The sequence below is a fragment of the Oncorhynchus kisutch genome, linkage group LG20 (assembly GCF_002021735.2).
Source record: "Oncorhynchus kisutch isolate 150728-3 linkage group LG20, Okis_V2, whole genome shotgun sequence".
NCBI classification, from domain to species: Eukaryota; Metazoa; Chordata; class Actinopteri; order Salmoniformes; family Salmonidae; genus Oncorhynchus; species Oncorhynchus kisutch.
In genome coordinates this window covers 47038516-47182694 of record NC_034193.2, presented here as the reverse complement: position 1 = coordinate 47182694, position 144179 = coordinate 47038516, and the positions used below count along the sequence as shown (strand labels likewise).

Here is a 144179-nt window from a genome sequence, read left to right as displayed (position 1 = left end):
CCCTTTGTCTCGCTCAAACTCACTCACACATTGACACTTTGACACCATTATGGCAGCTACAGACACATTTGTTCAGTTTGCAAATAAGAAGATCAAAGAACAGGATGAGGACACCGAGCTGGAGGAGGTGGAAGCCACTCTGCCACAGAAAGGGCAAGAAAGAAGAAAATCATGTCTGGAGAGATGGCTCAAGAGGAAGCTTTGACAGAGGCAGAGAGTACCTACAAAGTTCAAGTCCACAATCAAATTATAGATACAGTCACAGATAGTATCAGCAGGTGATTTCTGTCTCATCTCATATGCTGACTTAGCCCTTCTGGACCCACGAACCTTCTCCCAAATAGCATCCAATGGTCTTCCAGAGACAGCCCTTCAAGATCTCAGCAAATGTTTGCTTCGATTTGAAGGCTTCAGGTGATGTAGATGAATCATGACTCATGATGGCTTGTGCTGCTCCCTTAAAGGTTACGTTCTATTTTTGGAGAGGTGTTCAGCCATCGTTTTTTAGGTGTACTCCCATGACTTAAAGCCAGCCAGCTGACCCTGAGCAGCAGTTAGACAGTTCTATGTCTCAGTGAGTATAGTGGATATTTTAGAATCTCTTTTTCACTCCAGGCTTCATGTGATGTGAGGTAGTTCAATCTTGACAAATTCAGTGTGTGTTCTATAGAAGTTTTATACCAATGTAATGTGTAGTGTTTGTGTGTATTCTGCAGCCTCTTTAAAGTAGTACTGCAATAGTGGTCAATGGTTGTGATGCAACTAGGTGGTTGTATTAGGGACCGGTCGTGTGTGTACATGCGTGCATTTGCAGGGCGGCCGTGGTAAAGTATATGGGGGCCGGTTCTGGTGGGCCGGTCTGGTAGGCGGATCAGGGACATTTTTTTCTCCCAGTCCGTCCCGAGTTATAGAGCAGAGAAAAGTCCGCTACTGCGAGTCAGTCTTCAAAAATAATCCAAAATTAATTGTCTTAGAAAATAGATATTTCAACATCTAACACGTTACCTCATACAAAAGTGAAGCTCTTCAAAATGAGCTACAGGGCAGGAACAAGGATAAATAAGCCAGGTGTTTTTGTCAGAATTTAAAGTAATTGAAGTCAGGTGTAGTCATTAAGAAGAGTAAATAGTCCAGGGTGTTAGGAGAACGTTGACATCCCCAAGCCTCTGAGATGTGACCTGGCATTCATTCAGCCGAGTCATATCCCTCCGCCGTGAGAAGGCAGTTACAGCAGTAACCCACGCTTTGTATGAAACCTGCCCTGCTTGGCTGGGGTTCTGATACATCACTGTGACGGTTACCACAGTGCTGGGATTCCTTATCAACAAAACCATAAAAACATATGATCATATTTTACTTTGTTCATATGAGAACTGGTGGGACCCAGAGAATGAGGGATGTAGAGAGAGAACAAGTAGAAACATAGAGTTCGAGAGAGATCAATCTAAACACTAGTCAGAATCGTCCAGAACATTATAGTTCATACCCATGAATCAACAAATGATCGCAGCCATAAACTTTGCAATGTCTCTGCATTTGATTTGCTCTGTTCCTCTCTGTCCATAATATTCATTGTTAATTGAGATCACAGCTCTGCTAAGAAGATTTCGGGTCTGACTTTTCAATAAAGGTCAAGCCAACACCTTCAAGTATCTCAAAGTCAGCCTGTCAATTTTAATGAACATCCTGACCTTAAACAATGGAAGCAGATCAGTAATTCCTATAAATAATATTCAAAGGAGCTGCCCCATATCTCAATTTGTTGATTAGGGATATGAGCGAAGTGTAGGCAGACTTTTACCGTGTACCCTAACAATGAAAATTGATCTCTTGCATACGTTATTCAGATCTGTCTCCTCTCTTCATCTATGTCTTCTGAGTATCTTAACTTGGCGGTTGAGCAGTTTATTGCTCATTAATTATTCAGGCTTATCAAATAAGTACACAAGTATAGAAACACAGAAGCGTTTGATATGCATTGTGTGATTATTTGGGGAATTTGTACCCTTTTCTACTTCTGGTGTAGGTAGCCAAAAATGACCTCCCATACTGGAGATCCTAGTTCCTAAAAGGAATTTATAGTATGCTTACTGAAGAAACACTCACAGTATGTACCTTGTCACTTAATCACTCAGTAGGAAGTCTGGAAGGAATTCAGAAAGGTAATGTCTTCGGCGGTGCTCCTGCATCAGAGCAGATGCCTGGATGGCAGATGCTGAAACCTCTTCGAGATGAGCCTGTCTGCATGTATCCAACTTAACGCATCATTTCCCTGACTCCAATCCAACTCAACAGGACCAGCATATCGTACATACAGAGGCTGTGAAAACAGAACACATTCAATATAACTAGACGGAAACGTAACGCTTAGCTTTTAACTTTTCAAACAAATATGTCTTACAGGAAGCTTAATTGCTTCTCACACAACATTCTTGACTTCACGTCAGCTCAACAGGAACAGCTTTTTTGTAGAGAGGTTGCGAAAACATGACAGTTAGCTAACATCACTATAATTACTTCATTTTTATGAGACGCGTGAAGTGGTATTGTTAGATTAGAAGGTTAGACTAATTGTGTAACTGTGAATTGAGTGTACTATATAATACAACATACAGTATTTTCTGGGCATTTGTATTAATGAGTCTCTGTTGTAGTAGTAATGTTCTTATGTCACACTTATCTATGAATACTTTCCCAACTGAAATGTATCATAGCTCAAAGTTCAACACATTGTGAAGCTCTCCTGCTGTGAATTAGTGGGTGTCAATTCACTCCTTAAATTGTCCTAGAAAGAAAGAAAACCTTTAAAAATGACTGAAATGCTGCTATGAGATAGGCTGCTGTGTCAACTGAGACAAAGGTGGCTACTGTACGTGGAACTCAGAAGGCATCATTGCGATGGTGAAGGGTATATTCTCTGAACAAAGCTCTGGCTGAAAAGACATGCATGTCTTCTGAAGGTAACATCTAGTGATTTGGAGTGGAGGGGATTCCTCTGCAGTCAAACAGCAGAATAGGGGCAGAGAGAGAGGGAGACAAAGACAAGATACAGAGAGAAAGACAAGAAATAGAAAGACAGAAAGAGAAAGGTTGATCTGGGACATCCCTTCCATCTCTCCCTTGCCATTTATACCCTCCTGCCCCCCATTCCCAATGTGCCACCGTGGGGGTCATGCAGGGGTGAGTGACATCCTTTCAAATGACATAATTTTGCAGAGCGAGCTGATTCCCAGGCTGGCTGATATTTCACAGGTCAGTGCCTGTGTTGCGGAGAGAAGGGGACCTGTCGTTGAATATTCTAATCAAGTGAGAGAGAGACGGTCATTTCTTCAAACAATCATCTTTATTTAATACCGATTCATTATTGCAATAATGAAACTTACGACCCAACACCCTTGAGAAAAATGCAGAGTTCTTATATAGTAGATCTAAAAATGCTGAGTCATGGCTGGTTCCACGCCTCCCATGCAGATCGGGGGGCATCATAAACAACCTTAGGTTCATCTCGTGGTTATCTGCACTGGGTGTTGTTTTACCCCCAATCCGGCTTAGTTTCCCAGATGCAAGATTGATTAGAAACAATGAGGGATTATTCTACTCCTCTAGGCTATCCCTATCTCGGGTCACACACACCAGATCCTGTCTATGGAATGCAGTCTTTAGGTTTTATCATCAAGGCATCGTCTCAAAGCCCAAGAGCTCTCATCAAAGCATGAACATAATCTTGTAATTTTTCTCCCATAGACCAACCTGATGTCTCTGACCTTTTACAATTGGACTTGGACGTTACCTCAAAGCTCCAGAGGTGCTATAGAACTTTTTTTTATTGGAATCCAATACTTCCTCAAGTAGGAAGTTTTAAAAAAAGTGCTATGACTGAGATCTGATTTTGATAGTCAATTAAACATCTGACGGTAGAGGTTTTCAGATCGATTCTCATATATTGTAGAATATCTATGTTCATCATATTGTGTTATCATCATGTTGAGGCGCATATAGTATATTCCATACCAAAGCTGCTCAATCTAGATTATTCATAAGCAGATCCAGGACTCGGCTCAAAATGAAGAATTTGCCAAAACAGTCCTTTTGCGTCAACAGATAGGCTTTAGTCCGTGGCATTGTAACGATTTGAAAGGATCCCTTGATATACAATATCTACATCTTCCGTTTTACAGTGAAACTGCTGTGAAAAACACTCACAGGTTTGCTCTCCATATAGGATTTCTAGTCATTTCAATGGGCACATCCTTCTCCCCTCCCATTTCCTGGTGTCTGATACATGAATCACTCATTCTATGATTATAGTAGTCATTTATTTAGTTCCTTTCTCACAATATTTAAATTCGAACCTTTTTAATTACATTCTCTTGGGTTTTCCCCTCATATCCTGAAGCACACTCTAATTTGCTTTCTGTCATAACAGTAAATGGTTGGATTTTCATCACCAGCTTTAACCGCTCATAATACGGGTTTTCAACACAAATGCGACTCAAGAGCAGCTCCCTTTTGAATCCGCAGCTCTCGGTTTTGTTTGTGCTAAAATCTCATCAACCGCCTCATGTGTCAGTGATAAAGGCACAATTCTTTTCCTCTTGTGCACGAATGCTTAATTGTTTTTTTTTGTTTTTTGTTGCTGCACTGAAGTTTTCTTTCGATTTGTACGACCCTCTACTTCGTTATATTGATACTAGGTTTGTTTTGGAGTTTTATAACTCACTGGACTGGTCATGAATCCAAATTGGAAATGTGGACTTAATCATTAATTCAAGGATGTACAGGCCTGCATGCATGCAGACTGTACAGTCCTTGTTGCCTCAGACATGATGGTGCAATGTTTTGTATTCTATCTAGCCTACAAGTTATGCAGTGTGTGGCCTTAGAAGTCTTGAGTGCACCACTGGTATTCTGACATAAATAACATAAATACAACAAGAAATGCTACTTTATGACAACTGTTGCTAGGGGTCCTGATTGGTTGCCTGTGGTTGCTAGCTGTTAATGTGGGCCTATGTGTGTGTGGTGTTTTTAATTTGCCTACCAATTGCCCCTACCACATGATAGTGAAACCACACCGCCATGGACGCCAAGGATTTAAATCCATTGAGATTATGGATGTACTTTTGCCAACGCTGTGACAGAGTTCTGAGAGCATTATGTGGACTGAGATAAGGTGACAGGGATGTGTCAAGAGAGAACAAGAAGAACTGCCTCAATGCCAGCCGGACTTATCAGATTCCTGTGAACCTGGCCTGGAAAACAACATTATCCATTTCAATGAAAAAGATTAGGCACAATGTTACTTCTTCACCCTTCTCTTCCTGAAGTTTTGGGAAGTTTTCTCGCCTTTTTCCTTCTTTTCTTCTTTACTTCCTCCTTCAGATCAACTCAGCCCATCACCTCATTCCTGAGTTATACGTTTCCATAATATTGGCTCTGAAACTACTTATAGAGAGGGAGAAGGAGGAAACAGACAAAGGATGTAAGAGGTGGAATATATGGCTTCCTCCAACTTTCACTCTCTCTGAGTTATATATTTTATATATCTCTTTGGAGAATTTCTGGAAACAACAAAACACATATCCTTTGAGGGGAACGCAGCAGGATGTAAGGCAGTGAATATGTTTGATAGTACACTATCAAACACCTATTTTAGAAAGCAAGAGCATTGCCTTATTTATCCCCAGATCCCAGCCTGAAAAACAACCCATGTTGAAGTTAAACAATTGCATGTGTGTGCCATTCATTCCACAACGTTATTTATACCCGACAGCGAGGGGGATTATGAGTATGATGCCCATCAGTCAACCATAGTTATGGCTAGGTATAAATCAAACGTTTGTTTGGGGCCTCTCATTCATTATGACATGGCTTTGAAAAGCCTGGGAAGATCCCATACAATTATTGTAAATGCTAAAGTGCACACGGAAAAGGGACAAACCGTTTTTTCCCCCACACTTACTCTCAGTAACTCAATATTTTGTGTGATTTCTCAAATGTTTTGAAAGAGTGGCAGTCTTTAGAGAGGCGTAGAGATACTTCAGCAGAATCCAACTAAAGAGAGGTGGATTATTGACTTACCCAAAATGCCAAGGGGCATGTTAGAACAGATGATGTGTGAAGTCACCTTTTCACATCACCCCCCCAAGGCTTATAGTGAAGAGAAATGGAGCCTTTAACTCCTCCATCCACAAGCAAAAGCAGCAGAACTGGGAGCAGTGAAGGTATCCTGTAAATGGTCAGAAAAACAGTCTAAAACAGACTGATGTTTAAATCAATCTTGATGAAAAAAGGAATTTAAAGAAGTACATGTAGCTGCCAAAATAAAGGAAACACTAGCATAAAGTGTCTTAGAAGGGCATTTGACCACCACAAGCCTCCAGAACAGCTTCATTGTACCTTGGTATAGATTCTACAAGTGTTTGGAACACTATTGGAGCGATGTGACACCATTGTTCCACGAGACATGTTGTTGATGATGGTGGGGAAACGCTGTCTCGGGTGCCACTCCAGAATCTCCCATAACTGTTCAATTGAGCTGAGATCTGGTGACTGAGACACAAATGCACGTACCTTTTGTTTTACTCTCCTTGTGGGGACCAAACAATTGATTTTGAGCAGTGTATTTGTCCTGTTACAAGTGTGTCATGGAAGTGTGTTTCTTGCATATCCCAACTCCCCCTGAGACACCCACAGGGAGTGGAGTTACGGCCAGGGTCACTATTGCCCAGCGCCCCTGGAGCAATTTGGGGTAAGTTCCTTGATCAAGGGCCCAGCAACAGATTTTACACCTTGTCGGCTCCAGATTCAGATCAGCGACCTTGCCCAATACTCTAAACCTCCAAGCTACCTGCAGTAGCTATACAGTACCTACAGTGCTTACTCTTGGTTCTTATCTATCATTTTCTTTCCACACAGTGGGAATATTCTTTGACTTCCTAGTTTATTATCAAAAAGCCAGAGAGCCTAGATGGTGTAGTGAATCTGTTTCTGCATCAGACACATTTCCCTGTTCCTGCTGTTGTTGTTTTGTTTCACGCATGGACTGTTTCATATTTCCTCTTCCTGTCTCTGTTGCCTGTTTCTCATTTTTCAAGGTCACTCCAAGTGTCGAGATAAAGAAGAAAAAACACATCTCCTCTCACTGATTGGACCCAGTCAGTAAATGTGAATGTTTTTCCCTCCATTATTCATTCATGCTTGAGTTTCCACCCTCCTACATGTCTCTCAGCAACAATCTACTGTGCTCTTCCGGCAAACACCTGCAAATATCTTTCCGTACCCTTAATGTGGCAATTTTCCAAATGTCATTTTCAATTATGCTTCAATGGATTCTGTTATTAGAGGAGAGATTCTTCTACAGCTAATGTACCTTAGGGGTGAGAAGTGTGTGTGTCTCAATGCCTCTGCGTTGTGTATATGTTCCAACAGATAAACACTCTGACAGCTTGTACAATGCTGGTCCCCTTCCTGAGATAAGGTATGCTGATGGCAGCAGAGATGATTAAAAACTATATTTGCTGCCTTTGCTCTCGATACCTTCCTCTACTGATGCATTCTCTTCATTCTTTATCCCCCTCTTCATTTTCTCCTCCCTTTCATTCTCTCTCTCTGTTTCTCATTGGCATGCAAGCTCTAGCGGAATGGATTTTCATAGTCATCACGGAACTTTCAGCTCAACTACTGTCTCTGAAGTCAAAACAACGGTAGTTTGATGATGTTAGGCTCTTGTTATTTATCTTGAGTTGTGATTGTTAATGGTGTATATTAAGGGTTTAGAATAGCCTGAGTCAATGTGCTATCACAGTCCCTTTTACTGTGGGCCTTATTATCGGTTTACTGTTTCTTTATAGGCCCCCGGGTTACATCTGCCACGCCCTCTACTTCTCATCTTGTGTCTCCCCAACCTGCTGCCACTCCCACAGTGCTCCCTTTCTCTCTCTGTGTGACCCATGTCATCTGATTGTGTGAGTGGAGACAGATGTGCTGGAGTCAGAGCAGATCCCCACCAGCTGCAACCTGTTCCATAATCAAGACCTCTACAAATACTCAGCCCTGCCACTACCAGATCGTAGCCTCTGCTCAGTCAGTCTGCATTTCAAGCCGTTTGTTCCTGCATGGATCTTGTTATCCTGTGGTGCCTGATTTCCCTAGCCTGATGCTGCTTTTCTCTCCGCTACAGTTCCGTGCACTCAGACTCTGGTCCTTGTAGCCAGTCCCTTGTCTCGTCAGTCCTGCTCCCCCTGGCCTGTACCCCCCCCCCCCCTCTCTCTTCAATAAATACCGTGGTTACCTTTTCCCTGTCTCCTCGTCTGAGTCTGCACTTGGGTTCACCTGTTCCACCCCGCGTAACACCCTGACTCTGCGAAACATTTTCTACCACATTCTCCGTGTTGACTGTTTTCAAGAGGGTAGAGATCGTTTTCCTCTTGTTGAATTTGAAACACTTTTTATCCCAGCATCTCACAATGTGATCTGCTATGAGGATGGATAATGAAGAGTTAGAGCGGTTTTGGTGTTGAATAGTTTGTCAGCTTGTTCCCCTCAACTCTTCACTTATTTCCCTTTTAGTTGTTTGTTGCATGATCTTTTCACATGACATCTTCATCTGTCTCTAAGATCTCTGGCCCCACAGTCTCTCTCCTTTCTATCACTATACATCAGAGCAATGATGGTAGGATCTTTCCCAATTCATACCAATTGCGGTTTGCCTCTGCCAACCAAAGTCGCTAAGTTCTCATCATTCATTTTCCTGTGTCATCTAGAGGTCTTGGCATCCATCCAGACAGTTGATTAATCAGGATCTGGTGTTTGGACCCATATTGCATCTCATTCCCCTGTGCTCTGGCTAGGAACACATATTACTAATATTATCTCAAACAATAGCTGTAGAAATGTTTCACAGTGGATTCAGATGTTGTGTTCAGAACCCTCTGGATGGCTGTGTTTTGTCTACGTTCAGAATAATGTTTAAGCATATCAGTCAGAGGAAAGATCATGTTTAGAGCCTGAAGGCTTGGTCTTGCCTCAGGGTCTCCAGCTAAGAACTTTCCTGTTTTCTCTCTTCTCTTTCACAGTTGCAATGTCAGGTAAAGTTGTTCCTTTTTGTTCATCTCACTTCTGACACCAACAACCCGAACATGTCTAATTTTTGGGAGGGTGAAAGGGTGTTTTTAGTTTATTTGACAGGGTGTTTTTAGTTTTTCTCCCTGGCTAGTCTGTTTGGTGACTTTGTTATTCAATCACGCTGTTACTATCTCTTTGTTGTTGTCTGCGACCAGCCAAGTCAGCTGCAAGAGACCAAGAAAGACCTCAGTCTGTGAGAACTGTGCAAGATCGATCAGCAAACTTTGACTTCTGGAACAATACGGGAATAGGACTTCTGCGTGGGTTCTGCTCATGAACGCCCCAGGCTTTATCATTTTTGTATTGTGTGTTACGACAGACTGAGGTGATTTTGTTTGGGAGTTTGGTCCCACTCTCGGATTTGAAGCACTAGGTTTTTTCCTCTCTCCCCAGAGCCTGGTGTCCACACAGTGCCTCTGCACACCAACGTAATTGTTCTGCTTTACAAGCAGCCATCTGGCAAAGCCTCACAACAATGTCTAATGCAATTTCTGGACTTTATTTACTGTTCATTTGATGTTCATGAAGGAACATGCACATTGTTTATCCCCTCTCTCTCACGCCTCTCTGAAATTGATTTAGTAATGAAATAGCTCCTCACTTTATGTAAGCGCAGGCAGATGGAACCTGGACAAAACGCTGGGGGGGGGGGGGTTGAATTCCAAGAAGAAACAGCCGGGACTCTGGAATTTCCCTGGGCTGCTTTTGTAAGAACCGACACTGGAGTAGAGAAGCAGGTGCGGAGAATGAACATTAATTTTTGCACAGACATGGAACAGGACAGGAACAGTGGCAGAACCGGGTAATGCAACGACATACGACAATTAATGCAGAAGCGGGGAACAGAGCTGGGGAACAGACAGATATAGGGGAGGTAATAACACAGGGGATTGAGCCCAGGTGAGTCCAATGAATCTCTGATGCGAGTGATGAGGGTAGTAGGTGTGCAAAATGATGGTGGCTGGAGTGCGTAATGCTGGGCAGCCTGGCGCCCTCGAGCGCCTGGGTGGGAGAGCGGGAGCAGGCGTGACAGCTACATATACAGGGTTGGGGAGTAACGGATTACATAAATCAGTAACTGTAATTCGTTATGTTACCAGAAAAAATATTGTAATCAGATTACAGATACTTTTGAAAAACTAGATGATTACTTCAAGGTTTACTTTTAAATTCAGAAAGGATGTTTGTGGAAAACTTACAACATTATAAAAGGTACAAGTTTAAAATTGAGACCACTGTGATGACACACCAAATGTGTTTGAACAGGAATAGGCTTTCGTAGGTGACAGACCAAGCTGTCTTCCAATGGTGCGACTGCTGTCGGCATCCAAAGATTATCCAACTTGAACAAACACAAGGGTGACAGCAGTGGTGTAGTCTACGGCGATACTGTTATCACTTATTATTGATATCTACATAGCACATTGATGCACATTACACTGATGCTCTCTCGTTTAGATTTTTGCGCTACACGAATAGTGGTTGTTGTTCATATATCTATATGTGTATTTGGACCCAATAATGGTTGAATTCAAGAAGTTTAAGCTGCTTATCAATCATTGTTTTTGAAACCAGTGGACAGACAGTGAAAAATGTGCATCCCAGCATACGGAATAAAAGTGTGGCTTTTATTGCTCAATCTAATTCATGCTGATAAAAAATAAAATAATTCACAGGCCTAATGGACACATGCTCAAACTCACACTCTTTTGATAGACTTAAAGGGACAATCTGTAGTTGCTACATCCATTTTTGGACTTCTATATAAAAATATATATTCAATATACACTGCTCAAAAAAATTAAGGGAACACTTAAACAACACAATGTAACTCCAAGTCAATCACACTTCTGTGAAATCAAACTGTCCACTTAGGAAGCAACACTGATTGACAATAAATTTCACATGCTTTTGTGCAAATGGAATAGACAACAGGTGGAAATTATAGGCAATTAGCAAGACCCCCTCAATAAAGGAGTGGTTCTGCAGGTGGTGACAACAGACCACTTCTCAGTTCCTATGCTTCCTGGCTGATGTTTTGGTCACTTTTGAATGCTGGCGGTGCTTTCACTCTAGTGGTAGCATGAGTGCAGCTCATCCAGGATGGCACATCAATGCGAGCTGTGGCAAGAAGGTTTGCTGTGTCAGTCAGCGTAGTGTCCAGAGCATGGAGACGCTACCAGGAGACAGGCCAGTACATCAGGAGACGTGGAGGAGGCCGTAGGAGGCAACAACCCAACAGCAGGACCGCTACCTCCGCCTTTGTGCAAGGAGGAGCAGGAGGAGCACTGCCAGAGCCCTGCAAAATGACCTACAGCAGGCCACAAATGTGCATGTGTCTGCTCAAACGGTCAGAAACAGACTCCATGAGGGTGGTATGAGGGCCCGACGTCCACAGGTGGGGGTTGTGATTACAACCCAACACCGTGCAGGACATTTGGCATTTGCCAGAGAACACCAAGTTTGGCAAATTCGCCACTGGCGCCCTGTGCTCTTCACAGATGAAAGCAGGTTCACACTGAGCACATGTGACAGACGTGACAGAGTCTGGAGACGCCGTGGAGAACGTTCTGCTGCCTGCAACATCCTCCAGCATGACCGGTTTGGCGGTGGGTCAGTCATGGTGTGGGGTGGCATTTCTTTGGGGGGCCGCACTACCCTCCATGTGCTCGCCAGAGGTAGCCTGACTGCCATTAGGTATCGAGATGAGATCCTCAGACCCCTTGTGAGACCATATGCTGGTGCGGTTGGCCCTGGGTTCCTCCTAATGCAAGACAATGCTAGACCTCATGTGGCTGGAGTGTGTCAGCAGTTCCTGCAAGAGGAAGGCATTGATGCTATGGACTGGCCCGCCCGTTCCCCAGACCTGAATCCAATTGAGCAGATCTGGGACATCATGTCTCGCTCCATCCACCAACGCCACGTTGCACCACAGACTGTCCAGGAGTTGCCGGATGCTTTAGTCCAGGTCTGGGAGGAGATCCCTCAGGAGACCATCCCTCAGGAGCATGCCCAGGTGTTGTAGGGAGGTCATGCAGGCACGTGGAGGCGACACACACTACTGAGCCTCATTTTGACTTGTTTTAAGGACATTACATCAAAGTTGTATCAGCCTCTAGTGTGGTTTTCCACTTTAATTTTGACTGTGACTCCAAATCCAGACCTCCATGGGTTGATACATTTGATTTCCATTGATAATTGTTGTTTGATTTTGTTGTCAGCACATTCAACTATGTAAAGAAAAAAGTATTTAATAAGAATATTTCATTCATTCAGATCTAGGATGTGTTATTTTAGTGTTCCCTTAATTTTTTTGAGCAGTGTATATCCAATTCTATATATATATATATATATATATATATATATATATATATATATATATATATATATCCATTGTTTCTTGAAGAATATAGTTTAAACATGCCTCATGAGCTCAGTTCAACTGTCAAAATCCATGAGAACCAAAAATGTAAGTCTGTTTTTGCCCAATGTTTGTAAACATTGTAAATGTAAACACACTGTATAGCCTCATAACATGGTTAAAACATCAAATTATTGTCACATGCACTGAATACAACAGGTGTAGACTTTACAGTGAAATGCTTACTTACAAGCCCTTAACCAACAATGCAGTATTAAGAAAATGCCAACATAAAAAGGCAATAGATAAGAATGACAAATAATTAAAGAGCAGCAGTAAACAATAGCGGGGCTATGTACAGGGGTTAACGATACAGAGAGAGCGCTTGCAGTGCGGTAGCAGAGAGAACAGTATGACAAATAATAAAAATAGCAGTAGTAAACAATAGCGGGGCTGGGAACAGGGGTTAACGATACAGAAGGAAAGCTTGCAGTGCGGTAGCAGAGAGAACAGTCTATGACAAAAAATTAAAGAGCAGCAGTAAACAAGAGGCTGGAGTCTGACAATTTTTAGTGCCTTCCTCTGACACCACCTGGTATAGAGGTCCTGCGTGGCAGGAATCTTGGCCCCGGGGATGTACTGGGCCGTACACACTACCCTCTGTAGTGCCTTGCGGTCGGAGGCCGAGCAGTTGCCATACCAAGCAGTGATGCAACCCGTCAGGATGCTCTCGATGGTGCAGCTGTAAAACCTTTTGAGGATCTGAGGACCCATGCCAAATCTTTTCAGTCTCTTGAGGGGGAATAGGTTTTGTCCTGCCCTCTTCAGGACTGTCTTGGTGTGCTTGGGCCATGTTAGTTTGTTGGTGATGTGGACGCCAAGGAACTTGAAACTCTCAAACTGCTCCACTACAGCCCCTTTGATGAGAATGGGGGCGTGCTCTGTGCTCCTTTTCCTGTGGTCCTCAATCATCTCCATTGTCTTGACCACGTTGAGGGAGAGGTTGTTGTCCTTGCACCATATGGCCAGGTCTCTGACCTCCTCACTATAGGCTGTCTCATCATTGTCGGTGATCAGGCCTAACACTATTGTGTCATCAGAAAACGTAATGATGGTGTTGGAGTCATGCCTGGCAATGCAGTCATGAGTGAACAGAATGTACAGGAGGGGGCTTAGCACACACACCTGAGGGGCGCCCATGTTGAGAATAATTTTGGCGGATGTGTTGTTACATACCCTTTCCACCTGGGGGTCGGCCTGTCATATAGTCCAGGATCCAGTTGCAGTGTGAGGTGTTTAGTCCCAGTGATCTTAGCTTAGTGATGAGCTTTGAGGGCACTATTGTGTTGAACGCTGAGCTGTACTCAATGAGTAGCATTCTCACATAGGTATTCCTTTTGTCCAGGTGTGAAAGGGCAGTGTGGAGTGCAATAGAGATTGCATCATCTGTGGACCAGTTGGTGCGGTATGCAAATTGGAGTGGGTCTAGGGTTTCTGGGATAATGGTGTTGATGTGAGTCATTACCAGCCTTTCAAAGCACTTCATGGCTACAGACGTGAGTGCTACGGGTCGGTAGTCATTTAGGCAGGTCACCTTAGTGTTCTTGGACACAGGGACTATGGTGGTCTGCTTGAAACATGTTGGTATTACAGACTCAGGCAGGGAGAGGTTGAAAATGTCAGTGAAGACAGTTTCCATTTGGTCAGCGCATTCTCGGAGTACACGTCCTGGTAATCTGCCCTGTGGCCTTGTGAATGTTGACCTGTTTCAAGGTCTTATTCACATCAGCTGCGGAGAGCGTGTTTACACAGTCGTCCGGAACAGCTGATGCTCTCATGCATGTTTCAGTGTTACTTGCCTCGAAGCGAGCATCGTGTCACTCAGCAGCTCTCGGCTGTGCTTCCCTTTGTTGTCTGTAATAGTTTGTAAGCCCTGCCACATCCGATGAGCGTCAGAGCCGGTGTAGTACGATTTGATCTTAGTCTTGTATTGACGCTTTGCCTGTTTGATGGTTCGTCGGAGGGCATAGTGGGATTTCTTATAAGCTTCCAAGTTTCTTATAAGCTCCTTGAAAGCGGCAGCTCTACCCTTTAGCTCATATCAGGGATGGTCAGTCCTTGCATCCATAGCTCTGTCTTAATCTTGGAGTGGTTACATTTTATTTTATTTTTTTCTTCTTCTTTTTACCTTTATTTAACCAGGCAAGTCAGTTAAGAACACATTCTTATTTTCAATGACGGCCTGGGAACAGTGGGTTAACTGCCTGTTCAGGGGCAGAACGACAGATTTGTACCTTGTCAGCTGGGGGGTTTGAACTCACAACCGTCCGGTTACTTGTCTTCAGGCCTAGCCCTCAGCTTTTTACCAAAACAGAGGCGTGGCGGCACTTTAAACAGCTGCATATTATCAGATATCAAACTGTCACCAACATATGTAAACAATAGGCCAATAGCAAATGCAGCATATAACATTCCTTTTTCACATATGAATAGTACTTTTCTGTAGTGCTCAACACATGCCATTCCATGAGCGCTGCATCTATTTTTCAACTCGAATCAATGAGCCCAATGAGTCCTCCATAACAACAAGATCATAAACAAAGGAGTAGGGCTAGCTAATAAATCCTTCATTTTGGGGTCATGCTCCCAGGTAAAACAATTTGGCAAATCTATAAAACCACATTTCCAAGTTCTATTCTTGAAGCTCAAGGGGTATAACATTTATTGGATTGACTGTAATTCTGATAGACTTTGGTTTTTAATGTAAAGATATAATTTAATCTTATTATTATACCTAGTAGAAAGTGATGGGTTAGTAGAAGCCTACGTATCCAACCCTTAAAGTAAAATGTAACATCCATATAGCCAGCTATGTAAACTTTAACATTGATTTATCCATAAATAGATGTCATTCAATTGGTAACATACATGTTTGTCTTCTTCTAATGCCTCTTATGGGGACAGTAATCTAAAATGTATTGAATGTAATCAGGTTACTGAGTTTGGGTAATCCAAAAGTTATGTTACTTATTACAAATTTGGACAGGTAACTAGTAACTAATGGATTACATTTTGAAAGTAGCCTACCCAACCCTGTACATATACATGTTACATATTCAGCAATCTGCAGTATGAGGTACATGGTTTTAGTGTTTATGAAAAATCTTTTTATGAATCTTCAAAAAATATTTAACCTCACTCTGTCTTTCCTTTTTAATGTATTTTATTTTAACACAACAGTATTACTTATTACTTAGTTACTTATCTCTTTCACTGTAGGTGTATTCTGAAGCAACTGCCTTGCAGTGCTTGGAAAATACAGTTCCTGGATTGAAGCTCCTAGTAAATGAGAGTTTAACTCTGGGATATGAGAGAAGTTTTCTCTTGCCTCAAACGGTGTACAATTGGAATGGTTGATTTAAACTGCTTCAAGCACTCTTATTTACCTTGAATAACTAACTTCTTTACTATAGTGAAAGCATGTCATCACGAATATCCACACTACCTCAGGGTTTCTTCCTCAATGCAGGCAGACACAACAACAGCAGACAGTGTAACTACTGCAGTACCTAACCCCCTCTCTGATAGTCAAGGAATATTTCAGACTGCTGCTATCTTCCATCAGCAAGCCAAAACCCCATTAGTTTCAGGTGCCTGGCAAGTGTTGGAATATTTCATAAACTGCTGCGACAACAACAAGAGGGAGTATTACCTCTCTGCTGAGCTGCTGAAGGCACTTCAGCTATGTTTTGCTCAGAATTGAAATTCTGAAGGCAAATTACTTTTTGTATTTTCCTCAATATCTCTGTTCACTTGCTACAGTGACTCTCGCTCTCTCTGTCTCATTCTCCCTCAAGACATTGTATCCAGACCAGAACCTAGACAATGTTAGGTTCTAAATAACAGGTTAAACCAAGTTTATTCACACAAAAGATATGACAGCTGAACAGACCAAGACATATTCACACAAGCACTGGTATTTAACCCTTCCTCCTATGTTGAGTCTCCTGAACAGCCAATACACCTCTGTTGCTACACAGAATTTTTGTGAAATCTGTCCTTCCTCACTTCATTTTACCTGGCCTCTGCACAAATTCCTCACTCCTCCCCAACTCACAGCTGTCATGTTGACTTGTACCAGACTGTGGCCCCCCTCCTTCCCATAGTGTCCCTGATGTCTAACAATAACATATTCTGACATAATACAAACGTTCTACATTCAACTCTCTTCCTCAGTGACATGAATGAGTATATTTCAGGTTTAGAAGTCAGATATTGTCAGTCCCCCCTGTTGAACATTGACTACATACTGTTCATCATTATATACACTTGGAAATTACTTATACATTTAACAAACAATGAAAACAAAACATGAACAAAAAATTCAACGTGATTAACATTCACAGTTGATTATTATGTTTACACCTCCAAGACTTAAATGCCCCTGATCTATAATCACACTATGCACACTCTTATTTCCATTTCTCGTCAGACAAGAGTTTTTTGCTCATTTTTCAACCACTCCACACATTTCTTGATAACAAACTATGGTTTTCGCAAGTCAGATAGGACATCTACTAAATGACACAAGTAATTTTTCCAACAATTGTTTACAGACAGATTATTTCACGTATAAGTCACTGTATCACAATTCCAGTGGGTCAGAAGTTTACATACACTAAGTTGACTGTGCCTTTAAACAACTTGGAAAATTCCAGAAAATGATGTCATGGCTTCAGAAAATTCTGCTAGCCTAATTGGCATAATTTGAGTCAACAGCAAAGGACATTGAGAAGATGCTGGAGGAAACAGGTACAAAGGTAACTACATCCACAGTAAAACGAGTCCTATATCAACATAGCCTGAAAGGCCGCTCAGCAAGGAAGAAGCCACTGCTTCAAAACTGCCATAAAAAAGCCAGACTATGGTTTGCAACTGCACATGGGGACAAAGATCATACTTTTTGGAGAAATGTTCTCTGGTCTTATGAAACACAAATAGAACTGTTCGGCCATAGTGACCATCGTTATGTTTGGAGGAAAAAGGGGGATGCTTGCAAGCCGAAGAACCCCATCCCAACCGTGAAGCACGGGGGTGGCAGCATCATGATTTGGGGGTGCTTTGCTGAAGGAGGGACTGGTGAAATTCACAAGATAAATGGCATCATGAGGCAGGAAAATTATGTGGATATAATGAAGCAACATCTCAAGACATCAGTCAGGAAGTGAAAGCTTTGTTGCAAATGTGTCTTCCAAATGGACAATGACCCCAAGCATACTTCCAAAGATGTGGCAAAATGGCTTAAGGACAACAAAGTCAAGATATTGGAGTGGCCATCACAAGCCCTGACCTCAATCCCATAGAAAATTTGTGGGCAGAACTGAAAAAGCATGTGCGAGCAAGAAGGCCTACAAACCTGACTCAGTTACACCAGCTCTGTCAGGAGGAATGGGCCAAAATTCACACAACTTATTGTGGGAAGCTTGTGGAAGGCTACCTGAAACATTTCACCCAAGATAAACAATTTAAAGGCAATATACCAAATTCAAATGTTGTGTTTGTAAACTTCCGACCTACTGGGAATGTGATGAAATAAATAAATGCTGAAATAAATCTCTCTCTCTCTACTATTATTCTGACATTTCACATTCTTAAAATAAAGTGGTGATCCTAACTGACCTAAGACTGGGCAGTTTTACTCGGATTGGTTGGATTTTCCTCAGGTTTTTGCCTGCAATATCAGTTCTGTTATACTCACAGACAATATTTTGATAGTTTTGGGAACTTTAGAGTGTTTTCTATCCTAATCTGACAATTATATGCATATTCTAGATTCTGGGCCTGAGAAATAGGCAGTTTAATTTGGGTACGTTTTTCATCCAAACATCAAAATACTGCCCCCTACACTCAACAGGTTAACAACAAGTTAAGCTTTATTTTGATGTATTACACTTGTGATATCATGAAAGTTAAATATTTGTAGTAATTTAATTTGAATTTGGCGCACTGCATTTTCACCGGATGTTGGCCAGGTGGGGCGGTAGCGTCCCACACGCCCTAGAGAGGTTGACAGTCTGATGGCCTTGAGATAGAAGCTGTTTTTCAGTCTCTCGAACCCAACTTTGATGCACCTGTACTGCCTTCTGGATGGTAGCGGGGTGAACAGGCAGTTACTCGGGTGGTTGTTGTCCTTGATTCTTTTTTTTGCCTTCCTGTGACATCGGGTGCTGTAGGTGTCCTGGAGGGCAGGTAGCGTGCCCCAGCTGATGCATTGTGCAGACCGCACCACCCTCTGGAGAGCCTTGCGGTTGAGGGCGGTGCAGTTGCCGCACCAGGCAGTGATACAGCCCGACAGGATGCTCTCACTTGTGCATCTGTAAAAGTTTCAGCATCTGGTTCCTAAGAGAGTGATAGCACAAGACTTGAGAAGCAAAAAGAAACATAATACATAACAGTATTAATAAGGTGTTAAACTATGCACAATTATACAGTACCAGACAAAAGTTTAGACACACCTACTCATTCAATGGTTTTTCTTTATTTTTACTATGTTCTACATTGTAGAATAATAGTGAAATCATCAGTACTATGAAATGTAGTAACCAAAAAAGTGTTAAACAAATCAAATGTATTTTAGATTGTAGATTCTTCAATGTAGCCACCCTTTGTCAAATTGATGACAGCTTTCAGACCACAGGCTCCAAGAGGTGTTCCCAAGTCATGTCATTTTCACTTTGCTCCCCATCTCCTGTAACGTTAACGCCTTGGTTTTGGGGACTCCATAGAATACACTGATATCGGTACTGCCAGAATCTGCAACTAACACTCCGTAGGACTGACCCTTGACCCCCACATCATACCATCTACACTGATGGATTTCCCTCTGTCACTAGTTCAGCCCCTAAAACGCTTGACAGTAAGAATAGTTTGGTTCCCATATTCACCCCTTAGGTTGTTGTCCAGAGTATAATTACCCCCAATAAGCTATCTTTCCCAAAGTGCGTGATCTACTGGTGTCTAAAACTTTTTCTGACCACTTCACTTCCTTAGTTGCTGTACTAAAGGCCATTACTGGTGAATAAACCTCCTTTTATGATATAGCTTTTCCCCCAACTCTCATTTGCTGCTTCATCGTCAGCAATAACTGTGTCCACGCTATCAACCTCCTGAAGTATTTTTAGTTCTGGTAACATTAATCAAAGTTATCGACTGAGCTTCAGCTGACTTAGAACCCTGGCACATTACGTCCATCTGCAGCAAAAGAGAAGATCAAGTTTAGTTCTTTAGACTCTCAGTGTTATTACGTTCATTCCACAATCCTGTCTGTAATAAAACTACACCTTGTCTGAACAACCTACATCCAATATACTAGTCCTGTTATCAAGTGGTTCCACCCAGATCACCATACCTTTGTGATTAGTGATCTGTCTAGTGTCCGTAGCATTAGTACTGACTCTACCCCAATGCATTCTTGTGTCTTTATATTTGGCAACCCATTCTATGCTAATAGTCAATCTATCCCTTTTACATGGTTAAGTAACCATAAAGCAACCGACACAAAAACTATGGTGGTTAAAGTAGCTCCCAGACCCTTTTTGGCCTTCCTGCTTGTCAAGAGTGGAATCTACCCTTCCTCTCTCTCTTTAGCTCTGCTTCCTCTATCATGGCAGCTTCCAGCTCACCCATTATGCAGATAGATCTCATTCCACATGAGAAGTGTGAGCACACCGAGGAGAGGCTGTGGTCTTTACCGCTGCATGTGCTGTAAGGAGTACTGTGTGGTCCAGACCAATGCCGTCCCAACACCCCTTCCTGGTGGGTCTTGATATACAGTCAATCACCAGGATTCAGCCCATGCTCTCGGTTATCTCCTGGCGCCTGCTCCTCATGTGCTGCTTTCACCTGGGAATATACACACTGCAACGCATTGGTCATTTTCTGACAATAGAACAACATAGATTATCCCATTATTGCCACATGACAAATTTGTGACATGTGAATAACAGCACCCGGTACTCTCATCGTTCTCCCAGTTACCACTTTATGTGGTGTGAGTCCTTTGATGGCGTTAGTTGACGCACTTGTTGACATAGGTTACCACGGGTAAATTACTAGCCCACTTTCCCTTTGGAGCGCAGTCTTGGCCAATTTCTCCTTAATCGAACGATTCTGACACTCCATAATCCCCACCAACTGCGGCCTATATGGACAATGAAAAGCATGGGAGATTCCCAAAGCCTTACACACCACCTGTAGCACTTTGTTGGTGAAATGTGTTCCTTGATTGCAATCTAATCTTCGGAATAAACACCATCTCGTTATGAATTCTCTTAACAAAGTTTGTGGTACAAAGTTCGCTGAAGCTGAGGAAGTTGCAAATATTTCTGTCCTTCTGGAGAATCTGTCCACCACCACCAATGCATGCGTCTTTCCCCTGCTTCGAGGGAGTTGCCCTATAAAGTCTATCTACAATGATGTAAATGGTCCCTCCGGCAGGGGTTGCTGTTGGGCAGGAAGAGGCATTGTAGGTACAATATTGTGTTGAGCACATATCACATCTTTTAACTCAGTCCCGAAATGTTCCTAACACCCGGTTTCCCCACCATGTCGTCTTGAACTGAGAGTACATCCGATTGATGTGTTGGTCCGTGAAACATTTCAGAGAGAGTGACATTTGTCCCGCTTGGTGCCATGGACCTGCCAATGCTAGTATTATACCACAACCCCTCAGTGTTTACTTGGCACCCATGTTCTAAGCACTTCCACATTTATTTCTTGTTAGTTTGCTGCTGTAAATCTTTTAGAGTCCCTGCCCTAGTATTAACAATATTTACATGTGGTTCCTTAACACCTTCTCTGAGTAAGGCTGCCACTTTAGCCGTTTTGTCTGCTCTGAGATTTCCTATGGCTATTTTATCTGTACAACCAGTATGAGCTTCACATTTCACCACTGCTGATTTACTGCAGAGCTGACACACTTCTAATAAGTGTCCATTTTTTTATTGGTGTCCCTGCCACTGTTAACATGCCCCGTTGTGACCACTATGTACTGAAATCATATACCCCTAATGCATATTGAGAATCAGTCTATATTGTTACATTCTCCCCTTCTGACAACCTACAGGCATTGGCTAATGCATATAACTCCGCCCCCTGGGCTGACACAGAGGCTGGCAGTGGGCCAGCCTTTACTACACCCCTGTAATCACACACAGCGTACCCTGTTACTCTCTTCTCTTCTACGGTCATGTAACTAGAGCCTTCTGTATACAATACTTGTCCCGATTCCAATACTGTCTCTTGCAAATCGGGCCTAGGATAGGGGGTAATTTGATCTGGGTCACATGTGTGAAGTTCACCCTCCAGGCAACGGCATTAATGACGCAGGATTCAAAGCACCAATCTTATGGAATTGTAGATTTTCCCCATTTAAAGTGAACTCCCATTTGTTCCATCTTGCGCTAGTATCATGTTGTGCTTTTGTGAGGTAAACAATGGTTGCTACTGCGAGTCGAACATACAAATCCACATTTTGCCCCATTGTAATCAAAGCCGTGTTATGCAACACCATTTCTGTCACTTGTACCGCCCTCAGGCACGGTTGCATTCCTCTCGCCACCAAGTCTAACGATTTACTCCAGTACATTACTGGTCCTCTTTTCCCCCATGATTTTGCGTAACCACTGCACTGCAATGTCCTTCATGTTCATGAACAAACATTTTAGTTTGTGTCAATGCTGGCACTTGACACAATTGTGACTCATCGCCTGGATTTGGTCTTACGGAGCAACATTTGAAATCGTGTTTTTTTACATTGGATAAAAGTAGAGACTCAGAGCTACAAAATGGTATATTACACTAGATTTTTTGAGGAACAAGGGGAAAGTACTTCTGCTTTGAAAATTTATCAACTTTACTTTTTGAGAAAATGGACTTTGAATGTTTTGTTATCTGGTGAAGAGCTCTTCTTTGTCCACACCGATTCATCATCGTTCACACCCTCTTAAGCTTTAGCCTCACCCATCTCGTTTGGCTCTTGAAGCGTTCAGAGCGCACACTTGATGTGCTAGCCGATGATTTGTTTACCTCTGGAAAACATGAAAACAGCCTAAACAGCTCCGCTGGAAACAATTTCATTAACACTTTTTTGCCAACGTTTACTGACACAGGCCATATTCAATGGGTGTTGTATACTTTAGCTTCAGACATGTAGCTATCTAGGTAAGCAATGAACTTAGCTAGGTAAACAATGTGTAAGATCACACGTGTAACGTTAGCTAACGAGCCAGCCAGCTAATGTTAACTAGTTAAACAACAATGAACATAGTACCAAATCATGTTGTTACTACCCTGCATGAATCTACTGGGAACTAACCAACCAGGTTCAATATTAGCTAGCTAACATTAGGCTCTAACTACCTAAGAAAACGGCTCTGGGATACAAATAATAACGTCATTCATGTAACGTTAGCTAGGGATCCTGTCAGATAACGTTAGCTAGCTAGCTAATTTTACACTTTATAATGAAATGAAACCACTTTGTCAAAATTAGAAAAGTGTAATACCTGAAAATATATCTAGCGAGACTATTTTCCCCGTATACATCATCATGCATGATGGACGCATCTCCCTGTCACGGATGCCATGCCACAGTTTCCCTTAGTTTGAAGGTGTAATCTGGAGACAGGTGTTTTCTCCATCTCATTAGCTATCCTACTCTAATTCTACTGATTTCACCACTCGATCCTCCAGAAAGTGGAGACCAACACTTTTTAAAAGCTCTCTCGGCATGTCTAGCCCAGTCATTATCTCAGCCAATCATGACAAGTGGAAATGTTGCTGACTTTTTCTGTGGCTTATTAACCAACAAGGCTCGTAATTTAACAATTTTTATTTGTATCTACCGATGCCATGCAAATTTGTTATTAAGGCACAATAAAGTTCACAGGTTCCCGAAGGCATTTCTGATGAATTTTTTTTTCTCCAAATGGCTCTCCTGTGAAGTTGTGACTTGCGAAGTGTGTCTAGTTTCCTGAAACGGGTCACAATTGCTCCTCACACTCTTGACTCCACTCTATCCTTTCATGGGGACCCTTCCCCACTTTTGTCAACTCTGTAAATGGTTCAGCAAATTTCAGAAAACGACGAAACAAAATCGAAACTCCTAGGGTCTTCCTGAGTGTGCGAGGAGTGTTTGGCCTTGCCAGAGGATGCATTGTTTATACATTTCTAAATCCGGTGCCTCTTTCATAATGCTCACGCTCAGTGGCTGATGGTGATGCTACGCTCAGTGGCTGACGGTGATGCTGAATTTGTATCCGTACTTGGGGCTGCTCGTCATCTGGGTTGTCCTCCCCTGCGACTATTTGTTCCGGATAATATGTAACCGGGGTCACGTGTGTTTGTACTGGTCGCACATCTCTATGATTACCTGGATCATGCTGGTCCACTACCCAGTCCGGGACTACTATGTCCGAACTCGTAATGTTCCTGTCCTCTGCCTCTCGCAACCCATAAAACTCTTTTTGCTCTTTAAGAGAGGGGTATGGTGGTCTAGCAGTTGTGACCTCATAGCATGGGAGGAGTGGAGGAGTGACAATTGTATATACTCCACCAGACATATTTTGACATTGTTGAAGCGTAACTCTGAGTTGTTTATCCTCAATGTCTTTCTCTAATTCCTGGGTTAGGTTTGACTCTTTTCTAGCTCAATAGCCAATTCCTGCTTTTGTTCATCTAATCTATGTGCATGCCCTTCGGCAGTGCCTAGTTTTTTATTCGTCGCCTCATTCTTGTCTACTGCCTACTCCATTTTACCTCGCAGGTCTCTATTTTTCTTTTTTTCCAGTTTTATCCACTGCTGATAAAATGCTGTGGTTAGGATGCCTGCGTATTGTGGTCTGGACCGTTCTCTAATTTCAGTGTTCCACACTACGATGCATCCATATACTTGTGGCTGGTTTTACCCGCCAACGGCACGAAGTAGTAACAGCTTAGGCTATTAATAATTTGGTCACTCCCCCGTACACTTCTGGTTTTAGCTCCCTTTATTGCTACTGTTACTACAGATGATCCTTGTTCAAACATTCATGCACACACACACACCCTATGACCTCACGGCCACCGCGGCTGGGCTTTCACCCCCCATTACGGGTTTAGCAGGGTACCAACCCCACCCGGGATTTACCCCCTAGGACTTACCCTTTGCAGGTACTAGCCTGCTCGGACTTACCTTCCGAGACTTACCCGATACCATAAATCTACGACCAGTCATAATGCAATGGGACTTCTGAATAAGCTCAGGCTTTTTAAGTCCTTATTCTATTACTGTTCAGCCTGTGATTCTCATCTCCCCAAAATGTAAAAATAAGTGCTAAATCCTGCTCCACTGATTTGGACTCTCTGGTTCGACTAAAAATCATGGTGAATCCTGTCGACAACGCCACAACTGTTAGTTTTTACCCTGTTATGTAGATCCTGACAGACAACTATAAAATCTCAAACCAAGTCTATTCACCAAAAGGGTCAGCTGAACAGACCAAGACATGTTTACACCAGCACTGGTATTTAACCCTTCCTCCTATGTTGAGTCTCCTCCTTAGACCTCTGAACAGCCAATACACTTCTGTTGATATAAAGAACATTAGTGATATCTGTTCTTCCTCACATCATCTGACCTGACCTCTGCTCAAATTCCTCAGTCCACCTCACGGCTGTCATTTTGACTTGTATCAGACGGTGGCCCTCCTCTTTCCTATAGTATACCTGATGTCTAACAATAACATATTCCGACAAAATGTAAACGTTCTACATTACCCTCCCTCGTTCAGCGACATGACTAAGGATATTTCATATTTTCAAGTTTAGAAGGCAGAACCCAACAACATAATCACCAAACACCAGATAAACAACTGTCTCTGTTGACAAGGGCTGGTGAGGATCAAATTACTGAATAAAACAGGAGGAAGAAAGAGGAAGGAAGAGCATATTGTATGGCGGTGAAGCCAGGTTTAACCTCTCTGGGACATGTGGGACGCTAGCACCTGGCCAAAAGCCAGTGAAAATGCAGAGAGCCAAATTCAAATAAATTCCTATAAAAATCTAACTTTCATGAAATCACACATGTAAGACACCAACGCAGAAATAAAAATATACATCATGCCTTTGACGAGCTTCTTCTGTTGGCACTCCAATATGTCCCATAAACATCAAATGGTCCTTTTGTTAGATTAATTCCGTCCATATATATCCAAAATGTCAATTTATTTGGCGTGTTTGATCCAGAAAAACAACTTGCGCAACGTGACTACAAAATATCTCAAAAGTTACCTGTAAACTTTTCAAGCTACTTTTGTAATACAACTTAGGTATTTTTTAAAGTAAACAATCAATAAAATTGAAGACGGGATGATCTGTGTTCAATACAGGAAGAAAACAATCTGACGCTAACAGTACACTCCAACAGTACACTTGAGGTGACCCTCGTTTTGAACAGGGCTACTTCTTCATTACACAAAGGAAAAACCTCAACCAATTTCTAAAGACTGGTGACATCCCGTGGAAGCGGTAGGAACTGCAAGAAGGTCCCTTAGAAATCTGGATTCCCAATGAAAGCTCATTGAAAAGAGAGTGACCTCAAAAAAAAAATCTGATTGGTTTATCCTCAGGGTTTCGCCTGCTACATAAGTTCTGTTATACTCATATACTACTATATACTACATGATTCAAATAGAAATAAATTAGAAACTTCATAGTGTTTTCTATCCAAATATACTAATGATATGCATATCATATCTTCTGGGGATGAGTAGCAGGCAGTTGAATTTGGGCATGCATTTCATCCGGACGTGAAAATACTGCCCCCTGTCACCAAGAAGTTAAACACGGCAATTGCATGCTAATTATTACAGCTTCCCTCCCCGCAGACACTCATGAATATATATTAATTCTAGGTTATGGAATAACAAAAAAGGCACCTCGGAAATCAGACCAACTGAAAGAGGCATATGCGTTATGGTTTGGAGGTTTGATTGAATGCATTTCTGTCTGATTGTACAGTCTGTCTGTGACACTCTCACACCAGAGCCTTAGTACTTGAGGATAGAACTAAGTGGTGAAAAGTAAAATGGATTCATAGCCTACATACAATAGCACACAGGAACTTGCTATCTCTTCAATTTATACTTGGCAAGCAACTCAGTCAGACAGTATTCTGTGTCTTTGCTGTAATGTCCCTGCCTGCCGCAGACATGAGAAGACTCAAACAACATAACGCAGCCTTTGGGAGCTCCCTAGTGCTGGGAGGCCCATTGCATATAAAATTTCCCTCTCCAATCAGTCATCGACCCATTCAATTCCCAACTCTCTTTTAATATCCTGTACAAGCTGTCAGCATGCCCACATGCAGTGTCTGTCTCTCTCATTATTCTAATTTGTAATCATTGTGACCTTCTTTTCCCGGCACTCCAGAATAAACTGGAATGAAAAAAGATCTTATTGTAATTTCAATCAAAAATCCATTACTGGCACAGTAGCACTAGTCTCTGCCGACTACGCCATCAGGAGAAAAAAAAACGAAGAGCTATAAAATAAGAATTTGTTCCCATTTGTCTTTCCTCACTCATACTGTAAATTGCACATCTGAAGGGGGTGATTTCTTAGTGGGTGTGGACTTTTTAATAATTAGTTAATTACAGGCACATGGTAGCTAATCTTAGGCTCACACGAACATGCACACAAGCGAACGAAAATGAGCGAAAATGTAGCCTGTCAATACAGCCATAAACGGTGATATATTTTCAAACACAGGATACAGAAATAAACTGCATTTTGAGCTGAAAGTTGTTCACGTTAACAGCCAATATCAACTAGGGATATATCATGTAACTTCTCTGGAGTCCAGACCAAGCAATATCATACTGCCTATGTTTTACTTCTTATGGGCAGGTGGGACGGTAGCGTAACATCCGGTGAAATTGCAGAGCGCGAAATTCAAAAATACCAAATTCAAATATTTAACATTCTTGAAAATATGTGTTATACATCAAAATAAAGCTTAACTTCTTGTTAATCCAGCTGCTGTGTCACATTTCAAGAAGGCTTTACGGCGAAAGCAAGCCATGTGATTATCTGAGGACAGCGCCCCGCATACAAACACATGAAAATCATATTTCAACCAGGCAGGTGTGCCACAAAAGTCAGAAGTAGCTATATAATTCATGCCTTACCTTTAAAGATCTTCTTCTGTTGGCACTCCAAAATGTCCCACAAACATCACAAATGGTCCTTTTGTTTGATAATGTCCTTCTTTATGTCTCAAAAATGTCCATTATTTGGTGTGTTTGATTCAGAAATAAACCAGTTTCAACCTGCCCAACATGCCTACAAAGTATCTAATAAGTTACCTGTAAACTTGGTCCAAACATTTTAAACAACATTCCTAATCCAACCTCAGGGACCCTAAAATTTAAATAATCGATAAAATGTAAGACGGTTATAAACTGTTTCCAATACCGGATAAAAACAATGTGAATGTCACGCCCTGACCTTAGAGATCCTTTATAGTTTCTTTTTTTCTAGGTTGGCTTGGTATGGTTCCCAATCTGAGGCAGCTGTCTATCGTTTTCTCTGATTGGGGATCATATTTAGGCCGCCTTTTCCCAACTGTTTGTTGTGGGATCTTGTTTTTGTGTAGTGCCTGGGAGCACTGCATTGACTTCACATTTAGTTTGTTCTGTATTGTTTTGGTGAGTTTCATTTATTAAACATGTGGAACTCTACGCACGCTGCGCCTTGGTCCGATTCTTACAACAACGTTTGTGACAGTGAAGCGTGCTCCAGTTCATGCGCATCAAAACAGTAGAGTCCACCTGGAGTGACACTTACAATGAATAGCACTACTTCTTAATTTCTCAAAAGAAAAACATTGAACAATTTCTAAAGACTGTTGACATCTAGTGGAAGCCATAGGAACTGCAACCAGGTTCCTAATAATAAGGGTATCCCATAGAAATCAAAATGGAAAATCCTATGACCTCAATTTTGTTTTTCCCCCTGGATGCTTTGTCCTCTGAGATTTGCCTACCATATATGTTCTGTCATACGCACATACATAATTGTAACTGTTTTAGAAACTTTGGAGTGTTTCCTATCCAAATCTACCAATTGTATGCATATCCTAGCTTCTGGGCCTGAGTAACAGGCAGTTTACTTTTGTCATGTCTTGTCATATTATGTCTTGTTCCTGTTCTTTCTCTTCACTCTGTCTCCCTCTGCTGGTCGTATTAGGCTACCTTCTCTTTCTCTCCTCCTCCAGCTGTTCCTCATCTCCTCTAACTACCTCGTTCACCCTTTTCCCACCTGTTCCCTTTTTCCCTCTGATTAGGTCTCTATTTCTCTCTCTGTTCCTGCTTCTTTTTTTGTCAGATTCTCGTTTGAGTTTCTCATGCCAGAACCAAACTATCGTCTTGTTTGCTTCACCCTTGTCCCATCCTGTTGGAATCTGCCTGTTCTTCTGATGCTACGTGTGATCAGGTACCTCTGTCCGCTACGACCCACGCCTACCCAGAGAGACCAGCAGTCTGTCGCCGCAACCCAGCTATTCTCCTCTGCTGCTAAGAAGGGGACTCTTTTGTAAATATCAGAAGGACCTTCTGTTTCATTTGTCGCCCTCTCTGAGGGTTGTCTATTTTGCCATTTTTCTACATCTGAAGAGGATCTATGTCTTCCCTGTGTTTTTACATTAAAGGACTCTGTTTTTGTTAAATCGCTTTTGGGTCCTCACTCAAGTGCACAACAGAAGAATCTGACCAAGAATGGACCCAGCGATTTCGGATCCTTTCCACTCAGCCGTTGAGACCCTGACCGCCCAAGTCTCCGACCTCACAAGACAGGTTCACCATCTCCGCCTCGATCCACCGGCCACTTCCAGGGCTTCCGAATCTCCGGAGCCCAGAATCAATAACCCGCCGTGTTACTCTGGGGAGGCCACTGAATGCCGCTCGTTCCTCACCCAGTGTGATATTGTGTTTTCTCTCCAGCCCAACACTTACTCCAGGAGCACAGCTCGTATCGCCTACGTCATATCTCTCCTTACTGGACGGGCTCGTGAGTGGGGCACGGCTATCTGGGAGGTGAGGGCTGAGTGTACTAACCAGTATCAGGACTTTAAGGAGGAGATGATACGGGTTTTTGATCGTTCTGTTTTTGGGGAGGAAGCTTCCAGGGTCCTGGCTTCCCTATGTCAAGGTAATCGATCCATAACAGATTACTCTATTGAGTTTCGCACTCTTGCTGCCTCCAGTGACTGGAACGAGCCAGCTTTGCTCGCTCGTTTTCTGGAGGGTCTCCGCGCTGAGGTTAAGGATGAGATTCTCTCCCGAGAGGTTCCCTCCAGCGTGGATTCCTTGATTGAACTCGCTATTCTCATAGAGCGACGGGTTGATCTTCGTCACCGAGCTCGGGGAAAGGAGCTCGCGTTCTCCGTTGCCCCCCTCTCCGCATCACTACCATCTTCCTCCGCCGGCTCGGGTGCTGAGCCTATGCAGCTGGGGGGTATCCGCATCTCGACTAAGGAGAGAGAACGGAGAATCACCAACCGCCTCTGTCTCTATTGCGGTTCCGCTGGTCATTTTGTCACTTCATGTCCAGTAAAAGCCAGAGCTCATCAGTAAGAGGAGGGCTACTGGTGAGCGCTACTACTCTGGTCTCTCCTTCAAGATCCTGCACTACCTTGTCGGCCCATCTACGCTGGACCGGTTCGTCAGCTTCCTGCAGCGCCTTGATAGACTCTGGGGCGGAGGGCTGCTTTATGGACGAGACCTGGGCTCGGGAACATGACATTCCTCTCAGACAGTTAAAGGAGCCCACGGCCTTGTTCGCTCTGGATGGGAGTCCTCTCCCCGGGATTCAGCGTGAAACGCTACCTTTAACCCTCACTGTCTCTGGTAATCATAGCGAAACCATTTCTTTTTTAATTTTTCGTTCACCTTTTACACCTGTTGTTTTGGGTCATCCCTGGCTAGTTTGTCATAATCCTTCTATTAATTGGTCTAGTAATTCTATCCTCTCCTGGAACGTCTCTTGTCATGTGAAATGTTTAATGTCTGCTATCCCTCCTGTTTCCTCTGTCTCTTCTTCACAGGAGGAGCCTGGTGATTTGACGAGGGTGCCGGAGGAATATCACGATCTGCGCACGGTGTTCAGTCGGTCCAGGGCCACCTCTCTTCCTCCGCACCGGTCGTATGATTGTAGTATTGATCTCCTTCCAGGAACCACCCCCCCCCCGGGGTAGACTATACTCTCTGTCGGCTCCCGAACGTAAGGCTCTCGAAGATTATTTGTCTGTAGCTCTTGACGCCGGTACCATAGTCCCCTCCTCCTCTCCCGCCGGAGCGGGGGTTTTTTTTGTTAAGAAGAAGGACGGGTCCCTGCGCCCCTGCATAGATTATCGAGGGCTGAATGACATAACAGTTAAGAATCGTTATCCGCTTCCTCTTATGTCTTCAGCCTTCGAGATCCTGCAGGGAGCCAGGTTTTTCACTAAGTTGGACCTTCGTAACGCTTACCATCTCGTGCGCGTCAGGGAGGGGGACGAGTGGAAAACGGCGTTTAACACTCCGTTAGGGCACTTTGAATACCGGGTTCTTCCTTTCGGCCTCGCAAACGCTCCAGCTGTCTTTTAGGCATTAGTAAATGACGTCCTGAGAGACATGCTGAACATCTTTGTTTTCGTCTACCTTGACGATATCCTGATTTTTTTCACCGTCACTCCAGATTCATGTTCAGCACGTTCGACGTGTCCTCCAGCGCCTTTTAGAGAATTGTCTTTATGTGAAGGCTGAGAAGTGCACTTTTCATGCCTCCTCCGTCACATTTCTCGGTTCTGTTATTTCCGCTGAAGGCATTAAGATGGATCCCGCTAAGGTCCAAGCTGTCATTGATTGGCCCGTTCCTAAGTCACGCGTCGAGCTGCAGCGCTTTCTCGGCTTCGCGAATTTCTATCGTCGTTTCATCCGTAATTTCGGTCAGGTGGCAGCTCCCCTCACAGCCCTTACTTCTGTCAAGACGTGCTTTAAGTGGTCCGATTCCGCCCAGGGAGCTTTTGATCTTCTCAAGAATCGCTTTACATCCGCACCTATCCTTGTTACACCTGACGTCTCTAGACAGTTCGTTGTCGAGGTTGACGCGTCAGAGGTGGGCGTGGGAGCCATTCTTTCTCAGCGCTCCCTCTCTGACGACAAGGTCCACCCTTGCGCGTATTTTTCTCATCGCCTGTCGCCGTCGGAACGTAACTATGATGTGCGAAACCGCGAACTGCTCGCCAACCGCTTAGCCCTAGGCGAATGGCGACAGTGGTTGGAGGGGGCGACCGTTCCTTTTGTCGTTTGGACTGACCATAGGAACCTTGAGTACATCCGTTCTGCCAAACGACTTAATGCGCGTCAGGCTCGTTGGGCGCTGTTTTTCACTCGTTTCGAGTTCGTAATTTCTTATCGTCCGGGCTCTAAGAACACCAAGCCTGATGCTTTATCTCGTCTCTTCAGTTCTTCAGTAGTCTCCACCGACCCCGAGGGGATTCTCCCTGAGGGGCGTGTTGTCGGGTTGACTGTCTGGGGAATTGAGAGGCAGGTAAAGCAAGCACTCACTCACACTCCGTCGCCGCACGCTTGTCCTAGGAACCTTCTTTTCATTCCCGTTCCTACTCGTCTGGCCGTTCTTCAGTGGGCTCACTCTGCCAAGTTAGCCGGCCACCCCGGCGTTCGGGGTACGCTTGCTTCCATTCGCCAGCGTTTTTGGTGGCCCACTCGGGAGCGTGACACGCGTCGTTTCGTGGCTGCTTGTTCGGTCTGCGCGCAGACTAAGTCCGGTAACTCCCCTCCTGCCGGCCGTCTCAGACCGCTTCCCATTCCCTCTCGACCGTGGTCTCACATCGCCTTAGATTTTATCACCGGACTGCCTTCGTCAGCGGGGAAGACTGTTATTCTTACGGTTGTCGATAGGTTCTCTAAGGCGGCTCATTTTATTCCCCTCGCTAAGCTCCCTTCTGCTAAAGAAACGGCACAAATCATCATCGAGAATGTTTTCAGAATTCATGGCCTTCCGTCAGACGTCATTTCGGACAGGGGTCCGCAATTCACGTCTCAATTTTGGAGGGAGTTTTGCCGTTTGATTGGAGCTTCCGTCAGTCTCTCTTCCGGCTTTCACCCTCAGTCTAACGGTCAAGCAGAACGGGCCAATCAGACTATTGGTCGCATCTTACGCAGTCTTTCTTTTCGTAACCCTGCGTCTTGGTCAGAACAGCTCCCCTGGGCAGAATACGCCCACAACTCGCTTCCTTCGTCTGCGACCGGTCTATCTCCTTTTCAGAGTAGCCTCGGGTACCAGCCTCCGCTGTTCTCGTCTCAGCTCGCCGAGTCCTGCGTCCCCTCCGCTCAGGCTTTTGTCCAACGTTGTGAGCGCACTTGGAAGAGGGTCAGGTCTGCACTTTGCCGTTATAGGGCGCAGACTGTGAGAGCCGCTAATAAGCGTAGAACTAAGAGTCCTAGATATTGTCGCGGTCAGAGAGTATGGCTCTCCACTCAAAACCTTCCCCTTAAGACAGCTTCTCGCAAGTTGACCCCGCGGTTCATTGGTCCGTTCCGTATTTCTCAGATCATTAATCCTGTCGCAGTGCGACTTCTTCTCCCGCGATATCTTCGTCGCGTCCACCCGGTCTTCCATGTCTCCTGTGTTAAGCCCGTTCTTCGCGCCCCCGCTCGTCTCCCCCCCCCCCCCCCATCCTTGTCGAGGGCGCACCTATCTACAGGGTCCGTAAGATTTTGGACATGCGTCCTCGGGGCCGTGGTCATCAGTACCTAGCAGATTGGGAGGGGTACGGTCCTGAGGAAAGGAGTTGGGTTCCCTCTCGGGACGTGCTGGACCGTTCGCTGATCGATGATTTCCTCCGTTGCCGCCAGGTTTCCTCCTCGAGTGCGCCAGGAGGTGCTCGGTGAGTGGGGGGGTACTGTCATGTCTTGTCATTATGTCTTGTTCCTGTTCTTTCTCGTCACTCTGTCTCCCTCTGCTGGTCGTATTAGGCTACCTTCTCTTTCTCTCCTCCTCCAGCTGTTCCTCATCTCCTCTAACTACCTCGTTCACCCTTTTCCCACCTGTTCCCTTTTTCCCTCTGATTAGGTCTCTATTTCTCTCTCTGTTCCTGCTTCTTTCTTTGTCAGATTCTCGTTTGAGTTTCTCATGCCAGAACCAAACTATCGTCTTGTTTGCTTCACCCTTGTCCCATCCTGTTGGAATCTGCCTGTGTCACGAACCGGCTCAACGCCCGTAACAAAGGGAGACAACGTGGAGATAAGGAGTAACAAAATATATATTTATTAACTAAAGCAACTAAGGAAAATATACAATGGTGTGTGTAATCAGTAATCAGTAGTGTAAGTGAGTGTTTTACATGCGTGAATGTGATAATGCAGGGTGTTGAAAGGTGCCAAAGCAAACAAACAAACAAACATGCCACCAAGAACCACAACACAATCTACAAAGGTGTCTGCATGGAGAGAGTCTCCTCCATGAATGGGGAAGTGGTGTATTTATCCTGGGAGACACCGGGCCCAGGTGTTTCCCATAAAGCTGACGACCCTCCCAACTCCGCCCACCAGCATCCTAATAAGGAAATAACAGAGAGAGAATACAGCAGACAGAGTGGGAGGGTCGTCACATCCCCCCCATAAAACCGGGGACCAACAAGGACCCCGGAACAAAATACCAGCCTAAGTTCCAAATTGACACAGCTTCTGCGCCACAAATTGACGAGGGGTTATGTGTTCACACCTCCACCTGCACCAACCAACCTCCTCCCCAGACCTCAGCAACCTTTGTGCATAGGAAGCAATATTTAAGAGGAAAGAAGAACACACGACCAGGAGGGAACAGACAGGAAAGATAGAACATGACAACCCGAAACAATGGTCAGTCACGTAAACATTTAGGAACAGGGCGCACGAGAGAGCGCATCAGCAATCACGTTTTCAGTCCCCCGGATGTGCCTCACATCGAGATGGAATGATTGTAAAAATAAACACCATCGCATTATCCTCTGGTTTGGACACATCATGGACCTCAAAAAAGTGAGGGGGTTATGGTCGGTGTAGACCACAATGGGCACAACCCCCGACCCGACATACACTTCGAAGTGTTGTAGCGCCCAAATGAGTGCTAGCGCTTCCTTTTCAATAACCGAATAGTTCAACTGATAATCGTTAAACTTTTTGGAAAATAAACTAACAGGCCTCTCAATCCCAGACACATCTGCTTGCAGCAAAACTGCACCTGCCCCCACATGACTAGCATCCACCTGCAAGGTAAATGACAAATCCACGCGAGGAGCAGCCAGCACCGGAGTTGAGGTCAGCAACCTCTTTGCATCTTCAAAAGCGTGTTGACAACGAGTAGACCAAACGTAAACAGCCTTAGCTTTCAGCATATCTGTCAAGGGAGCGACCACAGTAGAGAAGTTCCTACAAAAACTACGGTAATACCCAATCATGCCCAAGAAACGCATCAGTTCCTTTTTAGTAGTTGGTGGTGGAAAAGCATCAATAGCCACCACTTTAGCCCGAACAGGACGCACTTCACCCTGCCCAACCACTTTTCCAAGGTATGTAACGGTCGCCTGAGCAAACTCACATTTAGCCAGATTGATTGTGAGGCGACCCGCAGCCAGACGTTCGAACAAGGCTTGAATACGGGACAGATGTTCTTCCCAAGTATCTGCATATATTACTACATCGTCCAAATAAACAGCGCACCCGGTCAGACCGGCGACAACCCTGTTCATAAGTCGCTGAAAAGTGGCAGGTGCATTGCGCAGACCGAAACTCATAACCGAATACGAGTACAGACCAAAGGGTGTAATAAAGGCAGAGATTTCACGTGCCCTACTCGTCAGTGGCACCTGCCAATAGCCTTTTAACAGGTCAAATTTGCTCACAAACTTAGCTGCACCGACTTGATCAACACAGTCCTCCATCCGAGGAAGAGGAAATGAATCTGGCTTTGTGACACCGTTTACCTTACGGTAGTCTGTACAAAAACGGTTTGTTCCATCCGGTTTACTGACCAAGATACAGGGAGAAGCCCAACTGGAGAAAGAAGGCTCTGCTATCTTACTCTCCAGCATGTACTTGACCTCAGCATCCAGACAACGTAGTTTCTCTGAAGAAACTCTATAGAACCGCTGACGAATGGGGTCAGCACCTCCAATGTCAATATCATGTTCTATTAAGTTTGTAGGTGTATCAGAAAACAAACCTGGAAATCTCTGAATAAGACCAACCATCTCTTTCCGCCCATCAACAGGTAGGTGAGTGAGAAGACTGTCTAAAATATCCAGTGTTTCTGAATTTTTCAATCTACCCTGCAATATACAATCGTCAGGACCAGGAACATCTTCCTCCTCATGCACAGAACTAGCAGGACAAGAACACAAGGAAACAACGGTATCAGCCAAAAGAACAGGTTTACCGTCCTCTGTAGAATCCCACTGTTCAGTCTCAGAGGAACGTGCATAATAAGGTTTTAACAGATTTACATGGCACAGCTGGTGTGCTTTCCTCCGTTCTGGAGTGGCAACTAGATAATTTTGCTCAGTGTACTGGCGCACCACTGTATATGGACCTTGAAACTTGGCTTGAAAAGGAGAACCAACAATTGGCAGCAGAGCAAGAACCTGGTCACCTGGAATAAAGTGACGAGGCTCAGTTCGGCGATCAAATATGCCCTTCATCCTCTCCTGTGAAGATGATAACTTCTCTTTAGCCATTTCACCAGCGGCGTACAGTCGTCGCCGGAAATCACACACATATGATAATAGGGACTGAGGAGGCTCGGGAGACTTCCAGTCATCCTGGAGAACAGATAAAAGTCCACGCACCCTATGTCCAAACACAAGGTCATTTGGACTGAAACCTGTGCTCTCCTGTGAAACTTCCCTAGCGGCTAACAGTAACCAAGGCAACCCCTCCTCCCAATCCTTATCCATCTCAGTACAATAAGCTCTCAACAAAGACTTAAGTGTTTGATGGAAACGTTCCAGTGCTCCTTGACTTTGCGCGTGATAGGCGCTAGACAAATTGTGTTTAATATGGAGCTGTTGAAGAACCTGACTAAACAGATTAGAGGTAAAATTAGATCCTTGATCACTCTGAATGACCTTAGGGATTCCAAACAATGAGAGAAACTGAGTCAAAGCTTTTAACACCGATTTAGTCGTGATAGATCGGAGAGGATAGGCAGCAGGAAACCTAGTGGTCTGACACATCACAGTGAACAGGTAACTGCTACCCTTTTTAGAACGAGGCAGAGGGCCCACACAGTCAATAATCAGATACTCAAAAGGTTGGCTGAGTACAGGAATAGGAAACAATGGTACTGGTTTAATAGCTTGATTAGGCTTACCAGTTAATTGACAGGTGTGACAAGTTTTGATAAAATCAGAAACATCCCTCTTTAATCTAGGCCAAAAGAAATGTCTTAATATGCGATTGTAGGTTTTCCTCACCCCCATATGTCCAGCAACATCGCTGTGAGAAGTTTCCAACACCAACTCACGAAGCTTAACTGGTACAACAACCTGACTAATTGCCTCCCCCAGAAAACAACTATCATGAGACAACCACTTTCTCATCAGGACATCCTCTTGGAGAAAATAGCCATGGGCGACATCTCCCAACTGTTCTACAGGCACAATTTGATCACGCAACTCTTCCAATGTGGGGTCATCCCGTTGCGCATTGATTAGATCTGACCGGGTTACAGATAACGGTATAACAGGGAAAACAGTGACATACTTCGTATTATTATCATTAGTCGGCGCAGTAACAAGTTCGCCACGGCTCATAGAACGTGTCACTGCACACGCAGAGAACACCTCTGGGAAACTCTGTACATTCTCATCAGGAATCCCAACAAATGACGGCTTAGTGGAAACCACGAGAGATGGAAACACGACTGGCCATACACGCTCACCAGCCAAGTTATTCCCAAGGATAACGTCGATACCCTCAATAGGCAACGAAGGACGCACCCCCACAACAACTTCACCCTTCACCAGCCCACAATCCAACATCAGTTTATGCAATGGAACTGACAGAGTGTTCAAACCTATTCCCCTAATTAGAACACTATTCCCCGACTCAGTCTCAGCAGAAAAGGGTAACACAGACTCCAACACAAATGATTCAGAGGCACCTGTGTCTCTCAGGATCTTCACTGGCACTAGGTCTTTACTTCCTAACATAGACACAAAACCTTCCGTAATGAAAGGTAAATAGTCTGGATCAATATGGACTTTCACATTCTCCTGGGCTTGAGAAAATGAGTCATGAGTGAACTGATGTGGAACAGGTGCAGCTAACGCGGTAGGCTTAGATTTAGCATAAGCACCCTTTGACCTGAGAAGTGGACATTCGTTTTTCCAATGACCTGAACCTTGACAGTAGTGACACTCCTGCCCAAAGTCAGCTTTACCATGGGAGTCAGGCTCAACCCTAGTTGAATAGAACTCTGCCCGTGAACCAAAGTGTCTCGGTGAGCGAAGCCCAAATCTATCCGAACGCCCCCACTCTTTCCGAATACGGGGCTCTACAAAGGCACTTTTGTGAGTCAACACATACTCGTCCGCCAAAACCGCAGCTTCAGCAACATTCTTTACTTTCTGTTCGTTAATATACGTGGCAATACGATCAGGAATTGTGTCCTTAAATTGCTCTAACATAATCAGATCACACAGCCCTTGGAAAGTCACAACTGCAGATGCGGAACACCAGCGATTAAACTGTAAAGATAACTGTCGCGCAAACTCAACATGAGTCTGCTTATCATCCCTTTTTAAAGTTCTAAATCGTTGGCGGTAAGCCTCAGGGACCAGTTCATAAATCTGTAACACAGCTGTTTTAACTTTATCATAACTGGTACTGTCTAGTGCACTAAGAGCTGAATATGCTTCCTGTGCTTTACCAGTCAGCACACACTGCAACATTAAAGTGCGGTCAGAATCAGGCCAACTCCTAGCGTCAGCAACCCGCTCAAACAACGAAAAGAATGTCTCGGGGTCCTTTTCATTAAACTGAGGCAATAACCGTAAGTTCCCAACAATATCAAATGTCTCTGGGGCACGACCAAAAGCAGAACTACCCCTAGGTAAATCTGGGTCACCTTCCCAAAACAAACTCTCCCCTGAGATCTTTCCTTCCCTAACCAACTCTATACGTTCTTGTTGCAACTTGATTTTAGCACGCTCCATATCTTGTTTAAATGCCAATTCCTTTTCATATTTTACACGATCATGCTCTAGCTTCTCACGATCATGCTGCCGATCATGCTCTCTCTTCTCACGATCATGCTCCAGCTGTAACAAAAGCAGTTCTTTCTGCTGTTCAAAAAGAAGGCTACTAGGGCTAACCGATGGAATGGCCATTGTAACGTTATGGAGAGATGGCAAATCCTCAGCAGAGGCTGGCCCAGTGGTAACTTCAAGAATACCACTCTCCATCAGATTGGCCTTCAATATCAACCTAATAGAATTCTTTAGACGTTTATCACTAATCTCAACCTTGTAGTGTTCCGCGACCTTCAACAGCTGTTCTTTAGTACCTAAATCTAACAATTCCTCTGATGGAGAGCAAATGAACTTATCTACATAAGACGCCAGACCACAACCAGAGAATTGACAATCACCCTGAGCACCACAGAAGAGAGATGAGATATGGAGCTTCCCCAAAACCTACAATAACTCAACCCTAGTCTTCGTGCAGATTTGCGGTGGGAATTTACGCACTGTAGCCCGCTGGCAAGGAAAAACTCCCCAGCATGCTGGAAAATTCCATCAAGCCACGGATGTGCCCCCGAGACAACTGCTCAGTCCACAGACACCACACAAAAATAACAAACATTAACCATGCCCAACATATTCCAAAAAATTAAACACGTCGCTAAACCTATCAGGGGAAAAAGGCTATAGCTCCGGGTAGCAAGTTGCACTACCCTACACAAATCTCCTACCGAGGTACACAGCCGATTTACTCACCACCTCAGACTGACTTCCCAACAGAAAGTAGAACAAAATTTCAGGCTAGGCAGGGCCTGGAAACTAACCATTCTCTCTCCAACGCAGCACACAAACCAAACAACAAAGACAACCAATACTGGGCCTATCAAACTCAATATGCAAACCAAACACGTACCTCCACGGTCTCCCAAACCAATAGTTCAAAGATCCCGGATGAGCCCCCACTTGTCACGAACCGGCTCAACGCCCGTAACAAAGGGAGACAACGTGGAGATAAGGAGTAACAAAATATATATTTATTAACATTTACATAACATAACATTCACATTTACATTTTCACTGAATTTATGACGAAATGAAAGTAGAGACTATATTATTCCTAGCATGGAAATAGAAATCCTCCCACGGTGGTAAGAGTCACGCCCTGACCATAGAGAGCTTTTTATGTCTCTATTTTGGTTTGGTCAGGGTGTGATTTGGGTGGGCATTCTATGTCCTTTTTCTATGCTTTGTATTTCTTTGTTTTGGCCAGGTATGGTTCTCAATAAGGGACAGCTGTCTCTCGTTGTCTCTGTTTGGGAACCATACTTAGGTAGTTTTTTCCCACATGGGTTTTGTGGGTAGTTATTTTCTGTTTAGTGTTTGCACCTTTCAGAACTGTTTTGTGTTGTGCCATTTTGTCTGTGTTCAGTTTTAATAAATCAGTAGTGTAAGTGAGTGTTTTACATGCGTGAATGTGATAATGCAGGGTGTTGAAAGGTGCCAAAGCAAACAAACAAACAAACATGCCACCAAGAACCACAACACAATCTACAAAGGTGTCTGCATGGAGAGAGTCTCCTCCATGAATGGGGAAGTGGTGTATTTATCCTGGGAGACACCGGGCCCAGGTGTTTCCCATAAAGCTGACGACCCTCCCAACTCCGCCCACCAGCATCCTAATAAGGAAATAACAGAGAGAGAATACAGCAGACAGAGTGGGAGGGTCGTCACACCTGTTCTTCTGATGCTACGTGTGATCAGGTACCTCTGTCCGCTACGACCCACGCCTACCCAGAGAGACCAGCAGTCTGTCGCCGCAACCCAGCTATTCTCCTCTGCTGCTAAGAAGGGGACTCTTTTGTAAATATCAGAAGGACTTTCTGTTTCATTTGTCGCCCTCTCTGAGGGTTGTCTATTTTGCCATTTTTCTACATCTGAAGAGGATCTATGTCTTCCCTGTGTTTTTACATTAAAGGACTCTGTTTTTGTTAAATCGCTTTTGGGTCCTCACTCAAGTGCACAACAACTTTGGGCACACTTTTCATCCGGACGTGAAAATACTGCCCCCTACCCAAGAGAGGTTAACTGAGTTTGCAGGATCAGATGGAAAGCATGTACTGTCTGTACCGTGCCATCACTTTGGAGGGCAGCATGCTTGCAGAGTGCTCATTGCCAGCCGGGTAGCCCTGTTCTTCCTCACAAATATTGTAATAAATTTGTCAGCATGTGTTAAATCTTCATCCCATAATATTGACAGCAGTGCGATGGTACAGCTGTTTATCTTAAGACATACACTGACTATAGAAAACATTAGGAACACCTGATTTTTCCATGACATAGAATGAACAGGTGAATCCAGGTAGAAGCTACGATCCATGAGTGATGTCACCTGTTAAATCCACATCAATCAGTGTAGATGGAGGGGAGGAGACAGGTTAAAGAAGGATTGTTAAGCCTTGAAACAATTGAGACATGGGTTGTGCATGTGTCATTCAGATGGTGAAAGTGCCTTTGAATGGGGTATGGTAGAAGGAGCCAGACGCACTGGTTTGTGTCAAGAACTTCGACACTGCTGTGTTTTTCATCCTCAAGAATGGTCCACCACCCAAAGGACATCCAGCCAACTTGACACATTGGAATCAACAGCATCGACCAGCATCCCTGTGGAAGTTATTTTTGATCACTAATTTTGATATGTGTGCTCACCTTTGTGCTCCAATGCTGATGACTGGTCATTGGTCAACAATCAAGACGTGCAACCTTTTGTTTCTGAAGCATGGATGAGAATGTATCTTGTTAGGGCTGCAATCCTGTTAACTGGATAATTGTCAACAACAACCGCTGAATTGCATAGCGCCACATTCAATGAATATTACTAAACATATTTATATTCATGAAATTACAAGTGCAATATAGGAAAACACAGTTTAGCCTTTTGTTAATCCACCTGTCGTGTTTTGAAAATATGCTTTACAGTGAAAGCAATCCAAGCGTTTGTGTAAGTTAATCGATCGCTCGACAAAACATTATGTACTCTTAGTATCAAGTAGCTTGGTCACGAAAATCAGAAAAGCAATCAAATTAATTGTTTACCTTTGATGATCTTCAGATGTTTCCACTCACGAGACTCTCAGTTGCACAAAAAAATGTTCCTTTTGTTCATAAAGACTATTTTTATATCCAACATACCTCCGTTTGTTTGGCGCATTATGTTCAGAAATCCACAGGAAAGAGCGGTCACAACAACGCAGACAAATTCCAAATAGTTTCCGTAATGTCCACAGAAACATGTCAAACATTTTTTATAATCAATCCTCAGGTTGTTTTTAAAATATATAATAGATAATATATCAACCGCAAATGTCTTTATCAGTAGGAGAGGGAAAGGCAATGGCAGCTCAAACTCTATTGCACGAGGAAAACTCATGCGATCACCTGACGCGATGTTATCTTTCTGGCTCATTTTTCTAAATAAAAGCCTGAAACTATGTCTGGAGACTGTTGACACATTGAGGAAGCGATGAGGAAAAGGAATCTGGTTGATATCCCTTTAAATGGAGCAAAGGGAGGCTATGGAACATGGAGTTTTCAAAATACAAACTTCCTGGTTTGATTTTCCCCAGGGTTTTGCCTGCAATATTAGTTCTGTTATACTCACAGACAATATTTCGACAGTTTTGGAAACTTGAGTGTTTTCTATCCAATACTAATATTAATATGCACATATTAGCAACTGAGACTGAGGAGCTGGCCGTTTACAATTGGCACCTTTTTCATCCAAGCTACTCAATACTGTCCCTGCAGCCATAAGAAGTTAATTAAAGATGACTTGCACTCAGTGGGTTCAGAACAACTGAACAACAAATGTATTTAAAATAAATCTTTGGCTGGGAAATTATACTTCTACCGAAAAGGACACTGGGGCATGTATTCTGTACAGGTAGAGCCCTATCTGTGCACGTTCAAGTCTCCGGGATTCAGGGCACATCCAAATGTTTTTGCATTCTACGTATGTCATGGTCGTATATTTAGTTTGCATGTTATAGGATCAAAGGCCCTTGAGCACCCTAGATTCCTGTAGTTATAAGGGTTCGATAGCCAAGTGCTGTAAGATGTACAATAACAGGGATATTTCACATGACATGGTTCAAAGCCAAGATTATTTAATTAGGTCATCAACCTACCTTAAGATGTGGTTGTGGTTCGAAGCAGGTGTTGGTATGTAACCACTGTCTGTAAGTCTGTATGGCTGTCTGTATTTCCCTTAGTTTTTTTGTTGTTGTTGTTTGTACAGATCAACGACTATGGATTCACCTATGAGAGGATGAATGACAAAGTGGCATCTAAGACTGCGCTGAGTTACCTGTATGTCTGTCCATCCAACAAGAGAAAGGTAAGACAAACTTCAAAAGAGTGATTTTCAATAACACAACAATGACTGAATTGTTCAATGTCCATTCTCTGCTGCCAGTATTTGTTCTATCCGATCAAAACGAATGTTAACTCGAAGTGAAGTTTAGACTGACTATAAAATAAAATACATTTGGTTTGAATACATATTTTCCCTCAAGCATTTACATGTTTATAAAAAAAATGTAACGTTTAATGACCTTATTTAGCTTACATTGCCTTATGCTGGAAGCTTGCCCAGAGTTAGAAAGTCAATTCAAGATTGTTACCAAGCAAAACGTACTCATACTGTAGTTTTAGCCTCAGGACATTTACCATGACACAACACAGAGACCAGAGATACCTTTTAGAAAGTCAAAACGTATTCAAGACAGAATCTTGTTGGTTTGTCGATAAATTCTGAAGCAAAACTAATAAAACAAAGTAGGTGCTAATTCTCTGAGCAAAGTTTCTTTCTACTTTGGGAAGTTCACCATCTATTCCACATTATAAACTGTGTGGGTCGAGCCTTAAATGCTGATACGCTGATAGATAATAGGTAATGATGGTTTTACATTTCACGCATTGAAAGAAGACACTCTTATGAATGTTGAGCCTTATTCCAAGGTCTTCTGCACAGTTTGACTCACAACCACTGCTAATAATGAAGTCTAGCCTTCTAGACATATAAATAGAATTAATAGACATAGAATGATTAGACGTTCTATTTCTATGGTTGTAACGAGATTCACTGGAAATTTGCCTAAATATACCTTTTCCTATAGAGTGCTCACTCACAGATAGGCCGCAATCGATCTGGGTTTGACAATATTTATCTGCTGTGAGGCATCATCTCCTCCGCTCCTCTCTTTGTTTGCGGTCAGCAGATGGCTCGAGCTCCATCCAACAGCAGGCTGCAGCCCCTCAAACAACACAGCAATAACTATCGCACTCTTCACATGACGATTAGCTCGGTCACTGGACTCCCACCGACTAGCTGATAATAAGCAGATAACATGTAGAGGTTATCCTAACAACCTGTATTAATCTAAGCTTTGTTACTGACCTCACTCCTCTTTGTTCCCGGGAGACACATTGATGATCAATTGCAAAATGGATGTGGAGTGAAATGTTAAATACCTGGCGATGCAATGGTATATTTGATGAGGTGAAAGTTATTGACGATGATGTGAGCTGTTACGTAACCTCCCCTTGTGGAACTTGGTGCCTGTTAAAACTGAACAGATGGACATGCCCATGTCCATATGATCCACATAAACAATCTCTGAAAGGAAATGAATTACATCTACTGAGAGATGGGTTATGAGAAGGCTTTGTCCAATACATTTGACTACATTTTGTAAGAGAGATAATGTTTGATTAGGATTTAATCTTGATTATGTCGCATGGCAAGTAACATTTACTGTGCAGGAAATCCAATCAGGTTGGTTAAAGATGAATCATCTTTGGCAGTTAATTAATACATTTCTTATCCAATTCCTTTTATTGTCAACATTTAAAGTGTAATATTACACCTTCCAGTAAAAGCAACAGTGATACAGGGGATATACAGAGTACAGCTATACACACAGCTATACAACAAGCCCTCAATAGACATATGTCTTAATATGAAATGTATTACAGTAAATCTAAAGGGAGCCTGGTTGAAAAGGACTCACCTAAATTATTATTAGAGAGCTGAGAAACATTCAAATCAAATCAAATCAAATCAAATTTATTTATATAGCCCTTCGTACATCAGCTGATATCTCAAAGTGCTGTACAGAAACCCAGCCTAAAACCCCAAACAGCAAGCAATGCAGGTGGAGAGCATTCAGTGTCTCCTTGTTCAGTGGTGAAGAAACACTGATCCACGCAGACCCTTCAATGACTTCTAGCATTTGTACTTGGTGAGACAGAGACAGAAGAATCAGAAATACAAGGTGAAATGCAATTTCCACTCATAATAAATGCTGTCGTTTAATACGATATTATTGAAAATGATTGGACCTGGCCTTAGGGCCTTGTCCCATGTCATTTATAGTTTCTAAGACACTGGGTGAAATAGAGGGGGCCCTTCGCAAAAAAACAAAGGAACATTGAGAAAAAGAGACACTGGCACAGAATCCGCTCTGTTTATTGGCTTTAATGAAAAACAATTTTTCTAAATCACCACCAGGGAGGATTCCTAGTTAAAGCTGGGTAAAGACGGTGGTATTTGTGTCAGTGACAAATGCACTGCTGCTTTTTCCAATTCAAATATGTTGCAGGGAAAGAAAACACAGGCGTTTTGGCTGTGACACTATCCAAGTCACGCTTTTCCCTTCTCCTTCTTCTGTCTGGGTTTAGTAGTTTATTATAATTAAAGCATATATGAGCTATGTATGTCTTATTAATCAAGATATCTATGGATTCTTTTGAGAGAAAAAAATCCATGGTTTATATACTGGAAATGCTTTTTAGGGATATTTCTGTGTTTTGTGAGTAATGAACTGTAATGAAAATGTATGCTTTACATCGCACCCCCAAATAAATCATTTTAATCCCAAGATATAGATACTACACCAATAAGGTCAGATTTTGTTACAATGTAGTATTTAATATTATATATCATACAGGCTTCCAAACCAAGGGCTTCATCTTAATTAAGTTGTGTCAATGTTGTGTACTTTCACAGTATCTTTTATTTTATAGTATGAACATGTACTGCAATTTACATATTTATACCTAATACCTACATGTGTTCCTATTATGATTTTAGTTTTACAGATCTTGCTCTGTTATTGCTTTCACCAGAGGCTCATTTCCAACAAATATGCAGCAACACATTTACATTTTCACTGAATTTATGACGAAATGAAAGTAGAGACTATATTATTCCTAGCATGGAAATAGAAATCCTCCCACGGTGGTAAGAGTCACGCCCTGACCATAGAGAGCTTTTTATGTCTCTATTTTGGTTTGGTCAGGGTGTGATTTGGGTGGGCATTCTATGTCCTTTTTCTATGCTTTGTATTTCTTTGTTTTGGCCAGGTATGGTTCTCAATAAGGGACAGCTGTCTCTCGTTGTCTCTGTTTGGGAACCATACTTAGGTAGTTTTTTCCCACATGGGTTTTGTGGGTAGTTATTTTCTGTTTAGTGTTTGCACCTTTCAGAACTGTTTTGTGTTGTGCCATTTTGTCTGTGTTCAGTTTTAATAAATAATTATGAACACTTAACACGTTGCGCTTTGGTCCGATCCTACTACATACGACTAGAGTTACAGTAAGATTGAGCATTCCACAAAGACATTATTCTTTATTGCACAAATATTTGTTCTTTCTTATCACACATTTAAATATTGTTCAAAACAAATTGCATTGCCTAGACATGTAGTCACGCATGGTGAATGCAAAGTTGTGGAGTTCTCTCTTCCTTCACAGCGGTGTTACAGAATACCATAACACAGCAGCCTATTGATCTACAGTATATTCTTAAAACTGATCCTATTCTTTAACATAGCAACTTATTGTTGCAGTTGTGTTGTGGCCCCCTCACGATTTACTTACACCTCTATTTAAAAATCAAAAATGGTTTAAACCTTTATTTAGCTTGGCAAATCAGTTAAGAACAAATTCTTATTTACAATGACGGCCTAGAAACAGTGGGTTAACTGCCTTGTTCAGGGGCAGAACAACAGATGTTTACCTTGTCAGCTCGGGGATTTGATCTAGCAATCTATCTCATTAAAGGGAATGCATCTGGACAGGGGTGACTGGAAGCCAAAGTGCACCAAAGTGTAGACCTGTGAGTGCACTGGAAGAGGCCAAAACCATGGCAACAGAGGTGAGAGGCACATTTGTAAAATGAAGTCCAAAACAAAGTGAAGGTCTTAGCGCTAGTAACAGCATGCTGCATGCCAACCACTAGACCTGGAGTGCTGATATGGCTCTCTCTCTCCTCTCTCTCCACTCTCTCTCTCTACCCTCTCTCCTCTCTCTCCACTCTCTCTCTCTCTCTCTCTCTCCACCCTCTCCCTCTCTTCCAGATAATGGTGCTGACAGACCCTGAGATTGAGAGCAGTGTGCTCATCAGCTCGGATGAAGGAGCGAGCTATCAGAAATACCGCCTCAGCTTCTACATTCTAATCCTTCTGTTCCATCCAACACAGGAGGACTGGGCTCTAGCCTACAGCCACGACCAGAAGGTGAGCTCCATGTCATTTTTTCACCACAGTTGGCTGTTTGATACAGTATGCCATAGATTTTGAACTGTGATACAGTCGGATAAAGCTCCAAGCTGTTGATGTTTTAACTTAATTCCATCCCGGTTCCAACGGCCCCGTATTGGTTTATTGAACATTCTTCTGTCCTCTTATTTATTTACCGTTTTGATTAGAATATTGATTATTGTTATCCATTTGATGTTACCTTGGTCATTTAATTACCATGGCAATTGGTTAGATGCAATGAACACATTTGTGTTATAACATGATTCCAAATACACAGTAACTTTATTTGTGACTACTAGAGAACATTCTAATATTCATTAGAAGATGTCAGCACTATAGGCCTGCAAACCACATACAGCGACTCTGCAGTCCTATACACCTATGCTCTCATCTGTAACCTTCACTGTACAGTAGTATCATGTTGAGGAGAGCTCTGTACCCCCCACTCACACACAGGTCACATCCCATATAACCCCCTGTGAAGAAGACCTACCATTATGGCCAAATGAGTCTTACCTGGCTACCAAGATGGCTATCACAAAGGGGAGTCTGGTTGAGGTGGAGCAGGGAGAAGACTGACACCTTGGGTTGCTAACTGACCCCAATATCGGTCATAACAATGAAACCTGGACAGATCCAGAGGTTGTAATTTCGGTCTGTGATGGCCTTCGTTGGAGAATGTGGACCATACGAGTTTGTAACAGAAGCTGTTGGGCTGTTTGATGCACACTATAGATGTTGGTGATATTTTGTTTGCATTAAAAGGATGGGCCTTTGTGGACATGGAACACTCGCAGACAACATACCTTTGTGGACTTTGAACACTCGCAGACGACATACCTTTGTGGACATGGAACACTCGCAGACAACATACCTTTGTGGACATGGAACACTCGCAGACAACATACATTTGTGGACATGGAACACTCGCAGACAACATACCTTTGTAGACATGGAACACTCGCAGACAACATACCTTTGTGGACATGGAACACTCTCAGACAACATACCTTTGTGGACATGGAACACTCTCAGACGAGATAAGTACAATGCTGATTAAATTATTCATTAAGCATTGATGCAACATGGAATCCAATGGTGATTAATAAATTAGATCATATTAGATCAGATAGTTTTCTATATTCAAACAGCTGTGTCTCAAGCTTTGTCAGATCACATTAATATTTGTCTTCAGTCTTTTTTGTATTCAATGCAGATCAATCTTTATCTCTTTCCTCAATGTCTGGAGTAAACTGTTCTATTTCGAGTTCTAGAACTCTGGCTGACCTCTTATCTCAGAACGTGTGCTCAGGGTAAAGACATGATTACTATTGATGTAGCTGTTCCTCTCTCTCTCTCTGACTAAGGGTGATGCAATTAAGAGCATCTGTGACAAGTCTCAAAAAAGAATAAGAGTAGAATGTATGGATACAACTCAATATAATACAGAACTTTTTTTTATTCTTGTTTGTCTGTGTTCATCTGGGTCTTTTAAACTGTTCAAGTCACCTAATTGACTTCAGTATTAAAATCAAATGAGATGTTATTTGTCACGTGAGAAAATACAGCTGGTGTAAGACCTTACAGTAAAATGCTTACTTACAAGCAAGAAGTAAAAAGAAGAAAAATAACTAATTATTAAAAAGCAACAATAAAATGACAGCAGCGAGGCTATATACAGGGGGTAATGGTGCAGAGTCAATGTGGCGGTGGCACAGATTAAGTCAAGGTAATTGAGGTAATATGTACATGTAGTTAGAAGTAAAGTGACTATGCATAGATAATAAACAGAGAGTAGCAGCAGCTTATGCAAATAGTCCAGGTAGCCATTTGATTAGCTGTTCAGGAATCTTATGGCTTAGGGTTAGAAGCTGTTAAGAAGCCTTTTAGACATAGACTTGGTGCTCCGGTAGCGCTTGTCGTCCAGTAGCAGATAGAACAGTCTGCGGCTAGGGTGGCTGGACTCTGACAATTTTTAGGGCCTTCCTCTAACACCGCCTGGTATAGAGGTCCTGGATGGCAGGAAGCTTGGCCCCAGTGATGTACTGGGCCGTACGCATTACCCTCTGTAGTGCCTTGCAGTCGGAGGCCGAGCAGTTGCCATACCAGGCAGTGACGCAGCCAGTCAGGATGCTCTCGACGGTGGAGCTATATAATATTTTTAGGATCTGAGGTTCAAAAAATAACAAAGGTAACTATTTACACTTTCAATGTACAATAATGTGAATACCCTCAGTCTTCAAAACAATATTGTGCTGCTGATGCCATAGCCCATAGCAGTCTCTTTCTGGTGTGAAGCAGAGGGTCACCGAACAGGGGGTGCAGGTGACAGGGGATTTCTTGTGGCACAGACAACAAAGCCTCCCTACTGAGCCCTTTTTGCCCTGAGGCACATTCCTGCCTGCAATGATACATTTTGGCATGTGAACACCACTGGTTGGAGCAGAACGGACAGAGGTAGAGGGGACAGAAGGTGCTACAGTGGTCTTGCTGTAGCTAGCAAGCTCCTGGATGAGCAGCTCCCTGAAGGCTAGCTGTGAGATAGGCATGTCGTTCACCCTGGTTTTCTAAAAATCCCACTCTGTTGGTCCGAATGGTGCCACAGGCTTCAAATCTCCAGCTTCCTCAGGTCTGTGAACAGGGTAGGGCTTTTGTATTAGTTGTCCACAAAGTTTGTAGCCCTTGCCTAGCAGCTGAAAATCTAATAACTGCATAACGGAGTCATAGCTATGTCCCTTACCGGTCGCACAACTGCTCTTCCCCTCATAGACAAAGAAATTGCACGTGTATGCACATGCTGAATCGGCCAAAACAACCCCATTTAGTCGGTTTGTTACGCACGTACAGTTTTAGGCCAATTCTGGCCTTTGAGACTAACATCCTCTCATCTATGGAAAGGTTCTGGGCGGGCTGAAAATAAGTCTTGCAAGCCTCAATGATGTCGAGGTAGAGAGGTTTAATTTTTCAGAGCTTATCAAACCGTGCCGTGCCTCGCTTCGTCTCGTTATCCTCGTCAACCTTTGGGTCACGAATATGAAGCGCCCGTGAGATTGTCAGAAACCTTTTGCATGACATGACCTTGGTGGGGAAAGGCAGTTGATAGAGGGGTGCAGATTTCCAGTAGTCCTTCAGGGTTTTCAGCTTTACAAGACCCATGTAAATGACCATAGAAAGGTAACAAAAAAGATCTGACATGGAAATGGCTTACCATGTCTCCTTCTTGCCTTCCTGCTTCTTAGCTCTGTACTTATTTGTGTTCGACACCAGGGAATCAACAACTGCCGAGGTGAAAACTGAAAAAGTTGCATGGGGCTGTACTTGGAGGTCATGTCCAGCTGAGGTCCTGGTGGCCTTTTTGTTCTGAATATTGGAGGTGGTGTGGCCACATCCTCCTCCAGCACAGAGTGCCAACGACTCTCCTCCGCTCTGCCAGCAGGTTCCACACTTTCCTTCCTCCGCCTCTTTGTCACCGACTTCACACCTCTTGATGGCCGGGCGGGGGTAGGTGTGGTGCCGTAGACAGCAGGGGTCCGGCTGGATGGACCAGCTTCAGTGGGGGATTTGCACCTTGGCAGTATGGGCTCCCAATCAGAATCACTGGGACTGTGAAATAAAGACAGACACAGATTATATATAGAGTAGGGAATCAATCAGTATGGTGACGAGTTGTTCCATTCCATGTTTAGATAAAATAAAATGTAAAAAATATCTAATATATACAGACACACAGACAGACATACACCCACCCAAAATGTAGAGCAGTGCACTTTACACATTTCATTACTGATTATATTTTTATACATGGCAAATAAAATAAACATTTCTCAAACAACTCAAATGAATAACATTTGATATTATTAATTTTAAATAACATTACTCACCAATCCAACACAGAATCTTCTCCATACAGGAACATCTCCTCAGATTTAGACTCAAAATAATTCTCACTGTCTGAATCATCTTGTAGTAATTCACTGTCACTATCTCGATCAATTTCTTCAATAATATCGTGAAGATCTGTATATTTTGTCTTTGATTTTAATGTTTTACTCACCATAATTATTCTCTGAAAATTCTCAAACAGAAATGTGGCGCGTAGCCAGCGTGGCTGCTTCTAGTAGAATTTTCAATGGCGAATGGTTGTGTCTTTACGCTCAAGTTTCCCACAAAGGCTAGCCTTCCTGGATAGAACCATTACATGTTGTCGTTTACCTCAGCTCATTGGCTATCTGTCAAGCTAGATTTCAAGACAATCAGTGGTAATTGGTCCGAAATACAGTCAATCAATGAAGAACTGGTCATATCATTGGTGCGCAATGAGGTCATAGTTTGGTGTGTTCAAATCAGTTCCTTTCGGTCAATATGTCCCGGGAAAAGAATCATGAAGTTCATGAAACCATGAAACCAAACATGACTCGATAAACGTCCGTTTTGAGTGAGTAATTAAATTGAATGTTCCATCCAAAGTTGAAGGACACTGAATTTATGACACAAGCCGTTTACAAAATGTTTTGTGTTAGGCTATAAAAATGGATTATATCGAACAAAGACAATTTGTTTCGTCAACCTTTAGTATGATGAATTTTATTGCTATTTCTGACTTGTGACTAATTTACTTGGCTGGTAACTGTTCGTAATGTTTTGTCTACTGATCGATAATCGCATGGTTTTGCTTTCCCAGTAAATACTTTTTTAAATCTGACATGGTGGCTAGATTAACAAGAGGTTTTGCTTTCATTTGCTGTATAGCACTTCTGATTTGATTAAAGTTAAATATTTAAAATAAAAATGTTGCAATTCTGCTAGCGGAACACATTTCCTAGTCAGATTAAATGTCTGACTGACATTGGCTACGGAGAGCGTAATCACATAGTTGTCCAGAACAGCTGATGCGCTCATGAATGCCTCAGTGTTGCATGCCTCGAAGCGAGCATAGCCATTTAGCTCGTCTGGTAGGCTCATGTCACTGAGTAGCTCCCGGCTGTGCTTCCCTTTGTAGTCTGTAATGGTTTGCAAGCACTGCCACATCCAACGAGCGTCAGAGCCGATGTTGTACAATTCAATCTTAGTCCTGCATTGATGCTTTGCCTGTTTAATGGTTCATCAGAGAGCATAGTGGGAATTCTTATAAGCGTCCGGGTTAGCCCCACTCTTTGAAAGCGGCAGGTCTACCCTTTAGCTCCGTGTGGATGTTGCCTTTAAACTATGGCTTCTGTTTGGGGTATGTACGTACAGTCACTGTGGGGACGACGTCATCGATGCACTTATTGATAAAGCCAGTGACTGATGTGGTGTACTCCTCAATGCCATCGGAAGAATCCCAGAACATATTCCAGTCTGTGCTAGAAAAACAATCCTGTAGCTTAGCATCTGCGTCATCTGACCACTTCCAAACTGAGCGAGTCACTGGTACTTCCTGCTTTAGTTTTTTTGCTTGTAAACAGGAATCAGGAGGATAGAGTTATGGTAAGATTTGCCAAATATCTAATGAACACGAGGGGAGAGAGCTGGTTTCAAGCACAGGGCGCATTAGGTGTTTGTTAAAAAGGACCACAGGAGGAGGCAGGTAGCTGGGTCCAGGGGCTGGCAGAGGGTCATACACAGGGGGTCCAAAGGCAACAGTACAGGCAGGGAAAAGGCTAGTAACGTAGTCCGGGAGTTTAGGCAATAACTAGATAACAGGAAGTCCAGTAGGCTAAAGTACAGGCAGGGAAAGGCAAAAATGCATCGTTAGTGAGGCAGGCATAAACTATTGTACACGGGAGGAGTAAATCATGGGACACCCAACGAGCGATCACAAAACAAACAATACCTCACAGCGATGGGGTGCAAAGAACTGAACTAAATAGTGTGTGATAATGACATACAGGTGTGTGAACAGGTGATCAGAATTCAGGTGATTGGGATCTGGAGAGTGAGCTGCGTTCAGGGCATCTAGGTGTTTGAGAGTGCGAGCTGGAAAGTGGGCTGGAAATTGAGCTGCAAGTCTCAAGGGAGATGTGAAGATGAACCTTTTAAAAAACACAAGTCTCCTCGACTCGACTTGTTTTCCATTCTTAACATATTGCATCTCGGCTCACACACCACGTTGGACCTGCGAGACAAGGCTTTGGGTCCCTAATGGATAGTGTAAGGGATATGTTCATCAAAACGTTAACTTGGTTCAAGTATTGAGTACACACTGCAGTTACTGTGGTCCCTTGGGGATATGTGGTTTTGATTTTGGTTTCATGATGTAGTTAGAAGTGTTTATGAGAGCAGACAATTCACCTAAGCTGCTAGTGTAGATAAAATGACATTATCACAAAAAAACAATGAACATTGATTGTACAAAAATATCCAGTTTATGTCCATTTATCTTTTGCCAGTCTATGATGAAGCCTAACAATATATATCCTGTTTAAGTTCAACCTTATTTCCCACAGCTCCAGTCTCTGTGTTTAATACCCTTATTCAGGTTTCTGGTGTTGTAATCAATTGGTTTTTGGTATGTCAAGAGGAGAACCCCAGGTGTCTGACATAACTTTGTTTTCCCCAAATAATGTTCCTGTCAGCCCCCTGTAGTCTCCCACACAGACGCACAATGTCAGATGAAGAATGTCAGTCTACTGCATTCTGTACAACAACCAAATCAGATAGTTGACATGTTGGAGATGCATTTATTCACACTTCTTTTCAACCTTTGAAAAAAGTGAGCAAAAACGTTTCACTTCGGATGTATCAACAGAAACAAGTCACATTTCTTCACACAGTCAAACAAGCTCACAGTTTCCAGCAAATGTAATTAAATATATCAAAACCAATGCGTTTGGAGTCAATCACCTGCATACACTATTTGCAGCCTGGTCACCCAGCACCACAATTACATTGCAGGCAACCCTACACACCGCCTAAGCCCCGTTTGGGTTATTTGTAATTCCTTCCACTGGGGGAAATAATCTGTATTGCCAGACAGCGCTACTAGAATAAAGCATCAGTGTATCTCAGGTTTATTTGTGACTTCTCCAGTCTCTTACTCACTTGCCCTACATAGCGTATGGTTGATTTGATTGGCCCCTTTTCTGCGTTAGGTTTGTTGCCTGTTGCAGATAGCAGGATTAGTGTCATTAGACAAGTGTGGGAATGATGGCTCAGAGCCCAATAGATTAAAATACAATAGACTATAACTAAATGGTGTTGCGGAGGGGGGTATTCCTGGTGAGGATAAAGCTGGAGAAGGTGTTGTGGAGGAGGGTCTTCCTGGTGAGGTTAAAGCTGGAGAATGTATCTTCTAGGGATGCCAACGCACACCCACCCACCCACACACACAAAACAAACACACACACACCTGTTCGAAAACATACAGAATTAAAGCACAGGCCTGGTATGCATCCATACACACAAACACAAAACTTAAACTAGAAAGCACAGTCCTGGTGGAACTCAAACTCAATAGGATGCATGGCGATGCAGATTTAGCATTTACTGGCACAACGAAGAGGAGAGAACAGAGGACTGAAATCAAAGGGAAATTATGGATACAGTGAGGAGAGATACTATATTAATGGATATTAATTGTCACAACAACAGATGGATGGAGGTGTGCTGTTAAATAGAGTGTGGAGTGAGCAGCCAATGTGCCAACAACAAGGAAACAGATTGTAGCGTGTGTAAGAAACACATCTTTTTGTTGTTGCTAGGCCTCTCTTACCATACAACTGTGTTCCTTTGGTGATATGGTGGAGGTGTGACATCCTTTTGGTTTTTCATCATGTCCCGGCCTTTTTATTATTATTTTTTATTTGTAATTAACTAGGCAAGTCAGTTAAGAAAAAATATTTAGTTACAAAGACGGCCAAACCCGGACGATGCTGGGCCAATTGTGTTCCACCCTATGGGACTCTCAATGATAGTCAGTTGTGAGACAGCCTGGATTCAAACCAGGGTGTCTGTAGTGACACCTATAACATAGAGATAGAGTGCCTTAGACCGCTGCGCCACTCCGGAGCCCCAGTATTAAGTTTAAAGCCCCAGTTTTTGGACTGCCTCTTCAATTCAAACCACAATCGGGTTGAAGTCTGGAGACTGAGATGGCTATTGCAAAATGTTGATTTTTGTGGTCAATTAACCATTTATTTGTGATTTTATTGTGTACTTGGGGTTATTGTCTTGCTGGAAAATCCACTTGTGGCCCGGTTTCAGCCTCCTGGCAGAGGCAACCATGCTTTTGACAAAAAGTTCCTGGTACTGGGTAAAGTTCATTATGTGTTGACCTTAACAAGGACCCTAGGACCAGTGGATGCCAAATATCCCCATAACGTCAACGATCCACCACCATATTTTACAGTCAGTATGTGGTTCTTCTCTTCATATGCATCTTTCTTTATACACCAAACCCACTACTTGTGTATGAGGCCAATAAGCTTTATTTTCATGGCACCCAACAAATGTAAATGCCTAGAGATTGCTAAATGGCATTGCGACCTGAATTGGAACCTGGGCTATGGTCATGAAAATAGATCTCTTTGGCCATGCACCAAATCATTTCCTTATTTTTTTTAGGAGCTCAGTATATTTATTATTTATTTTATAGTCTTTTTTGCTCATCTTCGTCAAAGGTGCCAAATATGTTGTACCTGACTGTGTGTATGACATCCTTTTGTCTTTTTAGGATGGGCAGCTTCTGTATTGCATTCCAAGCCCCAGTTGCAAGGCTAAGTCAGGCTACCTTTATACAGATACTGGGTTATTGGGCATTGGGTTATGTATTATGAGTAGCCCTCCTTGCTGTTGGTGAAGACCACACATCCACAGGGTGTATTTAGAACTCCTATCCAATCACCTGAAGGCTTTGATGTTTCAGAGGCGTCATAACCTTTAGGTAGAGGAGCTGTCAGTTTATTGGTATTTGTCTGTCAAATCATATGAGTGGTGTACGGTGTGTATGCAGGGGAGGTGAGTGTGAGTGTGTGTCTGTGTGTTTGTTTATTTCACCTCTCCCACTCCCTCTCTTGTTTCTCCCTGTCCCTGCCTTTAGAATCCCCCTCTTCTCCTCCGCCGCAGACAGAAGTCAGAGTGTGTATCTCAGTATCTGTACTTTACTTTTCTATTTTTATTTTTGACAACCGTGACTTTTACTTTAGTATGATAATTGGGTACTTTGTCCACCACTGGTCGTACCCGAAATCCACACCCCCACATATTCCCCTAAGGATCAAAACTTGCCCAGGAGCTAAAAAAAATCATAAACAGTTGTGAAACTAAGTGTCTCGTCGTTATGCGGTTTCCACCTATCCGCTCTCAGAGAAAATCGACCAAATGTCCTGAAGAGTAGTGGCACAATCTCGTTTTTCAAAAGAAAATATCACAAATTACGTCCTCGTGGCATTTTTGTTGTCTTTGGCATAATGTGTTAAGTTGAATTACTCTACCGGTTGACAAATGCTAATAGGTGACTGAAGTTGACAGAGACCTTTTTCAGTTGTGGTATAATGCTGTTGCTATTAGTTCATTCACTATGTGTTAGGAAGTCCCATTGGAGTTCCATAGCAAAATGGTTGAAAACGTTAACAACTGCATGTGCATTCATAACATGTCTGTAGGGGTTTTAACATGTTCATCGTGCCACCACGGAGACATAAACCAATATGTCTATATATAAAAGATATAGTCCCAAGCTTATTGTAAAGCTGAACTCCCCATAAGGTGAAACAGTGCCACTGTTCCTCCCAGCACAGGTGTTATTGCTTTTGTTTAGTTGAAGTAACTGAGGAGATGAACATCCAGCATCACAGTAAAAATAAATCACAGTACATACTCTGCTGTTCTATCGCACATGCAATGACATCAGAGAAAAACAAAACAGTACTCATTGTTTGAAGTAACTTCTTTGTTCTTGTAATATTGCAAACGGAAATGACAGTTTCACTGTTGAGTACTCCAGCTTTAAATACAAACCTATTGTTTAGTAGTAATCTGCCATACAAAATACAATATAGCAACATCACCCTTTCAATTTGGCATATTCCATGTACACTTATGTTTGTATTGTATTGAGTATGAAACAAACATTGTTGATAATGTTGCCAATATGTCACAGTATAGCCTACTTTGTAGTATACTAGTTTGCGTGATGCAGGTCATTGTGGGAAGGAAATATCCTCTGAAACCCAACAGGATACAACATGTTGTTCAACTGTGCTGTACACTTACTTAGAGAGCAAGGTGACACAGAAGTATAAGAATAGTGATTTTAAGAAACATCAGGGAACATTTTGGATGGGGAGCAAATTAAAGTAATGGTGGCTGAATAATGAAAGAGGGAACAGCCTGAAATGTACCTTGTACCTTTTCTCTCATCCTGAGTAGAGTGATAGATTGACCCTTATCCTCCCTTCCCCCCTCCTATCATCCTCTCTCTGTTATTCAGATAAAGTCATGAACAGGAGTTGAGTGCAGCCCAGAGCAAACCATACTCATCAAGGGCATGTGAAAATGTCAGAGGGATAGTTTGGCTTCTCCGGGTTTCACAGGGATCATACTGAACAGGTGCGGCCCACATCTGGATAAACCCACGTCAGTCTGTCAGGGTCTTAGGATTTGAAGGTATTATCCGTCTGGATGAGAGAGGCAGGCTGGGAAATGAGAAAATAATACTCTGACTGTTGAGAAAAATGGGCACATAACTTTAGTGGCAGAACTAAGTTGTGTTGCGAGGAGGCTCAGGGAGAGGTGAAATGTTGCTACTCGCTATGGTGTTATATCACATATATGGTTGTTCTCTTGACACTTTCTACCTCATTAACCTTGTCGATTAGGCTTCTCCAACAATTGTCACTTGCCATTGTTTTTGCTTTTCAAAACACACAGGCACCAAATGAATGTGACGAATGTTGGCTGTTGGCACTTAGCTTGCCAGCAGAATGACACAAATCAGGAAATGGTAGGTAACAGCATCTTTGAGCAAGCCACACAGTCCATCCAGTCCTTCTATATGGAAACATTGCTTGTCTTAATCCGCCTTAAGGATGCAAATGTATGCCCTAAATTATTTTCTACACAGAATCGTATCATCGCTGAACGTTAGCCCAAATCCAATGGGGGACATCCGTCTCAATAAAGTATGCAGGGCGAGAACATAATAGGAAAAAATACATTCTCAAGATTTTAGGTTTTTCTGTCTTCTTTTGCATTAAATTTACTTACAAAAATTCATTAGCATTTCCAATTCTGTGGTAATAATAGTAATATGTGGGATATTGCCTTTCTGTGGATGGGTTTCAGCTCTTCTCATTGGAGTCTCCTTCAGATAAGCTGGTTTAAATCAATCCTTGTCTAATAGGAGTCTGTACATTTCTAAATCCCAGAGTGCTTTCGCTTACAGGATCTCTTGTCATTGTAATCCGTGGCTGACAACTTTCTGCTGCTCAATACTGATTCTTCATTCTAAAACTTCCCGTTTCTGACATCAACAATTCTTAAATAGATGTACTGTAATACAGAGGGAGAGAGCGAGCAGTAAACCATTTTTCTGATAAAGGACATTGTGTTGTGTTAGCAGAAGCAGCATCGGCCCCTTATGTGTGTTCACAGACCTGTAGCCAGGAAGTAAAAGTTTAGTATCCAACTGTGGTTGTATTATATTATGTGGTGCAGACTCTGCAATGGAACACACTGTATGACAAAATGGCTTCCTTACATCAGCAGTTTCACTCCTCCGCATAAACTGATCCTCGAAGGGGATGTTCATCTTGAGTCAAAATGGCCTCCCCAGTTTCCACCACTGCAGTGCATAGGCCCACTTTGTCATGATGCGACCAGCAAGGTGCTGTGGAGTCAGACCCCAAATTGGTTTCTCCACATTAAAAACAGACTCCTGTCCATTAATTTACAAACACTATGTGCAGATCTAATCCAAAATGGCCTCCACCACCACCGCAGTGCTTCCCCTCCCCCACCCATCTTTGATCTGGATGCGACCCTGCAATGTTTTACTGATCCAGAGCCAAAATGGCTGCTCCTTCTCACCCTCCACTGGGGTGCATTTCTCCACTCAAGGTCGGCTCCCCTTGCAGTTCACTGGATCCAGCAGGTCTTCTCAGGACACCTTTAACAGACTTTAATTTGAAACACACTGTCATGACAATGCAGACCTCCATATTGCCTTTCACAATGGACTAATAAGTGCCCATATTGCCTTTAGCAGTGAACTAATAGTGTCATTGTCTCTGCATTTACCTCATAGCACTTCACAGAGCAGTTATTCCTAATTGGATAACAATGCAGACATACCAAGCCTAAGTACTTAGTTGGGTATTATTATTTTGCATTGTGAATCACCACGTTTTTTCACAGTCTCGACATGTAGAAGTAATATACTTACTTACACATCCACACACATTATTCCACCATAACATGAACCTTTTAAAATCGCTTTACACACCACTAAACTACACCTATAAAAGGTGGCTGGGTCTAGAAAGAGGTTGTTGTTGACGAGTTTGCAGAGCGTATTCAACCAAGTGGAATAGATTACTGAGCTCAGCATTCATCACTCCTCCCCACCAGAGACTACACATTTGGTGACATTGTGAACCAAAGCAGTTGCAGCTCCATTTGAACGGCTGCTATCAGTTGTTATTTAACTGGGTTAGTGCAGATGTGTGCCCCCTTAAGATCCATTGAGGGACGGTGGTGGGTAATACGTCACCACAATGTGAGAGGGAATTGGTATTGGTTTACAGGAAAGTGGGCTCCATTAGCGTGTGAAGTTCATCTCATGAGATAATTGTTTTATTTGGCGAGTTCATACTACTAGCAACATGAGATTTTCCGCTTACATGTTTAGCGATATGGTATGCTGTATGAGAATACATGCTGTTGCCATTACAGTGTATTTCATTTTTCAAACTCTGAAGATTATTACCTTCTCGATTCATAGTTGTGTGAGGATGTAATGCTGTGTTGTAATATGTGTTACAGGTCTATTAATCTATAAGTGTCACGGACGTCGTAAGAAGCGGACCAAGGTGCAGCGTTGTGAGCTCCTTTTTATTAGAATGTCGCCAACAGAACGACTGTGAAGCTTAACAGGGCTATGGTGCCTCTAACAAAGTTAACTACCACAAAACCAATAGGAAAAAAATGCTGCCTAAGTATGATTCCCAATCAGAGACAACGATAGACAGCTGTCTCTGATTGAGAACCATACCCGGCCAAACACAAAGTAATAGAAAATCAGAACATAGAATGCTGACCCAAATCACACCCTGACCAAACCAAAAAAGAGACATAAAAAGGCTCTCTAAGGTCAGGGCGTGACAATAAGACTGGGATTTATAAATATTCTTACTGCAGTGACAGCATGGCACCTAGCAAATGTGATGGACATCCATACAGTATCATCAGGTCTAAATCCATTTCAAGTATTTGTTCATCAATTTCAAACACAACTGTTAAATTAACTACATCAAACTCTGAAGTTCATTACAGAGTATCAGCTCTACTGTACAGTATATGAACATAGTTTACATCCCAAATGGCACCCTATTCCCTATGGGGCTCTGGTCAAAAGTAGTGCACTATATAGGCAATAGGGTGCCATTTGGGACTGAACACAGTCTTATTTCAGTAGTAGAGACCTCTTATTCCCCAACACCCAGGCAGTTCAAACAATCCAGATGGTTTATTTGCATACACTTTCACATACTCCCCAATAGGATCGTCTCAAGCACCGCCACGTTGCATTTTCTTGGCTTCATAAAATTGTCCTTTCACCTCCTCTTCCGCTCTAGTCAGAGCCAAGGCACTGTCAACCGGTGCGGTTTGATTTGGAGTACAGGAGGCTTAATTAGGTGTTGTAAAGGTGACTTATAGTAATTGTTCGGGACACTGGGGCTAAAATACGCCATTATCATTTCCATAACTCCACATGTCCTTTTTTCCGTTGGGATGAGACTCTGCCATTATGTCTTAGGGTGCTATTGGGGTGATAAAGGACCCAGTCAAAAAGGTGATTTATCTATCCACGCTATTGAATATTACTGTGAAATTATGAAAATTATGATAATGGCATTTAATTTAGGAGCTGTTTCAATAGACTTCCTGAATCTTCAGCCTGTTGTGGTGGGATGGAGTTTTGGCCTTCCTTGTAAAATTGGGTTAGACCTTTAATGAATGAGGATGTTTTATTGGCGAAAGAGATGTCAGTTGTGATATCTAGCTTCCAGGGTTCAGATGAAAGAAGGCAGTAGGATAATTAGAACCTCAGATAACCTTTCTGTGACTCCAGTCCTGTTTTGCCTACATATCTTTGACCACAGGGGAAAGAACATTAGTGAAAAAAATATTGAAGTTGAATAACTCTGAATGAAACCCAGAAACAACTGAAGTATGTAGCCTGAAGTGCAGCACCAACAAACTTAACAATATCTGATACTATTGGCTTGAAATCCCATTTTAGTTCCTTCTATAATTGATCTGCTGCTGTATGAAGCTAATCAAATAAGTAGAGTTGATTGTTGACCTGTAGCATACAGTATGTGCCTGACCGGATCGATTAGGTCTAATGTAGCAAAATTTGAAATTATGTTTTTTACATTGGATAAAAGTAGAGACTCAGAGTTAGAACATTGGCTGTCATACACTACAGTTGAGGAACAATGGGAAAGTAATTTGCTTTGAAAGTTGATAAACCTGTAACTTCACTTTTGAGAAAATGGCCCTTGAATGTTTTGGTACATACTGGAGAGCTCTTCTTTGTCTACACCCATACAGAATCGTTCACACCCTTTTATGCTTTAGCCCCAACCATCTCTTTAAGGATTCACATGTGAGTATCAGACCTCAGGATAAGACCCAGATGCAGACAGTTCGAAATAACAAAAGTTTATTTACAAAACAGGGGGCAGGTCAAGGTCAAGGGCAGGCAGAAGTCAGTAATCCAGGGCAGAGTCCGTAAGGTACAGAATGGCAGGCATTGTCAGGGCAGGCAGGGGTCAGTAATCCGGGGCAGTGTCAAGAGATACAATCCGGCAAGCAGGCTCAGGGTCAGTTCTCAAAACTGGGAGAACTAGAAAACAGGAACTACCGAGAAACACGACTACGGGGACAAAAGCTTGTAGGCTTGATGAGACAAGACAAACTGGTGTCATGAGTGTCCTGATCAGGTCAGGTTACAGGAGACCACAACCCTACAGATTATCTCTGAACCCCAACAGAGGAGGAGAGACCTAGGGGTCTGAAGATGTGGGGGTTTTATGACCCCTCACACCCCTGGTAAATCTCAGGCCACAGACAAATTCCTTTGTCCTGTTACTATGGAGAACCAGCCTAAGAACATTAAACATGAAATAAAGGGACTTTGGAACAATGATTTCCGTCAGCCACATTGGTGGTCATGACGGTAGATGGAATATGAAAGTGTATGTCATTTTTGTTTTGTTATTAAAGGTTAATAGATGATGTTATTACGAAAACATTGTAACGTGAAGAGTTTTCCTAGTAGATGTTTGATGTTTATACATTGTACGTTGTATGGAAAATATCCAAATCAAAGAGAATGTTTTGGGGAAGATGAAATGTTAAGTTAGTTGTCTAAAATTGGATTTGAATCAAATCTAGACCTTGCCTCATTAACCTCTTGGTGCTAGGGGGCAGTATTTTCATATTTTTTTTTTTTACATTCCCGTTTTAAACGGGATATTTTGTCAGGAAAAGATGCTAGAATATGCATATAATTGACAGATTTGGATAGAAAACACTAACGTTTCCAAAACTGTAAAGATATTGTCTGTGAGTATAACAGAACTGATGTTGCACTCCCTATTCAGCTGTGAATGTACCATCAACGAGCTTACGCTTTCTACGTATTCCCCAAGGTGTCTACAGCATTGTGACATAGGTTTACGCATTGCTGTTGAAGAATAGCCGTAGGCGGCCACATTGCGTAAGTGGTCACATGGTGTCTCCGAGAGAGATTCTCGCGTAAAATACAGAGGTAGCCATTACTCCAATCGGTCCTTCTGAAAAACGAATTGTCCCGACGGATATATTATCGAATAGATATTAGAAAAACACCTTGAGGATTGATTATAAACAACGTTTGCCATGTTTCTGTCGATATTATGGAGCTAATATGGAATATTTTTCGGTCGATTTCTCAGCCAAACGTGAAGAACAAACGGAGCTATTTTGCCTACAAAAATGGGAAAAAATGAACTTTGGCTGTTGGCTGTCTACCTGGGAGTCTCGTGAGTGAAAACATCCGAAGTTCATCAAAGGTAAACAATTTATTTATGCAGGTTTTTCTCATTGAGATACATTTTTACAAAAAAATGTTTTTCTCATTGAGATCTATTTTTCAAGAGACATCTTCAAACAGATTGTAATGCACACACACAACTACACTGTCATTATAATCATCCTGTTATTTTTTACTGGCTTGGTACCAGATCTGATCCTATAGCTAAACCATCACTAAATAAATAGCAGTCCCAAGCCATGTTCCACCTCATAGGATCCTGCATGTGGCAGGCAGGTGGAGCCCATGTTCCTCCCAATAGCAGTCTGTGGTTGCAGAAAGGCGGAGCCATGTTCCTCCCAAATAGCAGTCTGTGGTGGCAGGCAGACTGAGCCAGGCAGCCGGTAGCTAGGCCGGGATTGTCTCATCACCCTGGACAGTGACAGGCATCCCTTCAACATGGTCTCTTTTAGTAGCTGTACATAGATACAGTACCTGATATCTCCAACACATGCTTGTGAACACTGTACTATCACTACCTATTCATTATGGTAGTGGATATGAGTTGATGACTAAGATGACTGTCATTTTGTCCATCATGTCTGGATCCTGATTGACATAGAGGAAACAGGGTGGCATCATTTGACAATAGCCTGCATCTTGTGGATGTTTAGCCTACTGTGAACTCTGTATGAGTCCTGGGCTAAAGTGGCAGTAATTTTCAAGGCAGAAGGCAGAATGTGTTTGACTTGTGCTTCCAATTAGTAACATAGGGTTTCCGTTACAATATGTGACTTGTTTCAGGAAACTAGGCATATGTCGCACATCACTACCTAATAGGAACACCATTTGAACTTAAAAGTTTTTTTTAAATCAAAATGCATTTTTTTGCAGAAATGCCTTCTGGAAACTTTCATGTGACTTAATAAAACACTTCTATGCTATCTGTAAATATCAATAAAATTGTTAAATTACAAGCCTAGTTGGTTTAGCCATGGAACAAGTAAGCAACCTTCTCGTTAGCATTGATTGGCTGAGATAATGAGTGGGCTGGACATGCCAAGAGATGAGTTCGGATTGGTCTGCCATTTTGCAGGCTTCTGTCTTTATTATGAACTGTGTCATTATGTGTAGGTAATCCTTTCTAATGCAACTTTTTTTTAAAGATATCATGTAGTAGAACTGCATAAATGTTGCTCTCCACTTTCTTGATGACGTGTTTTGAAATCAGTGGAATTAAACTATAATATCTAAGAAATCTGAAAAGAGAACACAGAAGACTCCGGATTACATCTTCAAACTAAGGGCAACTATGACATCCATGACAGAGAGAGAGAAATATCCATCCATGTATACGGGTATGAGAGTCTAGCTAGCTACATTTTCAGATATGACATGTTTCTAATGTTGTCATTTTCATTTCAAGTTAAACTGTACTGTTAGCTAGCTAATATTAGCTGGGTGGCTAAATAACATTACGTGTATGATCTGTGTAGTAATATTATTCGTATCTCATAGCCATTTGTATGGCAAATTATAGTCTAAGGATAGCTAGCTAACATGGAACCTGGTTGGTTAGCTACCTGCAGATTCATGCAGGGTAGTACTTTTGACTACCCCATTCCGTACAAATTTGCGCAATCGCAGCATTCAAACGAGGCTCCAATGAAAACTAACGGGACAATTGCCCCTCTGACGCTGTACGTTAAATTGTGACCTGTCATGACGGAATGTATAGCACGCATAATGCAACTCATTCTGTGTCGTACAGCCTCTCCACCAGGTGTAGTGCTTCTCTCACAGTTTAAAAACAAGAAAGGGACAGGGACAAGGTAAATGGGGATACCTAGTCAATTGTTCAACTGAATGCGTTCATTTTTTGCATGATCACTGCAGGCCATCATGACTCTCAAAAGCCACGGCAGCCGTTGTTTACTTCTGAAGATAACTTTCGCGCTGCCCTAAAAACCCCATTCAAATTCGACACAAACCTTCAAATAGGTATGTAATGACACATTATATAAACTTTTTTATAGTGTTTTATTTACATTTTAGGGGTGATAAGATGGACAGATCGGATGAAAGACCCGATGGAGCTCATTGCCTACTTCAATCCTCCAGAGACGGGCAGCATGACGGTCTCGTCATTGATATTGCTGGAAAAGGGAGAAATTGTGCTTTACAATGGGATTCATATTACAGTTGACCTGGAAGTATTACATTTTTGGGGCACTAAAATATGGTAAATTGTACGTCACAGCGCGATATACAGAAGTGTGTTAGCTTACAGAAACTTTCTGAGTTGGGATTATGATTAATTTTTTAGCTAGCTAGCTACATGTCTAAACAGAAGACTCCACTATGCAAGTAACTATTTCAATAGAATGTTTACGATGTCACTGTGACAACTTTCAATAGACGTAGCTGGTAAATTTGCTGTGGCTATAATCTCAGATTTCAGAGCACTCTCGTCTGAGTGTGCCAGAGCTCAGAATAACTGAGAATAACTAATTAACTGATTAATTTGTTGCCAGCAGCACAGTTGCAGTCACCAATGCTCTTCATAACATAAAAACAACCTAGCCAGGTCTGCTAGGGCGACTAAAATGGTCAGAGTGAGCTGTTCTCTCATTTGTGTCTGGAAGTAGCTAGCAAGTTAGCCAACGTTAGCCAGTTACCTTGGGTGCTTGACTGCTGTTGTTAGGTCAAAATGTTTGGATCAATCTTACTATTTACGAACACACCCGTAGTATGAACCGGCCTTTAGTCTTGAAATCTTTGGTTGTTTAGTACATAGCCTCACTGTCACAGCTTGATCTGTTTCACCTGTCTTGTGCTTGTCTCCACCCCCCTCCAGGTGTCGCCCATTTTCCCCCCATTTTCCCCCCATTTTCCCCAATGCATTTATTTCTGTGTTTTCTGTGTGTCTGTTGCCAGTGTCGTGACGTTGTATCTGTTAATGTGACGACTGTTGTTCATCGAATGATTAAAGTTTCTAATTGTGTGATTAACCCGAATCAAGCAATTATTAACTCATTAACCTGGGGCACCTATTTCCCAAATTAACTCGAAGAATATCAGAATATCGATTTTACAACAACCGCTAATAAACCAGTTACCTCTACCAATCTCGTTCTGAACGTCGTATAGCCCATGAATCTGCACGGACCTGGGTCTCACCAATGAGTTCGTACCACACCAATCTTAGTTGAATATTTATTTACTAAAAGATACATATAGACCAAACGCATTATAGGCTATTGATAAGAACTTAGTATAAGGGGCCAAAACACTATGGCGCGTGTTACCCAAAATGGGGATTTCGAAGAGAGAGAGAAAAAAGAAAGCACACGAGAAATATACATTTGGGTGAATTTGTCAGCTATGCTTATTCTAACCCTAGCCTTGACTCAAACTGCCGCTCTTATGGGTCAGAATATAATGATGTAATTACGTGGGGATGATCTCCGAGGATTCTCTGCGTGGACCGTTCAAGGGACCGTTCAGGCTGCTCGATGACGCACTACTCACGCACACCTCCTGATCGTCCTCCCGATGTCAGTGTCCTTTTGGCTTAGGAGTCTGTTCCCTCACCCTTGCTCTGGAAGGAGTCTTCTGAGGACAGATAGCTCTGTAGCTCAGAGCTCACAGCATAGGAATGAAACCTTTTAGATACCATGATTCGCTGGGATTGGATGCTAGGGGGTCCGGCTTGAATTCACCCGCTTAGACACAGCTACCCACCTGTAGCTTGGGAAGAAAAGGATTTATTTTTCTTCAAACTTGTGTTGCGTTCTGGGTTCGTTGACTTTTTAGACCTTGGCTGCAGCTTGGGTCACGTAGTCTCCTATGTAAATTCTATACTGACAGGTTTTATACCCTTGTGTCAGAAGTGGGCGTAACCGCCTTTAGGGCAATTATCTGGGAGTACCAAGTTAACCTCTCTAGGGTACGTGGGACGCTAGCGTACCATCTGGCCAACATCCAGTGAGGTTGCAGAGCGCGAAATTCGATTACAGAAATGCTCATTATAGAAATTCAGAAAACAAAACATATTTTACATAGGTTTAAAGATAAACTTCTTGTTAAACCAACCACAGTGTCATATTTATAAAATGCTTTTCGGCAAAAGCATACCTAGCCCAGAACATACCTAGCCCAGAACATTGCCCAGTTGACAAATTATTACAAACAGTAACCAGCCAAGCAGAAGCGTTACAAAACTCAGAAATAGAGATAAAATTAATCCCTTACCTTTGATGATCTTCATATGGTATTAATCAGAACACATTCATTTACTCAATAAATGTTCCTTTTGTTCGATGAAGTCTCTTTATATCCAAAAACCTTCATTTTGTTAGCGCCGTTTTCTTCAGTTATCCACAGGCTCAAATGCAATCAAAACAATCAGGCTAAAAAAATCTAAATTGAAGCCGTAACGTAGCCCGAGTAGCAGGCCGTTAAATTTGGGCATGCTTTTCATCGAAAATTCCGAATGCTGCCCCCTACCCTAGAGAGGTTAACCTCTTGGAACTACCGCTCCCGGATCCGGGAGAATTGCCATCAACTGACACTAATTAGCATAACGCAACGGACAAAAAAATAAGAATACATTCATATTCATGAAATCACAAGTGAAATATATTGAAACACAGCCTAGCCTTTTGTTAATCACCCTGTCATCTCAGATTTTGAAATGATGCTTTACAGCCAAAGCAAGACAAGCATTTGTGTAAGTTTATCGATAGCCTAGCCTAGCATAGCATTATGCCTAGCTAGCAGCAGGCAGCTTGGTCACGAAAATCAGAAAAGCAATCAAATTAAATTGTTTGCCTTTGATGAGCTTCGGATGTTTTCACTCACGAGACACCCAGTTAGATAGCAAATGTTCCTTTTTTCCATAAAGATTATTTTTGTAGCCGAAATAGCTCCGTTTGTTCTTCACGTTTGGCTGAGAAATCGACCGGAAATTGCGGTCACGACAACGCCGAAAAATATTTCAAATTAGATCCATAATATCGACAGAAACATGGCAAACGTTGTTTATAATCAATCCTCAAGGTGTTTTTCTAATATCTATTCGATAATATATCAACCGTGTCAGTTGGCTTCTTAGTGGGAACGAGAGAAACAATGAGCGCATTTGTCTATTACGCACATATCACTCTGAGAGCCACCAACTGACCACTGACGCAATGTCATCGCTCACGCTCATTTTTCAAAATAAAAGCCTGAAACTATCTCTTGTGACACTAGACACATTAGGGAAGCAATAGAAAAAGATTTCTGGTTGATATCCCTTTCACTGCTCAATAGGGACACATAGGAACGCAGAGGTTTCTAAATAAGAGTCATTCCCTGATTGGATTTTTCTCTGGCTTTCGCCTGCAATATCAGTTATGTTATACTCACAGACAATATTTTTACAGTTTTGGAAACTTTAGAGTGTTTTCTATCCTAAGCCATCCATTATATGCATATTCTATTATCTGGTCCTGAAAAATAGCCTGTTTACTTTGGGAAGGTTTTTTTCCCAAAAATGAATAATTTCAAGAGGTTAATGTGCAACGTATTCTCAAAACAATGACCTTATTAGAAAACTAAAATCACATTCATATCTTAACAAAAATACTTCCATAATGTGTCATATTGTCTATAGCACATATTGGATAGAAACTTGACATATACAGTGTGTACACTTTCCAAAATACAGTATTTTCATTATACAATTTTTATACAATTGTTTATGACATTACACATTCGTTATCCATGTCTACCTATTGACCATTTCCCACATTCGGATGTTAGAAATATTTATTCTAGAGTTCACTTTTTGGACGTTAGAGTTTTTGGCTGGCAAAAGTCTCTCTCTAGACAAAAACATTCTGATCCCAATACTGAAGAGAGAGAGAAAGTTTCCCCTACAGCAGTGTGTGAAGGGTGACCATCCAGCAGCTCCCCCTGTCCTCTCTGTGGGAGAGAGAGGCCTGGTTACTGTCACCCCCCCCTCCCCCATCAGTTTGATCTATCCATTTTGATCCTCACAGGACAGTCATGACACTACTGTAAATTATGGATATATATATATATATATATATATATATATATATATATATATATATATATGTCTAATTACATTTCCCAATTCCTGGGTGCATAATGACAGGGTGCATTTTGATCCATTACACTGATTGATGGTACTGATGTTGCATCCTGCTGGCTGTTGTTGTTTTAGTTGTTATTTTAGTCCTACAGACAGAGTCGGTGGCCCCAGTCAAACTCCATGCTAATGTTCTAACATTCAACTCCGAGGCCAACAATCATCAAACACCAGATGCACCTTGCCATATTTTCAATATATTTTTTATTTTGTCATTTATTTACTTCTTGCGTCGAGCAATCCCATATCCGGGAGCGTAATCATAGCCTCAAGCTCATTACCATAACGCAACGTTAACTATTCATGAAAATTGCAAATGAAATGAAATAAATATATTGGCTCACAAGCTTAGCCTTTTGTTAATACCCAGTTAGGGCTAGGCAGAATACTGCCCCCTTTGGACGAATTGCGTGCCCATAGTAAACTGAAAAGAAATCTTTCCAAAATTGCTAATATATGCATATAATAATTATTATTGGATAGAAAACACTATAAAGCTTCTAAAACCGTTTGAATTATGTCTGTAAGTATAGCAGAACTCACAGGGCAGGCCATCTCCCAAACTATTTTTGGAGTACTAAAAGTTGGGGCAACTTTGACGTCATCGCCCCCACCCTTCCCAACCAGCTATGGATCTGGAGACACTTTCTATGTCTTCCACTAGATGTCCTCATTCAGTACAGCGTTTAATTGTGCAAATCACGCGAGCTTTGACCCTTTGCGAGGCGAAAGAGTGGATGTCGCGAGAAAATACATGGGGGCAAGAGCGCGCGTTGGGAACAGATCTGTCTTTGTTCCAGCTTGCCTCAGAAGAAGCACGATTGTCTAGTAGACTTGAGAATCGTTTTGTACGTTTAAAACATCCTAAACCTTGTTTCTGCACTTAGTTTGACCAGTTTAGTCGACATATAATATGTAATTTTGAAGTTTTGATGCGCAACTGTTCGGGACCAGAAGTAATTTTTGGTAGCATTTCAGCTGGAACTCGTGGCATATGCTAATACAAAGACACACGACTTGAAACCAAACGATGTATTGGGTAAGTATGACTACTTCCACTACATTCTGATCGAAGACCATCAAAGGTAAGGGAATATTTATGTTGTAATTTTGTATTTCTGTTGACTCCAACAAAGTGGAGAAATATTGCTTATGTCTGAGCGCCGTCTCAGATTATTGAATAGTGAACGATTTCTGTAACGTTAAAAATAAATATGACAAAGCGATTGCATTAAGAAGCAGTGTATCTTTCTAACTATATGTAGAACATGTATATTTAGTCAAAGTTTATGATGTGTATTGCTGTTATCTGGCGGAGCTATCTATAATTTCTCCAGACATTTTTTTAGCATTTTCTGAACATGGCGTCAATGTAAACAGAGATTTATGGATATAAATTGCATATTATTGAAAAAAACATAAATGTACTGTGTAACATGTCCTATTACTGTCATCTGATGAAGATTTTCAAAAGGTTAGTGAATTATTTTTCTTTTAATCCTGCGTTTGCGATTGCATCTTTTGTTCGACAAAATGGCTACATATCGTCTGTGTCTTTGTGGTGGTTTGACATACATATGTGCTATGTTTTTGCCGTAAAACATTTTAGAAATCTGACTCGCTGGGTAGATGAACAAGGTGTTTATCTTTCATTTGAGCTATTGGACTTGTTAATGTGTGGAGTTTAAATATTTCTAAGAATATTTTTGCATTCTGTGCGCCACTGTTTCAGTTGAGCGGGGGGGGGTGGTACCCCTAGGGGAACCTGTACCTCTAACACGTTTGTTAACAACACTGTCATCTCAGATTTTCAAAATATGCTTTTCAACCATAGCTACACAAGCATTTGTGTAAGAGTATTGATAGCTAGCATAGCATTAAGCCTAGCATTCAGTAGGCAACATTTTCACAAAAACAAGAAAAGCATTCAAATAAAATAATTTACCTTTGAAGAACTTCGGATGTTTTCATTGAGGAGACTCAGTTAGATAGCAAATGTTCAGTTTTTCCCAAAATATTATTTGTGTAGGAGAAATCGCTCTGTTTTGTTCATCACGTTTGGCTAAGAAAAATTATCATTACAACGCCAAACCTTTTTCCAAATTAACTCCATAATATCGACAGAAACATGGCAAACGTTGTTTAGAATCAATCCTCAAGGTGTTTTTCACATATCTATTCGATGATAAATCATTCGTGGCAGTTTGGTTTCTCCTCTGAACCAAATGGAAAAATGCACGCAGCTGGAGATTACTCAATAATTTCGACGGAGGACACCAAGCGGGCACCTGGTAAATGTAGTCTCTTATGGTCAATCTTGCAATGATATGCCTACAAATACGTCACAATACTGCAGACACCTTGGGGAAAGGACAGAAAGTGTAGGCTCATTCCTGGCGCATTCACAGCCATATAAGGAGACATTGGAACACAGCGTCTTCAAAATCTGGGACATTTCCTGTTTGAAATTTCATCTTGGTTTCGCCTGTAGCATCAGTTCTGTGGCACTCACAGATAATACCTTTGCAGTTTTGGAAGCGTCAGAGTATTTTCTTTCCAAAGCTGTCAATTATATGCATAGTCAAACATCTTTTCGTGACAAAATATCTTGTTTAAAACGGGAATGTTTTTTTATCCAAGAATTAAAAGAGCGCCCCCTATATCGAAGAAGTTGTGATGGAACCTCTCTTTTTGACCAGTGCTTAAAAGGACTGGGTTAGAATTAACATATCAGACCAGGAAAGGTGGAGTGTTAGCTACATGTGGGAAATGGTTGAAACAACACAAGGTGAAGAAGATAAACTCACCAGATTATACCCACTGTCTGTGTAAAGGGGTTCAAACTCTGACTATCCACACGAGCTAAGAACAAGTTCAGAACAAAAACTGCCCATTGGAAACCGGACAACTAAGAAGAAGGACATTGTGACATCTGGTGGACAATCAGAGCATGTGCTTTGTTGAAACCCAAAAATAAGGTTTGGTTTCAACAGAGATAGATGACGAACTACTGCATTCAAACACGTAAATACATTCATTGCTTCCTATTCCAAAACGGGCAACGGTTTGTGTGCAAGCTATATGATTAATGTGAAGACAGTCCTAGAATGTGTTCACGATAAATGTCCCTTTTTCTCTATCTTTATATTTTCCCCACCCCTTTCTCCATCTCTGTCTAGTAAGCCGTCATATCTTGTCAGTCCAGGGACTTTTGTCTCATGTAAGTGTGTATTCTGTGTTATTATTTAGTTTGTTTGTAAATAAATAATTAAACCAATTTGTGTGGTAGTGAATGATGAACAAAGGTTGGGGTTCTTGCAGATCCAAGAGAGTTACGACTATTCAGAATGAGACTGATATGAGGTAATGATTAACCTCTCTTGGGTAGGGGGCAGTATTCTGACGTGCGGATGAAAAGCGTGCCAAAAAGTAAACTGCCTGTTACTCAGGCCCAGAAGCTAGGAAATGCATATAATTTGGAGATTTGGATAGGAAACACTAAACACTTTCTAAAACTGGTCAAATATCTGTGAGTATAAAATAACTGATATGGCAGTTAAAACCCCGAGGACAAACCACCCCCCCCCCCATGAGAAAACTCAGCCTAACCCTATTTTCAATGGCTGTCACTTTTATAATAACGCCAAGTCCTCCCAGATTGCAGTTCCTAGGGCTTCCACTAGATGTCGACAGTCTTTAGAAAGAGTTTCAGGTTGGTTTTTGGAAGAATTAGCCAGAAATTGTAGTTTTTCTAGGTGGCTCCCATTTTGGCTGTAGTGTTTCCAAGCTCATGGAAGAGAGCGCGTTCTTTGGTATTTTTCTCCGGTAAAGACACTGACGATTCTCCGTCTTAAATTTGAACGTTTATTTACGTATTAGGGAACCTAAGGTTTGATTATAAGCATTGTTTGACTTCTTTGGAAAAGTTTATTATTAACATTTGGGATTACTTTTGCATGCATTTTGATGGAGTTTTTTTTTACTGAAGCGCGCCAGCTAAACTGAGTTTTTATGGATATAAAGAAGGACGTTATCGAACAAAATTACCATTTGTGATGTAACTGGGACCTTTTGGAGTGCCAACAGAAGAAGATCATCAAAGGTAAGGCATTTTCATATCGCTATTTCTGACTTTCGTGTCGCATCTGCCTGGTTGAAATATGCTTTTCATGTGTTTGAATGTGGGGCGCTGTCCTCAGATAATCACATGGTTTGCTTTCGCCGTAAAGCCTTTTTGAAATCCGACAACGGCTGGATTAACAGGAAGTTAAGCTTTATTTTGATGTATTACACTTGTGATTTTATGAAAGTTAAATATTTATAATTCTGTAGTTTGAATTTTACGCTCTGCAATTTCACCAGATGTTGGCCAGGTGGGACCCACCTGCCCATAAAAAGTGAATAAGTTACTGTTATCGATTTATATATCTTATAGAGTTTAATTTGGGAGATGGTAGCTCATTAAAACCAGTTATGCATTAGGGGGCGCTATTAAAATGTTTGGATGAAAAACGTTCCCGTTTTAAACAAGATATTTTGTCATGAAAAGATGCTCGACTATGCATATAATTGACAGCTTTGGAAAGAAAACACTCTGACGATTCCAAAACTGCAAAAATATTGTCTGTGAGTGCCACAGAACTAATGCTACAGGCGATACCAAGATGAAATTTCATACAGGAAGTGTCCCAGATTTTGAATGCGCTGTGTTCCAATGTCTCCTTATATGACTGTGAATGCGCCAGGAATGAGCCTACACTTTCTGTCGTTTCCCCAAGGTGTCTGCAGCATTGTGACGTATTTGTAGGCATATCATTGGAAGATTGACCATAAGAGACTACATTTACCAGGTGCCCGCTTGGTGTCCTCCGTCGAAATTATTGAGTAATCTCCAGCTGCATGCATTTTTCCATTTGGTTCAGAGGAGAAACCAAACTGCCACAAATGATTTATCATCGAATAGATGTGTGAAAAACACCTTGAGGATTGATTCTAAACAACGTTTGCCATGTTTCTGTCGATATTATGGAGTTAATTTGGAAAAAAGTTCGGCATTGTAATGACTGAATTTTCGGGGGTTTTTCTTAGCCAAACGTGATGAACAAAACGGAACGATTTCTCCTACACAAATAATATTTTTGGAAAAACTGAACATTTGCTATCTAACTGAGAGTCTCCTCATTGAAAACATCCGAAGTTCTTCAAAGGTAAATGATTTTATTTGAATGCTTTTCTTGTTTTTGTGAAAATGTTGCCTGCTGAATGCTATGCTTAATGCTATGCTAGCTATCAATACTCTTACACAAATGCTTGTGTAGCTATGGTTGAAAAGCATATTTTAAAAATCTGAGATGACAGTGTTGTTAACAAAAGGCTAAGCTTGTGAGCCAATATATTTATTTCATTTCATTTGCGATTTTCATGAATAGTTAACGTTGCGTTATGGTAATGAGCTTGAGGCTATGATTACGCTCCCGGATACGGGATTGCTCGACGCAAGAAGTTAAACAACTTCTTCCGTGGTGCCCCAAATTCATTGAGTTAATTGTTACATGGTTAATTTTATCAGGTAACAATTAAACATAGTTAGTGGATTAAATAAATAACAGTCATCAGTTTAATGTAAATCAAGTCACGACAGTAGCATTCTGGATTTGTATTCTCTCTCAGATATATAGGGGTTGAAAAAAAAAATCATTTTGTTTTATGCATAATTTCATATCTATGCACACCACTTAATATTGTCAATAGGAATCCACATAATGTCTTGCTGTTCCATGAAAAGCAAATGATGATGATAAACCTATTAATCAACAAACATTTTGGACATGAAGTGCTTTATCTATTCCTGGTGTTAATTTAAATTTGTAGAGAGTCACGCTATATTGCTCACGGGTACGCTCTTCCCTAGCAATATCCTGCCATGTCTCAAGCCAACAGTCACTTTACTTCCTGTCTTGTGATAAGTAGACTGATTTGTTAGCTGTCTCACTTTTCTCTCTCTTTTTTATGTTCTTCTTCACAGTTGTACGCCTCCCTGGACTTTGGGAGTAAATAGCCGCTGGTTCATGAGCATGTGAAGAGGTTCTACTGGTAAGTCATACGCTTTTCTTTCTTTCTTCTCATCATCCTTCTCTTCCTTCTCTTCCTCTCGCCCTCTCTGTTGTCCTGATCTTTTCCTTTGTTTACTCAGACTCTCCTTACAATCTGTTTTGGAGCATCACTAGAAGTGTGTGGAACAACGTGTTTTTTGCTTTCTGCAATGCAAGAGTCTATGAAGTACATTGATAATATTTTTCAACACATTATCTGAATGACTAGTGTTGCTGGTGGGAAATGTTGTGTACCATTCTGCTCATTTCCACTGTTGATATGATTGGACTGAGATTAATCTACAACCAGTGACACCATTTCGCATTCTGCCTCTCACATGTCACATTCCGGTTCATTTCTCAGATATCATGGCAATTGCACCTATCTAAACAATCATTACTTTTTCATTGGGGGTTATCCAAGCATACTGTATATACATAAAATAGGAAGATACAGTATAACAAGTTGTGCCCTGTGGCATGAGTAATAGACCACCCAGGAAGTTCCTCTTGCCTCTCATCTAATCACGTCAGCCCTCATCCCCCCCAACAGCCTTCCCCATTCTGAGAAAGTGCACACTCATCACAAATGTAGCTCTGAATTTGTTCTGCCTAACTGCTTTCCTTCCTAGCGATAGAGGGGATGCTGTTTGTGTGTGTGTGTGTGTGTGTGTGTGTGTCCCGAGCTGCTGTCAGCTATGTCCACAGAAACTTGCATAAATCCGGTGTCTACATTTCATCACATATCCTAAAAAATGTGCTTGATCCAACCCCTTCAAGGACTTTAAACTCTGGCTCTCAGTGCCCCGGCCTCTAAAGCCATGCTTACAGACAATTAGGTTTTCAGTCTCGCAGCACCAGGAATGACATACATCACACTGTAGGAAGGCCATATCTCTCCAAGGTAATCCACTACACCCAATAAAATGATATTGTCACACCCTCTTCTGTTTATTCTGTCTTTGTGATCGTCTCAACCCCCATCCATCTTCCCCATTATCCCCTGTGTATTTATACCAGTGTTCTCTGTATGTCTGTTGCATATTTGTTTTGCTTTGTCAAGCCTACTAGCGTTTTCCCCTCTGTTCCTGTCTTTTGATTGTTCCTGTTTTCAATTTATCCCGGTTTTGACCTTTTCTGCCCGCCCTGACCCTGAGCCTGCCTGCCGTCCTGTACCTTTGCCGCACCTATCTGGATTACTGACCCCTGCATGCCCTTTACCTGTCTTTTGCCTGTTGGATTAAGAAACTGTTGTTAATTTGATGTTGCCTGCATCTGGGTCTTACCTTGAACTGTGACAGATATAATAGAGTGATATACAGTACAGTGACTATCTTGAATTATGTGGCACAGTCTTACCATTGTACGGTGCCTCACTTAAGAATTTCCATATTTAGCTTGCTACGTAATTATGATTTTGTGACAGATACCACTTTTTGGTAGAATAACAAACCCACGGTGTCAGGCTGTTGCTGTGGGGGTTGCTAAGGTAATTTGACATTTTGTGACACAGCTCTGGGGAGAACGTCCTCACATGTAAAGCCATTTCTATTGTAATGCCATCACGCTGAAATGAGATGTCTATATCTGGAGTGGAATACCCCTGCTGAGACACATCTCCCTTTGTTTATTGTCTTCTTCCCTCCTTCTCTACCCTCCTCCTCTCCTCTTCTTCCCTCCTCCTCTCCTCTTCTTCCCTCCTCCTCTCCTATTCATCCCTCCTTCTCTCCTCTTCTTCCCTCCTTCTCTTCTCTCCTCCTCTCCTCTATTTTCCTCATTCACTTCACCCAATCTTCTCCCATCCTGTTCTTCCCTCCTCCTCTCCTCTTCTTTCCTCCTCCTCTTCTTCTCTGTCTCCACTCCTCCTCTTCCATTCTTTTCATTACTTTACCCCTCCTTCCCCCTCTGCCTCTTCATCCCTCCTTCTCTCCTCGACTTCTTTAATCCAGGTCTGTAACGGGTCTAGACAAGGAGTCAGATCTGGTTAACATGGAGAGACACAGCCCTCATGGAAATGAATAGCATTACACACACACACAGAGCAGAGAAAGGCCCCCATAATATCAGTCCAATTATCAGCCTTCAAACGATAGAAGAGAGCGAGAGTCTGTCAAGGAATAAACCATACAAAAGTGCCCTCAAGTTCAATTCATACAGACATATAGCCTCGGTTTCTAGGCATCCTCACATTCCCAGGAATAAGAGGCACGATCTGCAGCTGGCTGAATCCAGATATCCAGTAATCTCTATCTCCTTGCCTTGCAGGTATACAGTATGTAACATGCCGGGCTCTAACGTGCTCAGAGCCCAACAGAAACTATCCCTTCCCTGAATACATCGACATCAGCTCACTGGTGGTCCAAGATGACTATATGTTTATACAGGTAAGGCTATGTCTGAGAAGAATATATTGAATCATATTGTATAAAGTGCCTTGCAAAAGTATTCACCCCCCTTGGCATTTTTCCTATTTTGTTGCCTAACAATCAGGAATTCAAATATTTTTTTAGGGTGTTTGTATCATTTGATTTACACAACATGCATACCACTTTGAAGATGCAAAATATGTTTCATTGCGAAACAAACAAGAAATAAGGCAAAAAAACTGAAAACTTGAGTGTGCATAACTATTCACCCTCCCAAACTCAATACTTTGCAGAGCCACCTTTTGCAGCAATTACTGATGCAAGTCTCTATGGGTATGTCTCTATAAGCTTGGCACATCTAGCCACTGGGATTTTTTCCCATTCTTCAAGGCAAAACTGCTCCAGCTCCTTCAAGTTGGATGGGTTCCGCTGGTATACAGCAATCTTTAAGTCATACCAAAGATTCTTAAATGGATTGAGGTCTGGGCTTTGACTAGGCCATTCCAAGACTGTTAAATGTTTCCCCTTAAACCACTCGAGTGTTGCTTTAGCAGTATGCTTAGGGTCATTGTCCTGCTGGAAGGTGAAACTCTGTCCCAGTCTCCGTGGGATCTTCAAAGTTTTGGAAATACATTTTATAACCCAACCCCCGATCTGTACTTCTCCACAACTTTGTCCCAGACCTGTTTGGAGAGCTCCTTGGTTTTCGTGGTGCCGCTTGCCTGGTGATGCCCCTTGCTTAGTGGTGTGGCAGACTTTGGGGCCTTTCATAATAGGTGTATGTATACTCAGGTGGACTTTATTTAATTAATTATGTGACTTCTGAAGGTAATTAGTTGTACCAGCTTCATAGCAAAGGGGGTGAATATATATGCACACATTACTTTTCCATCTTGAATTTTTTGAAATCCAAATAAAAATGAATTTAAATGACAGGTTGTAATGCAACAAAATAAGAAAAACGCCAAGGGGGTGAATACTTTTGCAAGGCACTTTATGTAGACCATGATGCATTGCATAGGATGCGCATCGTTAGCCTTGAATAATATGGGCATGTGTTATTATTATGTATTATGTATTATTTGATTAGAATAGATATGGGGTCCATTGATTGACACACAAAAAATAAATTCTTCATTTTGCAATCTGAATATGCATATGTATTGGTAATTATGTAATAGTAATTCTCACCTCTGAACCTTGAATCGTTGCTATGCTGCTGTGTATTTTATTTATACTTTTTCCATAATTTACATTGTCACAAAAACAATGACACATTCTGTATGAAGAAAATGCACCTCGCATGACATGTAAAATATGCTAAACTTTTATTTGAACCTTCATTTGAGAGTCTGCATTTGGACTATCGTGATTCAGATTTGAAAACTAGGGAGTTTTATATTTTTCCACACCAGTCTCCTAGTATGTCATGTTAATCATAATGTGTGCGAGAGAGAGGAATCTGAAATGATAATGTGCTGAATTCTAAGTAATGCTGGTGCAATTTTGGGATCATGTTTTAATTTCCCTCCCGCCCCCTGAATAGTATTTACTTTGACATTGTGCAAATGAGGATGCACAAATTTAAAAACAAACAGGAAAATTTGAATAAATATCCCGCCAATCCAGTCCAGTATGAATAACTTTTCCATCCAAATGTAACTCCAAAGGCCTACAGTGCCTTGCGAAAGTATTCGGCCCCCTTGAACTTTGCGACCTTTTGCCACATTTCAGGCTTCAAACATAAAGATATAAAACTGTATTTTTTTGTGAAGAATCAACAACAAGTGGAACACAATCATGAAGTGGAACGACATTTATTGGATATTTCAAACTTTTTTAACAAATCAAAAACTGAAAAATTGGGCGTGCAAAATTATTCAGCCCCTTTACTTTCAGTGCAGCAAACTCTCTCCAGAAGTTCAGTGAGGATCTCTGAATGATCCAATGTTGACCTAAATGACTAATGATGATAAATACAATCCACCTGTGTGTAATCAAGTCTCCGTATAAATGCACCTGCACTGTGATAGTCTCAGAGGTCCGTTAAAGTTTATGTTTGAAGCCTGAAATGTGGCAAAAGGTCGCAAAGTTCAAGGGGGCCGAATACTTTCGCAAGGCACTGTACCTAGTTGTTTGAAGTATTTGAAGGGGAAAGATATGGATGTATTTCTATTAGAACATGAATTAGGCCCACATGTTTGTCCAACTCAGGTCACATGGTCAAGTAAAGCTCCTTGTTTCCATTAGAGCCAAGAGTTCTCTCTTGAGCAAGTGGCTTCACCAGGAAAACTCTAGGCTCTAGTAGCCTATGTCAGGGGTTCAGGATGAATGCCTAGCCCTACACATGATGCCTTAAAAAAATCTGGCATGTAGTTTAGTTATAGCCTACTCAGGGCCAAGACTTCTTCATAGTCAGGTCACATGTTCAGAAAAACTCCTGGCCCTACACATGATTGGCTTCATTCTGCCAGCATAATGGTCTGAAATATAGATCTGCGGTCTACCAGATCCCTCAACCTTGTCTGACCACACTCATACATCTCCCTAACTAAACCCACAACCACTCAACCTAAACCTCCAACCGCATCTTCAATTCAGGAAACCTATAATGTTTTCTCATGTTGCGTCACAGCTGGACAGATTCTGTGAAAATGGTTAATGAAACATGTTTCAGTTCAAAACCGCCCGTGGTTACTCTCCATCGGTTTTGAACTTAACTCAGTTGCACGTGGGACTGTTTCTGGTGAGTGCTCACTGTGCTCAATGCTCTTTCCTCCCAAGTTATTTATTTCCCTCTCCTCTCCAATTGAAGTGCACTTAGAAGTGTACTATGAAGCCTAATTGGTTCTATCATATAATATTGAGCCTATTTCGCCTGTCCCACTTTCAACCCAGAAAGCCAGCAACTTGTTTAGTGGATACAATCTCAATTAATGGAATTATGAAAGAGTAAGTGGATTAAATAAATGGCTCCTTAGTGCTGACTCTCACACCCTGATCTGTTTCACCTGTCCTCGTTATTGTCTCCACCCCCTCCAGGTGTCGCTTGTTTTCCCCAGTGTATTTATCCCTGTGTTTCCTGTCTCTCTGTGCCAGTTCGTCTTGTATTTCCAAGCCTACCAGCAGTTTTTCCCGTTTTGCCTTTCCTCCTTTTTCTAGTCCTCTCGGTTTTGGCCCTTGCCTGTTCTGGACTCTTTACCCGCCTGCCTGACCATTCTGCCTGCCCTGACCTCGAGCCTGCCTGCCACTCTGTACCTCCTGGATGACCTTTTGCCTGTTCATGACCATTCTCTTGCCTATTCCCTTTGGATTTATTAAACATCTTAAACTCCAACCATCTGCCTCCTGTGTCTGCATTTGGTTCTCGCCTAGTATCATGATACTGACGCTAGGACAATCGCACTTTTGTTGGCCAAAAATGTTCTCCTGTCCTGATAGCCTCCGAAGCCTGTGCTCTAATTACAGGTTTCTAGCACTTTCTTTCTTTCTCGTGGTGTTTGGACTATATAGGCTAACAGCTCGAGTGTTTGCTTGCCGAGTCGCTGGAATCATATAGGATGACTTTCCTAAAACAGGTCACTGAGCATTGCTTGACAAAGTTAAAGATTTATTTTGATAGAAAAAAATCAATAGCCTCATTATTTTCTATGAGATGGTTAGAAGTAATGGCGCCGGAGGAGATGGCTGCCGTTTTACGGGCTCCTAACAAATTGTGCTATTGTGTGGGTTTTTTTCAGGTTATTTGAAACGTATTTTGCACATAATGTTTCTGCCACCGTCTCTTATGACCGAAAAGAGCTTCTGGAAATCAGGACAGCAATTACATACTGGACAAATATGTCTTTAACGAGTCAAACAGGGCCCTGATCCCCGTCATTCGCTGAAGAAGAGACAGAGATATCGGGGACCTAGGTCGGGGTCCCTTGTAAGGATCCGACAGCGAGTTGGTAATCCACCTGTACCATCAGTAGAGGCTCCCGAGTGGCGCAGCGGTCTAAGGCACTGCATCTCAGTGCTAGAGGTGTCACTACAGACCCTGGTTGGATCCCGGGCTGTATCACAACCGGCCTTGATCGGGAATCTCATTAGGCGGCGCACAATTGTCCCAGCGTCATCCGGATTAGAGGAGGGTTTGGTAAGGAGTAGGCCGTCACCTGAGGTAGAGTATATCATGATAAGCTGCAGACCACAATATTTACCAAGAGAGTTTTGATCTCTAGTTTTCGTAGCTGTCTATTTACCACCGCAAACCGATGCTGGCACTAAGACCGCACTCAACGAGCTGTATACGGCCATAAGCAGAGGTGGCACTCCTAGTGGCCGGGGACTTTAATGCATGGAAATTTACATCAGTTTTACCTATTTTTTTTACCAGCATGTTACATGTGCAGCCAGAAGAAAAACTTTACTCCACACACAGAGACGTGTACAAAGCTTACCCTCACCCTCCATTTGATCAATCTGACCATAACTCTATCCTCCTGATTCCTGCTTACAAGCAAAAACTAAAGCAGGAAGTACGCACTGATCTAAAGGGTGCCGCTTTCAAAGAGCGGGACTCTAACCCGGACACTTATAAGAAATCCCGCTATGTCCTCTGAAGAACCATCAAACAGGCAAAGCATCAATACAGGACTAAGATTGAATCCTACTACACTGGCTTGAAGACTATTACTGACTACAAAGGGAAGCACAGCCGTGAGCTGCCCAGTGACACGGGCCTATCAGACGGGCTAATTGACTATGCGCTCTTCGAGGCAAGCATCACTGAAGCATGCATGAGAGCACCAGCTGTTCCGGACAGTAGCCGATGTGAGTAAGACCATTAAACAGGTCAACATTCACAAGGCCGCAGGGCCAGATGGATTACCAGGACGTGAAACTCCAAGCATGTGCTGACCAACTGGCAAGTGTCTTCACTGAAATGTTCAACTTGTCCCTGACCGAGTCTGTATTAAACAACATGTTTCAAGCAAAACACCATAGTCCCTGTACCCATAAACACCAATGTAACCTGTCTAAATGACTATTGACCCGTAGCACTCACGTCTGTAGCCATTAAGTGCTTTGAAAGGTTGGTCATGGCTCACATCAACACCCTTATTCCAGAAACTTTAGACCCACCCCAATTTGCATACCGCCCAAACAGATCCAGAGATGAAGCAATCTCTATTGCACTCCACACTGCCCTTTCCCACCTAGACAAAAGGAACACCTATGTGGGAATGCTATTCATTAACTACAGCTCAGCGTTCAACACGGTAGTGCCCTCAAAGCTCATCACTAAGCTAAGGACCCTGGGACTAAATATCTCCCTCTACATCTGGATCCTTGACTTCCTGAAGCCCCCAGATGGTAAGGGTAGGTAACAACACATCTACCACGCTGAGGAGACTGAAAAGATTTGGCATGGGTCCTCAGATCCTCAAAAAGTTCTACAGCTGCACCATTGAGAGCGCCCTGACTTGTTGCATCACCACCTGGTATGGAAACTGCTCGGCCTCAGACCGCAAGGCACTACAGAGAGTAGTGCGTGAGGCCAAGTATATCACTGGGGCCAAGCTTTCTGCCATCCAGGACCTCTTTACCAGGCGGTGTCAGAGGAAGGCCTTAAAAATTGCCAAAGACTCTCATAGTTCTCTCTGCAACTGCTGTACCGGAGCGCCAAGTCTAGGTTCTTAACAGCTTCTACCCCCAAGCCATAAGACTCCTGAACAGCTAATCAAATGGCTACCCAGACTATTTAAATTGAGCCCCCCCCCCCCCACTACTCTCTGTGTATTATCTATGCATAGTCACTTTACCTTGACCAACATGTACATATTACCTCAATTACCTGGATTAACCTGTGCCCACGCACATTGACTTTGTACCGGTACCCCCTGTATATAGCCTCGCTACTGTTATTTTATTGTTGCTCAACACTTATTTTTTTTGAGGGCTTTTAAGTAAGCATTTCACTGTAAGGTCTACACCTGTTTGTAACGTCTGCTTCCAACTCACACCCCCTGAACGCAGCTCACTTTCCAGCCCACTTTCCAGCTCACACTCTCAAACACCTAGATGCCCTGAACTCAGCTCACTCTCCAGATACCAATCACCTGAATTCTAATAACCTGTTCACACAGGTATGTCATTATCACACTATTTAGTTCAGTTCTTTGCACCCCATCACTGTGAGGTATTGTTTGTTTTGTTTCACACGTCTTTCAGAGCTCTGGTTTTCCCGTGATTTACTCCTCCGGTGTATGATAGTTATTGCCTGCCTCACTAACGACGCCTTTTGCCTATTCCCTGCCTGTACTTTAGCCTATCAGATTTCCTGTTATCTACCTATTGCCTGATCTCCCAGACAGCGTTACTAGCCTTTTCCCTGCCTGTACTGTTGCCTTTTGACCACCTGTGTATGAACTTCTGCCAGCCCCTGGACCCAGCTACCTGCCTCCTCCTGTGGTCCTTTGCAATTAACACCGGCTGCACCCTGCGCTTTAAACCAGTTCTCTGTCTCCCCTCGTGTTCATTACACTGTTGTATTCCGCGCATGTGACAAATAACATTTGATTTGATTTGCCCACATCTACCTTCAAAACCACAAAGGTCGTCGACAACAGGAGACGACGTGAGAAGAGCAGTTTCTGCTGTATTTCTTATTTTATTTCACCTTTATTTAACCAAGTAAGCTGGTTGAGAACAAGTTCTCATTTACATCTGCGACCTGGCCAAGATAAAGCAAAGCAGTCAGACACAAACAATAACACAGAGTTACACTTGGAATAAACAAGCATACAGTCAATAAGAAAATTGAAATAAGATCAAAGGAGGTGCTCTTGTTCTCCATGGACTTTAAAGTGTCCCAAAACTTTTTGTAGTTAGAGCTACAGGATTCAAATTTCTGTTTGAAAAATCTAGCCTTTGCTTTACTGACTGACTGTGTGTATTGGTTCCTGACTTCCCTGAACAGTTGCATATCGCAGGGACTATTTGATGCTTGTGCAGTCCGCCACAGGATGTTTTTGTGCTGGTCAATGGCAGTCAGGTCTGGAGTGAACCAAGGGCTATATCTGTTCTTAGTTCTACATTTTTTGAAAGGGGCAGGCTTATTTAAGATGGTGAAGAAATTACTTTTTAAAGAATGACCAGGCATCCTCTACTGATGGGATAAGGTCAATATCCTTCCAGGATACCCGGGCCAGGTCGATTAGAAAGGCCTGCTCGCAGAAGTGTTTTAGGGAGCGTTTGACAGTGATGAGGGGTGGTCGTTTGAACCCGGACCAAAAGCGGATGCAGGCAATGAGGCAGTGATCGCTGAGATCCTGATTTGAAAACAGCAGAGGTGTATTTGGAGGGCATGTTGGTCAGGATAATATCTATGATGGTTCCCATGTTTACGGATTTAGGGTTGTACCTGGTGGGTTCCTTGATCATTTGTGTGAGATTGAGGGCATCTAGCTTAGATTGTAGGACTGCCGGGGTGATAAGCATATCCCAGTTTAGGTCACTTAACAGAACGAACTCTGAAGATGATTGTCAATCAATTCACATGTGGTGTCCAGGGCACAGCTGGGAACTGAGGGGGGTCTATAACAGGCGCCACCAGTGAGAGACTTATTTCTGGAGAGATTCATTTTTAAAATTAGAATCTCGAACTGTTTCGGCATAGACCTGGAAAGTATGACAGTACTTTGCAAGCTATCTCTGCAGTAGATTGCAACTCCTCACCCTTTGGCATTTCTAGCTTGATGGAAAATGTTGTAGTTGGGTATGGAAATCTCAGAATTTTTGGTGGCCTTCCTAAACCAGGATTCAGACATGGCAAGGACATCAGGGTTGGCAGAGTGTGTTAAAGCAGTGAGTAAAACAAACCTAGGGCGGAGGCTTCTGATGTTAACATGCAAGAAACCAAGGCTTTTTTGATTACAGAAGTCAACAAATGAGAGTGCCTGGGGACACGCAGGGCCTGGGTTAACCTATACATCACCATGGGAAAAGAGGAGGAGTAGGATAAGGGTACAGCTAATGGCTAGCTAAACTGGTTGTCTGGTGCATTGGGGACAGAGAAAAATAGGAACAGATTTCTGGGCATGGTAGAATATATTCAGGGCATAATGTGCAGACGAGTATGGTGGGGTGCGGGTACAGTGGAGGTAAGCCCAGGCACTGAGTGATGATGAGAGATGTTGCATCTCTGGACATGCTGGTTATACTGGGTGAGGTCACCGCGTGTGTGGGGGGTGGGACAAAGGAGGAATCTGAGGCATGTAGAGTGGGACTAGGGGCTCCACTGTAAACTAAAACATAACTGTCCTAAACAACAGTATACAAGGCATATTGACTTTTGAGAGAGACATAAAGCAATGCATAAAGCAATCACAGGTGTTGATTGAGAGAGCTAGCTAAGACAACAACAGGTAAGACAGCAACAGCTAATCAGCTAAGACAACAACAACAGGTAAAATGGTGATGAATGGGCAGAGAGTGTCGGTTAACCACACACAGGGCCTGAGTTCGGGGCTAGGGCCGACAGATAAACAAAATAAAATAAACTAAATGGAGTACCGTGATAAATGAACAGTCCAGCAGGCATCAGCTATGTAGCCAAGTGATCATAGGGTCCAGTGAACAGCAATAGATGGAGCAGGGAAACTGTGGCGTAGTCGTTACTACTCTAGCACGCAGGTGACACAGCGTTTAAAGTTAGCAGGCCGGGGTAAGGAGAAGCATCTGCTCTGACGTCCGGCAATGGCCGGTTGAGGGAACAGCGGATGGAATTACGTCTGCGGACCAGTCGTGTTGGTACGGCAGGGCGTCATCTCGACAAAGGGGCAGGCCAAATGGCGAAAGAGGTATTGTAGTTGTAGTCATTTTGATTGTTTGCCGGGAGATGCTCCTGGCTCGTGGCTAACTGGTGGTAGCTCCGGGGGAAAGGGCGTTAGCCACTATAGCCATTCAGAAGCTGCTAGCTAGCAGCTTGCTAGCAGTGATTATCCGCTTTCCAAGGTGCCGCACTTACGGCAAGTATCTGGTGGAGTAGTGGATTCTAGCCGTGTCAGGGAGGCATCGGTTGGGTAGCCGGGTGATCACAGAGTAGGCCGGGAGGTGTGCCTGGCTCAGGGATAGCTTCGTGGCTGGGTCACTCGGTGCCTCTGCAGAAGATAAAGGCCACTTTGCAGTGGCTAACAATGACTAAATAGCTAGTAGCTAATTCGCTTGTTAGCTTCTGATGGCTAGCTGCTGATGGAGGTTCTGGCTATAAGGTCTAAAAGAAATAGTCGATCTGTGTCACATTGAGTGAGGCAGGTTACAGGAAGGTATATTTAATTTAAAAATAGAAAAGAGATGAAAAATACAAAAAGTAAACGAGAGGACGACAAACCAAGTCTGCACTGCTACGCCATCTGTATGCTAGCCAGGAGATTTGATTGTTATTTTCTCAATAGAAACATCTGGAAATAGCCATTTAAATTCCTTATGCATCAATGTTCCTCTCTGATGAAGTATACACAGAGCATACAAACCATTTTAAGAGCTCTTTCCATGACATTGACAAAACATTTACTGTAAGTGCCTTTGAACATTGCATGGTAGTAGATTTTTATTTTTTTAACCATTATTTTACTAGGCAAGTCAGTTAAGAACAAATTCTTATTTTCAATGACGGCCTAGGAACAGTGGGTTAACTGCCTGATCTGGGGCAGAACGACAGATTTGTACCTTGTCAGCTCGGGGATTCGAACATGCAACCTTTCGGTTACTAGTCCAATGCTCTAACCACTAGGCTACCCTGCAGGCACATCGGTTTGTGTGTGACAAGAACTGCAACACTGCTGGATTTTTCACATTCAACAGTTTCCTGTGTGTATCAAGAATGGTTCGCCACCCAAAGGACATCCAATTTGACACAACTGTGGGAAGCATTGGAGTCAGCATGGACCAGCATCCCTGTGGAATGCTTTCAACACATTGTAGATGGATTGAGGCTATTCTGAGGGACAAATGGGATGCAACTCAATATAAGGAAGGTATTCCTATGTTTTGTGCACTCGGTGTATATCTTTACATCATAAATAATGTCATGCATGTTCACTTGTTTGAAGGATGCAAGATGAGTAATGATTGATACATTTCTGAAGGTTTTAGATTAATCCAAGAAGTTAATTCATGTTGACAACAATGAGTCACAGATGTGCAGCATGGACAAAGGGAATACTCAGTGTCGTAGCTCAATGTGTTCCAGGTTACTACAGCAGGACAGCTACTATCTGTCCTAGCAGAGGGATCCATTCCTCAAACTCAAACTGCCCAAATATTCTCTGCCTAAGGTAAGCAACATTCATTTTACAGTGATAAACACATGCCTCTGGATATACATGCAGGAGATCAATTATTCAGATGGAGTACTTTTTAGTATTTAGTACATTTGTTATACTTTTTAACTCTGATTTGTTGGGAAAGATCTCGTAAGTAAGCATTTCACGGTAAAGTCTACACCTGTTGTCTATGTATAATAAAATGTCATTTGATTTGAAGTAATTAGTAGCATTACTACACAATGGTGTGTAGTCTCATAGTGTGTAGTCTCACTCTTCTATTGCAGCTGTTAAAATACACTATATGTTGTGTAGAGAACATTGGCAGCTATAGTGTTAAACATTCAATATGCACACGAGACCCATCTTGTTTACAACCCAAACCCATAAGATACATCATTGCTGCAGTGCCAGAGTGGAACCAGAATGACACACACAACCTGTACCTCTCCGACACCCTGGCCATGGAGAATGTCAAGACCACCCAGATGCTGGACCTGTATGAGGTAAGTGTTCACAGTGTGTGTGTGTGTGTGCACATGGGATGACACCTACCACCGACACCAACAGACTGGTAATAGCCTTGTTATTCCTTATGTCATCACATTAACAATCATTGCAGATGGTCCCCTGTCCTTTTTTCCATTCTTTCTCAGAATGAATCTCCAGTTTATCACCAAGACACTGGCAGGTGTGATGGAGGGAGGTAGAGGAGTGAGATATGGGTCTGATCTTCAGAGTCAGAAGTCATGAACAATGTTATTACTACTGCTGCTGCTCCTTCTAACATGTGTGTTAATGGTTTACAAAACAGGCTTAGTATTGAAATTGATGGTGACACCCAGTCTGTAAAACTAATCTTAGACATTTGGTGTTAGGTTTTTCATTCAATCCATCTCCCAGAGGTATGAACTTCAACACTGAATGTTACAGAACATCCTAACTTGCCTAACACAGTTAATACTCAGAGTGGTAGGCCTACAAATCAATGACAACCCAATGATGAACTACCTGATTCCCTAGTTACTCAGAGCTATAAATAGCTTTTGAATGAGTGAGTGGTAGGAGGGAGGGAGGAGGGGAGGGAGGGTTAGCTAGATGATTTAGGTAATGTAATGGTCATGATGATGATGCTCCTTTCTGTTAGCTTAGCGGTGTGTCTGTGTGTGTGTGTGTGTGTGTGTGTGTGTATTAGCTCTCTTCCAACACTCTTAAATCCTCCCCCCATTTCCCCCCTATTCGGAGCCTCTGATTTTCTTATTCAGCAGTGTATCCATATTAATAATAGATTGCAGAAAGCTTCATTAATGCATATTGAATTATTTTAAAAGGCTCTCCTGCGGGAGACTAAGTGCACGTACTGAGGGAAGTCTGGTTTCTCAGTGGTCATTTATCATACTAGTGCTACTGTTTTTGTGTTGTTTGCTTTGTCTATATAGATGGATACACATGCATACATCAGTCTATATATTTAATATTACTAGAGCACTGGACATTGTTGTTTTGCCTACGTAGATGTTTCCACACGCACGCATAAAGGTAGCTGCCAAAATAAGAAAACACCAACACAAAGCGTCTTAATAGCGCGCTGGGCCACCACGAGCCAGAACAGCTTCAATGCGCCTTAGCATAGATTCTACTAGTGTGTGTGGAACTCTATTTGAGGGATGGGACACCATTATTCCACAATAAATTCCATTATTTGGTGTTTTGTTGAGGGTGGTGGCCGCTCCAGAATGTCCCATAAATGTTTAATTGCGTTGAGATCTGGTGACTGAGACGGCCATGGCATACAGTTTACATAATTTTCATGCTCATCAAACCATTCAGTGACCACTCGTGCCCTGTGGATGGGAGCATTGCCATCAGGATTGAACTGCTTCACCATAGGTTGAAGATTATCCCTCAGAATGGCTGTGTATTTATTGGCATTTACCTTGCCTTCTAATGGGGTTGAGTTTTCCATTCCAGGAAAAATCACCCAAAACCATAACAGAGCCACTAGAACCCTCATTTACTCAGGTGTTTCCTTTATTTTGGCAGTTACCTGTCGGTCCATATGTACTATTACTAGATGACAGCCACACATACAGTACCAGTCAAAAGTTTGGACACACCTACTCATTCAAGGGTTTTTCTTTATTTTTACTATTTTCTACATTGTGGAATAATAGTGAAGACATCACAACTATGATATAAACATGTGGAATCATGTAGTAACCAAAAAGTGTTAAACAAATTGTCACGCCCTGACCTTAGAGAGCCTTTTTATTTCTCTATTTGGTTAGGTCAGGATGTGATTTGGGTGGGCATTCTAGTTTGTCTGTTTCTTTGTTGGCAGGGTATGGTTCCCAATCAGAGGCAGCTGTCTATCGTTGTCTCTGATTGGGAATCATACTCGGCCAGCCTTTTTCCCACCTGTGTTTGTGTGTAATTATTTATTTTCTGTGTGTGTTTGTGCGCCACCGTTGCGTCACGTTCACTTTCTGTTTACCTGTTTTTTGTTGAAGTTTTAACTATATTAAAGATGTGGAATTACATGCACGCTGCACCTTGGCTCATTTATGACAGGGAGTTTGAAGACAGTGAATGTGACACAAATCAATTTATAGTTGAGATTCTTCAAAGTAGCCACCCTTTGCCTTGATGACAGCTTTGCACACTCTTGGCATTCTCTCAACCAGCTTCATGAGGTAGTCACCTGGAATGCATTTCAAGTAACAGGTATGATTTGTTACATTTATTTGTGGAATTTCTTTCCTTGTTAATGCATTTGAGTCCATCAATTAGGGGTGGTATACAGAAGATAGCCCTATTTAGTAAAATACCAAGGCCATATTATGGCGAGAACAGCTCAAATAAGCAAAGAGAAACAACTGTCCATCATTACTTTAAGACAAGGTCAGTCAATGCAGAACATTTGAAGAACTTTGAAAGAACCATCAAGCGCTATGATGATACTGGCTTTCAAGAGGACCATTCCAGGAAAGGAAGACCCAGAATGACCTCTGCTGCAGATGATAAGTTCATTAGAGTTAACTGCACCTCGGATTACAGCCCAAATATATACTTCACTGAGTTCAAGTAACATACACATCTCAACATCACCTGTTTGGAGGAGACTGTGTAAATTAGGCCTTCATGGTCCAATAAGAAGAGGAGCATTGCTTGGGCCAAGGAACACAAGCAATGGACATTAGACCGTTGGAAATCATTTGGTCTGATGAGTCCAAATTTGAGGTTTTTGGTTCCAACCGTTGTGTCTTTGTGAGATGCAGCATAGGTACATGTGGAGATGATCTCCACATGTGGTTCACACCGTGAAACAGGGAGGGGGTGTGATTGTGTCTGGGTGCTTTGTTGGTGAAACTGTCTGTGATTTATTTGTGAAAAAAATCGAATTTTCTCTTTTATACGGTATATATATAGCACCCTCAGCACCCCTACTTCCCATGGCTATGTCTGTCAGGGGGCATTTTGGGTACTGTTTAGTGCTTGAAAAATAGAATTAAAAAACAATAATTTGTTCTGGTGCTTGGATTGTCTAATTTTAGTGTCTGTTTTAGGATTTCATCTCTATTTCTCCCTAGGTAGCAGGTATCAAAGGCATGCTGGTCGTTAACAGGAGGCTAGACAACCAAGTGAAGATCTACATCACCTACAACAAGGGCCGTGATTGGAGGTTCCTGCAGGCCCCGGCGACAGGCCTGGCTGGCAACAACACCCACTGTTTTCATTTGAGTTATTCTGAAGCTAACAGGGAAGGCTCATCGCTGTGGTAATCAATCATGATCTAAGACTGCCTGAACTCTGAGGGGCTTTCCCGGACCCAGATTAAGCCTAGTCCAAGAAATAAATTAAAATTAAAAATTAAATAAGCATACTCAGTAGATAATCTCCATTGAAAGTTCATTTTAATCCAGGAATATGTGTTCAGTTCCCTTCAAGTTATATTCATAAATGAAATACAGTCGTGTTACATCAGAGACTCAAGGAAGTTTGCTTACTCATCTTAACAGAAATGGAATTACTTTAAGTAATCACAGTTTAACTATGTTATAAAGACAAATTGTGTACACACTCCTTGCTATTTACAGTTGTTATTCATTTAGGTGCCCTATCTTTCCTTTTATCCCACGTGACGTGACTGTAAAGGATGACTATAACTTTGAGAGATTAGCAGTAAGAGTTCATACTGCTTAAAAGCCTACTGAGGCAATTGTGGGGGCTGTACGCTGAGTGGGCTACAGGTTGAATACAATTATGTATTCATGTGACATTCGATTTACAGATGATTTTTGATTGCCCTGTCAAATCCCATTGCCCATGTATCTTCAGGCTTTCTGAGATGAAGACAGCATAGCAGCTTTTCTTTTCCTTATCTTAAGGACCTTCTCTTGAAATAAAAAGCATATGCTTTGTGCACCTTTAAAGATCAACCCTGTAGTGTTCTATGTAACATTGGGGATTTGATTGACCAGTGTATAATGGCTTCGTCAAATATAATGGACTGTCTGTCATTTCTCACCCCTCAGCCTTTCTGTTTGCTCCGTCTCCAACTGCAGACGTCTGAAAACCCCTATGTGTCAGGCAGCATATCAACCAAGGCCTCAGCACCGGGAATCATAGTTGCCACAGGTGAGAGAATACAGAATGAACATTTGATAGATTAAATTAGATTACCTTATTGTCCACGTATGTGGAAATTCACTTGGCTGAATAGAAAGACATCTATTCCATTTAGGTAATGGTACAAAAGGAGAATAGCTCACTATCATTTCCAGTTAGTGCTGAAATTCCATTTGATTGTGAATATTATGATGATTATCCAATCACGCTGCACGCTGTACGCTGAGTGGGCTACAGGTTGAATACAATTATGTATTCATGTGACATTCGATTTACAGATTTTTGATTGCCCTGTCAAATGCAAGTCCTGCTATTAACAACTCATCTTCAACTGTGTGGGAAAATACTGTATTTTAGCAATAAATAAAAATACCTATGAATCTGCTTTCTTGATCTCTGTCCTCAAACAATATTTGTTCTGTTACCAAAACAATTGTCCTTCCTCCTATCCGAAACTGTCCAGAGACACACTATAGCACTTCTGATGTTGTCCTTACTCGCATACGTTTTGGTGATGCAAAGTCACCGGGTTTATTTAAGTAGGCCAGTGCAGACTGAGGACACATCAGACTATGTTTGTGTGTGAGTTTGTGTTCGGGTATCTCTTGACACAACCCTCTGCTTCGGCCCAGTTCATCACTCGCCCTCACACACACGCACAAGTCCGCTGGTGCATAGATCAGTTGGTGAACCTGACAAACATGATGTGGCTCAAATCTCACGCTTTATTGTATTTCTACCACAGGGAACATTGAGTCTGAGCTGTCAAACTGCTGTCAAATTGGAGGAGGAGCACAACGTCTGGTTTCTGTATAAAGGAGAGGTCTTAGTCTTTGTTGTTATGGGAGTGAATGAAAGCAGAATATATCAGCTGTCCATCAAGCAAGCCATTTTGTGATCCCACTTTTTCCTCATGGTAGTCACATGCGTTCCATGGCTCACGAAGACGAGAAGGAATACTCCGGTTGGAACTTTATTGAAGCTATCTGTTAAAAACATCCTAATGATTGATTCTGTACTTAGTTTGAAATGTTTCTTCGACCGGTAATATCACTTTTTGAAGTTTTTGTCCGATATAACGCTGACCAGTTTTAAAAAAAGAGAGGTATATCTATAATTCCATGTGTATAACTATATTATCATCTACATTTATGATGAGTATTTCTGTTGAATGATGTGGCTATGCAAAATCACTTGATGTTTTTGGAACTAGTGAATCTAACGCGCCAATGTAAACTCTGATTTTTTATATATAAATATGAACTTTATCAAATAAAACATGCATGTATTGTGTAACATGAAGTCCTATGAGTGTCATCTGATGAAGATAATTCAAGGTTAGTGATTAATTCTATCTTTATTTCTGGTTTTTGTGAAGGCTATATTTTGCTGGAAAATGGCCGTGCTTATTGTGGTTTGGTGGAGACCTAACATAATCGTTTGTAGTGCTTTCGCTGAAAAGACTATTTGAAATCGGACACTTTGGTGGGATTAACAACGAAAATAGATTTAAAATGATATAAGACACGTATGTTTTAGGAATTGTAATTATGAGATTTCTGTGGTTTGAATTTTACCACCCTCTATTTTCACTGGTAGTTGTCATATCGATCCCGGTATCGGGATTGCAGCCATAACAGGTTTTAAGACCTCTTCAAAAGGAAGTCAGTCCGATTCATCAATACGTGTCCCGATGACCTAATACCAATGTATTTACATGGTAGTTAGGGACTAAACTTTATTCATAATGAGCGATACCTGGAGAAAAGCAGACCTCTCTGAAATTAAAATGGATGGCCCTCCCTTCAGAAAAAATATAGTTTTACTGTGCCTCCCACCCACAAAATAATAATTTAAACATGAAGTCTGTTTAACCTCACTTCTCGGACAGAACAGAGCAGTTTTAGAAACTGTTCTTCGTTTTGTAAGCTTTAAATGACAAAGTAGCCAGAAGGTTGTGGATTCACAGACCATTGTGGACAAGGGTAGGGGTGAAAAGATATCCATTGTAATAAAAACACTGCATTAATCTATACAAGGATATTGTTAAAAAAGAGGATAGTCTACGTTTGGAACAATGCTAAAGTTGCCTATCAATTGTAAAAAATGTGTGCAACAGAACCAGTTACAACTGAAATATCTGATCATCGATTAATTTTCCATTTGTTAAAACCTCTCTGGGATAGGCAGGGCGCTTGCGTCCCACTTGGCCAATAGCCAGGGCAAATGCAGAGCGCAAAATGTAAAGAAAATACTATACAAATCAAACTTTCATTAAATCACACATGTAAGATACCAAATTAAAGCTACACTCGTTGTGAATCCAGCCAACATGTCCGATTTCAAAAAGGCTTTTCGGTGAAAGCATAAGATGCTACTATCTGATGATAGCACAACAATAAACAGAGAGAGTAGCATATTTCAACCCTGCAGGCGTGACAAAAAACTCAGAAATAAAATATAAATCATGCCTTACCTTTGACGAGCTTCTTTTGTTGGCACTCCAATATGTCCCATAAACATCACAAATGGTCCTTTTGTTCTATTAATTCCGTCGATATATATCCAAAATGTCAATTTATTTGGCGTGTTTGATCCAGAAAAACACAGCTTCCAACCTGCTCAACGTGACTACAAAATATCTCAAAAGTTACCTGTAAACTTTGTCAAAACATTTCAAACTACTTTTGTAATACAACATTAGACATTTTTAAACGTTAATAATCGATCAAATTGAAGACGGGACTGTGTTCAATACAGGAAGACAAACTGACGCTACTTTTCGAGTCATGCGCCTGTCTCAAACAGTACACATAACGTGACATTCATTCAAGATGGCCGTACTTCTTCATTACACAAAGGAATAACCTCAACCAATTTCTAAAGACTGGTGACATCCAGTGGAAGTGGTAGGAACTGCAAACAAGTCCCTCAGAAATCTGGTTTCCCAATGAAAGCCTGATTGAATAGACAGTGACCTCAAAAAAAAATCTGAATGGTTTGTCCTCTGGGTTTGGCCTGCTACATACGTTCTGTTATACTCACAGACATGATTCAAACAGTTTTAGAAACCTGTGTTTTCTATCCAAATCTACTAATACTATGCATATCTTATATTCTGGGGATAGATAGCAGGAAGTTGAATTTGGGCACGCTATTTATCCCAAAGTGAAAATGCTGCCCCCTATATCGAAGAAGTTTTTAACACATCAGCCCTATATCATCACTTAGGTATACAGTATATGCACTTTTTTTCATTTGGGAAAATATAATTTTCTATTTTATTATTGTTGCAAAATAGATTGAGGGGGTTATTAGTTATTAGGGCATGGGAACATAAGAGCATCCTCTAGACCAAATGAACAAACTAGGCATGCATAGCTCACAGCATGATCCTCAAACCAAAGACTGGCCAAACTCGTGTTTTTATTTAATTCTAACTACAAAAAAATGTCATAATAATTTTATACAGGCTAAATACGAAATGTATACGCATGTTGTTGAAGTACTGTTGTTGATGTGTTGTTGAAATGCTGAGTCCTCCTGCCAGCCTGTTGCACGTCACAAATGTTTCACAGTTGATTTCTTACTATAGCCTGGAAATAATAATACTATAACAATACATTTTTGTTCCTTCTTAGGCTACCTGGCTTGCTCCTGACTGCTTTAGAGTTATTATGTTGTTTAATAACCTGTTGAAATGTCAAACGTCAATTGATAGTGACAGAATCACACATTACAAAGTACATTTTTTTGTCTCCTCGGCTATAGAAGGTTCATTCACAGTCTCTGAATATCATACAGACAAACCAAAGATATCCCATATGCATTGGAGTTACTTCCAGTCTTCAACTGGCATTTCAGAGCTTGTTTCTAGCATAAAGCATTGTGGACTAAGGCCTTAGATCACTTTATAGAATCAGGTCCATAAATGTTTTCCCCAAAATAACAAGCTAACAAGGGGTTAGGCCTTTTTTTAAAACAAAAGCCATAATACCCTCTTATACCCCCTCAATTCAAGTTCTGGTTTTCACTTAATACACCACCCAGCTAGCACAGTGGATCTGGGCCGATTCCATCTGAGAGTTGGGTCACTTTGCTGAGAGTCAGACTCGGCCGACGTCATGTGGCCCGAGTCTGGGCCACCTTCAGCAGTATTACTTACGGCTGGGCTGCGGGGATAGAGCTTGGGCCGATTCCGGTGTGAGTTATCTGACCCAAATGTATTATTTGGGCCTCGGACCAATTGTGGCTACTCTCTGGCAGGTGATAACACGGGCTGCTTCATATAATTAACATTTCATTATTTCATTGTTTTTCTCATTGTTTCTATGATCAAGAAATGTAATAAACATTTAAATGTAATTCTTCAAGAGTCCTATTTAAGTAGTATTTGTGCAAGGCTACTGATAAGCATTAACTAGTTTGTGGATGGAGCCTCCCCGGTTTAAGACACTGCATCGCAGTACAAACTGCATTGCTACAGATGCTAGTTCAATACCCGTGTCCGCGGTAACCGGGAGACTCATGAGGCGACGCATAATTGGCCCAGCGCCGTCCGAGTTAGGGGATGGTTTGGACGGCTGGGATGACCGCGCTTTAGTGACTCCTGTGGTGGGCCAGGTGCGTGCATGGTGACACGGTCACCAGGTGTACGGTGTTTCCTCCGACATAATTATTTCTGGAGTGGATAGGTATAATTTCTATGCATAAAATGTATAATAGTCATATTTAAAATTACTATGTCAGGTAATTTTGTGGACATTTATTTAAAATGTGCATTGAGCCACTTCTTTGGGGATTCTGGTAAGATGCCGGCAAAGTCAGCTGAATTCCAGTAGACGGAAACAGCCCGAGGTGCTTGGGCAGATTCTGGACAGTCATTCATTTTGATTCCGGGCTATGTCCGACACCTGATTCCCGGGCCGATTCAATCAGTTCCGGCCCCCCGGAAGAGGGCCGCTTCTGGGCCGATTCCTCATTGCTATCTGGGTTCAATATGACAAAGTGGGCAATTAAAAATAAAAAAAATGTGGATCGGTATAATTTGTATGTATAATAGTAATATCTAAAATTAGTAGATCGGGTAATTTTGTGTACATTCATTGAAATTTGCATCGGGCCGTTTCTGGGGGGATTCTGGTAAGATGCCGGCAAAGTCGGCTGAAATCCAGGAGATGGAAACGGCCCGTCTGGGCAGTCATTCATTTTGATTCCAGGCCGAGTCAGACACCCGATTCCGGGCTGATTCAATCACTTCCGGTCCCCCGGAAGAGGGCTGCTTCTGGGTCGATTCCTCATTACTAGCTCTTCACGGACTCTGATATATTTTAGGAGTGCATGGTGACTGAAGGAAATGGCTGACAGTCTGTGGATAGTAGACTATAATTTAATCTGTCAAACAGGTAGGCCATTTTAAAATGTATTAAATATTTTATCAATCTACACACAATACCCCATAATGCAAAAACAAGTTTATAAAATGTTCATGGGTATGATGCCACAAGCTTGGCACACCTGTATTTGGGAAGTTTCTCCCATTCTTCTCTGCAGATCCTCTCTAGCTCTGTCAGTTTGGATGCGAAGCTTTGCTGCACAGTATTTTCAGGTCTGTCCGGAGATGTTCGATCAGGTTCAAGTCCGGGCTCTGGCTGGGCCAATCAAGGACATTCAGAGATTTGTCCCGAAGCCACTCTTGTGTTGTCTTGTCTGTGTGTTAAGTGTCGCTGTCCTGTTGCAAAGTGAATCTTCAAACTAGTCTGAGGTCGTGGGCACTCTAGAGCAGGTTTTCATCAAGGATATCTCTGTAGTTTGCCTCGATCTGACTGGTCTCCCAGTGCCTGCCGCTGAAAAACATCCACACAGCATGTTGCTGCCACGACAATGCTTCACTGTAGGCATGGTATGAGGTTTCCTCCAGACATCATGCTTGGCATAAGTTTCATCAGACCAGAGAATCTTGTTTCTTGTGGTCTGAGAGTCTTTTAGTCTTTTGACAAACTCCAAGTGGGCTGTCATGTGCCTTTTACTGAGGAATGGCTTACTCTACCATAAAGGCCTGATTGGTGGAGTGCTGCAGAGATGGTTGTCCGTCTGGAAGGTTCTCCCTCTGGAAGGTTCTCCCATTTCCAAATAGGAACTCTAGAGCTCTGTCAGTGACTGTCGGGTTTTGGTCACCTCCCTGACCAAGGCCCTATCCCCTGATTGCTCAGTTTGGCCAGGCGGCCAACACTAGGAAGGGTCTTGGTGGTTCCCAACTTCTTCCATTTAAGAATGAGGGAGGCCACTGTGATTTTGGCGATCTTCAACGCTGCAGAATTTTTTTGCTACCCTTCCCCAGCAATGTGCCTCAACAAAATCCTGTCTCGGAGCTCCAAGGACAATTTCTTTGACCTCAAGGCTTGGTTTTTGCTCTGACATGCTATATCAACTGTGGGACCTTATATAGACAGGTGTGAGCCTTTCCAAATAATGTCCAATCAATTTAATTTACCACAGATGGACTCCAAGTTGGTGAAGCATCTCAAGCATGATCAATGGAAACAGGATGCACCTGAGCTCGATTTCGAGTCTCCTGGCAAAGGGACTGAATGCTGTTTTGTATTTGATGTTTTATAAATTACCAAAATTTTCCAATTACTGTTTTCGCTTTGTCATTATGGGGTATTGTGTGTACATTGCTGAGCTTTTTTTTTCTCATCCATTTTAGAATGTCTGTAACGTAACAAAATGTGGAAAAAGTTAAGGGGTCTGAATATTTTGAATACATTGTAGTATAGGCTAGGGATAATTTTATTGGGACCACACTAGGTGCAGTTGATATTGCGCACCGAGCAGAGAGTCAGGGATGAGGGGCATCATCGGGCACACATCGAGATAATATAACAAACAACTAATTCTCAAACCCTGAGCAATTTGGCATTTAATTGACTACAAAATTCCTGACCCTCCGCTGGACTAATTAAAAAAATACTAAACCCTCCCCCTGACTGAAATGTTTTTACATGGTAGATACAGTGTACTTACAGTGTTTGGATCGTTCCAATAAGCTCAATAGGCTACTATATAGATGAATAGCCTGTATGTGTTTCACAGGGCGAGCCATGTTTGATGGACCAGAAACAGATCTATATGAAACAGACCAGGAAACTTTTGCATGCTGGGAAAATACTACATCAAAGTCCTCTCTGCTGAGTCATGTATCTGTTGGGCCCATGACTTTGAATGGTAATTATAGTGTACTAGTATAATAACTCACATTTGCAGTAAAATAGAACACATGAAAACATGTATTTTTATTACACATCTAAACATGAGTAGATCAACAGAAGTTTCATTGTCCATAAAAGAGAGAGACATTTGTATGATGCTTTGTGTATGTTGTCCCATTTAATTCAATTTACACTATTTTAGGATCCCGTTCATTTGTTTCATTTTCGGTGTTAGCGCTCCAATTATCAGATATTTTCAGCGATAATTTGCTCCTAACTTCTGTCTCTCTGCTTAGCTTGTTTTGCGATGTTTATAATAACGTAGAGAAGATTTTATTTTATTTATTTATTTTATTTTACCTTTATTTAACCAGGTAGGCAAGTTGAGAACAAGTTCTCATTTACAATTGCGACCTGGCCAAGATAAAGCAAAGCAGTTCGACAGATAAAACGACACAGAGTTACACATGGAGTAAAAACAAACATACAGTCAATAATGCAGTATAAACAAGTCTATATACAATGTGAGCAAATGAGGTGAGAAGGGAGGTAAAGGCAAAAAAGGCCAAGATGGCAAAGTAAATACAATATAGCAAGTAAAATACTGGAATGGTAGTTTTGCAATGGAAGAATGTGCAAAGTAGAAATAAAAAAATAATGGGGTGCAAAGGAGCAAAATAAATAAATTAATTAAAATTAAATACAGTTGGGAAAGAGGTAGTTGTTTGGGCTAAATTATAGGTGGGCTATGTACAGGTGCAGTAATCTGTGAGCTGCTCTGACAGTTGGTGCTTAAAGCTAGTGAGGGAGATAAGTGTTTCCAGTTTCAGAGATTTTTGTAGTTCGTTCCAGTCATTGGCAGCAGAGAACTGGAAGGAGAGGCGGCCAAAGAAAGAATTGGTTTTGGGGGTGACTAGAGAGATATACCTGCTGGAGCGTGTGCTACAGGTGGGAGATGCTATGGTGACCAGCGAGCTGAGATAAGGGGGGACTTTACCTAGCAGTGTCTTGTAGATGACATGGAGCCAGTGGGTTTGGCGACGAGTATGAAGCGAGGGCCAGCCAACGAGAGCGTACAGGTCGCAATGGTGGGTAGTATATGGGGCTTTGGTGATAAAACGGATTGCACTGTGATAGACTGCATCCAATTTGTTGAGTAGGGTATTGGAGGCTATTTTGTAAATGACATCGCCAAAGTCGAGGATTGGTAGGATGGTCAGTTTTACAAGGGTATGTTTGGCAGCATGAGTGAAGGATGCTTTGTTGCGAAATAGGAAGCCAATTCTAGATTTAACTTTGGATTGGAGATGTTTGATATGGGTCTGGAAGGAGAGTTTACAATCTAACCAGACACCTAAGTATTTGTAGTTGTCCACGTATTCTAAGTCAGAGCCGTCCAGAGTAGTGATGTTGGACAGGCGGGTAGGTGCAGGCAGCGATCGGTTGAAGAGCATGCATTTAGTTTTACTTGCATTCAAGAGCAATTGGAGGCCACGGAAGGAGAGTTGTATGGCATTGAAGCTTGCCTGGAGGGTTGTTAACACAGTGTCCAGAGAAGGGCCGGAAGTATACAGAATGGTGTCGTCTGCGTAGAGGTGGATCAGGGACTCACCAGCAGCAAGAGCGACCTCATTGATGTATACAGAGAAGAGAGTCGGTCCAAGAATTGAACCCTGTGGCACCCCCATAGAGACTGCCAGAGGTCCGGACAGCAGACCCTCCGATTTGACACACTGAACTCTATCAGAGAAGTAGTTGGTGAACCAGGCGAGGCAATCATTTGAGAAACCAAGGCTGTCGAGTCTGCCGATGAGGATATGGTGATTGACAGAGTCGAAAGCCTTGGCCAGATCAATGAATACGGCTGCACAGTAATGTTTCTTATCGATGGCGGTTAAGATATCGTTTAGGACCTTGAGCGTGGCTGAGGTGCACCCATGACCAGCTCTGAAACCGGATTGCATAGCAGAGAAGGTATGGTGAGATTCGAAATGGTCGGTAATCTGTTTGTTGACTTGGCTTTCGAAGACCTTAGAAAGGCACGGTAGGATAGATATAGGTCTGTAGCAGTTTGGGTCAAGAGTGTCCCCCCCTTTGAAGAGGGGGATGACCGCAGCTGCTTTCCAATCTTTGGGAATCTCAGACGACACGAAAGAGAGGTTGAACAGGCTAGTAATAGGGGTGGCAACAATTTCGGCAGATAATTTTAGAAAGAAAGGGTCCAGATTGTCTAGCCCGGCTGATTTGTAGGGGTCCAGATTTTGCAGCTCTTTCAGAACATCAGCTGAATGGATTTGGGAGAAGGAGAAATGGGGAAGGCTTGGGCGAGTTGCTGTTGGGGGTGCAGTGCTGTTGTCCGGGGTAGGAGTAGCCAGGTGGAAAGCATGGCCAGCCGTAGAAAAATGCTTATTGAAATTCGCAATTATGGTGGATTTATCAGTGGTGACAGTGTTTCCTATCTTCAGTGCAGTGGGCAGCTGGGAGGAGGTGTTCTTATTCTCCATGGACTTTACAGTGTCCCAGAACTTTTTTGAGTTAGTGTTGCAGGAAGCAAATTTCTGCTTGAAAAAGCTAGCCTTGGCTTTTCTAACTGCCTGTGTATAATGATTTCTAGCTTCCCTGAACAGCTGCATATCACGGGGGCTGTTCGATGCTAATGCAGAACGCCATAGGATGTTTTTGTGTTGGTTAAGGGCAGTCAGGTCTGGGGAGAACCAAGGGCTATATCTGTTCCTGGTTCTAAATTTCTTGAATGGGGCATGTTTATTTAGGATGGTTAGGAAGGCATTTTTAAAAAATATCCAGGCATCCTCTACTGACGGGATGAGATCAATATCCTTCCAGGATACCCCGGCCAGGTCGATTAGAAAGGCCTGCTCGCAGAAGTGTTTCAGGGAGCGTTTTACAGTGATGAGTGGCGGTCGTTTGACCGCTGACCCATTACGGATGCAGGCAATGAGGCAGTGATCGCTGAGATCTTGGTTGAAGACAGCAGAGGTGTATTTAGAGGGGAAGTTGGTTAGGATGATATCTATGAGGGTGCCCGTGTTTAAGGTTTTGGGGAGGTACCTGGTAGGTTCATTGATAATTTGTGTGAGATTGAGGGCATCAAGTTTAGATTGTAGGATGGCTGGGGTGTTAAGCATGTTCCAGTTTAGGTCGCCTAGCAGCACGAACTCTGAAGATAGATGGGGGGCAATCAGTTCACATATGGTGTCCAGAGCACAGCTGGGGGCAGAGGGTGGTCTATAGCAGGCGGCAACAGTGAGAGACTTGTTTTTAGAGAGGTGGATTTTTAAAAGTAGAAGTTCAAATTGTTTGGGTACAGACCTGGATAGTAGGACAGAACTCTGCAGGCTATCTTTGCAGTAGATTGCAACACCGCCCCCTTTGGCAGTTCTATCTTGTCTGAAAATGTTGTAGTTTGGAATTAAAATGTCTGAGTTTTTGGTGGTCTTCCTAAGCCAGGATTCAGACACAGCTAGAACATCCGGGTTGGCAGAGTGTGCTAAAGCAGTGAATAGAACAAACTTAGGGAGGAGGCTTCTAATGTTAACATGCATGAAACCAAGGCTATTACGGTTACAGAAGTCGTCAAAAGAGAGCGCCTGGGGAATAGGAGTGGAGCTAGGCACTGCAGGGCCTGGATTCACCTCTACATCGCCAGAGGAACATAGGAGGAGTAGAATAAGGGTACGGCTAAAAGCTATGAGAATTGGTCGTCTAGAACGTCTGGAACATAGAGTAAAAGGAGGTTTCTGGGGGCGATAAAATAGCATCAAGGTATAATGTACAGACAAATGTATGGTAGGATGTGAATATAGTGGAGGTAAACCTAGGTATTGAGTGATGAAGAGAGAGATATTGTCTCTAGAAACATCGTTGAAACCAGGAGATGTCATTGCATGTGTGGGTGGTGGAACTAATAGGTTGGATAAGGTATAGTGGGCAGGACTAGAGGCTCTACAGTGAAATAAGCCAATAAACACTAACCAGAACAGAAATGGACAAGACATATTGACATTAAGGAGAGGCATGCTTAGTCGAGTGATCAAAAGGGTCCGGTGAGTGGAGAGGTTGGTTGGTGATTTAGACAGCTAGCCAGGGCATCGGTAGCAAGCTAGCATAGGATGGAGGTCTGTTGTTAGCTACCTCTTGCGTTCCGTCAGTAGATTAGTGGGGTTCCGTGTGGTAGAGGGGATTAATCCAAATCACACAACAACAACAAAAATAAAAACAATAGATATAGTTATAGAGGCCCAAGAAGAAAACATAATAATAATAAAAAATAAAAAAATATATATAGAAAAAAAATTGTCCGATTGTCTATTCAGATAGCAGCCGGTAAGACAGCTAACGGTTAGCAGGCCGCAGATGGGCGTTCAGGAGCCAGCCGAATAACTCCTTCGGGTAGATAACGTCGGCAGTCCAGTTGTGAAGGCCCGGTGGGGCTCCGCGAAAGCAGTAAAACGGGTCCGGATAGGTGACTGCAGCCCAAGTGTGATTGATGGAACTCAGGAGTGATTGACGGAGCTTGCTAGCTCCGGAATAATTGATGTTTGCTCCGGAATCGACGAAGGCCGATAGTCACACGGATAGCAGCTAGCTAGCTGTGAGATCCGGGTATGAATGTCCAGAGAGCAGTCGAAATCCAGGGACATGGAGAGAAAAATTGGTCCGGTATGTTCCGTTCCGAGCCGCGCTGCGCCGTACAGAACTGGCGATAGATTTTCGAGCTAAAGGATAGCTGATGACCACAAACCGTGGTTAGCTGAATACTAACGATTTGCCAGTAAAGGAGCTAACTAGCTTCTGAACTAGCTTCTGGATTAGCTTCTGGCTAGTTTCAGGCTAGCTTCTTGGAGTTTCTGGCTAGCTTCTTGGAGGATTACAGATCTGAGGTAAATAATACTTTTTTATAAATATACATTGGTGAGGCGGGTTGCAGGAGAGTGTTTTGAAGATGAGTTGATGGAAAATAAAAATAAAATGTATGTGAAAAAGTTGTAAATATATATATATACAGGACACGACAAGACGAGGACAAAAGACGTCTGAACTGCTATGCCACCTTGGTTTTAATGTGAGGGGTGTTAATACGAACGTAGGTTGTTGTTGTTTTTTTATCTTCAAAAGGCAGGGAAGAGAAAAGCAATGATACCTTTGTAAATGCCAGCGGTGTCAGGTCAGACAGTATGAGCTTTAATTAGAATCCATTAGTCTCCTGTGATAGTTATTTTAATTATTTTGGACTGAAAATATTATTTGACACATTTCACAAACTTCCTGACCACATGGCATGTCTCTCTCGCGCTCGTGCTCGCTCTTACGCGCTCTCTTGCTCTCTCTCACTCTACAGCTGGTGATAGAGACAGTGAAAGGCAAAAAAATTAAATAAACTCTTTGAGAAACTTCAATGTTCAGAGTGTAAAACATAAAACGTTTAACTGACTTTGAAGTGTACACAAAGTCAAGGTCTGAAATGTTTACTGATTACATATTACATAACAGGGTGACAATGCACCGGCCTGTTGTTCTGTTGTGCTGTGAACAAAAGGTCCAGGGTTTGATTCCAAAGTTGGACAGTGACCAGACTGAAAACAGAGGTTATATACTGAACAAAAATATAAACGCAACATGCAACAATTTCAAAGATTTCACTGAGATACAGTTCACAAGAGGAAATCAGTCCATTGAAATAAATTCATTTGGCCTATCTATGGATTTCACATGACTGGGAGTACAGATATACATATGTTGGTCACAGATACCTTGGGCCTCACAATGGGCCTCATCACCGTATTTATTTTATTGTTCACATCAGAAGGTGCACCTGTGTAATTATCATGCGGTTTAATCAGCTTCTTGATATGCCACACCTGTCAGATGCATGGATTATCTTGGAAAAGGAGAAATGCTCACTACCAGGGATGTAAACAACTTTGTGCACAACATTTGAGCGAAATAATTGTTTGTGTCTATGGACATTTTCTGGGATCTTTTATTTCAGCTCATGAAACATGGGACCAACACTTTACATGTTGTGTTTATGTTTTTGTTCAGTGTATATACATATACAGTGGGGCAAAAAGGTATTTAGTCAGCCACCAATTGTGCAAGTTCTCCCACTTAAAAAGATGAGAGAGGCCTGTAATTTTCATCATAGGTACACTTCAACTATGACAGACAAAATGAGAAAAAAAAAATCTAGAAAATCACATTGAAGGATTCTTAATGAATATATTTGCAAATTATGGTGGAAAATAAACTTTTGTTATTGACCAAATACTTATCTCAATACTTTGTTATATACCCTTTGTTGGCAATGACAGAGGTCAAACGTTTTCTGTAAGTCTTCACAAGGTTTTCACACACTGTTGCTGGTATTTTGGCCCATTCCTCCATGCAGTGATGTTTTGGGGCTGTTGCTGGGCAACACGGACTTTCAACTCCCTCCAAAGATTTTCTATGGGGTTGAGATCTGGAGACTGGCTTGAAATTCTTCTTACGAAGCCACTTCTTCGTTGCCCGGCAGTGTGTTTGAGATCATTGTCATGCTGAAAGACCCAGCCACGTTTCATCTTCAATGCCCTTGCTGATGGAAGGAGGTTTTCACTCAAAATATCACAATACATGGCCCCATTCATTCTTTCCTTTACACGGATCAGTCGTCCTGGTTCCTTTGCAGAAAAACAGCCCCAAAGCATGATGTTTCCACCCCCATGCTTCACAGTAGGTATGGTGTTCTTCGGATTCAACTCAGCATTCTTTGTCCTCCAAACACAACGAGTTGAGTTTTTACCAAAAATGACATTCTATATGACATTCTCCCAATCTTCTTCTGGATCATCCAAATGCTCTCTAGCAAACCTCAGACGGGTCTGGACACGTCTGGCACTGCAGGATTTGAGTCCCTGGCGGCATAGTGTGCTACTGATGGTAGGCTTTGTTACTTTGGTCCCAGCTCTCTGCAGGTCATTCACTAGGTCCCCGCGTGTGGTTCTGGGATTTTTGCTCACCGTTCTTGTGATCATTTTGACCCCACGGGGTGAGATCTTGCGTGGAGCCCCAGATCGAGGGAGATTATCAGTGGTCTTGTATGTCTTCCATTTCCTAATAATTGCTCCCACGGTTGATTTCTTCAAACCAAGCTGCTTACCTATTGCAGATTCAGTCTTCCCAGCCTGGTGCAGGTCTACGATTTTGTTTCTGGTGTCCTTTGACAGCTCTTTGGTCTTGGCCATAGTGGAGTTTGGAGTGTGACTGTTTGAGGTTGTGGACAGGTGTCTTTTATAGTGATAACAAGTTCAAACAGGTGCCATTAATACAGGTAACGAGTGGAGGACAGAGGAGCCTCTTAAACAAGAAGTTACAGCTCTGTGAGAGCCAGAAATCTTGCTTGTTTGTAGGTGACCAAATACTTATTTTCCACCATAATTTCCAAATAAATTCATTAAAAATCCTACAATGTGATTTTCTGGATTTTTTTGTCTCATTTCGTCTATCATAGTTGAAGTGTACCTATGATGAAAAGTACATGCCTCATCTTTTTAAGTGGGAGAACTTACACAATTGGTGGCTGACAAAATTGCCCCACTGTATAAAACACTTGTTATATTATATTGATAATAAGTAAGGAGGGATTTGTATTAATATGTAACTTAAACAACCTAGAAGTCTGCACAACTATAATGTACTAAGCTGGACACCATACATTTGTTTGACTTAATGGAAAGAAATTGAATCAATACATTACCAAAGCTGTGATTCAGTGGTGCTGTAATGTCCTTAACTGGACACTGTACCCTCATTGGACTCACTTGGTCCCTTATAACTATTATCCCGACCAACCATAACACCATAACTTCACTTGACAGTCTGTCAGTAAATTGCGGGAGGTTTATAATCACACTGAGGACAGACCAGGCCATAGTGAGTCCTAGAGGGATCTCAGGCTTTGTTGCGTCCTGTTAGTTCAGGCTAGGTAATTAATTGATAAATCATTGACAGCGTCATTATTATAATGGGCAACCTGCTTTGCCCAGATGTAAATTACTTTGTGATTTGGAGGAAGTTAATGTCCCCCGGTGGAAGTCAGCCATCCCTGACCTGGCTGCCTGTGTTGACATGGAGTCTCCCAGGGCTCAGTCTTCCTACCTCTGCTGATCTGGAGCATTTGTCAACCGCAGCCCAATCAATATATAATAATGATGCGTTGCAATGCAAGAAATATCTATTATATGTATTATGCTGAGGGGATGGGAAAGAGAAGATGTAACCTATAACACAGTAATACTGTATGTCCTTTGGCTCAAAATCCTATCAAATCGTATTTATTACATGCGTCGTAAACAGCAGGTGTAGACTAACAGTGAAATGCTTAATTACAGGCTCTTTCCAAGTAATGATAACTTGGCTATATACACGGGTACCAGTACCGAGTTGACGTGTAGATGTATGAGGTAATTGAGGTAGATATGTACATATACATTAGGTACAGGTAAAGTGTTGATATTGATCACATTCTGTATGGGATTTGTTATAGTGATTATGGTTATGAACGGCGTAGCGAAGGGAACTGTCTACCAGCGTTCTGGTTCAACCCAGCTGTTGTATCAAGGAGCTGCAGCTAAGGACATAAGTACCTCATCAGCACAGGGTGAGTTGCACATAGGGACAAAGTTTCTATGTTGTCTATTCTAATTGAAGGCAACCCTTCTGTATATTTCTGCTCAATGAAAGGTAAAATATTTTAATAATATTTTAATAATATGGTCCATGTTAAAAATCCTGAATATGTATCACACATTTCAAAAGAGAAGTACAAACACACATTAAAGCTTACAGTGGCTACAGTGTCTCTCTGTATAGGTCGGCCAATGCTTCTTCATCTTCCCACTTTTATGAAACACTGTCAGGGTGTCACACCCTCTGGCACGGCTCCTAGTGTGAATAGTGATATTGTCTATTTAGGCCTGAGTCATTCACCAGACAGTAGATCTATACTGAGTGACATAGTGTACGACTGAGAGCCTCAAAGCACTGTCAGGAGTCCTAGGACACAGATTAGGACGCCTCAGGATGGTGGAAGTCTGAGGAGAACGGTTCATCCTTCATTTATGCATCCGCCTCCCCAAGCTTAAAAGTCAAGTTTTGTCTAGGAGTTAGTAAGCATTTTGGAGTTTTGTCAATGTTTACCGACAACTACTGTATGTCTTGTGTCAGACATTAACTTTCAGGGTTAAACGTAATATTTTGTTAAGTAGTTACTAAGCATTTTTAAGTTTAGTCAAAGAATAGCAAGTCTTGTTCACTAGCTCTGTCACTTCCACAATCACTTTGAAGTTAAAACACTTTGAAGTTGAACGTGAGCAATACCTTAGCCTTGTTAACTAGTGGTGTCATGAAGAAATAACCTCAGTAAACCATACTAAACATGTTCTAACTCATTCATATGGCATCTTCTTAAGGTCCCGGAAAGTGGTGTCCAACAACTGCATCAAGGGAGTCAAGGACATGTACACACCCAGGAAGCAGATGTGTCCCAACAGGGCTCCAAAAGGCCTTTCTCTCTCCACCAGAGAGGGCAAGCTTACTGCCGACCTGCACACCAACATCACCTTCCTAGTGCATCTGGATGAGGTAGGGCTGGGCCAAAAGCCAAAATGGCTTCCTTTTTGTATATCATTATTCTGGGCCTAGGAGCCCAAATGGATGACTTTGTATACATTACTGTTATGAGTTGAATTGATTTTTACCTTAAGCCATGGAATGTAAAACAATGTGCTCAGTAGGCCTGTTACTGAGTAAAATATGGATGTTTCCTATGTTCGGCATGGATGTTTCTCCAGGCATACGCCTGAAACGATTTCACTGTTATGTCATCCCATATACACCAACTCCTGAAAGGTTGCAACACGCCATCACCTACACACAGCTACAGGCCCCGAGCTGAGAGACAGAGTAAGAGATAAAGACCTAAGAGAGAGAGGCACCCCTGGAGACCCTGTTATAGAGTGAGACTCAGAGTAGCCTCGTTCTAGGGCCAGGGCCTTGCCTCGCTCCCCTCACTCCCTAGACACTGTTCAACCATCTCACATTAAATTCAGGTGGAAGAGGTGCGGAGGCGCTCTGCTCGGTGCGGTGGTGCTTTCCCCCTGCACTGCAGATAAGTGTCTCTCCCACGAGGTCTCTCCCGGGCCCAGCTGTCATATTACAGTGTGATGAGCTGAGGAAATGAAGATGCATTTATTTCATTAAGACAAGTTTGTGAAATGTATCTTCTAATAATTTCAGTCCCAAAATAATTCAAAGAAACTTTCACAGGAGACTAATAGAGGTGAAGACTCTTCATGGCGTTGGGTCTCATGCATTTTGGAAAATCCTTCGGTCCCATTGAATTCAGACTTTAATTTATATTCATGAAGCCCGAGATGGCAGTATTTCTTGGGGAGAGCAAATGGGCCTAAATATTTGATGTGTTCACAAAACGACTAGAAAGGAGAGAGGGAGGTGGAAGAAAGTTTGATGTTTTAAGAGAGGGATGGCATCTTCAGTGTCACACGTCATGTTTTCATTATCACAAAGTGACATTCTAGCATGTCATGTGTACTCCAACCAGATTTACTGTGCACTAGCTGCCTTATAGCATGTCATGTGTACACCAACCAGAACCAATGGAATAGTCCCAAAAGTGCAAATCAGTCCATCTAGCTCTCCAGGCAGGCTCAATCAAACACTCAAAGCATTTTAAAGAAAGCTCTTTGAACCCAGGTATGACACACCATCATCACAACAACACGGACATCACACCATTTATACCATCCTTTGTGTTTTGACATTCACCTGAACAAGAGTACATTACACAGTCCTACTGTGTCTGGACCTGAACTAACAAAAACCCTCATTGTCAACCAGCACTGTTGTCCAGACCATGATGCTTACCCTATTATGCATTTTGGATTTTGAGGCCCTCTGAGTCACACACGGAGCCACGGACACAAAGCTTGACATTTAGCCAGTAGGTCATCATCAGTCTCATGCAGATTAGCTAGCGATCCCAGGGCACCTCAATAGAGAACTAGAAGTGTCCAGAGAGTGTGAACAACGGATACCAACAAAAGCCTGAGTGACATCGACGCCACCGAAGACCTAAGTGCTATTCCGAGTGCCATTTTGGCAAAGGCTTGTGAGCCATTACAGTTCCACACAGTAGCTATCACTGTAATCCCTTTTCTTCCAATTTATTCTGCCTCTTTATTCGGCTTATTCATAGTTTTACATTTTCTGGGTATAATGGTGTGAAATATACCCCCAGTAGCCTTCCCCCATACACAGCCAACCCTCCTGTGCTTTCACACTCTGCTGCGCTTGAAAAGAAGCAAAACAGATAGCGAATAAGGAGCGAGAGAGAGAAATCGTTTTTGCCTTTTGTTATTGTTGTGTTTGTTTCGGGACTGGAGCCCCGTTGTGCTAATGCATTGTTGCAAATAAAGATCCCAATTGCATTGCGTTACAATGTGCTGCAGGGAGGCTGGGAGTTAGTTGTGCTTGCTCGCAGGGTAGGGACGGGATAAGTGGGAGGATTTGGTCGCAGCGGCAGCTGGAGCAACTGACAACTGCTGCAGATACTGTAGAGGCAGAGCAGGGAGTGTCTAACACACACATTAGCTCCCTCTCACACACAGAGAGAGAGCGAGAGAGAGACACGCACACACCTCATTAGCAGTAACAGGCAAACACACTGCTCTCACGGTGGGGCAGAATATGATGCAATCACACAATGCAAACACACAATGCACGCAAATCTAAAGTAAAGGAATGGAATTAAGAATATATAAATATTTGGGCGAGCAATGTCAGAGCGGCATAGAATAAGATACAGTAGAATATAGTGTATACACTACCATTCAAAAGTTTTGGGTCACTTAGAAATGTCCTTGTTTTAGAAAGAAAAACAATTTTTTTGTTGATTAAAATAACATCAAGATCATCAGAAATACAGTGTAGACATTGTTCATGTTGTAAATGACTATTGTAGCTAGAAACAGCAGATATTTTATGGAATATCTACAGTACATAGGTGTACAGAAGTCCATTATCAGCAACCATCACTCCTGCGTTCCAATGGCACGTTGTGTTAGCTATTCCAAGTTGATCGTTTAAAAGGCTAATTGATAATTAGAAAACCCTTTTACAATTATGTTAGCACAGCTGGAAACTGTTGTTCTGATTAAAGAAGCAATAAAACTGGCCTTCTTTAGACTGGTTGAGAATCTGGAGCATTCGATTATAGGCTCAAAATGGCCAGAAACAAGGACTTCCTTCGGAAACTCGCCAGTCTATTCTTATTCTGAGAAATGAAGGCTATTCCATAAGAGAAATTACCAAGAAACTGAAGATCTCGTACAATGCTGTGTACTACTCCCTTCACAGAATAGCGCAAACTGGCACTAACCAGAATAGAAAGAGGAGTGGGAGGCCCTGATGCACAACTGAGCAAGAGAACAATTAGTGTCTAGTTTGAGAAACAGACGCCTCACAACTCTCCAACTGGCAGCTTCATTAAATAGTATAAAAATAAAAGATTAAGATGGACAGAAGAACTCTGCCTAGAATGCCAGCATCCCGGAGTCGCCTCTTCACCGTTGACATTGAGACTGGTGTTCTGCGAGACAATAGTAATTCACAACATTAACAATGTCTAGACTGTATTTCTGATCAATTTGATGTTATTTTAATAGACAAAAAATGTACTTTCTTTCAAAAACGAGGGTAAAAAGGGTAAAAAATGACCCGCCTTCACTGAACTACTAAAATAAAGCAGCTTAATTTTGCATGAAAAAACAACCTATCATTCATCATGAATATCTGGGTTTTCTCTATTCACAATGTAGAAATACTGCATTTAACCTCTCTGGTACAAGAGGTTAGCGTCCCACCTCGACAACAGCCGGTGAAATTGCAGGGCACCAAATTCAAAACAACAGATATCCCATAATTCCAATTCCTCAAACAAACAAGTATTATTCTTGTTTGATAAAGTTCATATTTATATCCAAAAATCTCAGTTTACATTGGCGCGTTATGGTCAGAAATGCATTGGAGAAAGCACACTTTGCGATTATGTTAGGTCTGCACCTAGCCACAGAAACCCATATAGCCATTTTCCAGCCAAGTCGAGTGTCACAAAAGTCAGAAATAGCATTAAAATGAATCACTTACCTTTGATGATCTTCATCTGGTGGCATTCCCAGGTCTCCATATTAGACAATAAATGTTTGTTTTCTTTGATAATGTCCCTCTTTATGACCAAATACCTCCTTTTTGTGCGTTTTGTACAGTAATCCAAATGCTTAAGGCGCGTGCACTAAGTCCAGAAGTAAATCCAAAAAAAGTACAATAAAAGTTAGTAGAAACATGCCAAACGATGTTAAAAATCAATCCTCCGGTTGTTTTTGTCATAAATAATCAATAATATTTTAACCGGACAAAAGCTTCGTCAATAGGAAAGGAGAAACAAGAAAGGCGCGTTCCCGATCAGGCGCATGGCTGATGAATGGAAATTTCCACTGGCCACTGATTGAAAGTGCTGTATCTCCATCATTTGTCAGAGTAAAAGCCTGAAACAATGCCTAAAGACTGGTCACACGTAGAGGAAGCCATAGAGACCGTGAACTGGGTCCTACGTCTTTGTATGGTGGATAGACTTTCAATGGAAAAACAGCCTTTCATAATAATAGTATTTCCTGGTTGAATTGTCCTCTGGTTTTCGCCTGCCATATCAGTTCTGTTATACTCAGAAATTATTTAACAGTTTTGGAAACTTTAGAGTGTTTTCTATCCAAATCTACTAATTCTATGCATATCCTATCTTCTGGGCCTGAGTAGAAGGCAGTTTAATTTGGGCATGCTTTTCATCCAAAGTTCCAAATGCTGCTCCCTACCCTAGAGAAGTTAACTGAAAAAGTTTCTTCCAGTCCATGGTGAGTAATTGCTTTTCTGATGTCAAGAAGTTATTTTCGGTCATAAGAGAAAGTAGCAGCCACATAATATACACAATAAGTTAAAAAATCATTTACACAAAATGCAAAAAAACAAACAAAATAGCACAATTGGTTGGGAGAATGTAAAACAATCACATAAACCAATGATATTACAGCAATACACAATAACTTTAACATTGAAAATCACTTACATTACAAATATGAAAATAAAAATGTACTTCTGAATGGAACCAGTTGCTCATCCACTGTTTCTTCTGGCCCAGGGCTGTAGAGGTATGGCAGACGCTCCATCCTCTTGTCACAGATCTCTCTTTTGGCCGGCAGTTTGTCTCTCGCACTTCTTGCAGGTCTTGACTCGCGGTTATCAAATTGTAGCATTTTTGAGAAAGTGTGAAAGACTTTCAGTAGCATAGTGGCACAGAAAATCACCATTCATCTCTCTGCATCCCAGAGACTACTTGTAGCCTCACCTCAGGACCTATACACACCCTTTAAGATTAGTAACTCTATGTACACAGGTCAATCTCATCCATCCTTTTCCAGTTAATGGAAACCCTCCAAATTTGTTCTGTCCAGATTTTTTCAATGGCTGGAGTGATGAACATGTAGAATGTTGAGGCGATGTCCTGGGCATGGGCAACTGCATGTCTTGTGTGCCCTGGGGTCATCGTTATGACATTTTGTGCTGCCATCCTGCCCTGGTTGTCATATGGTGACAAGGACCATGTTATTTTGCTGTTCTTTGACAAAAATGACTCTCTTTCAGCTTGGATTTCATCATCTGAAGATGATCCATCGTTCTCTGGGTTGTATTCTTCCCCATCTACTTCTTCAGATACCTCCTCCTCTTCTAAATCATTGTTCTCTTGTTCCTCCTGGACATCTGAAAAAATCAGATCTATGACCTGTTGGGCACTGAAACGTGCGCTCATGGCTTCAGCAAAGAGAGGACTGGGGGGACTGTCATCTGCAGCACCTGTATAGCCTCTGACTGCATTCCCCTTTTAGGACATTTTTATTTTGTCTGAAATTGTTTTTATTTTGTCTGTGAACTTGAGTCATGTATGCGGTTAGTTCAATCATTAGCACCGTGTGTGTGTGTGTGTAAATGATTTTATAACTGCTGGGACAAAAATTACCCTAAAACAATCTTTGTACCCTGGTTGTGTACAGCTTTAATGGACATATGAACAAAGGTGAGGTCACTCTTGGGGTCACTCTAGGAAAAGTCATCTAATTTCAAGTTAAACATAGCGGTGGGTCATTTTTTACCCTTAAGACCACACATAGGTTAAAGTGGCCACTGATTTCAACTCTATGTATATAGGGTAGCAGCTTCTAATGTGCTAGTGATGGCTATTTAACATTCTGATGGCCTTGAGATAGAAGCAATGTTTTTCAGTCTCTCGGTCCCAGCTTTGATGCACCTGTACTGACCTCGCCTTCTGGATGATAGTGGGGTGAACAGGCAGTGGCTCGGGTGGTTGTTGTTCTTGATGATCTTTTTGTCCTTCCTGTGACATCGGGTGTTGTAGGTGTCCTGGAGGGCAGGCAGTTTGACCCCGGTGATGCATTGGGCAGACCACACCATCCTCTGGAGAGCCCTGTGGTAGTGGGCGGTGCAGTTGCCCCATAGCCCGACAGGATGCTCTCAATTGTTCATCTGTAAACGTTTGTGAGGGTTTTAGGTGACAAGACACATTTCTTCAGCCTCCTGAGGTTGAAGAGGCACTGTTGCACCTTCTTTACCACACTGTCTGTGTGGGTGGACCATTTCATATTGTCAGTGATGTGTACGCCGAGTAACTTGAAGCTTTCCACTTTCTCCATTGCAGTCCCATCGATGTGGATAGATGGGTGCTTCCTCTGCTGTTTCCTGAAGTTCACAATCAGCTACTTTGTTTTGTTGACATTGGGTGAGAGGTTATTTTCCTGGCACCACACTCCCAGGACCCTCACCTCCTCCCTGTAGGCTGTCTCGTCATTGTTGGTAATCAGGCCTACTACTGTTGTGTGAACAAGCCAGCCAAATGTCAAGTAAATACTAGATACAAATATAACACGCTGTCTCAAAGGATTATCCAGATCCTTGCGGTGAAGTGTTTGAATTTCCCCCTTGTCTCTGGATTTGAACAGGGAGGCTTTGTCAATTAGTGAAAGTTCCATTTAAATGTTGTCTCTGGTCACCACGACACTTTCAATCAGTGTACTTTGATATTTTTTATGTCATATATTATGCTGGTGTTTTTTTCTCCATTGTGTTGTACATTTTGAGGTCATTTACAGGGGAAAGAGAGTGCAGGTGATGCTTTTAGCATGATGCAGCCACAGATTTCCAATTGGAATATTTTTTTTTACAACAGACACAGTTTAGGGAGCCTGTCCAAATGACTCACATCACACACACACACACATCCACAGAGACACAGACTTAAAAGAGACACACATATACACACACTTTCTCTCTCTGTCACACATCACACACATCAAACACACACACACACACACACACACACACACACACACACACACACACACACACACACACACACACACACACACACACACACACACACACACACACACACACACACACACACACACACACACACACATGCATGCGTTTGAAAGCTAGGATAAAGATAAAGATTAGTCTCAGTTAAAGAGGATAAGAGTTAACAGAAGCCCAGGCGGAGATATACACAACAGAAAGCCGAGTCACACCACTGTCAGCCGGAGATTTACTGTTAAAATACTGTGTTATGGCCTCCCGGGTGGCGCAGTGGTCTAGGGCACTGCATCGCAGTGGTCTAGGGCACTGCATCGCAGTGCTAGCTGTGCCACCAGAGACTCTGGCCTAGCAACGTCCTGGTTAGGGAGGGTTTGGCCGGTAGGGATATCCTTGTCTCATCACGCACCAGCGACTCCTGTGGCGGGCCTGGCGCAGTGCACGCTAACCAGGTCGCCAGGTGCACGGTGTTTCCTCCGACACATTGATGCGGCTGGCTTCCCGGGTTGGATGCGCGCTGTGTTAAGAAGCAGTGCGGCTTGGTTGGGTTGTGTTTCAGAGGACGCATGGCTTTCGACCTTCGTCTCTCCCGAGCCCGTACGGGAGTTGTAGCGATGAGACAAGATAGTAACTACTAACAATTGGATACCACGAAATTGGGGAGAAAAGGGGGTAACATAAAAATAAAAAATAAAAATACTGTGTTATATCACTTTGCTATAGGAACCTTCACCACTTAGATCACGGTAATGCCACGTACACCCACGTCAGCTGCTATTACGGTCTCAGCATGGCAGACCCCAATAGTACTCAGAAAGTGTGTTTTAAGTCGAGAATAAATCTTGTTCTTCAACTAAATTCCATCAAAACTATAAAACATTATGACAGTTATGATAATTGTTGAGTAAGATTTCATTCACCTTCCCTTTTCTGCTAAAGTAGTCTTACTGAGAAGAAGAACCCACATATTACCCCAGTGATAATGATAAGTGACACTGGCAAGCTTAGTGTGAGAGATCTTCTTTTCTCTAATTCTCCATTTAAGAAGGCTTCTATTTCTTTTTCCCAAGCACCTGTAAAATCAATATGTTGATGTGCCAGTGCTTTTCATATTTAAACTAAAAATAATCTAAAAATAATATTTCGATGTGTGAGTGCTTTTCATATTGTGAAGTCGGTAGTCTGAAACAATATCTATGTAATTACAATTATATACTGAGTGAATAATCCACTACTGAGTCTGAATCATCCACTACTGAGTCTGAATCATCCAAATCTGAATCATCCTCTGTGTTTGTATCAGGTTCTGTGGAACATGTCCAGCTGCTGGCTCCGTTTGTGGCCATCAAGAACAAGTCTTAGGTTCAGGTTCTAGGTCTTATGGGGAGGATGTTTTTTGTAGGGTTTTACTCAAGTCAGAAGTTATAGCTACTCTTAGTGAGACGTTCAAGGAAAAGTTGTTACCATCTGAAATGGATTTCTTTCATGTTCTGGGGTTTTAGGTGAAGGGATTATGACCGGATCAATGTGTGATCATCCATTTTGTCCATGTTCCCTCTTCCTCCAGCCGGTGATCAGCTTAGACGGGAGAATCTCATACACCTTCACCAGCGAGGGAATGAACACTGTTACGGTCCAAGTGTCTTCAGCCAACATCATACTGCAAGACACCAAGATGATAGCAGTCCAAGGTAAGGATCAGTACTACCTCTCTCTCGCTCTCAGATCTCCCTAATCAAATTATTCTACCTGATGTAATGCTAATTAACACATATAGCAGCCATCTCACTTGGTATGCAACGTTTGAGGGTACTTTACATTTGAGTATGTCAGGAAATATGAGAAGAGGACATTTCCCCAATTATCTAAAAAAGAACTTGTGTGATCAATCATCTCCACTCGTCAAACCGTGAGCATGCGCACACGCATACGCACACACTCACACACACCAACATCTCTGTCAGCTTTCCCACCCATCAGAAGGAAATTAGAGGAAGGAAACAACCAGAACATAGATCAGGAGTTTAATTAACCCTTTCATGCGTGAGTTCCAAATATCTCTTAACGGTCGCCCCAGCGTGAGGTTTTTTTTATGCACGTGATGTTAGAATGTTCTTTCTATTCCAGAATGTGATTGTAACAGTACATTTAATCCGCGCTGCCCTCAAACCAAGGCACTGTTTTTATTTATAGGCTGTTTTTAAATGTGTCCATTTCAAATGATTTTCTAGCAAGTTTTTTATTTTTTAATAACAGTTTGAATTGAGGTGTGTTCCACCTCATTCATTCACATAAAAGTAGTCATTTTTACTTTTTAATTAATTAATTAATTATTATATATATATTTTTTTTACATTTCTGACCCGGACAAAATTCCCCAAACACTTGACAATTGTTAGTGCAGTTTAAGTCTGCAGACATTTGCTCATCTCCCGTCCTGCACACACGTGTTCACATGTTCCGGCTGTTGCCTGCATCACAGTCATAGTTGTTTTTGTTACCAATAATAACTTTGGCGATGTGTGCGTTTCTATCAAAGTAAGTGCCTTATTACGTCATAATAGTTTCTGCATGTCTGTTATGTCATTTCTACTGTAGCATAATATTTTTGTGTATATTCCTTATAACCGCAGACACACGAAGTAACGTTACTCATTTCATAACCTTTATGGTGTTATACTCAATGCTTAGGTAGCTAGCTACATTCTTCTATTAGCTCTGCAAAACAATGCTAATTGCGTCAGAGAAGTATTAGCATGTGTTGTATTTTGAAGCTACCCTGGCCTTATTACTCCCAAGTTGTGCAGCTGTAAGGAGCAGCGCCTCTCCTATGTTAAAATCTTTGTCTTCACCAACTCCAACGTGGATTTGACATGAGAGGCGACTCGGGCGAGCTAGGCTGAGAGTCATTGGAGGGAGCTCAGTGTGAGACCAGGGTGAGGCTTTGTGAGGGATAAAGTGCATTTTGTCACCTGGGATCCACATATTACGTTCATGGCAGTATAGTATAGCACCAGCCAATTGAATTGTGTTGAACTGAGGGGCTCACTCAGATATAGAAAGCTTGAGCTATTAATTGCTAGCCTCAATAGACTGTTACAGCACCTCTTTTCATACAAAACGTTTTGTTATACAACCTTTTGGGACCTACACACATTATACGGTATCTATTGAGTTTATGAACACTAGTTCATGTGTCATATGCTCCTCCATATACAGTTTAATCCTATCAAACCATCCCTCCTTTCATCTCTCTTACCCTTTCTCTAAAAGGAAATCATATTAAGGCCTTTTCATCCATGTACTGCTAGAGTTGACATAGGGTTCAAAACCTTGATATTGTGCAACAACCGCCATACAAAGTGTTATTCAATTTTTTTAATTCCTTTATTTGTATTTTTCTGCTGTTCGCATTTAGTTCACCTTCAAGTTCAAACATATTCCATGTCAAGGTAAACAACTCCACACAATAAAGCCAAGATGAGAAGGGGCATCAACATCGCAATTAAAGTCAAGGTCCATTAAACTGCAATGTTGCCGTACTGCAGTACAGCTCTATGGCTTTTGCTCCTAGGCTGATTCCAATCCACCGCCTACTGGAGGTTTGAATGGGGAGTTCAGTAAAACATTTGTGTCTTTTAAAATGGACACTTATTGCTGGTTGGAACTCGTGCCTCGCTGTTAATCTAAAGTGGATGAAGGCCATTATAAATAAAAACATTTAGTAGTAGCTATTTTGAAGAAAAAATTGTTGTTTGGCAAGACATACTTTTCCCATCAAGACATAAATACACTTTCGCGATAACATGGAGATTGAGATTGGGTTGAAAAAAGGGTAACATTTTATTTGACACCTAGGGTCATAACACATTATGACACGGTCATAACCATGTCATAGTAGGTCATAAGAGCAATAACAACAAACGGTCATTATGTGGTCAGAACATTGTCATTGCACATATAATTAGACCTGTTGTGACATATTAAGTTATTTTATGGCTGGTTATGACATCCACATAAGAGTGTCAAAGAGTGTCAAATCCCACAAAACCTACCACACAAAGCAAATCATTCCATTACACCGTAGCCAACTTGTAAACAGTATGTTTATGTAATATTACATTTTCTAGTGTCATGAAGTGTATTTTCTTAGTCCATGTAAAGTCAAACAGGATGGTCATAATGCTTCATGACAGTGTGCTTTTTCCGTGAGTTATTCGTAATACGATGAAAATAAAGTAACTTCAAGAACATCAAAGTATTTAACTTCTGAATTGTATTATCTATTCAAATGTGTTTTTTCCCCGCCAAGATTCTTCCTTTCCCTTGGATGCAGCAGATGAACAGAATGGAGTATGCTACAATGCAGTGACGCCACTAAAGAAAGCTAAAAATGTAAACAACACACCAATTATAGTGTATTATGGCAACAGCAAACACTTTCACACATTCTCAAATACGTAACAATCCCGTTTTCTCAACAACAATACATTCTAAAGCTAGCTCTCAGCTATTCATGTAGCTAGCTACTTAAATGTTAGCAACCATCTAGTTACAGTAGTGTTTGTTTAGCTAAGGTTAGCTTCCCTACCACTAAATACGTGTCACGCCCTGGTCTTAGTATTTTGTGTTTTCTATATTTATTTGGTCAGGCCAGGGTGTGACATGGGTTTATTTTGTGTTGTGTTTATGTATGGTTTTTTTTCGTAGGTTTTGGGATTGTGGCTTAGTGGGGTGTTCTAGCAAAGTCTATGGTTGCCTGAGGCGGTTCTCAATCAGAGGCAGGTGATTCTCGTTGTCTCTGATTGGGAACCATATTTAGGCAGCCATATTCTTTGAGTGTTTCGTGGGTGATTGTTCCTGTCTTTGTGTTAGTTGTCACCAGATAGGCTGTATAGGTTTTCACGGTCCGTTTGTTGTTTTTGTATTGTCGTGTTTATTCGTCATTAAACATGTATCGTATTAATCACGCTGCATTTTGGTCCGACTCTCTTTCGACGGAAGAAAACCGTAACAATACGGTGGTGTTCAAAACAACTAATGACACCCATGTACTGTTGTTGCATCAACAATGCATCTGATTTACTCTCTATATAATAGTGCTACTTATACAAATGAATTCTAAAAGAGTCTTGTGAGTTAAATGTATGAAAAACCCATGGACAACTAACAACAACTAGCTAGCTATGGTAGGCTAGCTAATGTTAACAGTTAGCACACTAAGTATACATGTATATAATGTTGTGAACAAACAAACAAACTTTGATTCCAATATATAGAATTGTTTTGCTGTTGTAAGGGGAATAATATAAGCCATATTCGTCTATCACGTAAGTGACCAAATGTCAGTCATGAGTTCCAAAGAGGGTGTTTGTCCTTCTCCTGTATTCATCCCAGTCATCAGCAACAGAGCATTGGGCTAGGCACATGTTTTACATCAATGTGGGCACAATTACAATGGTAGAAAAATGTTATTTAACATACTATTTACAAGTAGAATGGATTGGTTTGCCTTGTGTGGTAGTTGACTCACCTACATAGACGTCATAACCAGACATAACATATTTTAATATACAGTACCAGTCAAAAGTTTGGACACACCTACTCATTTAAGGGTTTTCTATATATATTTTTTACTATTTTCTACATTGTAGAATAATAGTGAAGATATCAAAACTACGAAAAAACATATATGGAAACACGTAGTCACCAAAAAAGTGTTAAACAAATCAAAATATATTTGACATATTAGATCCTTCAAAATAGCCACCCTTTGCCTTGATGACAGCTTGCAGTAGAGGTCGACCAATTAATCGGATTGGCCGATTAATTAGGGCCGATTTCAAGTTTTCATAACAATCAGTAATCATCATTTTTGGACACCGGTTATAGCCGATTACATTGCACTCCACGAGGAGACTGCGTGGCAGGCTAACTACCTCTTATGCGAGTGCAGCAAGGAGCCAAGGTAAGGTGCTAGCTAGCATTAAACTTATCTTATAAAAAACAATCAATCTTAATATCATCAGTAGTTAACTACACATGGCTGATGATATTACTAGTTTATCTAGCTTGTCCTGCGTTGCATATAATCGATGTGGTGCCTGTTAATTTATCATTGAATCACAGCCTACTTCGTCAAACGGGGGATGATTTAACAAAAGCTCATTTGCGGAAAAAAACACAATCGTTGCACGAATGTACCTAACCATAAACATCAATGCCTTTCTTAAAATCATAACACAGAAGTATATATTTTTAAACCTGCATATTTAGTTAAAAGAAATTCATGTTAGCAAGCAATATTAACTAGGTGTCACACCCTGACCATAGAGAGCCCTTGGTGTAGTAGGTCAGGGCGTGACTAGGGGGTGATCTAGTATATTTATTTCAATGTTGGTGCTAATGTGGTTCCCAATTAGAGGCAGCAATATTTTGACAATATTTAGGCCACACATTCGATAAAATATGGAACGGTTCCATATTTAACTGAAAGAATAAACGTTTTGATTTCAAAATGAGAGTTTCCAGATTTGACCATATTAATGACCTAAGGCTCGTATTTCTGTGTGTTATTATATTTTAATTAAGTCTATGATTTGATAGAGCAGTCTGACTGAGCGGTGGTAGGCAGCAGCAGGCTCGTAAGCATTCATTCAAACAGCACTTACCTGTGTTCGCCAGCAGCTCTTCGCTGTTTATGACTTCAAGCCTATCAACTCCTGAGATTAGGCTGGCAATACTAAGTATCTATTAGAACATCCAATAGTCAAAAGTATATGAAATACAAATGGTATAGAGAGAAGTAGTCCTATAACAACTACAACCTAAAACTTCTTACCTGGGAATATTGAAGACTCGTGTTAAAAGGAACCACCAGCTGTCATATGTTCTGAACAAGGAACTTAAACGTTAGCTTTTTTACATGGCACATATTGCACTTTTATTTAACTCCTCCAACACTTTGTTTTTGTATTATTTAAACCAAATTGAGCATGTTTCATTATTTATTTGAGACTGACTTGATTTTATTGATGTATTATATTAGATTAAATAAAGGTGTTCATTGTTCATTCAGTATTGTTGTAATTATCATTATTACAAATATATATATAAAAATCGGCCAATTAATTGGTATCGGCTTTTTTTGGTCCTCCAATAATTGGTATCGGTATCGGCATTGAAAAATCATAATCGGTCTACCTTTAGTTTGCGGTCTTGACATGGAAACAGGAGACAGGGCTGTGAGACAAAGGTGTGACTCTGGACACATGAAAGGTGGGATGTATATGAAGGGTATGGGGCAACGGAAGATGAACAGCAGAGGGGCTAATAATCTTGGAGATGGGAAATGGGCCGTTGAACCGGGGGGAGAGTGTGCAAGATTCCACCTGGTGGGGATAGCCATACCTTCTGCCCGAGACGATGACAATCCACCTATCATTGATACCTGGATGTGGTTTTGAGGAGGTCCAACTGGGCTCTCCTCCAGGTGCGACGACAGCAAACATCTGGGCAGAAGGTACACCGACCGTTTCCTCCTGCTCAGGGAAGAGTGGGGGCTGATACCCCAGGGAACAGTCAATCGGAGATAGGCCCGTGGCAGAGCAGGGAACGGTGCTGTGTGCGTACTTGACCCACACCAGCTGCTGGCTCCAGGAGGTGGGTTTGGTGGAGACCAGGTATGGCAAGCAGCGTAGTCCCAAGATCCTGGTTGGCTCGCTCCAACTGGCCATTGGACTAGGGGTGGAACCCAGAGGACAAGCTGGCCGATGACCCAATGAGGGCGTAGAACGCCTTCCAGAACCGGGATGAGAACGGGGTCCCCTGGTCGGAGACCATGTCTACGTGCTGCACCATGAGCTGGGTAGTTTGGGAGAGGAATGAAGTGAGCGGCCTTGGAAATCCGGTCAACCACAGTCAGGATGGCAGTGTTGCCCTCAGATGGGGGGAGACCCGGGAGAACCGTGATGAAATCCAGGCATATGTGGGACAAGGGTCGTTGAGGGACAGGCAGTGCTTGCAGAAGACCAGCCAGAGCTTGCAGAGGAGTCTTATTCTGAGCACAGCTCAGTTGAGGGCCGTCAACGGGCACGAGGTGGGAAGGATGGTCTCGGGCTCTGGGGTGGTACCCGTGGGGCTATAGCAGCAGGACAGTGCATCCGACTTGACATTCTTGGATCCCGGCCGATACAAGAGGGAGAACTTGAACTGTGTGAACTGCAGGGCCTTTTTGGCTTGCCTGGAGTTGAGGTGCTTGGCAGTGCGGAGATAATCCAGGTTCTTGTGGTCGGTCCACACGATGAATGGGTGTTCTGCCCCCTACGGGCAGTGACTCCATTCCTCCAACAACATCTTCACCATTCCCCCAACATCATCCTCCAACACCATCTTCACAAAGGGGGCGATAGAAGTTGACAAACCCCAGGAAGCATTGCAATTGCACCCTGGAAGTAGGCTGGGGTTAATCCACCACCGCTCTCACCTTCCCGGGATCCATTTGCACACTCCTAGTGGCGATGATAAAACCCAGAAAAGGGATTGTGGAACGATGGAACTCGCACTTCTCTGCTTAAACAAATAGCTGGTTCTCCAGGAGGCGTTGGAGAACCTGTCGGATGTAGAGCACATGTTCTTGGGTGGAACGGGAGAAGATGAGGATTTACTCCAGGTAGACAAAGACATACCGGAGAACATCATTGACCAGAGGCTGGAACACAGCAGGGGCGTCGGTAAGGTGAAATGGCGTGACCAGATACTCGAGGTGACCTCTGGCCATGTTGAAGGTGGTCTTCCACTCATCCCCTTCCCGTATCTGCTCCAGGTGGTAGACGTTCTGTAAATTCAGCTTGGGAAAAAGGGTGGCCTCCTGGAGCGGCTCAAAGGCCAAGGAGGTGAGTGGTAGCGGGTAGCGGTTCTTTACCGTTATGTCATTGAGACCCTGGTAGTCGATGCACGGATGCAGGGTCTTGGCCTTCTTCTCCACAAAGAAGAACCTTGAACCGAGAAGAAGGACGGATGAATCCTGCAGCAAGGGAGTCCATGATGTAGGTCTCCATGGCCTTGGTCTCTGGTCCCGGCAGAGAGTACAGTCATCTCTGGGGCGGAGTCGTGCTAGGGAGAAGGTCAATCCCACAGTCATAAGGTCAGTGCAGTGGGAGCGAAGTGGCCCGTGTCTTGCTGAACAACTCCCAGACGTATAGTGGAAATGTCCGGGGCACCTTCCAAGCCCCCAGGAAGACATCATGGGCAGGTTGTACTGACTTCAGGCAATGGGCGTGGCAGGATGTACTCCAGCCCATAATTGCACCAGTAGACCAGTTTATGGGGGGATTGTGTCACTGGAGTCAGGAGAATCCCAATACCACGGGAATCTGAGGGGACTTGATGAGCAGGAACTGGATAGCCTCGCTGTGGTTCCCTGACACACGTAGGTTGATGGGAGTGGTGTTGTCAATGACTCTAGTCATTGGCGACTCCATTACCCGCAGTATTAGACTTAAAACGAACCATCCAGCGATCATACACTGTTTACCAGGGGGCAGGGCTACCGACGTTAAGGCTAATCTGAAGATGGTGCTGGCTAAAGCTAAAACTGGCGAGAGTAGAGCGTATAGAGATATTGTTATCCACATCGGCACCAACGATGTTAAGATGAAACAGTCAGAGGTCTCCAATCGCAACATAGCTTCAGCGTGTAAATCAGCTAGAAAGATGTGTCGGCATCGAGTAATTGTCTCTGGCCCCCTCCCAGTTAGGGGGAGTGATGAGCTCTACAGCAGAGTCTCACAACTCAATCGCTGGTTGAAAACTGTTTTCTGCCCCTCCCAAAAGATAGAATTTGTAGATAATTGGCTCTCTTTCTGGGACTCATTCACAAACAGGACCAAGCCGGGCCTCCTGAGGAGTGACAGACTCCATCCTAGCTGGAGGGGTGCTCTCATCTTATCTACCAACATAGACAGGGCTCTAACTCCTCTAGCTCCACAATGAAATAGGGTGCAGGCCAGGCAGCAGGATGTTAGCCTGCCTGCCAGCTTAGTGGAGTCTGCCACTAGCACAGTCAGTGTAGTCAGCTCAGCTATCCCCATTGAGACCGTGTCTGTCCCTCGACCTAGGTTGGGCAAAACTAAACATGGCGGTTTTCGCCTTAGCAATCTCACTAGGATAAAGACCTCCTCAATTCCTGCCATTATTGAAAGAGATTCTGATACCTCACATCTCAAAATAGGGCTACTTAATGTTAGATCCCTTACTTCCAAGGCAATTATAGTCAATTAACTAATCACTGATCATAATCTTCATGTGATTGTCCTGACTGAAACATGGCTTAACCCTGATGAATGTACTGTGTTAAATGAGGCCTCACCTCCTGGTTACAGTAGTGACCATATCCCCCGTGCATCCCGCAAAGGCGGAGGTGTTGCTAACATTTACGATAGCAAATTTCAATTTACAAAAAAATATTTCTTTTTAGCTTCTAGTCATGAGATCTATGCATTCTACTCAATCACTTTTTATAGGTACTGTTTACAGGCCTCCTGGGCCATGTACAGCGTTCCTCATTGAGTTCCCTGAATTCCTATCGGCCCATGTAGTCATAGCAGATAATATTCAGATTTTTGGTGACTTTAATATTCACATGGAAAAGTCCACAGACTCACTCCAAAAGGCTTTCGGAGCCATCACAGACTCAGTGGGTTTTGTCCAATATGTCTCTGGACCTACTCACTGTCACAGTCATACTCTGGATCTAGTTTTGTACCATGGAATAAATGTTGTGGATCTTAATGTTTTTCCTCATTATCCTGGAGTATCGGACCACCATTTTATTAAGTTTGCAATTGCAACAAATAATCTGCTCAGACCCCAACCAAGGAGCATCAAAAGTTGTGCTTTAAATGCTCAGACAACCCAAAGATTCCTTGATGCCCTGTCAGATGACAAAAATCAGTTAACCACCTACCTGAGGAACTCAATTTAACCCTGCTCATTACCCTAGATGCAGTTGCACCCCTAAAAACTAAAAACATTTGTCATAAGAAGCTGCTCCCTGGTATACAGAAAATAGGGAGTTTTTCCTAGCCACCATGCTTCTACCCCTGCATTTCTTGCTGTTTGGGGTTTTAAGCTGGGTTTCTGTACAGCACTTTGAGATATGAGCTGATGTACAAAGGGCTATATAAATACATTTGATTTGATTTGTTGTGGGTCACTCGGCCTACAGATGTCACGACTTCTGCCGAAGTCGTTGCCTCTCCTTATTCGGGCGGTGCTCGGCGTTCGACGTCACCGGTCTTCTAGCCATCATTGATCCATTTTTCATTTTCCATTGGTTTTGTCTTGTCTTCCCACACACCTGTTTTCAATCCCATTCATTACCTGTTGTGTATTTAACCCTCTGTTTCCCCTCATGTCTTTGTCAGAGATTGTTTATTGTCAGTGTAGTGTTTTTGTTGTATAGGTTTTTCCTGTTTAGTGTTATGGAGCATGTTACTATGACATTATTAAAAGACTTTTACACTCCGTTTGACTCTCCTGCGCCTGACTTCCCTGCCACCTATACACATATGCCTGACAGAATCTCTGACCCTACAATATGAAGTCAGCAGGAGAGGACACTATTCTCATGGAGCTGGAGGAACGCGTTCAGGAACAAGCGAGGGAGCTTGACTGTATAAGCTCCGTCATGGATCGCATTGTCCAGAATATGGATCGCTGGGAGAGACAGGGAGTTTCTCCAGCGCCACCACCACCACAACCGGAATCTCCCTTGAACGTTTTTTCCACTCCGGAATCGAAGATCCATTTATCCCTAACCACGGGTTACAACGGAGATACTGCCGGCTGCCAGGGCTTCCTCCTTAAGCTGAACTTATATCTAGCCACGGCCTCCCCAGTACCATCTGACCGTGAGAAGAGTTACGCCCTCGTCTCATGCCTCACCGGGAATTACCGTTGTAGTCTACGCGAGGACGTCCGTCGGGAGCTGGCCTGTAGAGACACCACCCTCACCTTCGACCATCTGGTGGACATGTCCATCAAGCTGGACAACATGCTGGCTACTCGTGGACGTCTAGATCGGGGTCTGGTTGTTCCATCCTCTCGCACCCTCTCTCCCGAACCTATGGAATTGGGAGGGATGGTGCGCAGGGAGACCGGAGGGGGTTCCCGCTCGAGCGCCATTCATGGTCGCAGAGGGCACACTGCTGGTCGGTGCCGGGTTGGTTCCTCTGGGAATAGAGAAGGCAGGCAGGACATTCTGGCATCACCCCAGGTGAGTAGGCACCATTCTCATCCAGAGCCCTTTGCTGCACTAATGTTTGTCTCGGTCTCTTTTCCTGATTTTTCACTGCATTCCCAGTATAAGGCGCTAGTAGATTCAGGTGCGGCTGGGAATTTCATTAATAAAAGTCTAGCTCATAGTTTAGGGATCCCTATTGTTCCTGTGGATATGCCTTTCCCTATTCATGCCTTAGATAGTCGACCATTAGGGTCAGGGTTTATCAGGGAGGTAACCGCTCCTTTGTGTATGATAACGCAGGAGGGTCACAAGGAGAAGATTAGTATTTTCCTTATTGATTCTCCTGCGTATTCTGTGGTGCTAGGCCTACCCTGGTTAGCTTGCCATAACCCCACTGTTTCTTGGCCACAGAGGGCTCTCACGGGGTGGTCGCGAGAATGCTCAGGTAGGTGTTTAGGGGTTTCCGTTGGTGCTACTACGGTGGAAAGTCCAGACCAGGTCTCCACCGTGCTCATTCCCCCCGAATATGCCGATTTGGCTCTCGCCTTCTGTAAAAAGAAGGCGACTCAATTACCACCCCATCGACGGGGGGATTGTGCGATAGATCTTCTGGTAGACGCTGCATATCCCAAGAGTCACATGTATCCCCTGTCGCAAGCGGAGACGGAGGCTATGGAGACATATGTCTCTGAATCTCTGCATCAGGGGTTCATTCAGCCATCCATTTCACCAGTCTCTTCGAGTTTCTTTTTTGTGAAAAAAAGGATGGCGGTTTACGCCCGTGCATTGATTATCGAGGTCTGAATAATATCACAGTGAAATATAGTTACCCGCTACCTCTGATTAATACGGTTATTGAGTTAATGCACGGGGCACGTTTTTTCACAAAATTGGATCTCAGGAGTGCGTACAATCTGGTGCGTATTCGGAAGGGTGATGAGTGGAAGACGGCATTTAGCACCACCTCAGGTCATTATGAGTACCTTGTCATGCCATATGGGTTGTTGAATGCTCCATCAGTTTTCCAATCATTTGTAGATGAGATCTTCAGGGACCTGCACGGGCAGGGTGTAGTGGTGTATATAGATGATATTCTGATATACTCTGCTACATGCGCCGAGCATGTGTCCCTGGTGCGCAGGGTGCTTGGTCGCCTGTTGGAGCATGATCTATATGTCAAGGCTGAGAAATGCTTGTTCTTCCAACAATCCATCTCCTTCCTAGGGCATCGTATTTTCACTTCAGGAGTGGAGATGGAGAGCGACCGCATTACAGCCGTGCGTAATTGGCCGACTCCAACCAAGGTAAAGGAGTTGCAGCGTTTTTTGGGGTTTGCCAATTACTACCGGAGGTTTATCCGGGGTTTTGGTCAGGTGGCAGCTCCCATTACCTGACTGCTAAAGGGGGGCCCGGTGCGCTTGCGGTGGTCGGCTGAGGCGAACAGGGCTTTTGAGCACCTGAAGACTCTGTTTACCTCGGTGCCTGTCGTAGAAGCCTTGAAGGTGTGGAGGCATTGGCTTGAGGGGTCTAAACACCCTTTTCTCATCTGGACTGACCACCGCAATCTGGAGTACATCCGGCAGGCGAAGAGATTGAATCCTCGCCAGGCAAGGTGGGCCATGTTTTTCACTCGTTTTGTGTTTACTCTTTCTTACAGACCAGGCTCCCAGAACGTTAAGGCAGACGCATTGTCTTGGCTGTATGACACAGAGGAGCGATCCATGGATCCCACTCCCATACTCCCAGCTTCGTGTCTGGTGGCGCCTGTAGTGTGGGAGCTGGACGCGGACATTGAGCGGGCATCACATGCAGAGCCCTCTCTCGCTGAGTGTCCAGCTGGTCGTCTGTACGTTCCGTCAGCTGTCTGCTGTCCTCTGGTCATCCTGGGATAGGTCGGACGATGCGCTGTCTTGAAGGGAGGTACTGGTGGCCCACTTTAGCTAAGGACGTGAGGATTTATGTTTCTTCCTGCTCGGTGTGCGCCCAGTGCAAGGCTTCTAGACACCTGCCCATAGGTAAGCTACAACCTCTACCCGTTCCTCAACGGCCGTGGTCGCACCTGTTGGTGGATTTTTTTGACTGATCTTCCACCTTCACAGGGTTACACCACGATCCTGGTCGTTGTGGATCGGTTTTCAAAGTCCTGTCGTCTCCTCCCTTTGCCCGGTCTCCCTACGGCCTTACAAACTGCAGAGGCCCTATTTACACACGTTTTCCGGCACTATGGGGTGCCTGAGGATATAGTGTCTGATCGGGGTCCCCAGTTCACATCAAGGGTCTGGAAGGCGTTCATGGAGAGTCTGGGGATCTCGGTTAGTCTTACCTCAGGTTTTCACCCCGAGAGTAATGGGCAGGTGGAGAGAGTTAACCAGGATGTGGGTACGTTTCTGCGGTCTTATTGCCAGGATCGGCCGGGGGAGTGGGCGAAGTTTGTGCCCTGGGCAGAGATGGCTCAGAACTCGCTACGTCACTCCTCCACTAACCTTACTCCTTTTCAATGTGTATTAGGGTATCAGCCGGTTCTGGCTCCTTGGCATCAGAGCCAGACCGAGGCCCCTGCGGTGGACAATTGGTTTCGGCACGCTGAGGAAACCTGGGAGGCAGCCCACGTCCACCTTCAGCGTGCCATAAGGCGCCAGAAAATTTGGCGCAGACCGTCACCGCAGTGAGGCCCCAGTGTTCGCACCAGGGGACAGGGTCTGGCTCTCGACCCGAAACCTGCCCCTCCGCCTGCTCTGCCGGAAGCTGTGTCCGCGGTTTTTGGGGCCGTTTAAAGTCCTGAGGAGAGTGAACGAGGTATGTTATAGGTTACAACTGCCCACTAATTACTGTATTAACCCCTCGTTCCATGTGTCTCTCCTCAGGCCGATGGTGGCTGGCCCGCTCCAGGAGGCTGAAGTGCGTGATGTTCCTCTGCCTCCTCTAGACATCGAGGGGGTTCCGGCGTACTCTGTTCGATCCATTTTGGATTCGAGACGTCGGGCGAGGGGCCTTCAGTACCTCGTGGACTGGGAGGGGTACGGGCCGGAGGAGAGATGCTGGGTTCCGGTGGAGGACGTGTTAGATCCTTCCATGTTATCAGAATTCCACCGTCTCCATCCGGATCGCCCTGCACCTCACCCGCCGGGTCGTCCCTGAGGCCGGTGTCGAAGGGGGGGGGGTACTGTCACGACTTCTGCCGAGGACCTAGCCACCATGCTAGCCACCATGCTTCTACACCTGCATTTCTTGCTGTTTGGGGTTTTAGGCTGGGTTTCTGTACAGCACTTTGAGATATGAGCTGATGTACAAAGGGCTATATAAATACATTTGATTTGATTTGTTGTGGGTCACTCGGCCTACAGATGTCACGACTTCTGCCGAAGTCGTTGCCTCTCCTTGTTCGGGCGGTGCTCGGCGTTCGACGTCACCGGTCTTCTAGCCATCATTGATCCATTTTTCATTTTCCATTGGTTTTGTCTTGTCTTCCCACACACCTGTTTTCAATCCCATTCATTACCTGTTGTGTATTTAACCCTCTGTTTCCCCTCATGTCTTTGTCAGAGATTGTTTATTGTCAGTGTAGTGTTTTTGTTGTATAGGTGCGCGACGGGTCTTCGTACCCATATTTGTTTATGTTCTTTTTCCTGTTTAGTGTTATGAAGCATGTTACTATGACATTATTAAAAGACTCCATTTTACACTCCGTTTGACTCTCCTGAGCCTGACTTCCCTGCCACCTATACACATATGCCTGACAACAGAGCACACGCCCAGCGCTCTAACGTCTATGGGAATGGACGCTCTCGTCGGCCTCAGAGTCAATGGAACCCAGAGAGATTTGGACTGGTCTCCCCACAGCAGAATGGCATGAAAAGGGGTGTGAGCAGGGAAAACAGGAACGTTCTCCATATGGCCCACAAGAGTTCTCGATCCTACCGGTGAGCCTGTTTTTTTAAAGGACAAGAAGACACAAAATGACCAAGAGTCCCGCAATACAGACAACTCTTCGTGTCGATCCTGATTGCCGTTCAGCTGGCGACAGCCCAGCTCTGCCTAGTGGCATAGGCTTAGGAAGCGGTGACTCGGCCGTCTTCGGCAGCCTTCACGGCAGGTCGGGAAGCCTTGGGTTCTCTCGGTAACGAGACCATCGGGAGCTTCCGGGATGATTCGGCGGCAATGTGGGATCCCTGGGCGTGCGAGCGAAATCCAATTTCCTGTCCCTCTGTCATTCTCGTAATCACCCATCGTTACGGATGGTCAAAGCGATGAGGGAATCAAGCTCCGTAGGTAACTCCTGGGCTGCAAGCTCGTTCTTGACCTCCTCCGAGATGCCGTGCAGGAACATTTCGAACAGTAAATAATGATTCCAAGCACTCTCCACTGCCAACATGCGGAAAGCCACCGCATAATCATCTACACTGCGGGAGTCCTGCCGAAGCTGGATTAGCTTCCAAAAAACCTTCCTCACTTCTCCAACAAACCCCTCTAGACTAGCGCATATGGCCGGCTGTTGTTCCCACATGACAGTAGCCCAGATGAGAGCCCTCCCGGACAACAGAGTGATGAAGTAGGCTATCTTGGAGCAGAAGGACATGGGCTGAAGCTCAAATACAAGGGCACACTGAGCTAGGAATGCCCGACAGGTGATCAGCTCTCCATTGAAGCATTCCTGAGGAGGTAAACGGGGCTGACCGATGAGACGGTGCTGCTAGCAGCTGAGTCGCTGAGGAGCTGTGGGGTTACCAACGTGGTAGTCGGCCTCCCAGACAACCCATGGAATTGCTCCAGCGAACTGTACAACACCCGGTCATGGCGTTCAGCCAACATTTGGACCCCCAACACAAGGCCACAAAGCAATTCCTTGTGCCTACCGATGGTGGCTCCCTGGGTGGAGATGGCGTTGCGCTGCTGGCGCGGGTCTGCTGGGTCAGTCATGGCCAGTTCGTACTAACAGGAATCAAGGTAAGACCCAGATGCAGACACGTTGAATTGACAATGGTTTAATATTCCAACAGGGGCAGGCAATAGCCAGGTTGTGGCAGGCAGGGGTCAGTAAACCAGAGATGGGGCAACGGTACAGGTCAGCAGGCAAGCTCAGGGTCAGGACAGGCAAGGGTCAAAGCCAGGAGGGTGAGAAAAAGGAGAGACTGGAAAAAGCAGGAGCTGATGATCTTTATGGCCTTCCTGTGACATCGGGTGTTGTAGGTGTCCTGGAGGGCAGGTAGTTTGCCCCCGGTGATGCGTTGTGCAGACCTCACTACCCTCTGGAGAGCCTTACGGTTGTGGGCAGAGCAGTTGCCCTAACAGGCGGTGATACAGCCCGACAGGATGCTCTCAATTGTGCATCTTTAAAAGTTTGTGAGTGCTTTTGGTGACAAGCCAAATTTCTTCAGCCTCCTGAGGTTGAAGGGGCGCTGCTGCGCCTTCTTCACGATGCTGTCTGTGTCTGAGCAGTTGAATTGCAACTCTACTTTGTCTCTATACTGGCGCTTAGCTTGTTTGATTTCCTTGCGGAGGGAATAGCCGCACTGTTTGTATTCGGTCATGTTTCCGGTCACCTTGCCCTGGTTAAAAGCAGTGGTTCGCGCTTTCAGTTTCGCGCGAATGCTGCCATCAATCCATGGTTTCTGATTTGGGAATGTTTAATAGTTGCTGTGGGTACGACATCGCCGATGCAAATGCTAAATAACTCGCTCACCGAATCAGCGTGTTCCTCAATGTTGTGGTTTGACGCAATGCGGAACATATCCCAATCAAGCTGCTTCAGAAAGGCTATTGACATCACAGGCCACCTCTCAGAGCTGGGTCTGGAAAAAATACAAAGTAGAAAATATACTGTGCTACCTTTGCTAATAGATAAGAATATGCATTACTAAGTCAATGTATTACCGCAGCGAGAGGGTGAGATAGATATGTTGAATAGTATAATCAGCGTCACAATATTCAAATTTATTCCACAGTAACTGTTGCACTTTATTTGTGACAGTTGTCATTGTAAAAGGCTTGTTTTTACCATAATTTAGCATTTACCTTGGTATATGAATGTCGCAATGCTTGTTTTAAGCAGATGGCTTTTAGTTAGTTGGCTTTTAGTTAGAGAAAAAGAAACCATTTAGTTGCCGTTTACGGTCCACTGGAAGTTAATCGTTTTTGACAACGTTTTGCCGCCAAAACTCTTTTTCTACACTGTGGTCCTGTATAACACCATTTTGTTTTCCTTAAAATGGGTTAAAGTGAAGCATATGCATTGACTGTATGTAGCCCTTCTGTTGCAGACTGTAGTGATGCAAAATATATATCTCAACTGTACCCCATAGTTGTTATTAGTGACAAAATATTGTACAGTATAGGATCCATATTGACAATGAAGCAGGAACATCTCCAAGGCGTTCCCAGATTAGTCTTTATTGTGTTGCTCTGTTCTTGTTATGTTTAATGATTGTCTTCCTCTACCCTCTGTTACAGCACCCTTGGTGGATTCCATGCCGAGACACAGCAGTTCAGCCATGCTGATGCTACTGATATCAGTAGTATTCCTGGGTTTAACAGTGTTTCTCATCTACAAATTCAAGAGGTATGTACAGTACTGTATGAATATATATAGCACTGATCTAATCACCTATCATCAATATTAATAATGCATATTATAATAATATGCTAGATTGGTAGGGCCTGCATCAATCAACAATGAACTAATGCCGTTTCTTGTCATTTCAAATCATTAACACAATCATAAATATAAGTGGGGAAAGATTTTTCAGAAATTATGCTAAATGTATATGCGTTAGGATTACAGTCTTATGTCACTACTAGACATTGATGTCATATGTGGATTTAATGATCGATAGATGAAGATGTTCTTAGATATCGAGAGGCTTCTTGATAATTAATTTAGTCTTGTCAAAATACCAACTATGAACAAAAAGTGATATATACGTATTTGAGAAATGTTGCGAACGGGACAGACCATCATTGAATAGTCATTCCCTATTGTAACATGGCTGTTGGCGGTCTACATTTACCAATCTGCAGAACAATCCCCTGGATTAACATATACGCGGAGGTGAACCAGGAGAAAGAGCAGGAGATGATCGGTTCGGTCAACCAGAGCGACAGCACGCATAAGATCACCCTCAGTGAGTTCTCTCCGGCCAAAGAAGTCATGGAGAAGGAGATGGACGCCAGGGTTAAACGTAAGATACATGGTCTGATAAAACGTTGTTTATTGCGTTATTAGCAAGTTACTGATTCGGTGACGTTGAACTTCCTTGTTGAGAAAGAGACCCTAATATTACACATATATTGTCAAAGCTAATTGTATTGGACCTGAACACATACAGTATGTGTCATATCTCCATGTATAACAATGTTGACTTTTGACCTGCAGTGTAGACAATACATAGTGTTTATAAAGTCTACATAGGAAAAAGCGGTACTGTATCTTCAGAAGGAAACAAGGAAACAAATGAACCAATGGGTCAGCCACTAATGTCCCACACGTGAAACAACAGCTTAAGATTCAATTAAGTTTCAATTATGAGCTACTTAGACCTACTAAGTAGGTTTGGATTGTGTAACGTTACATTTTTTGTTCTGTAATTGTCTTATTTTATGGACTTTTTTCAAAGCCTTTATCAAAACCTACGAAGAGAGTTATGTACGTTTCTTAATGTTTTACTTTTCATGAGGTATAAGGCTTTTTGTCTGTATGGGCCATCATGTCTAGATCTCCGATCTAACAGGGAATAGTATGGAAAATGTACCATATTATCTTTAGATATCAGTTATCACTCTGTATATACTATATGTATGTTTACTTTTCACACGCTTGTAGTAAAAGTACAATGCCAAACACAGGAGATCTAGTCATGGCCTGTCATCAGTTCTTAAAAGTGTGTTAAAAAGCAAGATGTTACTTATAGAAAGAGATCAACTTTTTTTAAATTATGTCCTTGACTTGTGCATGTTATTATTAAGGACGAGATGTATGTGTTGTAGATAAGCAAGTTTTGTAAATAGTTATTTTCTATTCATTAAAAGAGCTCAGTCATTTTTACATACCGTATATATACAGACTCGCTTCATTTGGTTAATTTATGGCTATACAATGTATCTGACTTGTACAAAGGGTTTAACTGTTAAAGATGGGCATCACTTTCAGAATATCAAACCAGGTTAACACAACGCCACCCCTGCTTGAAATGAAGTAAAACACATAATTGGTGGTAATATTTACCTGCATCTCAAGGTTAAACTCTTTGTAACAGACGACACTAGCCATAAACATCATGGGATTATTTCTATGAATGTAACGAGAAAAGTGGAATCAACCATTTACGATCCGTGGATATCATTTGTGTCTGATTCATCAAGATGATCCCACATTGTTGTCGATGTCAAATTGTTATTACTGATGAGTATATTGTTCAAGGCCCATCAGCGTGTCAAGGACAAGTATCTTGGGGGTATTTTGCAGTGATATAGTGTATCAAGTCCTTTGCTGGCATCTATTCATAGAGTGTTCTGTCTCTGTAAAGCATATCAACTCTCATAATGTTGGAGGAGATTACCATGAAACTCTATCTCCATACAAAGAGGGAATAAATCAACTTTGTGTTGACTTTCCACTCACCTGATAAGGTGTCTGGAGTAAAAACTACACGATACAATGATTTTAAACCACCATCCCATCCATATGAGTCTTATCAAATTATCCCACTGTCAACACATTTCATCAGCTTCATTTAGAAGTTAGAAGCAAACTGAGTCAAGTTCCACCACTTGAATACCCAAGTGTAGTGAAATACTGTACACACAACAGTGTACATGCTAGCAAGTAGCTAGTTTCCCCCACCACACTGCTGTGCAATGCAGTCCTCCGAAAGCTGTCATCAGCAAGATTAGGAGCAGGAGCTCCAGTCAGCTAGCGGCTTGAAGGCACGGACAGGTCCCCTGGCAGCAGGTGTAGCCAGTCTGGCGGTAAGCGGAGATGGATGGATGGTTAAGCACCGAATGCACCATGCCGAGCTATCCCACAATGCCGTGCCTAGAGTCGGCACGTGACGACACACAGGAGAGTGAGAGGAGAGAAGGATGAGGATGTTTAGAGAATGTTGCAGAAGGAAAGTGTTTCCCATGATTGTGTACATAAGTGTGTTCAGTAGTACAGGAAAGGGGTGGAGCTTCTGTATCTGTAGTCCCTTGTTACATTGTAACGAGAGTGGAGTTACATTTTAATAGGAGTGTTATAGCAGTTGTCAAAGCAAGAGGCATTCTCCCTGACAGGACATAACAAAGCAACACTTTGTTTTGTTGAACGATAATTGCATCATCCTCACTCATCTGACTGTCCCTATTTTGTTTGTTGTTGACAAATCACTTTGATGTTCTCAATGTCACGCTGGCTTTGTTCAAATACTTATTAAAAGAAAACAAGATTAACGTAGTGACAGATAACGGGAATATTAAATTGTTTTTTCTTTGTGCCATCTCTGCCAACACCAGTTCCTAAGGTGACTCCTCCACTGGCAGACAAACTTGAACTAGCTGAGCTAAAAGGTCACTGAGAGTTCATCCACGTGAATAATTCCTTTTATTTCCCCTGAATTTCTTCAGAAAGACAATGTTTCGACATGTAAGGCAATTATAGCAGTGGATTACAACCATTCATCCCATGAGCCTCGAAGCTCCTTTTGCCCTATGAGTGGGAAACACGCGTTGGCATTTCCGCCTTGGTCGTTGATCATTCAACAGTGCTAAGTTCTTCAGACATCCTTCAGAGGCAATTTTTGAAAATATATTTTTCTGTACTGCTGCAGGTTTGTAAGGAAAGCAATTGGGTTTTTGCTACATTTGTTACAGTTTGTGTGCTTATTTAGATATTTTATTCTGCAACATTCGTTTGAATAGTTTTTTCTGGTGTTCATTGCTTTACATCAGATTCTATTGAGCTGGCTTGATAATTTTTTGGTACAAATGTTGAACATCTATTATAAGATTATCTATGAAATCAGAAAGGGAATCAAGATTGTGGGAAAGGGAAATTAAGAAACCTTAGTGTACATAGATGCAGTAATGAGGTCAGTGGAACTCAACCAAATTCATGGAAATGCCATGGAAACGCGTCGGGGAAAGATGACATGGGGAAATTTCCTGAAACTTCAAAATGTGCCTACATTTAGGCTATTGTTTTTTTCACTATGTTGAGGTAGAACTTGGAGTACAATGCTTGTATGGATGTCGTCTTGACCAATCAACTGCAATACAGTTTAAAACGACTTTGACTACCACCACAGAGTTCTCTCTCTCTCTCTTTCGCACACTTGCTGTCTCGACCTCTGAACGCTCGGCTGTGAAAAGCCAACTTGGGTCAACTTGGGGCGGCAGGGTAGCCTAGTGGTTAGAGCATTGGACTAGTAACCAGAAGGTTGCAAGTTCAAACCCCTGAGCTGACAAGGTACAAATCTGTCGTTCTGCCTCTGAACAGGCAGTTAACCCACTGGTCCTAGGCTGTCATTGAAAATAAGAATTTGTTCTTAACTGACTTGCCTAGTTAAATAAGGGTTAAAAGAAACAGACTCCTAAGGTGCTGACTGGTTGCACACTCTATAACTGCTTTTTATATTATTTGACCCTGCTGGTCATCTATGAAAGTTTGAACAGCTTGAAGAATGATCTAGACTTAATGGCCATGTACTCTTATAATCTCCACCCAGCACAGCCAGAAGAGGAGCCACCCCTCAGAGCCTGGTTCCTCTCTAGGTTCCTTCCTAGGTTCCTGCCTTTCTAGGGAGTTTTTCCAAACCTCTGAGTTTCCACATCTGCATTTTTTTGCTCTTTGGGGGTTTAGGCTGGCTATCTGTAGAAGCACATATTCACAACTGCTGATGTAAAAGGGGCTTTATAGAATGAATGTGATTGATTGATGGATGTTAAAATGATGTTATGCAGATCATTCCTTCTCCATTACAGTTGTCCAAGTGTTACAGTGTTAAAACATTGTAGAGAAAAACCAGTGCTGAAAAACAATGTCAACAGTGTTGTGGAAAAAGTGTTTAAAAAGCCCAACTTCAGCAGATACCTTTACTCAAAGTCTAACAACTCCAGTTTCTCCTAATTCATCAACACTGAAGTCGTTAATGAGCCAGCAAACCACATCACTGTACACTATCTGACAAACCTTGATACATTAAGAAAGGCAGGAACCTAGGAACCTGCTTCAGCCAACTACAGAAGCTACAGCCAGGAGCTGAATGCTCTCCCAAGCACCAACACTGCAGATCAGAATCAGCCATCACTTACTTACACTGCTGCAGGCATTTAGACAATGAACTGCTGTATTCCTGTCTGTCACGATGTTACTGTGTGGAGAACACATTATCTACAGCTATTAGGGAGATATGTGTGTGTGTGTCTCTAGTGACGGGCATGTCATTAGCAAATAGCAGCTACAACAGTTGATGTAAAATACTTATGGTAAATGCAAAGGCTGCAAGACAAAGGTTGGGCATAAATATTGTTAGTATTGTTAGGCTGTCACCGACACTTATTCAGAAATGATAAAAGCAGTTTTGTGTATTACAAGTTAATCTTCCGATATTGCAGGCATGTTATGCAGTAAGTTCCTGTTAAAGCTACTGTATCTTGTTACTATACTGTAATTCATTATTGTAGATACTATACTGTATCTTTTTTTTAGTTGGTACTATATTGTATCTCATCATTGTAGATACTCTATCTTGTTATTGTAGATACTGTACTGTATCCTGTTATTTTAGATACCATACTGTATGTTGTTATTGTAGATACTATACTGTATCTGGTTATTTTAGAGAAGTCATATTTCTTTATTTAAGAATATTTTCTCAATTTCCTTTACGGTAGCGAGCTCACAGCGTGTCTCCTTCCTGAACCCAAACAGGTGAGAGGTATTATTATAAGGCACTGGTTTAATTATCACCACGGCGACAGGATGACTTTGCGGTATAATGGGATGCCACTTCCCCTTCTGATCTGTTCTACTGCCATTCTTTTCACACTGACAGGTAAAACGTCCTTAATTTGACAGCCGCGCTATGTGACACCCGCTACCACTCGAACATCAACAATGAGCGTCGGCTAAGTGGCTATTTTTTTTCATGATCCTCTAGCCGCCTGTAGGCGGAAAGAGAGGACGAAGCGGTGAAGAATTGATTGGAGGCAGAATAGTTGCACTTAATAAAATACCCTTTGTCAAGAAAGATGGCAGTATTATCATCTGCGAAGCCACCGTCCCCTCAAGGGACTGGTCTTTTGACCAATCAGATCAGCTCTAAAAAAGATCTGAGGTGAAAAGATGTGATTGTTCAAGAGAAGCTGGGCTGGGCTCCCACGCATATGCAGAGCTCCCACATGTAGGATAACACTGATATTGGTTAGGATGACACTACCGTGAAGAGGTGGTTTGATCATAAGGATCTACATTTTGTTAAGACCGCCCAGGGCCCAAGACTGTGTGTTATGGTACTTAGGATAGTTGATTGTGAGTAAACATAACAATATCTAGTGTTTTCTTTAATAAATTATTTTATGATTACTCCATACCTCCCACATGTTTTTAATCATATCAACGTGTGAACTAAAAACCACTTGACTTTCAGTATAGTCGCTCAAACATTGACTAATCAAAATAAGTTAATATAGGCCCACTGTGGTATTGCACAAACAGTTATGTCATGTGATGTGCAATGGTGTGGTCTTACTAGAAAACTGTAATATCATCATCTTGTGTCTCCCATTGAGCATAACATAGAGGAAAACCACCTCCATAAGCATGTATTGCCTCTGACTTGGGGTTATTTTCCTCTGCTAACAACAGGCAGGCTAGAGGACATCTTTCCCTTGTCTTACATCCCACAGGGACCGGAAGAGGACAAGAAGCCATTACCAGAGGTGGCTTATGCATATTGTAATAACAATAATCCATTTATTAAATCTACCACAAAATCACATTTACAAAGAAGGCTTTTACATAAACAGAGGCACTTAGCTAGATGAAAAGCTCTTCTAGTCACTCAAGAGTTCAGCAAACACTTATCCTGAAGAGAGGGGATAGACATCAACCTCTGTCGACTGTCATAAGAGAATCGGTTTGATATCAAATTCCCTTAAATGAGCTCTGAAACGTTTTGACTCTTCAAGTGGGAGTAAGTTTATACATTTACCATTAGAGATTATCTTAATAAAAAATGTGAAATGAGTGCTACACCATAACAACAACATGTAATATTCCTTCTAGAGTCCTACTACAGACTGAAGAATCTGAGGAGACAATATTTGAACAATACCTCTCAGAGTTTAGCATAAATAAATTCACAAAATCAAGTAAAATGAGTAATTAAACATTGATATTTATATAATATTTTAAAAACAAGGGAATAGCTCATTTATTTAGTGATGATTTCACACGCTCAGCAGATTATATAAAACAAAGGCATTATTTACCTCTCTTCAAAACTGAGCTGTCAGACATGCAGGCATTTTTGATCAGTTAGCATGACATCACCGGAGGCTATTTGTTGTAACTCAAAGGCTGAATATGTATTATTGTACCCATATCTAGGTAAACTTTGTATGAAAAGTTATCTGCACTAACACGTTTGGACATGAGCTCCATCCAAAGCAAAAAGGAAATACACTATGTTCTAGTTTAACTTTAATTTATGAAGGTAATATAATTGGCTAAGCCTGATAGCATATCTATGACCTCATGATAACAGGGTCATGGAGGAGCATGGGTGAGCAGAAGGTCCAGCTTCACTGCAGAGATTTAGAAAATAGATAAATAAGGGAGATATGGAGGATCCGTTAGGTAGATAATGAGCTTATTGCCAATATCATTATATTGATCATAATGTAGATATTTGGATTAGCAATATCCATTAAAAGATAAGTATAAGTATATCAAGGCATATGCATAAACTTCTTAAGTTTGTAATATTCTGTCATTTATGTTTTTGAGAGGAAGCGAGAGAGAGAAAGAGCGAGAGAGAGAGAGAGAGAGAGAGAGAGAGAGACACACAACCAACTCGCTCGGGGGCCCTCCGTTGTCACGTGTTGCGGACAAAACTCTGAGGGTGACTTCCAGAGAGTGTGGATGGGAAACATAAACCCATCGACTTCAGGACACACTCCTGACTTGAATGATGCAATTCATGTTCCACTTTTAAATAATAAAACTACCATGAAATTCTAATGAACAAATCCCCCCTGTCGTTTAAAATTTCTTTTGGGAAGTATTTCACCTGTTACAGTGGTTCCCCCGTGCTACTGCAGCCTTCTGTGGCACGTCATTTGATTCTCAGCCATTTCTTCTGTTACTGCAAGTTATTGCTAGTTTGACAACCAGAGGGCATCTTTGTAATAACATAGAATATGGGATTGATTTTAAATTTTAAATTTAATTCATTTAAAATAAGCACACACATTTTAAATTTAAATGAATTAGATGAATTAGACTAATAGTATGGTGTTACCATTCAGAAAAAAATTATGTTTGTAAATTCAGACTGTTTCCCTCTCGGAGCACACACTGGACGTTCGGGCCAAGGAGTAGGGTTGATTTGAGCGTTCTGGCCTTACAACGGCAGTCATGCACCCAACCTAACGTTGGCTAACTACTTCCAGACACAAATGAGACCACTCTGACCTTTTTACTCGCCCTAGTAGAGCTGGTAAGGCAGTTTCCATGTTAACCAGAGCTTTGGTGACTGTAAATGTGCTGCTGGAAACACATTTTTTCCCGACGTTTCCTGACACCGGCAAAATTCAACGGGTGTTGAGCGCTCGTAAAGAAATTATTCTGCGCTCTGGTACACTCAGATGAGAGTGCTCTGAAATCCGTGTAGATACTAGGCTGGACACATAACATTTTAAACAACGTTCTTTTCTGATGAAAACGAGTTCATTGCATCCGGCGTGGAGCCCAATTTCATAATTTGATCATATTTCCCAGCTGCTTGCCGTTGTTGTGAAGTAATTGCGAAAAAAAAACTGGCCTTATT

The 144179-nt window shown here is 42.5% G+C and overlaps 1 pseudogene; it reads left to right on the top strand.

Moving 5' to 3' along the window:
- The first annotated feature begins 42735 nt into the window (after positions 1 to 42735).
- Positions 42736 to 94223, top strand: LOC109881450 (VPS10 domain-containing receptor SorCS3-like; annotated as a pseudogene).
- Positions 94224 to 144179: the final 49956 nt, after the last annotated feature.